At 32.5% G+C, this 142,291-nt stretch overlaps 17 protein-coding genes across 22 annotated transcripts in view; 6 read left to right on the forward strand and 11 right to left on the reverse strand.

Annotated features, from left to right (window-relative positions):
- Window positions 1-9,989: 9,989 nt before the first annotated feature.
- LOC130636230 (neprilysin-4-like) lies at window positions 9,990-19,846 on the reverse strand. Of its 2 annotated transcripts, XM_057445886.1 has the most exons (13): window positions 18,246-19,846; window positions 17,368-17,550; window positions 17,171-17,245; window positions 15,214-15,347; window positions 14,864-15,086; window positions 14,344-14,520; window positions 13,854-14,016; window positions 13,583-13,702; window positions 12,860-12,996; window positions 12,711-12,776; window positions 12,332-12,427; window positions 12,062-12,138; window positions 9,990-11,653 (listed from the first exon to the last, which is right to left on the reverse strand). In XM_057445886.1, exons 1-13 carry the CDS (start codon window positions 18,891-18,893, stop codon window positions 11,554-11,556), a joined length of 2,199 nt encoding a protein of 732 aa, XP_057301869.1. In that variant the 5' UTR covers window positions 18,894-19,846; the 3' UTR covers window positions 9,990-11,553. The 2 variants fall into 2 exon arrangements, with proteins under 2 accessions (XP_057301869.1, XP_057301870.1); XM_057445887.1 differs by lacking the exon at window positions 14,344-14,520 and having other exon boundaries at window positions 18,246-19,845.
- Window positions 19,847-23,736: 3,890 nt separating this feature from the next.
- LOC130636233 (antistasin-like) lies at window positions 23,737-28,958 on the reverse strand. Its single transcript, XM_057445889.1, has 7 exons — window positions 28,804-28,958; window positions 28,485-28,616; window positions 27,597-27,695; window positions 27,162-27,248; window positions 26,964-27,062; window positions 26,638-26,727; window positions 23,737-23,892 (listed from the first exon to the last, which is right to left on the reverse strand). The coding sequence occupies exons 1-7, from the start codon at window positions 28,913-28,915 to the stop codon at window positions 23,870-23,872; spliced, it is 642 nt and encodes a 213-aa protein (XP_057301872.1). The 5' UTR covers window positions 28,916-28,958; the 3' UTR covers window positions 23,737-23,869.
- LOC130636231 (uncharacterized) lies at window positions 23,832-26,630 on the reverse strand. Its single transcript, XM_057445888.1, has 2 exons — window positions 25,604-26,630; window positions 23,832-25,241 (listed from the first exon to the last, which is right to left on the reverse strand). The coding sequence occupies exons 1-2, from the start codon at window positions 25,639-25,641 to the stop codon at window positions 24,203-24,205; spliced, it is 1,077 nt and encodes a 358-aa protein (XP_057301871.1). The 5' UTR covers window positions 25,642-26,630; the 3' UTR covers window positions 23,832-24,202.
- A 1,294-nt stretch (window positions 28,959-30,252) lies between the features above and the next one.
- Window positions 30,253-32,600, forward strand: LOC130636234 (cannabinoid receptor 2-like). The gene has a single exon (XM_057445890.1). It carries the CDS (start codon window positions 30,628-30,630, stop codon window positions 31,552-31,554), a length of 927 nt encoding a protein of 308 aa, XP_057301873.1. The 5' UTR covers window positions 30,253-30,627; the 3' UTR covers window positions 31,555-32,600.
- Window positions 32,601-34,472: 1,872 nt separating this feature from the next.
- Window positions 34,473-35,622, reverse strand: LOC130636235 (tyramine receptor Ser-2-like). Its single transcript, XM_057445891.1, has one exon. The coding sequence runs from the start codon at window positions 35,485-35,487 to the stop codon at window positions 34,618-34,620; it is 870 nt and encodes a 289-aa protein (XP_057301874.1). The 5' UTR covers window positions 35,488-35,622; the 3' UTR covers window positions 34,473-34,617.
- Window positions 35,623-44,343: 8,721 nt separating this feature from the next.
- LOC130636237 (DNA polymerase delta subunit 3-like) lies at window positions 44,344-53,866 on the forward strand. Its single transcript, XM_057445893.1, has 13 exons — window positions 44,344-44,738; window positions 46,768-46,823; window positions 48,119-48,206; window positions 48,367-48,406; window positions 49,175-49,242; window positions 49,515-49,740; window positions 50,138-50,417; window positions 50,490-50,523; window positions 50,908-50,954; window positions 51,034-51,101; window positions 51,842-51,940; window positions 53,112-53,234; window positions 53,343-53,866. The coding sequence occupies exons 1-13, from the start codon at window positions 44,673-44,675 to the stop codon at window positions 53,531-53,533; spliced, it is 1,386 nt and encodes a 461-aa protein (XP_057301876.1). The 5' UTR covers window positions 44,344-44,672; the 3' UTR covers window positions 53,534-53,866.
- Window positions 53,867-54,573: 707 nt separating this feature from the next.
- Window positions 54,574-56,817, forward strand: LOC130636236 (uncharacterized). The gene is made up of 2 exons (XM_057445892.1): window positions 54,574-54,731; window positions 55,412-56,817. Exons 1-2 carry the CDS (start codon window positions 54,662-54,664, stop codon window positions 56,785-56,787), a joined length of 1,446 nt encoding a protein of 481 aa, XP_057301875.1. The 5' UTR covers window positions 54,574-54,661; the 3' UTR covers window positions 56,788-56,817.
- A 511-nt stretch (window positions 56,818-57,328) lies between these two features.
- Window positions 57,329-58,269, reverse strand: LOC130636238 (centrin-1-like). Its single transcript, XM_057445894.1, has one exon. The coding sequence runs from the start codon at window positions 58,035-58,037 to the stop codon at window positions 57,348-57,350; it is 690 nt and encodes a 229-aa protein (XP_057301877.1). The 5' UTR covers window positions 58,038-58,269; the 3' UTR covers window positions 57,329-57,347.
- A 650-nt stretch (window positions 58,270-58,919) lies between these two features.
- Window positions 58,920-60,328, reverse strand: LOC130636242 (uncharacterized). Its single transcript, XM_057445897.1, has 2 exons — window positions 60,185-60,328; window positions 58,920-59,906 (listed from the first exon to the last, which is right to left on the reverse strand). Exon 2 carries the CDS (start codon window positions 59,896-59,898, stop codon window positions 59,551-59,553), a length of 348 nt encoding a protein of 115 aa, XP_057301880.1. The 5' UTR covers window positions 59,899-59,906; window positions 60,185-60,328; the 3' UTR covers window positions 58,920-59,550.
- A 1,773-nt stretch (window positions 60,329-62,101) lies between these two features.
- Window positions 62,102-70,229, forward strand: LOC130636241 (26S proteasome regulatory subunit 10B). The gene is made up of 13 exons (XM_057445896.1): window positions 62,102-62,113; window positions 64,896-65,015; window positions 66,284-66,524; window positions 66,866-66,980; window positions 67,059-67,146; window positions 67,296-67,357; window positions 67,459-67,525; window positions 67,684-67,740; window positions 67,832-67,893; window positions 68,633-68,753; window positions 69,318-69,398; window positions 69,896-69,967; window positions 70,040-70,229. The coding sequence occupies exons 2-13, from the start codon at window positions 64,922-64,924 to the stop codon at window positions 70,156-70,158; spliced, it is 1,179 nt and encodes a 392-aa protein (XP_057301879.1). The 5' UTR covers window positions 62,102-62,113; window positions 64,896-64,921; the 3' UTR covers window positions 70,159-70,229.
- On the forward strand, window positions 63,052-64,882 carry LOC130636239 (N-acetyltransferase 9-like protein). The gene has a single exon (XM_057445895.1). The coding sequence runs from the start codon at window positions 63,685-63,687 to the stop codon at window positions 64,318-64,320; it is 636 nt and encodes a 211-aa protein (XP_057301878.1). The 5' UTR covers window positions 63,052-63,684; the 3' UTR covers window positions 64,321-64,882.
- A 2,537-nt stretch (window positions 70,230-72,766) lies between the features above and the next one.
- On the forward strand, window positions 72,767-83,245 carry LOC130636244 (glycogen synthase kinase-3 beta-like). Of its 2 annotated transcripts, none has more exons than XM_057445900.1 (8): window positions 72,767-73,130; window positions 79,939-80,216; window positions 80,431-80,541; window positions 80,653-80,783; window positions 81,096-81,202; window positions 81,368-81,561; window positions 82,038-82,224; window positions 82,312-83,245. In XM_057445900.1, the coding sequence occupies exons 1-8, from the start codon at window positions 73,046-73,048 to the stop codon at window positions 82,491-82,493; spliced, it is 1,275 nt and encodes a 424-aa protein (XP_057301883.1). In that variant the 5' UTR covers window positions 72,767-73,045; the 3' UTR covers window positions 82,494-83,245. The 2 variants fall into 2 exon arrangements, with proteins under 2 accessions (XP_057301883.1, XP_057301882.1); XM_057445899.1 differs by lacking the exon at window positions 72,767-73,130 and adding an exon at window positions 73,745-74,084.
- A 528-nt stretch (window positions 83,246-83,773) lies between these two features.
- Window positions 83,774-93,716, reverse strand: LOC130636243 (beta-galactosidase-1-like protein 2). Its single transcript, XM_057445898.1, has 18 exons — window positions 93,349-93,716; window positions 93,196-93,264; window positions 92,209-92,304; window positions 91,636-91,744; window positions 90,999-91,091; window positions 90,791-90,872; window positions 90,353-90,420; window positions 89,623-89,773; window positions 89,062-89,142; window positions 88,790-88,882; window positions 87,526-87,576; window positions 87,230-87,288; window positions 86,989-87,138; window positions 86,703-86,786; window positions 86,080-86,164; window positions 85,920-86,007; window positions 85,262-85,400; window positions 83,774-84,739 (listed from the first exon to the last, which is right to left on the reverse strand). The coding sequence occupies exons 1-18, from the start codon at window positions 93,651-93,653 to the stop codon at window positions 84,509-84,511; spliced, it is 2,034 nt and encodes a 677-aa protein (XP_057301881.1). The 5' UTR covers window positions 93,654-93,716; the 3' UTR covers window positions 83,774-84,508.
- Window positions 93,717-96,803: 3,087 nt separating this feature from the next.
- On the reverse strand, window positions 96,804-103,947 carry LOC130636250 (neural cell adhesion molecule 1-A-like). 3 transcript variants are annotated; one of them, XM_057445907.1, is made up of 5 exons: window positions 103,454-103,946; window positions 102,950-103,076; window positions 102,582-102,860; window positions 101,369-101,594; window positions 96,804-100,999 (listed from the first exon to the last, which is right to left on the reverse strand). In XM_057445907.1, the coding sequence occupies exons 2-5, from the start codon at window positions 102,966-102,968 to the stop codon at window positions 100,978-100,980; spliced, it is 546 nt and encodes a 181-aa protein (XP_057301890.1). In that variant the 5' UTR covers window positions 102,969-103,076; window positions 103,454-103,946; the 3' UTR covers window positions 96,804-100,977. The 3 variants fall into 3 exon arrangements, with proteins under 3 accessions (XP_057301890.1, XP_057301891.1, XP_057301889.1); XM_057445908.1 differs by having other exon boundaries at window positions 102,585-102,860; window positions 102,950-103,947; XM_057445906.1 differs by having other exon boundaries at window positions 102,950-103,946.
- A 1,165-nt stretch (window positions 103,948-105,112) lies between these two features.
- On the reverse strand, window positions 105,113-121,487 carry LOC130636246 (neural cell adhesion molecule 1-like). 2 transcript variants are annotated; one of them, XM_057445902.1, is made up of 11 exons: window positions 121,241-121,487; window positions 118,112-118,375; window positions 113,962-114,279; window positions 112,747-113,016; window positions 111,996-112,129; window positions 111,113-111,257; window positions 110,713-110,991; window positions 108,944-109,204; window positions 108,413-108,718; window positions 106,984-107,218; window positions 105,113-106,137 (listed from the first exon to the last, which is right to left on the reverse strand). In XM_057445902.1, the coding sequence occupies exons 1-11, from the start codon at window positions 121,296-121,298 to the stop codon at window positions 106,116-106,118; spliced, it is 2,292 nt and encodes a 763-aa protein (XP_057301885.1). In that variant the 5' UTR covers window positions 121,299-121,487; the 3' UTR covers window positions 105,113-106,115. The 2 variants fall into 2 exon arrangements, with proteins under 2 accessions (XP_057301885.1, XP_057301886.1); XM_057445903.1 differs by lacking the exon at window positions 108,944-109,204.
- A 1,840-nt stretch (window positions 121,488-123,327) lies between these two features.
- LOC130636249 (calsequestrin-1-like) lies at window positions 123,328-132,156 on the reverse strand. Its single transcript, XM_057445905.1, has 13 exons — window positions 131,845-132,156; window positions 131,334-131,418; window positions 131,084-131,150; window positions 130,962-130,995; window positions 130,341-130,446; window positions 129,441-129,514; window positions 129,060-129,143; window positions 128,457-128,506; window positions 127,928-127,973; window positions 127,407-127,461; window positions 125,213-125,313; window positions 125,051-125,125; window positions 123,328-124,271 (listed from the first exon to the last, which is right to left on the reverse strand). The coding sequence occupies exons 1-13, from the start codon at window positions 132,142-132,144 to the stop codon at window positions 124,062-124,064; spliced, it is 1,287 nt and encodes a 428-aa protein (XP_057301888.1). The 5' UTR covers window positions 132,145-132,156; the 3' UTR covers window positions 123,328-124,061.
- Window positions 132,157-132,548: 392 nt separating this feature from the next.
- The window catches only part of LOC130636248 (dipeptidyl peptidase 2-like), a 13,298-nt gene continuing 3,555 nt past the window's right edge, over window positions 132,549-142,291 (reverse strand). Inside the window, exons 2-8 of the mRNA XM_057445904.1 lie at window positions 138,670-138,809; window positions 137,855-138,018; window positions 137,247-137,382; window positions 136,674-136,989; window positions 134,840-134,952; window positions 133,685-133,986; window positions 132,549-132,859 (exon numbers count right to left, since the gene is read on the reverse strand). Coding sequence (XP_057301887.1) covers window positions 132,739-132,859; window positions 133,685-133,986; window positions 134,840-134,952; window positions 136,674-136,989; window positions 137,247-137,382; window positions 137,855-138,018; window positions 138,670-138,809 — 1,292 coding nt within the window. The 3' untranslated portion in view covers window positions 132,549-132,738. The remainder of the gene's footprint in view (window positions 132,860-133,684; window positions 133,987-134,839; window positions 134,953-136,673; window positions 136,990-137,246; window positions 137,383-137,854; window positions 138,019-138,669; window positions 138,810-142,291) is intronic.

Consider the following 142,291-nt stretch of genomic DNA (forward strand, 5'->3'; position numbering starts at 1 on the left):
AAACGTCCAATAGGACAAATGAAAGCTCGTTAGTTGAACTGTGAGTATAGATTGAACTAATTCATTTTTTTTTAATTTTCTTGATCAACTATCCTTTCGTGTAGCGTGTCACGAAATCCAGCATGTTTTTCTCACAAGTTGATGATGCATGAAGTGTGTCAACTACTTTGGTCACTCAAAAACAACAAATACAAAAAAACCTCTTCAAAAGTATGTTTTTTTGTTTGAATTCTTGACATTGAATTTAGATAAACGTTACCCGAAGACACAAGAAAAAATGTATGATTGCTAGCATTTTAACTTTGAAGATTTTGGTGAGTGTTGTGCAGGTAAAAAGTTTTTTTAAAGGTTATGTTATCGTGAAATACAAAAATTGTATGGCAATTATCTGCAGTCGAAAGCTACCTCTTGTTGTGTGTAACGATCTGTGTGGTAGAGTCATATTAGATTTTGTCAATTTCCTATCAAAACAAAGTTGGATAGCGTTGTTACTTGTTACAAAATTAAAATTAATTGTAATCAGCCTTTCATGCCAATAAATCCACTTCAAGTAGTAAACATTCCTCCTCATGAGGTGACAGTCACTACGTATACACAACGTCCACAAAACTTACTTCGTGCAAATAAACATTTAGAATTATATCGCTGTTAAAAAGTGAAACAGTGCTAAAAAGGGATTTTCTAATAAAAAATACGTTAGTTATAAACTTAAGCTATTTATTTATTTATTTCTGATATTTATAAAGGATAGCGACTTTAATATTTAGATTGCGTATACGTTAGATATAATTCGGCATTGTCTACTCAGCTTGCCTCTTATAGCATGGATGCCCGTAACTGTAATTATGACCGTTGTTAAACATTCCTGAAATGTGGACTAAACCAGGGAACTGGTGACTACGAATTGAGTCCCGTAACCCTCAGCCACTCGGAATTATAGCTTCCATAGATGTTTAAATAGAATTTAGAGTTGATATCCTTAACTTTGCTTATTAGAAAAATCACAAATTGTAAGAAATATGTTTGTGCAAGACCTGGCACTATGAATCACCTCGAAGGGGCAACCTTGTCCACTTGACGGAGCATTTTGATCCCACTAGACGGGGTTTGAATAAGTTGTTAAAAATGCTATATTAAGTTGTTTTTAAGAAAATAAAGTTTAATTTAACTAAGTAAAACTTTTCTATTTATTTTTAAGGCATAACAACAAAGATGATTATCCAATGGTGGTTCTTTATTCTGTGCATGCGCAGTGTTTGTAAGTTGATTAACTTTATGTGAAATGAGATGAAATGAAAATGTGATATGCAATTTATATCACCATTGTATGTCATTTAATAATTTTTTTATTTTGCACAAAATTGTTAGTCATGCTATTATGTATTCTAACCTAATTTTTTGATATTATTAGCTAATTTCATTGTCATGTTATTTAAGTTTGATATAATTGTAATTTTTGTATACATTTTTACCGTAGATCCTTTATCACAGAGCATTAATCTTGCAAATATAACTAAAGAAATTACCATCACTGCTGTACATGGTGAGGAGTTAAAGCTGTCGATATTAATGCCACTACACTCACAACGGCTTCTTGTTTACAAATTGCGTAGACCTATTGTTATCTTCACCAAGAGCCAATTAAAGTTTTTAGATAAAAAGTCGTTTGAAAATGGTTTAACAACTTTTTCTGAGTCAGAAAGTAACGTAATCAAACATGGTTTATGGGCTCCAAAATTATCCTTGAATGATCAGCAAAGATTGACAATAGTTGCTGTAAATAATACAATGCCAGATGACTGGATAAGAAACATCACATTGAATATTAAAGTTTATGGTAAGTCATGACAATCTCCTGGCACATTTAACGTAAGTTTTCCAAATGTGTGTGTTTCATTACAAAAATAATTTTACCTACAGCCATAAACAAAGTGTCAGCATTTAGAAGTTTCAACTATATATCTGCTTTTGCGTACTGCAGATAAAGTTGTAGCTCACATAAAGCATTTCTTTTGTCTGTAGCATTCTCAAAAACTGTCTTCTGAGAGTGCCATCTATCCTTCTTTACTCGCTCTCTTACCTTGGAGCACCTCCTGGATTCTTTAACATTGAGGTAAATGGTAAGGAAACTGATCTGGTATGTTAATTTAAAATTTCTCCCAACTGAAAACTACTACAGAGTTCCTAAAAACAATGCTACCGATAAAATAATTATCCCACAAAAATCTTTTGTTATTTTTGCTTCTTACCAACAATATCTTTTTTATTTTCCGTTTGTTTGTTTTTTTCTAAAACTAAATATAGTGGTACCGAGTCCCTTTAAAACCTGCTTCTTATGAAAAAAAGGAATTTAGCATATATTTGTATTAGGTGGACCATTTGTTTGCAACATAGAAAGAAAAATAGTTATAAGAACAAATCCATTAAGAGTAAAAGATATCATCTGCTCCAACCCCAAACCGATGGTTACTTGGTATGTTGATAACAACTTAATATCAGGTGGAGATGTGCTGAAAAAACAACTAACAAAATACTCTGTTCGAAAAATATTTACCACACAAGATGTGAGACTTTGTGGCAAACGTATCAGCTACGTTGCAACAGGGAGGAATGGAATATCATTGAATAGGTCGACATTACTTGTGTTTCCATGTAAGTGGATATTTATCGTACATTTTAATTTGATGATATCGAGCATATATTGACGTGCAATTTCTTTTTTTCTTTTCTTTTCAATGACGACTTAATACTAAAACAAGCGTTTGTCTTCTTGGCAGGAATTGCTCCCATCTTTAGTTAAAAAAATCACATATGTAATCCTTGTGAAATACAGATTAACCGATTTAATCATACATATTTAAGCAAAACTGAGGCAATTGCAATTGCACATATCTTTTTTCGTGGATGAATTGAATGTTAAACTTTGGTGACTGTTCCTACCTTTTATAACAGATTCTGGCAAAAAAATAACTTGGGTGGAAAAAATCTAATTTCCTGTAATTTCCCGCCATTTTTTAGCAAAAGTCTGGGTTTTTAAAAATTCTTTTTTAAGTCAATATAAAACAGTTTTGTTGCGTTGTTTTGTTTCTAAAATAGTTTTTTATATGTTGATGAATGTTTTTGTGTTACCACAAATACAACATGGATACCACAAGGTGTATATAATGCAGAACAGAATTTTTGAATTATCAAGACCAGATATTTTTATTTAACAGAACATTTTATGACGTCATTTCTGATCTCTATAACGTTATCAAATTATTTTGGACCTGGAATGAGTTTGTAAAAGACATTTTACAAACTGTCCCAAGATTCATCACTTAAGCAAAAGTGGTTCGGGATTTATATACCGCGGGCATTTTGTGCCCCCCCCCCGCCCCCGGGTTACTAGGACCAAAAAATGCGCAGGTACAATAGGTTTGATAGTACTACCGCCATAACGACACTTCCTGTAAAGCGTCAAAAGCGTTTTCTTTGAAAAATGTCTACCATAGTAATATTTCAAAAAAGTTGCAAGAAAACTCAAGAGATATTTGCATTATTCTGAAACAAGTAAAATAATTTTTTGCTGTTCTAGGCCATTTCAAAAAGTCTTTCCGTCTTTGTTGTCCATTGTTATTGCGTTAATCTCAATTTATGTTTTTGTAGTCAAGCCAGACCAAGTTCAAATACTGTCATCAGTGGTAAAAGGAAGATGTGTTAAAACAAATTGGAAATTACTAAATACTGGAAAATGTAATGTGACATATTACATTGAGTACAAAGTTAATGGTGAAAATAAAGCAATTCACCATGCCAGCGTTGAAGGTGAAAACAGTTATAAATATTGCATGGAGAATATAGTCGACGTGAAACACACTGGTACTGTTTATATGAGAGCAGCATTTGGAGATATTAAAGGACTGTGGAATAACCTGCGCATGAGTTATGAAACGCGTAAGTACGTTGTTCCTTATATCAACGGAATAAGTTTTTTTGGTTAAAATATATGAATCTTCTTGCTTTATAAACATTGCAGCTTGAGTTTTTTCCCATCATCAAAAGTACGACACACAAGGTACACAAAGACGGTCTACTTTCTGAGTAAATTCATTGCATATAACGAACAACATTCTACTTATATCTATGTTTTATAGTCAAACCAATGCTACCTTAATTCATCAGCTTTTCGCGCAGAACCGCTGTGCAAACAATAGTAATTTAATGTGAAATATTTAGTGTGCGCGAAATAATTCTTTTTAAAAGGTGCTTGAAAATTAGATTGCACGTAATCGAATAAAAAACGGTAAATGCAATATCTAGTTGACGTAAATCCAAGATCTAGGAAACTTTGAATGACCAAAAAAAAACCCATTTATGCAAAAAAAAGTTAATATTTTAGACAATACATTGATATCCCTATTTAGTTTCTGTTTTCTATAATACCCGTGAGGTTCAATGAAAATTAAATGCGCCAAAAAGATGCGCGAAATTTAAATACGAGAAAAGAGACGCGCGAAAATTTCGTGAAATAAGTTACACAACACACTTGACTATAGACAAACATTTTTGTTAACTCTTCTCTAAATCACGAAAAAAAACAAAGGTATGTGCTATCTGAAGAGCAGACTTTTTTAGCTACATTACTCAATCATCGAAGTATATTATTTTACCATGAAAAGTTTTAAAATTTAGGTTTATCCATATTAACCTCCCATCTCCCTTAAAAAAATTAAAATTGAGAACTTCACTAAACTAATTAAGTTGTTGCTGTATCCAGTAAAAAACAAAACGAGATTTTTCACGACATTTCTATACTATATTTTAGCAAGTTTTCGGAGGCTCAAGTCCACCGTGATCTATATGTACTAACGCCTACAATAAAATACATTTGTAAACTAGGACAATTCTAAAGGCATGGATTAAGCAGTTTTATTTAGTAAAAGTTTATCACGGCTAACTTACAAAATCTCCCTCAACGTGAATCAATCACGAGCTAAAACTGCAAAATCGACAAAGAAAGGCAGACAAAGAGATTATCCAGTGCAAATACAAACAATATGCTTAAACCATTCTTTCTTTAGCTCTCAATATTGGTCAGCAATCCAATATACTTCGTCCTACACCAGTATCGATCGCAGTTGCAGTTGTTGTGATGTTGATACTCTTTCTTATCATGTGTCTTGTGTCATACTGCATACTGAGAAAAAAAGGTACGACTCTACTTATCAGTTTAATGCATGAGTGTGTAAATTAAATCTGGCTTGCCGTAATAATGTAGAGGAGCCTTTAAATTGCTCTTTAAAACAAAGGCCTTCCGAGCAGTAATCATTTTTGTTAGTGGCTAAGGTGTCAATTAAACGTTTTATGATAACAAGATGTATTATTGTCATAGGCTATCAAGCGCGTAGAATGACGAACGTACCTGAACTTGTTATAAAGGAAGATAAAAACATTTTTCAAGCAGAGGATTTGAAAAGTAGTGGTGGGGAGAAGCAAAAAATGTTGCAAATTATGGAATCATTTCAGATGAGAAGAAAAAATAAAATATAAGCTTTTTCTTTGACGTGTAAGAATAGCCAGAGTACGATAAATCCCAAAGGGTAGATTGACTTGCTTTCACGACGGCTTGGTAATAAAAGGTTCTACAAAAGACCTGCATTCATCGAATCTAATCCGTCATCAAGAAATATAAAGATATAAAATGTTGTATATAATGTTTTATATATATTTAGAAAGAAAAGAAAACATCAACTTTATTTGGAATTGCAAAAGGTTGTGAGCTTTTTTAATAGGTAACAATCTACAAGCTGTGCAAGGCTCGAACTATAAAGTAAAATTAAGCAGAGGATAAGCAACTGGTCAGTCTTAAGTAAATTCCTATGGAAACTACTTACATTTTCTAAAATTCCTTATTTGGTATTGTTAGAGAATCTCACAAATATTCGCTAAAACAAATCTCGCAAAGAAATTTTCAGCAAGATGTGATAAAAGATCACAATGCGAGAAGAAAAATAAAATGAATAACGAATGAATAAATTAAATATTGTCAATACTTCTTTCACATTCCACCTAAATAAACGCCACCAACACTAACGCTCTCAGGAAGAATAGCGCTTATAACTCGGCGACGTGGTTCTTAGAAAAATGTTTGCAACACTAAGAATCGTGACTTTCGTTGCTGAGAATATTTACGAATTTACTCTTGCGATGTTTAACGTTGGTTTTGCAATATTAAATCTCCGATATGCTACTTTTACCGTTGGTTTACGACACTTACTGTTAGTTCACGACATTTAGTGTGGATTTACGACATTTAGCATCGCAATTGTCACAGCTTTGGACATCTCAAAATAACTTTCGATATATGTACCTTTTTACTGATTCATTCTATGCTGTTTGATAAAAAGAAAAAATTTATCAAATATTAACTTTAATGATCCCTTATTATTCTGATTTTGATTTCTTCTTTGTGTAAATGAAATTTGCTCTTTTTAAATTTAAGTGAAATTTTACATTATTGGTATTTTTTTACGTCCTATAATTTTCACGAATGGTATCTTCGATGATATTTCGCGGATACGAAGAACCGCGAAAAGCGCGAAAATAAATATCCGGGAAAATTAGTTCTATGAAGATATCCACTTTTTTTTTACTGTTGTAAATAACTGCCAAGTTCTGGGACTACCTTTTCCTAAAAATCAACATTTTCACACTGCCAGTGACATTGTTAAACTTTTAGAAAAGAAAACAACGAATATGTTTATAAGAAAACAACAATTGGAAGTAATTAATCTTATTAAGGAAATGAAACAATATGACAAAAAATATTCTAAAAAACAACAAAAAGATTCGAGAATGTCATCTGTAAAGAAGAGGTCAGATGTAACTCACAGCAGAAAACAGTTTCTAAGTATTACTAACTTCATTCATACTGTACTCAGCGCTCAACACGGTCATGAGTATGTTCATCTATATGGTTATTTTGGTTAAAGTTCTTTCGTTCACAGAAGGTACCTTTTAGCTTTCTTTAATGTTGTTTTGTAAGACATTCATATAACGTGCTATTATTTTTCTTGCAGGACACACTGCTAACGTGACATATAAAGTCGAAGAAGCGTCAATATTCATCAATGTTAGAAACGTTTCGCACCATGATCAGCTCGTTTTTCTGGATAAGTATAACCATTCGTTGGCTAGTGTAGGGTTGATCAAAAATATGACGATGTTATCTATGAAGTTTGGATCTATTGCAGATGTTCGGCGAATTAAAAGTATTAAAATTCTATCAAAACAAATTGAAAGAAGAGAAAACCAATCAAAGCAATCTCTAGGTAAAGTTTAGTGCATTAATATTAATGCCTTTTTTAGGCTTTTGAAATCTCCCTTGTAGATCTATTACTACTTTTGACACTTTCTTGTGTTTTTTTTAATTCCATTTTTGTTTTTACTTAGGATATATCCATGTAGTTTTTGTCACAACAAGAACGCTTCTTGCTTACCTACACAGAGATGTTTTTACACTCAGCTAACTCAAACTTTTCTATTTTAGGCAAAATAACAATATTGCTATTGACATGGTCAATCTTAAGTACGTTAGTCATCATAATCCTCATCTCAGTATTGATAAGAAAGAAAATCACACGACTGACGGGAGGTACGCACATGATTTTTGACGTGTGAAATTTGTTTGTTCATTATATTGAAGAACGTTTAACACATATAGATAAAGTACTTGGCCAATTGAAATTCTTACAAAGTGTTTAGTCGCATTGGAAGAGAAAAATAATTTGCAAAGAGATGGACACTTTTTTAAACTTTTTTGACCATTTTCTCAACCAGCCTTTTATAACTTTAACTTTCTGCTTTGAAAGGGACAACTAATAATATTAAATAGAGTAAAAAGATAGAAAAAAAAAGTTCATTTACTCGTTTTAAGTAAGTCTGTGTGTCACCACGGTCACAGGGGAATAAATGGCATGCGTCTCAACGATTTGAGACCACCATTATCCGCACATTCGTCAGACTTTATGTCATAATCTTTGGAGAAACTTTGATCTGATGACACTTTCCTTGTGATGACATTTTCCTTATATGTTATGTGTAATGACAACTATTGATATTGTATAAATCAAGGAAGGAAGGTTATCTTCGTCAACAGAAAATTCTTTTTATACAAGATTTTTTTATTGTTTGTTCAGTATGACAAGAATGTGGGTCACAGGAAATAAATACTTTTTAGTTTCTTTCTCATTTTTTATTTATTTGTATATTTATGTTTCATTTTTATATTTTTTTATCTTATATTTCTTTTTCTTTTTTTTCTTACTATTTTATCTTCAGATTGCATTAAAGAGAGATTTGTGGCTTCAAAAGAGACAGTTACTATGAAAGACAGTTCCTCCATCTTGACAGAGCAAAATAATAAAATTAAGAATCCTAATTCTGACACAATTCCAGCAGCAACATCGTCAACAAACAAGGAGTACATCCGACCTAATCAGGAAGTTAATGGGCTGCCACCACTTATATTTGAGAATAATATACAAGAAACATCAGAGGAAGATCATTTTTACGATATTCCGAAATTCTCAAACTTGATCGAACAAAATGAGGAGGAATATTACAAAGCACCAAAATCACTACTCGAAACTTGCGAAGTAAACTCTGAAACCTTTCAAACTAAAATTGACAAATGTAAAGGAAGAACTAACTCGGATGTAGCGTATGCTAATATTGGTCAAAAATTACAAGCCTACTGCAAAAGAAACGGGCTGTCGAAAAATAGGCTGTCTAAGCGCTTTCAAAAGAAAGCATCTTCAAGGAAGTTGGTCATTACAGAGGAAGAAAAGTTTTAATTGTGTGATGTATTGGAAGAATGTGTTATTGATTTTTATAGCTGAGAAGATTCAAAAAACGTTTAGTTATTAACAGTTTGAAAGTATAAACTATGAGAACTGATTTATCATCAAAGAAGGGGCATGGCAATTTCACATCGTTTTATACCTATAACAGAAGTTAGCATGTAATTTTACTGTGGCTCATTGCTCTGTTATATGTTTAGAAATCCTTTTTTTATTTACATATTTGTTACGAAATATACCGCTATTTTCTAATTCCTTTTGCTTGAACGAAACTAACTGTATTGAATAATGCATACCTTAAATTAAAATAACTCTTTCAGACTAGCATGAGACTAGCATGAGATTATCATGAGACTAGCATGAGACTAGCATGAGATTAGCATGAGACTAGCATGAGATTAATAAAAATTTTTACTAAAACACTTAATTCTTTAAAAGCTAGCCCAGCTAGAGATTTATCGGTTTGTAGATTTTACTTTGGTAAATCTAGAAACAGCCATTTTTAAGTCCACGAACTACTACAACACGAAGTGCTAAATCTTTTAATTCTGTGTCACTGTATAATTCATTTAGCACGTCACATATTCTTATTTTCTTATTGAAGCAGTAAGGCCCAATTTACACTATATAAAAACGGCTTTTCTCATAATGGTATGGCCGACTTAGAAATGTCTGGAGAGATTATTTTGGTACGGGAAAATAGCCATGTCCTACAACTTTTCCCTTTTGTTCGTCCAGCTTTCCTTTTTTACTACGACACAAAACCTTGTGGGATTTTTCCTTCGCTTATTGTCATCTTCTATTATCCATTCACGGTACCATGCGGAATCTTAAAGGTTATGAAATGACTGAACCAGAGACAGAATTTCATCTGTGACGATGAAAGTGTAGATGACAGCGAGATAAATTAGACTGGTATGAATATGGTGACGATTCTTCACCTGAAAAGTTTGTAATAGATTTGTAAAGTAAAACCGCACATTTTCATGAAAGACGTTCCAACCCGCGGATAAGTCTACTCCCATACAGACCCATAGTTTCTTATGTTTTGTCAGGAGATAAGCACAAGGCCTAGCTGCAGAAAATTTTTTTTTTTAAATGTATTACTGGCGGTGGGGTAACATTTATTAAAATTAAAAATAATGTTTTCTAATATCTAAAATTATCTTTTATAAATGTTCTAGAAGTGTATAAAAATGTGTAACTTTTTACATATTATTGTAAGCAAAATATATGTTCTTATGCGGATATGATAAACGCAAAGCAATTTTTTGTATAAGAATATCAAAATTCCAACCAGGGGGGTCATTATTCATTATTCATAGTTCTAAACAATAGACCTTTTGTTTTCAACCTAAAATCCCAGCCTGATATTCTTATAAAGCTTATTTTTATAAGAAAAAGTGTAAACATGAATATTATAACAAATATTATTTTAATTTGGAGAGAAAATTAAAATAAAGGAAGATTGATGACAATCGTTGTCGGCTCAAAAAAATGAACGCACCAAAACAGCATACTAACAAAAAAGGTTAAGGCTTGAAAGTCATTAAGAGGACTGAAAGCAAAAGTGACATGGACCCAATCTTCCCCTACGGACGAAAGAAATAGATAAAAACTCACAGGTTAGACAGACAAAGACATTGTTAGACAGTCTAAAAAATGCAAATTCTTAGTATAATTTGGAATTATTTTGCATTTAATTTTGTTGTCTCTGTATTTTATGTGGGTAATAATACTTGTTTCTTCGGAGTTAAATGTGAAATAAATTTGCAGCGCATGACGAATTGAGAAAGAAAAAAGATATAAACGTATAATTAATAGTTTCTATCAGGCCTACAATACACGTATTTCTTATAAAAATCTTTCAACTTTGCGTTGCTATTGCGAAAAACTATTTGATGTCAAATTACAGACCCAATAATTATTGAGTTCAAACTTTGAAAAAAAAGGAAGCTATTCTATTAAACGTATCAACCATCATCTTGGAATACAAAAATGAGCTAAACAACTTTAAAATGAACTTAAGCCCGCTAATGTATTGTTGTTTGACCGCATTAGCTTCAAAGAATAAATCACATTTTGTATTAATACTTGCTTATACTATAAGTTACTTAAATTTTTAAAGATTTTTCTACTGTTACTTATAAAAAATACGTGTACAATTGTAACAAAAAAGTTTAATAAAAAATCAAATAAAAACACGCACAAATTTTGAGCAATGAACTATTTCTAACAAAACCACACACGTAATAATCAAAAATTAAAATTAAAAATATATATACAAAATAACTAAAAACCGACTTCAGATTTTCACTTCGATGTGGTAAGATTTTTTGTTTGTCGGGAGATTGTTTAGCTTCTTTGGGATTAACACTAAGTATTGCGGGATAGAATGCTAATGCTATTAGCTTCAATGCCGCATATATGTGTATTTTAAAACTACTGTACACAACGAATACCCCCCCCCCCCCATCCACGAAATTTTGGGCGTATTTATATCCGTAAAATAGTGTAGCTAGTGTAAGGTAAAAAATAATGTTTTCCAAACATGATTTATGGGTTAAGAAAACCTTTAAAATGATTGGCTAGCCTTTCTTTTATGTTCAACAAGTTTTGCATCATGTCATATACCTGTGTGCGTAATTTTCTTTCGTTTCCAGATCATGCTTTGTTGCAACATGATCACAACAGCTTGCAATATCTGTAATTACCACAGTTTGCACTTTCTGAAGGGATTCATCCTACTACCAAGTGGACAATTAAATGCTTTCGCAAATTCTGCTGTGTTCTGTATTGTTTCACGCACTCTATAATTTTAAAATTTAACTTCATTGTCCAGTGCTGAGAAATAACGCAAGCTGTTGATCTCAACAATTATTTTATGCTCAAAATGAAATGAAACATTTTTTCCTTTCAAAAATAAATAAATAATAATTAACAACATCCATATAACATGATGACTCCAAATGCGGACCTGGTGTACAAAACTCACTGTTCTATCTATCTATGAGCGCATGCGAAATTTTTATCGCTGACGACCCATTCTACTTTGATTCTTCTACTTTTCTAATGTTTACAAGTCAGCTTCAAACTATTTGTGTAACAAAAGGCGAAAAGAACTTGATTGGACATTTTTCACAGCTCATCGTATAGTTGCATTATCGTACGTAGAGTATATACCTGTTTTATAAAAACTACTAATCTGTAATGTTTACCTTTCCATGTTTGGACTGTGCACATCAGTTTTAAGTTGGCTTTGAAGTGCTTTATCTGTTTTAGCTGAGCAGAAAAACTAAAGAGAGAAATCTTCAGGTCAATATTTGTGAAGCTCTCACAATATCTGCACATAGTAGACATAAAACTAGTCACTAAATGCTATTACCGACCATTCTAATATTTCGCAGTTATTGCAAATAACTTTTGATCAAATGAGTTTTGTGGCGTGGTCTAAGTGTTTCAAGTGTTATGTAACTCTCAAAGTTTACCTGTGCAAATGAAAGAAAAAACAATTGGTCATTGGATTCTGCAACTCCTTGTAGCAATGGTTGTTTCCCATTTTCTTTCTCCCAATCCTTAAAAGCCTAGAAGCAACAAAAAAAGTTAATGGTCAGCATCAGCATCGGTTATACTGCAATGATGACGCTTGCCGCTGTGAATAAATTAGAATTATAGATTTACCTAGATCAAATACTCTAAGCACAATTCTATATAATTATTCTGCTTCGTGTATGTGTTTTTGTGAATCTACTTCTCGCCAAAAAAAAGTTCGTCAAATACTTTTGATGGACAGGATGTATCCTTTCAAGTTTTACGGGCACAGTTGTGAGGACAACTACAGATCCCGTACATCCATAAAATACTTACTCTATAAGCGATTGTGATACCTCCATTATCAGCAATATTCTCTCCAAGTGTTTTTTGTCCATTTATCTAAAATGATAATCAGCGCGAACAATTGAATCATAAGACAGTTTTACTGCTTCAGTAAAAGTGTTTAGCAGTTTTGTACTTACATAATCACCTGCTACTTCTACAGCAGAATATTGATTAATGAAACATTTACTTCTGTCGACAAAATTTAAAATAGAAGACAACGTCCACCATGAATTGTCTTTATCACGAAGGTTACCATACTTATCAAATAAGCGTCCTATAGTTATTAGTAAAAACATCAGTATATGGCAATGATTTTCATCACCTGTGCCCCTAGACATTGCATATGTTGCATTTGAAACAGTTTATACCCGCTTCCACGAAAGAATGACCTATGCTGTTGTCTAATTAGGTGGTGCGCACACGATGTTTTAAAAGGCAGTTTTAAATGCATCATTACCTCTTTCACTGGATTCTCACTAATGCCACTACTTGTGGAAGTTAGAGAGGTTATCCTATACAAACAAACATTGGTTATGACAATAATCTAATATACACAACACAAATCGAAAAATTACTTTAACACTTGAAGAACAGCTCGACTCTTTTTTCAGTCAGAATCTCGAAAAGTGAGCAGCGATTGGTGGCTGAGAAAAAGACCTAAACGGTTTGTGTTTGGTACTGCTAAGTAGATCAATTTATCCACTTTCTAAAACATGTGTTTCACTTGTCACGACAACCTAGTCCACAGGAGTTATGGCTGTCCAACTATTGGGCTATTTTTGCACAGCTTTTCCCGGGACTCGCTCTTTAAGGGTTAGTTTTTTTTTAAATTAGGTATAAAAATATTGGCGCATTCTAACCTTTATTATCAAAGCCATGCGTCATCTCATGTCCAATAACAGACCCTATGCAACCATAATTTACTGCTTTCGGGTAGTCTGTCTCAAAATATGGTGGTTGAAGAATAGCAGCAGGAAATGCTGAAGAAAATCAATTACTGATGCATTAGAAAGGAAATGAAACAGGTAATTTGGATTGCTCCTAAAATGTTCAATTTTATTCCTAAACATTAATTTTCTTGCATTTAATTATAACTGTTATTTGTATTCAATTTTTATAGTATTATCCTACCTATATGGTTACTCTGTGGGCTGTAGTATGCATTGATGGTTGCTGGAGTTTGAAGCCAGGTATTTTGATCAACTTTTTCTCCAAGCTTTTTTAACGTTCTCATGGCTTCATATCGATTCAAGTATAAAATATTGTCGAAATAACTAGAACCATTAACCATCATCTGCAGTATAAAAACAACCATTTTAGCAAATATATATCAAATATATAACTCACATCGATACGATGAAACCAAATAAGGAAAATGATTATTTCATCAAAAACATTCTAAGTTTATCACTGATCACAATTATATTCGCGGAGTATTAATTATAGATAAAAATAATAAAGACTAACATTGGAAATCTGGATTATAAATACTAGATCAACTAATAATTGTAAACTTGTTTATTGCTCCCAATGGTAATACTTTGTTTATCAGAAGCTGCATTATTATATACAAGATAAATCTTATTTTGAATAGGTTTTGACGAACTGCAAGTATACTCACCCCAGTGTATTTTTCATCTAATTTTTTAGGATTCAAAATATACGGAGGATAACCGATTTGTTGAACAATTGCGTCAATTTTCTCACTAGCAGCTTCTCTTGTTGTACTGTCAAGCCAGGTAAGTGATGGTAGAATCTCTTTAAAGGCTTTTCGTAGATCACCAACCATTTTGTTCGCCTGAATGAATTCGTTATGTATACTTTTCAGACTGCGACGAGTAAATAAATTCTCTTTTATCAGATTAACTTCCTAAGATACCAGCTTTTTTATCGATGCCTTATTCTTTTTGTGTGTTTTTTAACAAAAGAAAGGTTTCGTGTCTCTCTTGTGGAAAAAGCATCTTTAAGTATTTCACTTTATCCGCTCCCCCGTCCTAAAATCTGAATTTTCTTTACAATACGCTTGGTTGAAAAATTGAATTTAAGTCTTTCTAATTACGAGTTAAAAATATCACCGCTACAACCCTAATTTGAATTTTAACATTTCAGTGAAAAGTTTAAAACTGTAACTATCTGCTCACCTCTATGTGACTTTTCTCAGAAAATGCTTTCTTAACGAACGCAGCTCCAAGTGCTAATCCAAGATGCTTATCTGTCACTGATATGCATGTTTGCCATTGAGGGGGAGGGGTTTCAGGACCTCTAATCGATGCTATCAGCTTGGTAAACAACTGGACAATGGTATCGGGTAAAGCATCCAAGTAATGCATCACAACTTTTATCAGCATATAATTATGGATTGTGCTAAAAATAAAGATAATCTTAATATGGCTATATATTTCACTATTTTTGTTGTTTTTATTTTTGTAAATAGCATAGAAAATAAAATAGCAAATGCCTTTTATCACATCACATGTCTAATATCACTTACTTGTAGGAAGTGGTCGACAATAAGAAGTCTAATTGATCGAAGTAATTTTTATTTGTTATAAGAACTTTCTCATCTAATTTAATCTTCTTATCAACGTCATTAAAAGCAGATTTTAAGAAGTCACTAAAAAAAATCTAAAGAAAAAAGATGGAAATACTCAAGCTAGAGTGTGTGCAGTTTAGCTCCTAAATTTATGTAGTAATCTTGAATAAAATTAGTTTGGGTTCATTTTCTGCTCTAGCGCAAAAACTTGAACAAACAAAAAATGGCAGACAAAAATTACAAATATTGAATATGGAAAAATTGAATAGTCCGTTTGGTGGAGAGACATTGGAGACTCAATTGTAGATCAACTGCATTATCGTAAAATCATGATCAAACCCTTTAAGGTGACTCCATAACAACCCCATTTAAAGAGAACTACTGTCACACTTCTCCTTAAAAGACTTCCATCGCCATTCAAACGAATTGTCACGTCACGAAAAAGATAGATGGACCTGAGTACTTTAAAAATTAAAATTAATAGCATGAGGCAAGCCAGAGCAAACATACCGTAATGCTTCGATTAAACACCCCCTTTTTTAGACGCTCCTCCCCTTAATTAAACTCCCCCTTTTAATTAATTTTTTTCAATAAACGTCCGCTTGTAATAGTCGTTCCCTCATTAATCGATATTTAGGATGATGTTAATATTATGTGAAAAATATGTGTTCCATCGGCAAAAAGAAAAAGAAAAAAAATCGAAAACTTAAATAATCGCCCCGGGTGTTTATTTAAAGCATTGCGGTAAATTACTTTCATGATATCAGCACTCTGTCGTGTTTAAAACATGTCTTTGATAAAAAAAAAAACAAATAACAGAATGAATGAATGAATGAATGAGTGTTCAATTTCTTTTTTTTTTAATTATTTAGCAGCATAAAAAAACGATTCGTATAACGAAAGTTCAGTGCTGACTTGTCGAAATAGAAAAACTAAAAAACGTTTTTTGCATAAAAAACAAAGCAAACGACCAACTAGAAAAAGTTACTTAAATTCTGAAGTCATTTTACTAAAAAATTTTTCTTAACAACTTTCTTAATTTTGACCCAACGAAAAGACTTTAATCTCTTTTTCGCCCTTTATACATCATCTAAAATGATGTCTGTTCTGTTGAAATCGTCGATTTTTAAGTAGTCTTCCGATTTGTCAGGATTCATTTAATTTTTTTTTATACCAGGCAAAAATATCTGAATGCCATTTCAATGCCATTGATTGATGGGAAGCATTTGTTTCTTACACAAAAATTTTACAGTTTTTAAATTTATTTTTAATGTTTGAAAAAGGTGTATTAAACGTGATTGTTTTTACAATAAGTTAAATTATCATTTTTTAAAACACATCTATTACCATTATATGTCACCATAATACTTAGTTTAAACAATTCATCTTTAAACCTAAAAAGTTAGATATATATAAAAGACGACTTTCCCAGACCTCTTACGCAAATCGACAGGAAAAATAATGCAGGGGGTAAGTCGTGGACCAGTCCAGTCCAAACTTTATTTTCAGTTACAGGCATCTTTTGATCTTGAATTTAGAATATAGCTTTCATGTAATTTAGATCATTTATCAGTCTGCATTTTCTATTTTTTCCGCGCATGCGCAAGAATGCCGTAAAAACGTAAACATTGAAAGTCATCTATTAATTCTGACCATGTATCAGCGCCACGCGGTTGTAAAATTATACAGAATAATGATGCATTTACTAAAAGCTAAGACCTTCCGATAGCACTTTTTTTCCCTGAAATTTCCAGAAAGGTCTGTTGAATCATACAGCTATGAACGTGTGCAGGAAATAATAACCTCTTTTCAAACGAAGGGGGTATTAAAAACAATAAAAAAAACAGATTGTTTTGTTTTTCAGCGGCACACTCATACCTACTAAAATAACAACAAAACTATCCAATCTACTTACGTTCATCCAGGATATTTGAAGATTGTAAACTGGGTATACATTGTATGAATTTGATGTTTTGCTGGATATTAGTATCTAAAGAAAAAACAGAAAAATGAACTCACATAAAAATAATGCCCCCCCCCCCCCTTGCTTTAACGATTGTTGCTTGTAAGGAATAAAAGATAAGGATTTTCTTGAATGATTTTCGTATTTACCTTGTTAAGACTTCTTTCAAAATCGAAAAGATCAGAAGCGATGCTATTGCTGTCCCAGACAGTCAATCCGTCAGAAAATGCCGATACCAGTTGTAGCATAAAGCGTTCATACATGTTTTGAAATCCATATCGCTTGTTTTCGAAATCCTCTTTTTCAAAAAATGCACTTCCTGGATGTCCAAACTTAAAGTAGATATTTAGATAATTATTCTTTACAAATATGATTTTGCGAATGACATAGCCATTCAACCCTATTTGGCATGGGAGGAGGGTATAAAGATTGCGCAAAAAAAGCAAATTTTAATATCCTCTGGAATATTTGCCTAATTGTTACTCTCAAAACCTCGCGAGTTTTAATATTTTCATTTTAATATTTTCATGAGTTCAAAACCACCAAAGTAAACTTTCTAAAACTACCTCGATAGGTTGTTTTAACAAAACTATCAAGGTAGATGTGTTTGAAACTTTAGGTGTGAATGGTAAAAACCGAGTTTTATTGAAAACCAGCTTTATTAGGTGCGAATAGGATATAAGCTTACCTCCCTAATATAATTACGCAAAATTATAACATCATCAAATACTTGCTATTAATAAGTATGCAAATATATGAATTCGTGTAAACCATTTGAAACGCCAAACTGAAAAGCTAGACACATATCTAACCCCACATGTCTTAGAAAAGTGTTAAGTAAACGCCACACTCACAGCTACTTAATGATGTCATGTATGAGCATAGCAATCCCACTTTAGAGGAACTTTAGAGTCCAAATTAAAACTTCTAAACAATGTTCTAAAGCCTCGAATGCGAATTCAACTTGCTTTTTAAATAGGGAGATAAACTTTAATTGAGTTGGAAACTATGTCAAAATTAGACCTACTTTTATAATGTTATTGGTCGAATGTTTTAGATCAGGACCAACAGTAAACTCGAACAATGGAGAAACGCTTGCTTCTTTAAAAACCTTTTGCATTAACGCGTTTGTTCTTGATGCATCAGAGACGTCAAACGTAACTTTTTTAAAGCCACCCAACTTTTTTATTAGGTTTGCCATTGGTGTTGTGCCCAATTTATTTTTTCCTTTTACATCCATGCAACTCTCAAATAATCGAAACATATTTTTCTTTGCCTCGCTGTCTAATGTTGCATTTTCCTTGTTCTCTAAAATCGATTTCTCGATTTTGAAGAGTCTTTCTTGAAGTTGTGAAATGGTTGAAATTTCTGATTTTCCATTTGGGATTGGATTTTTTGACAACCATCCACCACATGCGTATTGGTAGAAGTCATCACATGGATTTACAGATTTATCAAGAGCTGATAGGAAGTGCCATCTCACTTCACATAGTGTGTTGTTGCAGTGGTGATCCGGTGCCACCTTCTTCTCAGTGTTCTCATTTTTCTTTGTGCCGTAAAGAAGAACTAGCACCGACACACCTGCTATCAAGAGAAGTATGAGGAAACCAAACACGGCCCTAATGATATAGGCCCGTGCTTTCCGTGATTGGCTAAACTTCACGTAAGATACCATCTTGAAATTAATTCTTGGGATTTTACTAAAAATATTTTTTGGTAAGCTTAATGGATTTTGAGACGGTTATTGTAACTCAGCGATATAGTAACTGTCCATAGAATGGGACGTTATTTAGGAAATAAATTGGGGGGGGGGGGGTGAGAAAGATCGGCGGATTTAGCAGACAAGACAAAAAATTAAATTCCAACAAATATTTTTTTTGTTTGTTTTTCGTCAATTTAAATTCCGTCAATCCCGTCAACTTTATGTCGCGCAACAATTTCTTCTCTCAAGGTACGCAAGAAAATACCGTAATTACTCTAATTTAACGTGTTGGAAAAAAATAATTATTTGAGGGAGTCGCGTAAAAAAGAAGAGAAAATAAATTACCTTAAAAATGTCAATTTGAGATCGCGTTAATAATTTTCACTAAAATTTTCACTAAAACTCGCGCTATATTAGAGTAAAAAAAAACAACGAAAATAATTTTGATAAATTTATTTTTTATTTTTATTTTATTTTTTCTTTAAACTTTTCTTCTACTTTTCGTACATTATAATCTCCACCTTTGTCTTTTCTTCCATTTTTTTTTAAAGTTCTGTATTAGCTGAAGTGAATTGGAATCTGTTATCTCCATACTACCTTGCTCTAGGTCAAATGAATAACGCCTGTCCCCCGTAACGTTTAATTTTAAAGAACAACCATATTTTGAAAAGAAAAAAAGATTAAACATGGTTATTATCACGACAACCAATCACGAAAAAGTTAGGAGCGGGAAATTTTTTACAAATAGAGCATAAAAAACGCCCAGAAAATAATTGACGAACATGATTGGGTCGATGATGAATATCCATTTAAGTATTTATAAAATTACTATTTTGAAACAATATTTTTTTTGGTTAGCTACAGGTGTAAAGAGAAGTTTTACGAAAATTAAAGAAAAGAGTGATTATTTTTCGTGAAATAACGTAATAATTAGAGAAATGTTCAACCCTGTCACGTTAAATTAGATGAAAAAGAAAAAGAAATACATAAAAATACATAAAAGTTATTAATAATTAGAGGAAATAAATGCGTTCATTTTCGACAAAAACGTCTAAACACGTTGATTAAAAGACATGTTAAGTTAGAGTAGTATTGTTTTAGTGTGCCTCGACCAAAACTGCAAAGAGGTCTTGACACGAACATACCTCATGCGCTGCACATAACATTGAAATCATATCAATTAGTTGACATTTGTCAATATTTGATTCTGTTGGTAACCTTTGCTAAATATGTAAGAATACAATGAATTCTGTTAAGCTATGGTTTCTTATATATCTTCACAACTTACATTTTTGCACTGCATTATTATATGTGAGGATGAAATAAACAATTGTTTCAGTATAAATCTCTCTTTTTCACAAAATATAAAGTTAAAAATTGAGACAAGAAAAAATATGCAGCAGCCACTACAAATATGGAAACTGTATCAGATAAAAACCAGACCAGAACAAAAAAACTACAGAAGATTATTAAGGTCATGTCTGCACATTTTATTGATCAATATTGTATCTTGAGATAAAAGCTTCCATCTCGAGATCGAAATAAGACTTAGATCTTAAAATAGAATCTTCGATTTAAAGATCGAAGGAAGCTTCGATCTTCAGCTGGAAGATTTGATCTCAACATGGAAGGTTCGATCTTAAGATGGAAGGTTTGGTATACGAGATCGAAAGGTGTTCTTGATCTCGAGATGGAAACTTCAATCTCGAGATACAACATTGATCAATAAAATGTGTAGACATGGCTCTAAAAGCTTCCGCAAAAAACGGAATAATTTGACTCGTCTCAATTTAGAAAACTGCACGCCATGGCAAAATATATAATATACTCGCCTGGCCAAGATGTGATGAAAATAATTGTTTCGGAGTAAAATTTTACCATATAAACACAGAAGTTACAACGACGAAAGAAGCTATTCTTTTTTGCTGTTTTTGTCTCATCTCTTTTCTTTGTACAATCTCGTTTTTAAAATAAACACAAACTCATTACACAGCATTTCAGCTACCATTTTAAATATGGAACTTAAGTGTTATGGTTAAACAAACATTGCGCAAGTTGGCGGCTATTACACAACATAAAATTCTGCCAACGTTGCAAAAAAAATGCTATCGTCTGTGTTTTAACTACAATCCCTGACTTAAATTATTGCAAACGACAATTTCAAAGCTCATGACCACAAACAATCGAGAAAGTCATCTCTATGCAAGTAACACGCACTACGAACTTGTCATATTCACCTGTCAATGTTCACAGAGGATTTCTTAGGTTTTTCGGTTACCGTGCTTATTTGTGCTGACTTCTGCACGTCCTATTTCCACGACCTTTCGGACCTTTTTAGATCAGGGAGCAGATTGTCCAAGCTAGCGCATTTTCGACTTGGGTTGTTTGGTCTACATCCCTGCCACTTTTGCAATCCACTGGCTGCTGAGTTTTAGCCAAGTGATGTCGTTTTGCCATTTCAGGAAGTAGCCAAAAAAGTCTTTTGCGAAAATATTATGTCTGGAATTGTAGTGACAATATAATTTAGTGAGAATATAATTTTCTTATGAATAATTTTCATCAGGAGAAGCCTGACTGTGCATCGAGATGATATTTAAAAAACAAACAAGGTTGCTAAACGTATATAAAGCCAAAATGGCGAAAATAAAACTTAAAATAAAAATAAGGCTACGATAATAACTGACAGAAAAGTAAATAAAGACAGTTTTTATGTTGAGTGAAACACCATGGTTCGAATTACAATTACAATCATTTTTTTTCTCTTTTGAAGTTAAAGTTTTATATGTTATCAAGATACTTACCCACTGTCATCTTTCGCCTAAAGACATTTATTTTCTCTCAAATAAAAGTTTCACTTTCTAATGAGCTTGGTTACACGTGAGCAGAATGTAATATGAGATGTTTTTAAGCTCCTGTTACACTAAGTCAATTTCCACAGAAAGTCGAGAATTTAACGACCGCCTTTTTTCATATTTTGGGAAAAATGTAAAAACGTATGAAGTAATGATAAACATTATTGTTTCATATAGTTTTAAATCCAACACTGCATCCCTCAGGTAACTCTACTAACGTTGACGAACTTCCATATTTGAAGCTTAAACATGCGGGATTCGCAATATCGGCGAGAATCCATGTCACAATGCTGGCTGTTTTTTTTACCCAAAGTTAAAATTTTTTAAAAAACTTGCTCTACTTGAACCTATCATAGCTTCAAGTAGAGCAAGATTTTTTAAAAACAGAGGTTTTTCTTGACACTAGACCCTAAGAACACCGTCGACTGCGCGCACAGGCCTCTAAAGGGTGTAATATGGCCTTTTGCAGCCTAATAAAGGTGTTAAAAACAAATCACGTGGTATCACTATCGGCCTAGTCCTTCCTCCGTTTGAAAACACTGGGACATTATTCGTAGTACTAACGTCAAACAAAGTATAACAAGTTAACTTCGAAACCAGCGAGATTAACCACAACGTCGTTATATCCCAGTTACTGCTTTATTTTTGATTCTTTGCTTCTAAGTTTTATCGAACCCTATGCCCCTTTTCGCTGACATATCAACTTTGTATAATATATTTACTCACATATAAATATTTACATATGTGGACCGAGAAGCACGTCTTATGTTCTCTAGTTATCCCAGCTAATATACTTCATTTATTGGTTTAAACCTTTATTTTTCACTTGTGATGGTTGAAATTAAAAGCAGCTAGCTAAGAAGTCACATAATTCTTGGACGTTTTTGTAATGGTAATGCTACATGCCGCTAGGTACATTTTTGAGTGGATTGTAGAAGTGTGAATGAACAGCTTTAACAATGTCAGCGCGTTGTGCCAAATATTTAATGTGCACAGCATGACAACCTGTATTGTGCAAGTTGTTAAGAACGTTGAGGTTAAGATTTGGAATTTGACAGTACTAAGAAATAATTGTTTCTGAACATATTTTATCTCGCATGTTTTCACAGTAAGATAACTTCAAAATCATGTTTTTCTTTCAATCCTAAGAATTATTCAACATCTGTAATTCTTATCGAGATTCTTTGACCACCAATAACATGTGGTAGATCTTGGTGAAAAACAACCTGTCATATGACGTAACGTATTTCTTATTCTTTGGACAATACAACGGAGGGTAAATGCAAACGTAATTTTAATTTGAAATAATTTATATTGGCGACAATTCTTATAGTTTGCTATTTTCAGGTAAGAGAGGTGTGTAAGAGGTGGTTGGAAGCATATTTCAGTTTTTCTAACTCTAAAAATTTAGGACTCAAATTATTTCATAATACATGTCCTTGGTTGCTGCTAAAGGTAAGTCTTATTTCATCCATGCAAAACATACGGAAAATTAGTTACGAAGAATGGCGAAGGATAAAAATCTGTCTAACTTAATTCCGTGACAAAGATCCCCACGATGCATACCAGCAGACTATTATGGTTACAGAATTTTGGATTCTGCCTACTTCTTTCGGATTTGCGTTTTTAGTGTGTGTCCGTTCGTAAAGTAAAAACCTACATACTTTGCAGGTAATATTGAATTAGCTGTCGATACGTGTTACCGAAATATTAAATTAGCTATCGACATATATCTATATTATAATGCCCATATACGTGTGTCCGTCCGTCTGTCTGTCACGCAAAATGGTAGCTTAGCTGCGCAATAACGAGAAGCACGCAATGCAGTATAAAAAGGACGGGCGAACCCGTGGATTTTCCACGGGCTAACGACTAGTTACTGTGTAATACGTTAAATTAATTCCACGCAAAAAGTGGTCCCTAAACATAAATATGAATGTAAACAGGAATATATTATCAAAAGATTTATCATTTTTGGTTTTTCATAATTTGATTAACATTAACTAAGGTGTACATGCAAATATATAAATTTTAAGTCTCAAATTTGTTTACAAATCTCTTTTTGGTATATTTACTTTGTTGTTGTTGATAGAATAACTAGTTGGCGTTTTTGATGGACCCTAAAAATAAAGTGACAGAAGATGTAACAAAAATCAAATATATAGAAATTATATTCAATACAGATGCGTAATGCTATCCTCAAAACAGTGCTCGACTATAACATTAAATCACAGGAGCCATATAACAAGGGTAATAAAGTAAACTGAGCTTTTACAGTACTCAGAGTTTCATGTATTCACTATACAATCCTCAGCTGTAAAATAAATTCAACTGATCTAAATTCCTATAAGTATAACAAAATTAATTGAGGCTGTAAAACGTGCAATAAAATCAGTAATTTACAATAAAAAAAGTGTCAAAATGTCATTATCAGTCTTTTGACTTATAATTGGCCAATAGATATTTGTTCATGTGGCGGCATTTTGAAACGATCTCCGACCTTTTGTTTAAAAGTTCGTCTTTATTTTCGTAACTAAGGATTTCCAATTTCTCTTGCAGACAAAGTGGACACGATTTGCTTTTGTTCGAATAACTTCTCACACGTTTTACGATCGACCAGTTTAACTCCGGCGTGATATTTTGGTCCTTTAACTGCCAGATGTAAGTGGACAGCGTGGTACTGTTCATGTACTTTTTATTGTTGAAAGATAATTTGTGCCCACCGTAGCGTTCTTTGAACTCTTTCTCAGTTAACCCGATGTAGGCCTTTTTTGGTTGGTTTTGAGCGGTGACTTCGCATTTGTAGATGACAGACTGAACTCTGCAATTTCCTTGTAGAGGGCACGTTCTTTTAACTCTGCAATTGCATGTTGGTGTATCGATTATTTGTTTTGAAGAAACTTTTTTATTATGTGAATTAATGATGGACTTGACGTTTTCTGTACAACTGTAGCTGACTTTAACGTTATTCTTATTGAAAACTTTTTGAAGGTTGTTTTCTTTTGTAAAGTGCTTCTTAATTAGTTTCAGAAAGGATCTCCCGACGTCGTTAACAACATTTTTATTGAAGGGTGGGTTAAACCATATCACGTTTCGTTTCCTATTTCTGCCTATCCGATTGGGTTCCTTTTTATTGAAGGACAAGTTCAGGTTTTTGTATCCGCTTTTTCGGAGGGCTTCTTCGTATTCCGGTTTGGCTTGGTCAAAAACTTGTTCGTTTGACGAATTTTTGACAAGCCTATCGTTGATTGATATTGGTAGTTGTTTCAAAATATTTTTTGGATGGTTAGATAAAATGTGGACGTATTGGAGCTGATCGTTTGGCTTTTTGTAGGGTTTGAAAGTTTCTGAATCTAAATCAAGTGTAATGTCGAGGAAGTCTACTCTTTTTAGGGTAGTTTGAATCTCGATGTCGAATCCGATCGTTTTGAAGGTTTCGATTATTTTTTTACGTTTGGTGTCTGTTGATCTACCTCTTGAGTTTCTTAATACTAATAATCCGTCATCACGGTATAAGCCGATGTCGTCTTTTCTCACGATTGAAGAGAGCTTTTGCAGAATAAGAATGCCAACTAACTCACAAATTTCGGCGTTAAAGTCAGCTACAGTTGTACAGAAAACGTCAAGTCCATCATTAATTCACATAATAAAAAAGTTTCTTCAAAACAAATAATCGATACACCAACATGCAATTGCAGAGTTAAAAGAACGTGCCCTCTACAAGGAAATTGCAGAGTTCAGTCTGTCATCTACAAATGCGAAGTCACCGCTCAAAACCAACCAAAAAAGGCCTACATCGGGTTAACTGAGAAAGAGTTCAAAGAACGCTACGGTGGGCACAAATTATCTTTCAACAATAAAAAGTACATGAACAGTACCACGCTGTCCACTTACATCTGGCAGTTAAAGGACCAAAATATCACGCCGGAGTTAAACTGGTCGATCGTAAAACGTGTGAGAAGTTATTCGAACAAAAGCAAATCGTGTCCACTTTGTCTGCAAGAGAAATTGGAAATCCTTAGTTACGAAAATAAAGACGAACTTTTAAACAAAAGGTCAGAGATCGTTTCAAAATGCCGCCACATGAACAAATATCTATTGGCCAATTATAAGTCAAAAGACTGATAATGACATTTTGACACTTTTTTTATTGTAAATTACTGATTTTATTGCACGTTTTACAGCCTCAATTAATTTTGTTATACTTATAGGAATTTAGATCAGTTGAATTTATTTTACAGCTGAGGATTGTATAGTGAATACATGAAACTCTGAGTACTGTAAAAGCTCAGTTTACTTTATTACCCTTGTTATAGAAATTATAGAAATATAACGCACAATTGTTTTATCTACACGTATCTTTATAAGCAGCTAATTAAAAAGCAACTGCACTAAAAATTTGTATGATTTCTAGCAACCTAAATATGAGCAGTATTGGATATAAGCAATTTAAAAATTACGTTATGTCAAATTAAAGGTAAAATAGGTTTAAAGATTTTGTCTTTCTCTAAGCAACTGTTTAACGAATCCAAGAAACAAGCCAAGTTGCTCATAAAAATATTAAGTGCAAGATTCTTAGCAGTAAAAAAACATAGCCAAGCGCTTATTTTTTTCTGATACTCAATATCGCAGTTGGAAAAAAATCATAAAAAAAATCGCAAATAATAATTTAATCAAATAAATGAAATATATATCGACTTTTAATGTTTAGAGGGAATTAATTTCCACGAATAATTATATTATAGAGTATTTCGCGGGTACTTAAATTTTCAAGTTTAGCCATAATCCCGCAAAATCTCTAAAATTTATACCGGCAAAAAATAAAGCATGGTTACATATGGTGACAATTTTAATAGTTCACTCACATTTCGATCTACAGTAGCACGTCTTGCATCCATCGCTGATATGATAACCATACGGACAATACTTGTTACAATACATCATTGTCTGACATTCTAGCAATAGATATGATTCACACAATATTAGATGAGAAAAAAATTAAATTTGGCATGATTTACATTCCCCGGACTGAACTCTCTTCTGGTAGAACAGTGTAATGATTACCTTAGATTTTTTTGTTTTAATACTTTAACGGAGCGTTATGGCTGTTAACATAGCTAACTTTATAATATTTACAGCTGCTAAATTACTAGTTTCCTACCCCTCTTTGGCTTTAGAATATGCAACTTACTTCGGGTCCTGCATTTACACAGCTCGCAGCCAAAAAAGTCGAGGGCGTTACCATAAGGACAATACTGGTGGCATAATGGCGACGTTTGTTTTGGACATGCTGAAATTGATGAATGCTGTAGGTTATCTCATAACTATAGTTCACCAAAGTTACAATAAAATCTTGATAACAAAGAATTATTCACAAAAGAGAGCTTACGTTTGGGTCGACAAACACATCTGTTGCATCCATTACTGTCACGAAGGTAGCCATATCGACAAGGAGAACATTTTACTTCCGGACACTCTAAAAATAGAATTATTAAATCAAGTTTACTTATTTAAAATATAAAATTTGTTAACTTTATGAATGCCCACTTAATGCCTTATAAGTCAAAAATATTTTTTTCCCAAATAATGCTAAATTTCTGTTTCACGGTATGGAAGAAAACGGAAACGGTACAAGCATGCGCGGTATATCATTTTCCAATTCGAAACGGTATACTCTTTCTGTTTTTAAAACTAAAATTTAAACTTTTTTCCCGCTTACGGTTTGTGCTAACCAATCAAATTAAACGGATGGCATTTTGTTTTAAGGGCGCAAAATTTTAAATCAGACATTTTTTTACACTTTGGATTGTTGTCAACTTCTTACCTGTGCTGCATTTACATCCACGACATCCATGTTTGTCCAGAGTGTTTGTAATTATATGACTGTATGGACAAGTGACACCCTCGCATGGTGGTGGACACACTGTAATGAAACAAATTCATTATTGTCAAAAAAAAGGAAGTAAAAGAAAACAATCCTCGGCCTCTCTGTAATTTTAAAAAATATTAAACAAATTTACAAATATTCAATACATGTTTCCCGAAATACATATTTTTTTTAAATTTTAGAATTTTGAAGCTTTGAGTTTAGGATCATATTCAACATCATTGAATTGGTGTGTGTACAAATTTTTAACGTAGCTAATCCGACATGTGAAAGTGCTGTTTTGGTGGTATTAATGTTATGGTCAAAATATTCTTAATTTTCTACTTGTAGTAATAAGCCTCGGTTGCAAGCAGTGTTAAGTTAGTACAAAATTAAAAAAACCTGTTGTAACAGGCTGTTTGCATGAATCTGAAGAGGTAACATTTTATCAAGTTTCGTGTAAGGATTTCAAAAAACACCGCCATTTTGTTTAAAAAATTTTTAGAAATAGCAGCAATACATCAGAAAAAACTGATTCGGGTGTATTACTGTAACCAACGATGACAACTTGTATAATTACATTGTTTTTAGAGAATAAGCAATGAAGATTAAAAAAATTTTTACCACTCCGTTTGACACTTTTTTTATGTTAAAACGTACGGAGAGAAATGATTTTTAAATCGTTTTTACGGTCACATAACTTAGTACCACCCAATGCGACATTATTTTCTGGGATAAATTTCACGTCAGAAATTGGAATAATTTTCTAAACTTTTTTTATTATATTCTTACGAGATTTTTGCTAGAAATCGGCTATGAATTTAAAGAAACAAACTGTAACCATACCGCATTTTCCGACAACTGTTCCAAAACCTTTCGAACAAACCAATCCAGTCTGACATCTCGTTAACAAATGACCTCCACATTCTTCCCCTTTCTTCTTTGCACACCTGTCGCAACACCCTCCATCATAGACCTCTAAATCAGAAGTCATATAATTTCATTTACCACCCGCTTGGAGGAAATAACCGTTGTAAAAAGCCCGCTTGGGCGGTGTTTTCTGCCATTTTAACACTCTGGGCGGGCGATGTCGCTTGCATTTTAGACGTCTACAAATGAAGATACGTAGCCATATAAAACAAATAAAAAGATCAATTTAAAATACCTTCACAGCCGGTTATATCAGGACATGGATAAAAGATACATTTCTTTACATCGACACAGCAGATCGAAGTGGTGAAAACAACACCGACAGTTAACAACAACCAACTTTTCATCTTTCAATCTTTCTTCGTTTAATGACCACTTTTAAAAACCCACTTTATTTATTGTAACAATTACTGCATATCTCAGCAAATTTCTGACGTCAATCAATCATTACGCACTATCAGTTAATGACGTCCTCATAAAAATTAATTATGAGTGTAAAAAAACTTCCGGTCTTAAGCAAAAGAAACTACTTCAAATTTGTTTGAAATTTAAACTTTGCAACGGTTTTGTATTCCATTTCTTACCATCGGTACTAAATCTTTCTTTTCTAGTTCATAGAAATAAAAAAAAAATGTTATTGTTACCACAAAGAAAAATGAATACAATGAACTCATGATATCTCTCGATACCAGTATCTGTACAACGACTGACTCGTTCTAAAAGTGTTTGAAAACAATGCTAAAATTAAAATATGTAAACAAAATAACAGAATAACAGACTCTGACGTCACGGTATTAATACAAACATTCATTAGCTTATTTACACTTTTTTATAAAAAATGAATTACAGTTAACTCCTGGTAACTCGAACCTCCAAGGGACCGAGAAAATTAGCTCAACTTAACGAACGTTTGTGTTAATAAAGTTTCCGGTCAGTCAAATTTAATCTAAGATGAGAATATAGTTGAGTAAAATCGATTTTTTCAAAAAAAAGACATGCAAGTCCCTTGTAAAATTGTATTTTCTTTGACAGACAACATTATCGATCTATATTACATCAGGAGTTAATAAAAACTAAAATATCTAGTCTCTGATTTCCTTTTCTCGAGTAAAAAGTTCGAGTTATCAAAAAAGGAGCGGATGAATGGGTCGAATTAACGAATGTTCGAGTTATCCAAGCTTTAAGTTTAAATGGAGTTTTTTATAAGAAGGTATTGACAAAAGTTCAAGGGAACCAAGAAAATGGTTTGAGATACTGAAAGTTCGAGTTATCCGGTGTTCCAGTTACTGGAAGTTAACCTTTTATTTTCAAATTTTTATTTCAACATACTAATTGAGAACATAACTTTTTTATGAGAAGCGCAACTGTTCATTTCGAAATCATAAATATTTGAGTTCGTAAATTGTCATTTGAAGTTCATAAGACGTAAAGAATCATCTCGAAATCGTAATAATATTGGGAAATTATTTTCTAAAAATTGTATTAAGCTTTATATTCGCTTGATATTTTCCTAAAATTGCAAAAATGAAATTTCGTTTTTGCTACTTTTTAGTTTTTATTTTAAATGACGTAATTAGGTCAGAAAAAACATGAAAGAAGTTATGAAACGAACCATGCCATGCACTCTTTTTAAACACAGTAAAATATCAAAATCAGCAAAAAAGGTTCTCACATTCAAAAGATTTTCTAGCGCAGCCCCAAGCACGGTGTGATTTTCTTAGTCAATATATAGGCCCTCCATTGTCTCCATTTTAAAATTATGTGACAAAAGAAATTTTTCACAAACTTGTCTCAACTTGTATCTGTTATATACTCAGCTTTTCTATCTTTAAAAAAGGAGGTGTGATGAGAGACTAATGTATTTGCTCTTATTTCAAATCCATTAGAAATCTTTGAGTGTAATATTTGTATAACTTATTTGCACAAAACATAAGTGCTCGAGTGAGAAAAATATCATACACGAGCAAATGAAACCTTTAAATAAACATTTTATGCAAAATATAGATTAAAGATCAAGTTATTGCGTTTCAAATTAGTTCCTTAAAGAAATAATTTAACTATGGATTGTAAAACACCCCTGTATGACTTACCATCAAATGTTTGGAAATATGCATTCGGAGTTTTGTTTGGAGTGATTTCTGTTTTTGGAACGGTGGAAAATTTCTTGGTGTTATTTACATTGTACAAATTTAAACCCTTGCATCGAATGTCAAATAGAATTTTGTCTTCTTTAGCCACATCTGATTTCCTGGCTTCATCCATTCTTGCACCAGTGTTTGTGGCACAGCTTTTAAAAGAAGAACTATCAACACACTGTAGACTGGAGATGCTTCGGCGTTTTTTGTCAACATTTTTTATAGGTGCATCCGTGTTCACACTTGGATTGATAAGCTACGATAGATACTTACATCTGACAAAGTTACAAGACTACAACATGACTATTCGGAAAAGTAACATTTTTATTTTCTTCTGTTGGTTCATACCTTTTTTAATACCTTTTTTAAAGGTAGTAGGTGAGACAGAAAGTTTATATTATGCAGCTGTCATCATCTTGCTTGTCATCTCTCTTACTGTTATGAGCGGTTGTTATATTTTGATCATATGGGCGCTGCATAAACATGGTAAACTACAGACTGATAAAATAATGACCAAAAAATCAAAAGGAAGACGGTTACGAGCTGGCAGAACTGTTGTAATTATTTTAAGTTGTTTCATGTTGATGGTTTTACCTGTCAATGTCCACTTGATGACATCTATCTTGGATAAAAACAAACCAAGAAGTGAAGTGGCAGTGGGATATATCATTCAAATGGCTTTGTGTTTGTTGAATAGCGTTGTTAATCCTATTATATACTACTTTAGAACGCCAAACTTGAAGTTGTGTTTAAAGAAGTTAGTTGGAATAGCACCGCGTGATAACACTTGGGAAGAAGGAAGCCAAATACATTATAAATCTACAAAAATTCGAGCAACAACAGAATTATAATGTTGTGTGTGTGAGAGAATCCATCAATGTAATCAAATATGTGAAAAATGCAAAAATGAAAACAAATGTAAAGATAAATAAATAATGTGAATAAATAAACAGAAATCCATGCTCGCCATTTTTAATATGTTGAGTTGTGAAATGTAAATATTTGTAATTCGTTTTCTCACAGCATAAAAAGAGATATATAAACAATTTGGTAACACAAAAAATATAATCGTAATTCTTCTGATTGAAACCTATGGAAAAACTTTCAATATTTGGGGAAAATAAATTACTAATTTTCAGCATGTGACTTTTTTTGCTTCTTCTTTCACTGTCATTTTGCAGAAATTGTAAAATGCAAAATACAATATCGAAAATTTTAAAGAAATTAGGACGGAGAGAGGAAGGTATAGAGCTCATGTTTACGTGTGTTTGACAACCAGTGAACAATAGGATTGATTATATAATTGTGAAAAACACATCCATTTGTTTTCAAATTGGTAGTTTAAAGGTTTTTTTGTATATATTATGTAACTAAAATAGCCCCATGATGCTGAAATATTTGAAATTTCATACCTCTAGATTGCCTGGAATGCTCGTTACATTTTAGAATTATACATCGAAAATGAGTTCACCTTTTTAGCGTTTAATATTTTTATGAGGAAACGGTCGCCTCCTCAACCCATCTCCCCTATCAACATTACATCCTCTTTTATGAGAACCAATGAAATCTGCTGACACAAGGCTCGCTGTTCTTTTTTTTTCGAACCTTTTCAACCTACACTACTTCAAAATTCAGCATCATTTTGTTCTTGTTATGCAAATTCCAACAATTGTGAACTGCGTCACAATCGCACCAATATGAATTTAATTTCTCACAAATTTTACATGAAAAACAGATCACGAGAGTTGCAAAATAATTCACATCCTATTGCTCTCTTTTTTTTCTCCAAATTTTAATCTCATGATGTTTTTGTGATGGAGCCAAAGGGTATGCCCAGCGGGCAAACAACATTTATTCAACGTTAATTCAACGTTGAATTCTGGTGGCGACGTCGCAACCCTAAATTCAACGTCTTTTCAACGTTGAAGGGCCCACTGGGATGTTTTTATTAAAACAGAATTTCAATTAAAAAAACCTGGAAAACTATTAAACGAACAATAACGCAAAATATGTACTGGAATCGAAATCTCAATTGTCTTAGTAACAAACCATCTTCTAATTACATACTATACAGCAAATACTTACTACCAAGAGAAAGACTAGTATTTTACAAACTTCATAAAAAAATAACAACATCCAATACTTTTGAACATATTCAAGTTCCAAGTAGTTCAATATTTTATCAGTTTTATGATTAAGGGTTTAATCATACCAGGTTAGTTACGGCTGGCTCGCTTTGTTGACATTTTTGTTTCATATAGTTTTTATAGCACTTCGATTGATTGGATATTTGAAAGGAATGTTGTAATTGGAAGTCACTTTAAAACGCTCTGTGAAACATAAACATCTTTCATGACCTTTTTAATCAGGCTTGCTCGCCTAAAACTGGTCTAGTTAGCAAGACCAAATCGCCTTAAAAGTAATGCACAGCAATCCTACATACCAAATGATTGTGGAGACTGGAATATTTTTAAATAGCAATGGCGGGTTTATTAGAAGCAGGAATAACAGAGATGCAGGGTAATAGAGTAATCGTACATAGTACATTGGATGCTTTTTTAAAAGAGCCAAACTTTTTGAAAACTACAGGAACTTTTTTCAGTGCACCATTGACAGAATTATTGGGTGGCCATGCAATAACAGGGATCCTTTTTAACAAATCCCCAAAAAAGAATTTCTAGTAACCCATATATTTTTGCGTAGTCTCGGAGAAGACGTTGAGACTTCTCGCAAAATCAAGACAAAAAGAAAATCTTAAACTTGTACCAAAATGATATAGCTGCGGTTAGCGACAGCGTCATGCGACTTTGCATGTGTTTTTGCACAAGCGGATGATTATTTTTTAGAATTTACCAAAAATTAATAATTTTTTTACATTAAAGACTTCGCTTAAACACGGTATCTAATCAGGCAAGAGTCAAATATTGACTTTTTCAAAGAAACGTTATTTCGATGTTTCGAGGGGAAGTGGTGATTTTAACCATGACGTTCATCAAAATACTGAAAATCGAAAAAAAATGAAAAGAAAATAACAAATGAATGCAAATGATAACAAATAAAATATAGCTAGTTACATTGCCGGCCACACACTCTAGCCTTATTACTATTTTACGACTTTTTATTATCAGGTTTAGGAGTATGATATGAAAATATTTTTGCAGATCATACTTTGATGTTCAAGTTTAAAAGTTTTAATTATTTTTAAAGAGGGTTTGTGTGGCCAGGCTGCACCAAGACTTCATATCGCGATGTTAAGCACAGGGGCACAAAGCAGCTGACTGGGTTTGATCCTTACATAAGGCTGTTCTTGTTACGGAGAAATTCTAGAGTTTTGTTTAGCCAAGCACTCCAGAAGAGCCCACTTTCCATTGTGGTCGCTAACTACATAAACATAAATCACTTTATATAACTATAGCTAGCTTTTACCTTGTAAGCAAACATATAACCTGGCTAGTTAGTTAAAAAGATATATACATTATTTTTCACATGAAAAGAGTCAACAACCACAACCGAATATTCTATTTTGCATCCAAAAATATCCGCGTGTTCCAAACAGGAACCGAGCCGACTGTTTCTTGCAAGTAACTTCAGCCTCTTTCTATTAGCTTCCAAGAAAGCAAAAGTCAGAATTCCTTGGCCGGCAGAAATCAATATAATCTCTTTATGTTAAAAACAGTCATTTTGCAGAAATTTTAACTGAAAAGTAAAATATTGACATTTTATAAAAAAAAGGGAATAGGGAGAGAGGAGAGCGATGGAAGGAGATAGCTTACGACTTCAGACCAATTGAAGCATCTAATTTTGAATAAGATACTAATGAACAACCGAACTATTGATTTCATAATTGTGCAAGTACACTAATACTGGTGTACTATATTTACAAATAGTATTTTGATTCAAAGCAATTATCCTCTTTACGTTGAAAATGGTCTGTTTATTACCTTCCTTACATTCTTTGAACGAAATCCGTAAATAAACGTATCTAGCACAGCGTTAAATACGATCAAAAAATAACACCATGGATCGATAAACGTTTCAGTGAAAGCTGTATCACCCACCGTGCCAGAATAAAAATGATTTACACCCGTTGGCAAGTAACAGAAAAGATAAGCTATCAAGGTAAGTCTGACAATTCTTGTTGCTTTCTTGTTGCGACAGTTTGACACAGTTTGATGACTCCGAAGGTACATTTCTATCTTCACTTGACAAAAGATCATCAGAGCTAACACAGCGACTCCATAAAAAGCTGCAGAAAGTTTATAAGCTTCATACAACTTATCATAACCATAGTTTGCTATCATTGCGAATGAGATACATACAATCCATATGGAAACTAGGATACGACACATTCTGTTTTTTCTGATCCTGGCAGCATGATTTAAAGGTTGGTGTACAGCTAGGTATATTTCTGCAGTTATGCAAGCAATCGCTGAAATGGATGTTGTAGCAAATATATGAGATGACACTGATCTTAGTTGCAGTACATTGCAATTCAATGTTGCATTGTAATACCCTGGCAGAAGCACTGCATTGATCGGAAGAAATGTTAAGCCGAGAAGTAAATCTGAAACCGATAAAAGTACATACAGGTTGTTTACTGAGCGTCGGATTGACTTGTTTATCTTAGTAGCCACGATAAACAACATGTTGACAATAATAACAACAACTACACATGCTATTGTGATCGCAGTGGCAACAACGAGATGAATTCTTGCTTGCGATGACGTAAGAATCTTATTTTGCCTAATTGGACATTGGATCACTTTCGTAGCATTATCCGCCATTCTGAAGTTAGCGAAAATAATCCAGTATAGAACATAAAGAATTTATTTCCCTTACTTAAAAGCAAGTAAACATTCATTCTAATTGGGACTGAGTTTTTTTCACTAACACTCTGAGCAGATGTTGTTCTGTGTTAGTAGTCTATTGTGTATTTAATATTATTATTTCTCTGAAATAGAATTTTTTTTAATATTAAAATTACGGGCTTGATGTAGAACAAATATATATTATTGTTTAAGTTAAATAACATATTAAATCAACTAATGTCACGAACTATGTTTTATTGAAGATGAATGGAATTGACTCACTGTGTGATTTTTTAAATATTTTTTATCAGATATTTGTGATCTGTAAACTTTGTTGACTCCACCCATCAAGTGCAGAACATAAAATTATTAAACGGCTACAGAAAGATTTCTATGTAAACATCTTAATTACATTATACTAACAAAATTAAATATACGATTAAAATTAATGAAAAGGACGTATTTATTATTAAAAATTATAAATCTTATGCTAAAGTATTTACCCTGAAAACACGCAACCAGTTTTTCAGAAACTAAAGCAAAATAGACGTTGGTTATGGAGAAACAACAAACATGGTGACAATAAAACATAAAATAAAATGTTCTTTTTACTTTATTATTTTCTTTTAAATCTGCTAACTAAACAACCTTGTTCCCATGTTAGGTTTTTCACAGTTGGACACACCCAGATGTAGAAAACTTAAAAAATTCCTGGGGATGAGAACACTAAAATTTTCGGATGTTATATGTAGTCGTCATTATCTCTTTATAGAAATACAGGTTTTAGATTTTAGATTTTATCAGTATATAAAGAAATTATTAGGGTGATGTTTCTTCGTTTATTTTTGTCACTCATCATCATCCGTGTAACACAAGCGGATGTTCATCTTCTTCTAGGAATCTACAACTCTATGATTAAAACGCAAACCTTCGAATATAAGACTAATTTGAAAAGAATACATACAATGACAATTTAAGAAAGACAAAAGTGGACCTTTGGAACGAGGTTGAGAAATAATTGTCAACCCTAACGTTAAGTAGTAGGTAATAAAAACTTATTTTTGAAAATGCAATGTTCGTTAAGTAATTCTTGAAAACTACATACGTTTAAGAGACCATCCAAAAAATTATGCACTGTCATCCAAAATTATGAGAAAACTCCTTGTTGATGTTTTTCTACACAGGCAAATTTCATGCAATGGTAAAATAAAATGCGTCTGGAGGGCGCCGAGGCGTAGTTTTTTAAAGGAAAAATTTACTTTCTTCACTTCTTTGTATTTTACGATGAAACTTAAGCTTTCAGCATTTAGTGTATTGAAACTTGCATCTCGGTAAAGATTTGTTATGAAAACCGGTGGCTATCATAAAAATTTCATAAAAAATCTTTCAAAAGATTAAAGGCTTGTTGGCAATGGCTACGTTATAGTTGTACTGGTGTTTTTCTTCTGTTGTAAACCCATTGAAAACCAATTTTAACTATGTGCCGTTGTCATGTCGAATTACGTGTCATCTCTGTTTGTACACCTTTGAGTACGCTCTTCAAGAGCTTGGCGTGAGTAGATTATCAAGTATTTGTATAACGAACGTTGGATGACCAACTTGAGAATGGAGGGGACAAAATGGCATTCGTGTTCCCATATAAGTGTCTTTTTTGAGAGAAAACGTGAATGGGAAATGGGAAGGTCTTCAATACCCTTACTGACACATGTTTAAATTGTTTACTTGCTCGTTCGGTTTATCTAAGTAATGCTTGTTCTTATTTTTGTCAGTTAGATACGTTACTAAAGCGTGAGAAATCATAAAAGTTATATTATATCTTCATGGAGAAACATATGGTGTTCAAGGGAATTATTTTATAGAGACAAATTATAATAACTCATGTGAAGTATAAAGTCTGTCTACCTAAACCTAATGTTTTCTTCTTATGAATAACCATCCTAGTCACTGTCTACGTTTTTCATTGTTCGACTTCTCCATTTACTTCACGCATGACATGAATATTAGCAGAGCGACAGGTTATGCTAAAGGTCCGTCTACACCGGCCGCAAATATTGTTTATTCTTTTGTTGTAACATTTCAGTTTTGTACACTTTTATGTTGATGTCTGCTTCCTAATTTCGTGAATTTCCAAAATCATTCAATTTTGTACCTCCTCCCCCTTTTCCCTATATAGCGGCATAAAAAAAAAGTTGGTGTCAATGATAGTTGTATAATCGGATGCCGGTATTTTAGCAGGTAGAACATGACATTATCAAAGTAGCTCTTACAATAACAAACATTTTTTGTCTCAATTATTAGTTTTTTCCAGATTTTATTACAGCTAAACTTCCAGGTTATCCAGAGTACCCGATATAATCCCCTCAAGCAATTCTCTCGACCCCAAGCACATCCACCCTATAAAATCACGTCTTTGAATTATTTATTCTTGTGCGGTAAAGCCTATCTCATATACGTGTTTCGTGAATGTTTTTAAAGAACTACAGCCTCGTTGACACAGGGAAAACAAATAAATAGTTCAATAAGCATCAATTAAACTTGTTGATACAACTAGTATAGAAATTCTACAATAACAGAAAAAAATTTTACATCCCCATTCATCTCCATAAATAGCTTTAATTCTTCACATAAACAAATCTTTTTTAAGTAAATTAGTTTCTCCGAATGCTTACATTTTCTTTCAAATAAAAATTCTCTAAAATATTACTTAAAAACGTGGTTTTAAAATTTAAAATCTCTAAATACGTAACTATAAAAAAGTAGGACAAAACTAATACATTGGTAAGATATTCAAAAAGTTTAACAAATAGTATAACGAGTTTTGCATGTTTCAAATATTATGGTTAGGCAAAAGAAGTGATTGTCTCGTTTATCCCAAATGTCATTGTAATAAAACTACATTTGAAACAAAATATCAACCAAATTTAAAAACTATTTATGGCTTTATGAACAAAATTATTGTATTTGTGTCAACTTTTGTTAAAATATTCAATGTACATAAAAGATATTTATATTTCTTTTTTGGACGCAAATTTAAAACAAAACTCGAAATTTTACTTATTTCAACCAACTTTCAAAATGTTTGCGCAAAGATTACAACGAATAAGACATCACACAGTCAAAACAATCTTAAAAATATCTACCAAGTATGGAACATACCACAACTATAATTATCCTCCTAAAGTTTCACATGGATTCTATAAATACTAAATGCTTCCCTATTTATCCTGTTTACATAAACAGAGCAGGACAAAATTGCAACTGGTAAAACCAAAAACACTAACCTTTTTTACAGAGTACTAAACCATCACACTTCGATACATCCCGATGAATTTATCTACTACTTTCACCTATCAACAGCCACAATTATTCAAAAAGACGCAAATCTCCTTACACCAACTACTTCCTGGTTGGATAAGCAATAAACAATAAAGAAGTTGTCGCTGCTAAAAACAACTCGAAAACAGTAAGGATTAATATTTCTCATGCCGCCATTAGATTTGTCGAATCCAATTGGCTAAATGAAAGAGGATTATAAAATAATTGCGTTATCATCCTTAAAAAATGCGATCAGGATTCCGCGCTGCTTGTTTCAAATCACTGAAACCATTTCTTTTTTGAAGAATTGACTTTTACCGTTCTCGCTTGCATCACAATGATCATCAACAATGTGTCGCCAGTTGATACCATTATTGAAATTACCCCTTTTTAAGTACTTTGTAAATTTTCAACGCGATTCTCAGTTGGGAGAAATGACCAATGATGTTGAGAAACGGAAGCGATTTGTCTCGTATCAGATTGGTTCTTCGAAAAATAAGATGAATTGTCTCGACAAGATTTGGAGTGAACAGTTTAAATACTTTGACATAAAAACCCTAGGTGTAACTTCAAATTTTTCTCGTTTTTTTATAAGAGCCAGGTGACCCAGATTCGGAATGGTTTTAGCCTGATTGGTTGAAACCGTGATATTTTGCAGACCAGAATATTTAAAAAGCAACATAATGTGCTCTCCCCTGTATGAGTAAAATTTTTAAATTTCATGGCTCCATTGGAAAAACTACTTGTAGCAACACATGGAGCTCGACGAGAGGATGAAAAAAAGGTCTAGCCTGTGAATGCTAAAAACAGTCTAAATTTAATGCTAATGACAGCAATTTTGTTATGATTATATTATTTTATGATTTGCCATCAGAAAGGTATTCCGTCACAAAAAATCTTAGTAAGATGACAAGTAAATTTGACGTACTTTTCAACCCCCTCCTTAAGTTTTATGCCATGGTACAAGTAGTTTTTAAAAGAGTCGCTTTCACTTGTAGAGGGGGAGTATATGGAGCTGCTTTGTATATTCTGCTCTGCAAAATATCACAGTGCTAACCAATCAGGCTGAAAAATCAGTTTAAATGTTGGTCACAAATAGTATAGCTTTTAGAAAACACAAATACTACCAGGCTTTTTTCCTGTACTACCTATATTTTTACACATTCTAATGCGAGTTGTAAAAAAATGGCAATTTTATCACACTTGTTGAAAGTATACAATTAACAAATACCTGAAAAAACTTGAGACAAAAGACAATGATTGCTGGAATAACTACCACACAGAACAACAACAACAACAATAATTATAATTGTGGTTGTAGAGACACCAGACAGTGATTAAATATAATTTGCAAGCGAGTTTCAAATGAATATGATTTAAGAGCAAGAAATGAAATTTGAGTTGTAATTTTTTTGTGACTTTCTCTTTTTGTCATATAGGAGCAGTATGTTCTAGCACAATGTATTATGATTCTAACAAGGGGTCAGTCATCAAAAACAAACAAATTTATCAAACATTGTGATGATAAGTGAATGGCGTTAAATCGATTTTTGTCACATTTTTTTCTAAATTTTAGGTGAAAGTGCTATACTTTAAATATTAATAACTTAAGGGGTATTATCTTCAATATTCAAACCTTATGGGTAACAAACAAAAGACTAAAAGTTTCAAATTCAAATATTTTTAAATTAATATGATGTCATTAAGTTACTATTTAGACCATGCCTAAATATTGCAAACTCATTTTCACACAACTTTTGGTCATGTAACTAAAGTTCCTAGATATAAATTCCTTATTGTATGTAACAAGAATATTGACACAAAAATATTTTATTTTATTTATGTGGACAGACTGAAGGTGTATTAATTTTACTACAGGTTTTGCTAAAATATATATGTAATATTTGCCTTTGGAGCAATTATGCTTAATCTGCTAGACATGTGGAAGTTTTTTTCTTGGAATATAATTTAGCTAGAAATTAAAAAAAAATAGTGGGCATAGCAATTTAGCTTTGGTTCATGCATGGAAGGCCTATTGATACAATCTGTTGCAATTCAATTCCAGCAAAAATATTTGAAAAAGTAAAAAGTACTGGATTTGGGGAAAGCATTTGAAACTTTGGTGGATATTGTCAGAAAAAAAAATGATGTTGACCACACGGTTAATTAAATGTTAGGAAATTGAAAAGAAGGTTTATGATAAAGTGTAGCCTGTACTAAATATATAGATTGACCTGATATGTAAATGATTATCAAATTATTTACATAACATTAGTAATAGTATTTTTCATATATCTATTAAAACATGACCTTGAAAGCTGTGCTGAACTTAGTACAACTTGCTCTTTATAATACATACTAGTCGTTGCCCGTGGAAAAATCCACGGGTTCGCCCGTCCTTTATATTTACCCGTCGCAACAAAGCGGATAAAAATATATCGCATTTGATATTCGTGTTTCCGTAACATCGTTTTCTAACTCAGCGGGGGGTCCGCGCAGAGACAGACAGACGACGGCTATTATTATAGAGATGTGCATATTTTACATGGCTAGCCTCACAGATATCGAGAGATATGCCATGGCATGGAGTATTTAATTATAATTTTGAGCTACGCAGACCCAATTAAGGTCCGTGCTCTACCAGACAACTCCCTCACATTCAACAGCCCTCACATTGTGCCATATTCCCAATCTCCCTCGCATTTCTTGGGTTAACCCAGGGCTATAGTAACATTCACTCGCCCATGTTGACATTGATGTATTACATTGATGTATTACATTTGCGTTACATTCACCATACTTAAAAAAAATACTGAACCATTCCGAGAAAAATTTATATTGCATTCCAAGCTCCTGTTTTATGCAATGGTTAAATAAGCCGATATGTGAACTCACCCGCATCGAGTGGGTGACCCCAGCAATCATAGTATCCTCGCCCGACTAAAAACTTATAGATAGAATCGCCGGCATCCAGCAGTTTCATCTACATTTAGAATAATACTTGGTGGAAGTTACGATTAGAAAGTCTAAAGTCATATAACGTATTTCATTTCTTACTCGCTTTATGACTTTGAAGAATACGTTTTAAATCTCTATAATAATACGCCAGTTCCGTGTGTCTGTAACAGGCAAAGTGGATGTGTTGTTTTTTCTAAAGAAACAGCCGCGGTAACATGTCACTTTTGCTAAACTTTTATTTTTATTCTGTCTTTTGTGTGCTTTTTGAAATTGATTTAAAATTTTTGTTTTAAAAAAGTCACGGTTAATTTATTTTATTGTTCTCATAAAAACCTTTGTGTAATTATGTAAACTTTATTACACAAAAGTCAATTTTTATTATTCCCTTAAGCACGTGTCTATTGTCTACTGTTATATGAAAAACATATTGGTTTTATTTATTCCCGGTTGAATGGAATTAACAACAAAACGTTTTGACGAAAAGAACAATGAATTTCGCTGTTTGGCTAAAACAAATCATGTGATAAATTAAAGTGATTTCATTAGTTAGGAATTTTATTGCATGCGAATTTAAATTTACTGTGACGGGAGCTTTGTTATAAATTGTTATATGAGTAAAGTCACAGCCAATTAACGTTGTTATTATAGTTGTCAATTTCGTTTAAAAGTTTTAATTGTTTGCCTCTTTAAAATGAAACTGACAACAAATGATTTTGTGATAAGAAACATAGAATAATTTTAAATGTTTTTGAGTGGATATCTCCACGAGATTTCGTTTAAAACGAACGAATAAAATAAATTTAAGTGGATTATTCCACGGGTTTAAATAACTAGTAGAATAATATTTTCATTGCACCCGCAAATTAAAAACAGATTACGAAATATTTCAATGGTGGCTATTCGTGATAAAGAACAATGAAGAAATTAAAATTTAATGCACATGGTTTAAAACAAAGGTAAATAGTGTTTCTTTTTTTCGCTACCCGAGATAGCATGGTTTCTATAATTATTAAATATATTTAAAATTAATAAATGTAATTTCGTGTTTTCATTCTCGCCCTTTCTCCCTGCGCAGATTGTCAAACTGAATTCGCTTCCTCTGTATTGACTGTGCATTGATGGAAGAATTACAAAATTCACGAAATGTGTGACAGCAAGATTTTGAGAAATACGGGAATGGTATTTTCCGCCAATCTAGAAGTCTTAAATTCCCAATTTTTCCCCTTGGTAGAAGGTCGCGTCTCAGGGAGTCTCTATTCTAAAAATTACACCCCCAAACATATCAGTAGGGTTGGCATCTCTGAATATGTCATTTTTATTATTTCATTTAACTAAAAAGGGCATACATTCCTGGTTTCATGGTGCCTGATGGACAACTTATTGCCTAAAATATACCAAACATACCTGCTCCTGGTAGATATGACAAAATCAAACAAATCAGCAAAACATTTGCATCTGGAAAACCATTTCGAGGTTATTTTTGAATCCAACACCTACAATAATAAAACTGATTATTTCACTCTCAGGTGCTAGATGGCTAGCTACTAAAAATTTTTAATCACCTTATTGGATTGGAATGTACCGCAGAGACGTGCGTCCTGAAAAAACTTGCCCAACGATTTGTTGAACCAGCATCGCGCCTTTGTCGCGTACGACATTTCCAAGAAATGGAGCATGTGGTAATGTTCTGCCCAGATTGCGAAAACGGCCTGTTTACAACCGGGACAGCCGGATTATGTCCGCATGGTCCGATTATGCTTTTTTTGCACTGGTTATGTCGTGGTGACCGGATTATGAACGCTGATATAATGGCTGGCAGGCAGGCTGTAATTGGCATTTTCTTCGAACTTTTGTGAATTAAACATTCTCTGGAAGATAGAACACCCCTGAAAACTAGACATGACGAAAGAAAAAAGTCTCGACGTAATTCTTAGTATAAACTACTCTTGTAGTAAATACATTTCAACATCAACTTTGAAGAAACTAAATTTCACGGAACCTAAATTATTCTTTTTTTGCGGGAATTAAGTTGGGTGAAAAGTTATTAAACTTTCGAATCATAAAATTTAGTATTTGCCACGAAATTTCGTTTCATTTGAGAACAACAACAACTTTGCCACCAGGGCTATTTGCTTGTCAGAAGTGGTGACGAAATATAATCGGCCCGATTATATTTGTTCTATAAGTCTCGAATAATATTTGACTGTCATACAAGTCGGCTTGCCCCGATTATGTGCGTTCTATATTAAGTGAGAAATAATATTACACTGTCGTATATAAACTGGTCTGCCCTGATTATGTTCCTTTTATAAGTGCCAAATAATATTTTTTGAGTAATAAGCCGGCGTGTCCTGATTACGTTGCCCTGATTATCTATTTTCTGCCCTGATCTTAACCGGGCAAGCTGCCGTACTTAATCAGGGCAGCATTTATTATCCGGGCAGAACAATACAGAACAATCCGGGCAGAACAGAATATACAGAACGCTTGTGAAAAATTTCTTTGAGACTTTTCGTTTTCGCCCGCCCTTTCAACTGTCGTTTTGTTCTGATGTGCTTGAGCTTGAAATAAAATAGCATCTATCAGAAGAGAGACCTCCCAAATTTCACGATAAAACAGTTATGCCCTTTTCACATCGAGAAAAGAAAAGAGACAATGCATATAGAATCAAATTCACAACCAAAAAAACTGGCACAGAGTCCTGTCAAAATTTATTAAGCGCCCAGCCAGGCGCTTAAAACAATCAAAATATTTGGTGTTATGTGTACACTATGCATTTACGCGGGAGAAAGGCTGTCAAGTGGAAAAACAGACATAAACACACAGGAGAAAACACATCAATTACCAAACAAGGTTTTTAAAACGGGTTTTATGCATACTTAAATGTCATGGATCAAGAAGATCAAATGGTTTTAGAAAATATAGATGAATATGTTAATGATCAAAATAGAGTGGTAGGTGTTGTGTTGTATGTGTTTTGCAAAAACACCTAGAGGTTTCTTTTTTGTTGTGTTTTTGTCTGATTTATTCCATACTGTTATTCCGAATATATATACAGGAAATGTTGGGAATATTGTTTGGGTCCCGTGTTTTAAATGCATACTTTAAGTATACACTGGCATTGCCTACCCAATTTACCACACATGGGCCATCATGATATAATGGTTAACCTCTGCTTTGGTGGTAAACATACCCGCACTGTGGACAAAACCATGCACCTTGTGTTTACAAAGGGAACTCCATTAGTACGAGGCCACTCATTAATAAATTTATATAGCTAGCTACATCAAGGTCCAACAACATCATTTTGCAGCAAGACAGGTGTTGGCTATATATCTAAATACAAAAATGTAATTCAGTACCTACTAACCATAGACTAGTTGAGAATGTTTACAAAGGTCCCAGCTATATATGCGTGCCCATATTAACAAACAGGAAAGGAAGCACCACATAGACCAAATTGACTCTTTATGGTAATACACTTTTACGATAATTCAATTGTACATGCATTCCTACGGCTCTCCATCGTTTTACAATATCAGAAAAAAGGAGGTAAAAATCGTGTTTTTATGAGAGTTTGTTAGAGATGAAAGAGTGTTTTCTCTAGTTTTTTAACTTCCATCGTATCAATTTCTTTTAAATTTTCAGGAAATGTTACTAATAATACGATACAACTTATGTGTACTTTTCATTAAAAACAAAACGCGGCAAGAAAAGTTATCACGAAAAAAATGTGTTTTCTCATTAATAAACTCTTATAAAAGTGTGATGTTTACCTCCTCCGATTGCTAAATAAGCTGTGATGGAGTATTAGTTTTCCCGAATTATCGTAAAGGTGTATTCTAAATTTTTAGGAATGCAAGATTAGAAATTATTATATATCTTCTCTGTTTGGAGCAGACTTTACCAATTTAGTAATATAAGCATCAGTCTTTTATTTTCACCTAATATTTTCAGTTAATATCTTTGATCATTGTAGTCTGTTTTTTATATTATTGCCTCTGCACATGGCTAGTGTTCTCTATACAAAATCAAAACATTACACCACATCATAACTCATTTATTAGTCAACAAAAAAAAGAAAAATGGCAAACTCAAAAATTTATTTTTAGGCTAAAAACAACAGGTTTTCATATGCTAATAAGAAACCCGAAATAAGAAAAATTATTTGTGAACAGCCCATAAATTTAAATATTTAACTTTAAATACTCAATGTGTGTCAGATGCTAATCACATTTTTTTGTTGCAGTGTTAATAGCACATCAGGGACAATAAAGAGATGCACTACTTTAGCTTGTTTTTTTGTACAAGTATAGGTGGCATCAATGCTTAATGTTACAAAACTCCAGTATATTTTGTGCCAACTAACTGAACCACTCAGATTTTAGCCTATTTGGGACCTGATGTCCACTATTTCACTCTCTTCTCCTTTTCTCAACAGTTTATGCACTATGCTCTGCCAACAACTAGCTTCACAACTAGCAAGATTAATTATTGCACTTGTACATTTGCCCTGAAAATATAATTATCAGGAGGAAGCGTTTTTTGATATAATGTTGCTACCAGGGACTTACACTGTCAGGGCAACATGAGTAGAACAATAGTAAACCAGTTGGAAAAAATTGCAAGATATATAATTGTAGGATACCATTTCTCAAAAAAAAATGTTAATTCTGTAATTAATTATGGTATAGTATCTTGTGTTTGCGAGATAAGACTCTATGGAGTAGGAATTAATTTATAATTGTCCCTAGTTTAAAATGAAAAGATGAGTCTTCTGAGATGTAAGTCATACTAAATGGTAAAAAGAATTACAACCTTTCCACAGTGACTATGACTGCAGTATATAACTTCTGGTTGCTTTAGACCTTTGTATTTACTTTTGTATAATTTATATAAACTGATTTATACCTGCTTGTTTGCTTAGTCCTTATGGTAAGATTTTCCTGTCTAAGTTTTGTTGTATTATTGTTTTATTTTCAGGTGACATATAAATGGCTTAGTTTAACATTGTCAATTCATGTCAATAAATCCAAGAGGTATGTAAACAAAACAATGGCATATCCAATTTCTTTTATAGATATGCCACTTTTGTCTTCAGTAAAAAGTGAGACCATAGAACACAAACATGGCTGTAAAAATGTTAAACAACACATTGAGGTTTGTTGAGAAAAAGCAGTATGAAATAAGCTAGAAATATTATTTGGTTTTAAAAACCTAAAATAACAAAATTGTATCGTAACATCAGACTCTTGTTAGAGATGTGTGTCTCAATGAAAATTTTAAGAAGGCTTTCACCCTTTTTCTTTAACTTAAATTAAAATTTGTTTTTCTAAAACCTTTATAATTTTTGTTTTTACTTGTGGCTGCCCTAGTTTTTAAATATTGTTTAAAAGTTTGGGAATATTTAATAAGATTAATTCAACATTTTAAACTTACCTTCCGTTAATTTCCAAAGGAGGTAAGGGTATTATTTTTATGCAGGTACATACAGTGCATTTTATTTAAAATAAGACAATATTCAACTATTGTATGATTGTATTTTGAGGAATTTAGAAAAATTACTGCAATTTTTAAATCTTAAATGAAATGATTTTTGTGATTCATTGTCATTGTAAACAACACAAGTATAGTTGTTTGACTTTCTGTGATGTATATAAAATTAAGTATTAGTTGTGTCCCACAAAGTTTGCTACTTGTGACTTAATGTATAAAGGTGGATAGTCCTGGCCATGCAGATTGTAGTGTAAAAACAGCAGCTCTGTTATGGTGTGTATGGGTGCAGAGTTCGAATTAGAAATTTAAAGTTAGCTCACAAAGAATTTTTTGTTGTAATGAAGTAAACCACTTTGTCTCTCTGGTTTCAGAGATCGCTTGCCATTGATTTCTTGTTACAATTACAACATAAATATGCTAATAAAAATGTGTTATTTCTGCTATCAACATAAAAGTCTTCAATAAAAAACCCCAGAAGAATTAACAGTCATTTAGTATCACCATTAAGATGACGGAAGTAAGAAATTATATAAGGGAAATATTTGATACGTAATTTTAGCATTTTCTTCACAAATTGATTTGCAAGAACAGGATTTAAGTTCACGAATTGAGAATTAGGAATTGTTAATTCTGAAGGAGTAAAGGAATTTTATTACTGCTCTTACATTGTACAAATAAAATTGGTGCGCCCATCACACATGCATAAAGCTTAGGGTTTAAGGAATTCAGCTCGTATTTATTTTTAAGCAAATATATTTCTGTTTGTATTTAATAACATTTGTCACTTTTGTATATGTATTCTATGTATATATCTATATACACATTTTTAAACTTGCAGCTTACTGGAAGAATATGCAAACTCTTCAAAAGTTCCTTTAAATATTGTATACTTTGTGGGTGGACGGAAAGACATTGGATTATGCAAGGTTAGTAAACAGCCTTTTTATGAGGTATCTTAGAAATCAACACTCTGTTTACGATAGGTTTATCACTTTATGGTTTTCTTGTATAACATCATCTATTGGAAAATTCACAGGGATTGGTAAGATATATTGCTTTAACTGAATATATTTGTTGTATTTTTAGGGTGTTGAATATACACTTTCACGTTCTGTTTCATTACAAGGTATGAAAACTTGAAGACAAACTGAATTTAAAATTGAATAATTGAATAGGCCTTACATCTTCAAGGATAACTATTGTATCTCCAGTGTCAAATTTGTTTTTTATTACTTCTTTTTGCCAGTTAAGAGTAACCAATTGGTTTAAACAAGCACACTACATAGGAGAAAAAAGTGGTTGAGGTTGAATAAGAGGACATCAGTAGGAAGAAAAATACGTCTGCACACTATTAACATTATTCAGCCATTTGTGTTTCATTTTACACATTCTCACCTACGCAGTATAAGTGAAAAATGTTATTATCTTATTATTAATGTTTTTTGGCAGTTTTTGACAGTTTTTTTGTGGCAATAGATTTTGTTCGAAGAAAAATACCTACCCCTGTACTGCAAAAAAAGATCCAATTTAATAAATTTCCAGCCTTATGATAGTTAACCATATTTTTTCATAGAAAATTTCTATAGCCTGATTGGGAAACTGAATGTTTTTTTATATTTGACACTCAATAATGAATCTTACTAGTGAAATATTAAGTATTACAGAAACAATTGAGTGGGTGTGTATTAGAGAATAGCATGAAAATACATTCACAAGTGCTTTAAACAATCTTATGAAATATGTGATATCAATAGTACATGTATAAGACATTAAAAATTTGCACATGCTATCATACGCTTCTTATAAAATAGTATGCACGGCTGGATATAAATTCTTAAGTGTTTCAAATTAATTAGAAAAGTTAGTGAACAAATATGCCCCGTTTCTATTTCAGATGTTAAAAATGAATTCAGTGAACTTTTATGTTGTCATGTATACAGCATACAGAAAGCAGAGATTAAAGTATGTATTATTTTGTGAGATATGAATTTGTTTCTTTATTTTTGTACCTTTTTTGTAAGCATCATCTTAATTTCTGTATTTTTCAACTTTTCAGAAAACGTGTCATGGGAATCATAGGATAGTTTGTGAATATGTGCTTATGTCAGACTTTATATCCTTTTTATTTTGTGTCTGAACAATATAAATTTTTCTGCTATGAGTTCGACTTTAACAAAAAGAAGTTAATAGGTGTTTTTTTCTGACATTTTAGATTTACAACTGTTTTATTCTAGGATCCTGAAGTTTTATATTCGGTTGATGTGGACATCACGAAAGAAAATTTATCTCATATCAACAAGTTTAGTTCGATTGAATGTCAACAACCGATTAAAACAAACAAACAAAACAAGCAAGTAAACAAGGTTGTAAATAACACGCAAAGTGAAGTTAAACATGAAACAAAAAAGGAGATTAAAAAAGAATCTCCACCGTTGTCGTTTTTTAACAAGAAACCTGCTGGTAAGTGATTTGATACTTCATTTATTGACACCATGTACAGTGTGATAAGCGTTTCCAACCTACTTTTTTCTTGCAGGTAAAAAGGATATTTTGTTTAAGTAACTGGTTTCTTCACTGACCCAACTTGAAGAAAAATATGAATAAATTGCAGATTAAATAAAAGGATAACACTTAAAAATAAAATATTTTGGTGATCATAATATTATTTATTCGTGTAATAATTTTCAATCATCATGTTAATAATGTTACAAAGTTTAAAATCGAACTTGTAAAGCTGTCAACATTTTGTTAGCGTTAGTTTAACATAAATTTTAAAAATAGTGACTTGTGTGCAGCCATTGAACTAATAGTGATTAAACAACTTTGTATCTGTTGTATGTATTTAAATTTCAAACAGGAGAGAAGTTAGGCACTAGAAATGAACCCAAACAAACCGAAGTAAAAACGAAAAATACAAAAACAGACAAAGCAAATATTGCAAGCTCTTTCTTAAAAGCCAAACCGAAAGAAGATGTTAAAAAAGATGGCGCAAATGTGACTACCAAGAGGGAAATCGATGAAGTTCAAACAAAAGAAGCTGATTCGGAAGACGAGAAGAAGAAAAAAAAGCAAGATAGGGAAGAAAATAAAAAAGTAGAAGAACAAAATCCAAAAAATGTTGAAAAATCCAAAAAACGGTACGTTTTGTAAATAAAAACAATTTGAATGTGAATACGAGGCTAGTATGAAATAAATTTTTTGTTGTTTAGAAAATGTGTTATCGATGAAAGTGAATCAGATGAGGTAAGTTTTAATTTGTATAAATTGTTCATGTGGGACACAGCCATCATGCAAGCACGTACTATTGGATGATTCATTACGATGGGGGTCTTAATAATAGGGGGTCAGTTTTTCTGCATTAGCCAACCACCAAATTTTCTCGATAATTTTATCGATTGAGATTTATTTTGCTTCAGTACCACAGTAAGCCAACACATTTCTCACGAGTGTGTAGTGGGACTTTTCATGACCTGATCCTTTCCATGACCTGGTCATATTCATGAGCTGATACTTTCCATAAGCTAATACTTTCTACGAGCTGGTTGATGTTAAAATTGATTCATCGAGACAGAGAGTGTTATAGTATTCGTTCTAAACTAGCCTTGTTTCTCTTGTTTAATGTTTTAGGACTTTGAAAATTTTGTAAATCAAACGAAAGATCCAAAACTTCCTGGGTATGAAGAAATTTTATCTTCTGGCATAATGCACAAAACTATTTTCACTGTATATTTGTGATTATTTTCTATTCAAAAGTGATGACCAAAAGAAAGAAAAAAAGAAGAATAGCCTTGCACAAGAAAATGAAGATGTTGATGTTGATGGTTAGGTTCTAAATTTTACGATCATTTATTTTTTTATGAGTCGTAAAAGCAGAATCCGCAAGAATTGGGAACGTGAAACTCATTTTGTATTTTTTAATTTGACTACTTCTTTACTGGGGAGTTGCTAATTATATCTAATTTTTGTTTCATCCCGAAAATTTGTCCCACCTTTTCGTGGCTTCTCAAAGATTTTCACTAAGATTTCTGGTACTTCCTAAAATCCTAAAAATTTGCTTTATGATAAGCTGTTTTGTGGCATTTTTTGTTATCCAGTGCCTAACAATTTTAAAGGGTGCGTGTAATGATTGTATAAAAGTTTGTCTCTCTCTCTTCCATCTTAATATATCCACCAAAGAAAGAAAGGTTGCAAGAAATCAAAATTTTGTCATCACCATAGCTTTCAACACGTGTTTTTTGTTCCCTGTACTAATTTTGGTCAAAAACAAAGCAGCTTACATTTTCGGCAATATTTTGGTCAAAAATTATATCAGGTTTTCAAAAGACAAACAACCTTTACGCTCGCTAAAAATGTTTTTGACAAATGTTATTAGCGAGCGTGTATTTAGGATTTTATCGTATTGTTGAAAGTAAACTCATTACTAAGGCTCATTATAGAGGTTACAAACTTTTATGGACTTTTAAGAATTCGAGTTTTACACTCTAACCATTTTCTATGGTTTCATAATTTTTTTTATATATTTTGTGAGATGTCTGGGCTTATGATGTCATTTCTTTTTCAGTTGTAGCTCCAACGCCCGAGCCAGTTGAAAAAAGAAAAACAAAGCGGAGAAGAAAGGAAGCTATTGAAGAAAAAGAAGCAAAGGAGGAGAGCGTTACCAGTGAGTTAGTTATAATTTTATATTAAACCAAGGGCAAAATACGTAACATTTCGAATCCCATGCTCTGATTAGAACTAATCACTTTGAATAATATAGCATTATAAATTTAAATAAAAAATCAGGGATCCCTTAAGCAAAAACAAACTTTAAGGAATACTGCTTTTGAAAAATCTCAGACTATTTTTGGGAGGTAAAGTGAAACTTTGTCCGAAATTTTGAAGTCCAAAATTTAAAAAAATTGTTCAGAGAATTGATTGCAAATCGCAAAAATAAAGTTAGAGACACTAAAAAAACCTCACATTGATAGGAAATGGAGGGAGGTAAATCCTTAATTTTTTTTCGTTTTTGCATTGCAACATAATTTTTTGTGCATTTTACGACATTACTTTGGAGAATTCAGCCTTTTTGAATCGTAAATCGTATCTGCGGCGAATCGTGAATCGTATCTGCGTTGGAAACTTTTGTTTGCTATATCTTACTATTTGGTTTCTTTTTACCACACGAAGATATGCAAATTTGCATTTGCAGGTTTTCTTGACTAAAAGACTTCTTGTGTTCACCCATAATTTCTGTATTCTTATTGGTTAAAAGCATACTGAAACAGGGAAATCCCAAATAATGGAGCAGCAGCATTGAACCTGAAACGCAGGATAAGAGAACACATAAATTTTCGAAAATCATTTTTGTGTTGCTAAAGCATACTTTTAGCCTAAAACATGAGTTTTCATACTGAGGCTGAAAATAATATTCATTATGCTTAAAAAACAGGTTGTAAATTTTTAGGTTTATCATCAACATCTGGCCAGTTTAAGTTTAAAAAAGAGTTGCATGTCGGCAAAAAAGTTATTTTGTCGACATACTTGATCGAGTTTTCTATGAAGCAGTTTAAACACTAATATATATAATCTGCTACCATATTCACACCTTCCTCCCAACTCACTCCTTTATGTATAAAACGTAATGTTTTCATCCTTATTGCTATTTCAAATTAACTTTGTTTACAAGCACATAATGTTACTGTCTATGCAAAATTGTTGGGGCGACTTTAAAAGTCATCTAGGTACATTGCATATGTAATGCTCCCCTAGCCCTTTTTTTACTGAGGCTACACTGATCTACATAAGTTAATAAGGACGATGAGGAGAATATTTGTTTACCTTTCACTTTTTAGAAGGAATGAACAAATCGCCCTCCCCCGTCGATGTTGAACAAAATGGAGCCAAGAATGAGAAGAGAAGAAAACGGCGAAAGGTTTTAAAATCAAAACAGTTTGTTAATGAAGAAGGATTTATGGGTGAGTAGATGAAGAAATAAGATTGCTGCAATTTTGTGAGAGTAACTTCGATGGTGAGCTTTGAACTAAAATTTACGCGAAGTTACCAGTTCTTACACGCTTTTTTAGTGACACAAAAGGGATGGGAAAGCGAGTCTTACTCTGAAGAGAGCGATAACGAGCAACGGAACAATAATTTTCCTGTGAAGAAGAACAACGAAACGAAAAAAGCTGAACAAGTTCTTGAAACCAAAACTAAAGCACATTTGAGAAAGCCGAAACATCAATCATCCATGAAAAATTTCTTTAAGAAGAAGTAATTCAACTACCCCATGCTTTGGGGTAACGTATATTTACGAGACTGGCCCCCACACTCACGTTATCCTCCACCGCTGTGCTTCACCGTGGCGACTTGGAGAAGAAGTTTGCAATCACTTTGATGACGTTATACACGGTTGATAAGCCGAGATCGAAATATCACCCGGACGCAAACGTGAATATGAGAAAACAGACAATAACTGTTCGAAGCACTCACTTTAGTGTAATATCAGTATTCGTGTGAATAAAAAAAGATTTATGTGGTTTTGCTTATTTAACATGTTGTATATTTAAAAGTTACATTCGGTTGTTTAGAATAAAAATATGTGACATAATTCAAACCATTCTTTACGCGGTAGAAGTACTGCTTTAAAAGAAATTGAGCAATTTTTCTTTAATTTTTTTCTCTAATTTTTCTTATTATTTTGTTACTTTTCTTATTATTATTAAGTTGAGCCCGAAAATGTAACGAGTCCGTTCTCAACTTTTATATACTTTTTACATAGAAAAATATTTTTTCAAATTGGTCGTTTATTACGCTCGCATAATTAAGAGGAAAGTATCCCTCGAAATGAAACGGCTGGATGTGTGATGCTTTTCAATAAAACGATTTACGAAAAAAAATGTCCAAAAAAATATCGCCCATGACTCGCGAAAAATGGTACGCTGAGAATTTAAAGTAATTGAAAGTTAAATCATTTTTAGAAATTTTTCCGTCTTCCTATAGAACTCAAAGTATACACAAGGCAGTATCATTTAGGACGACCACTCTTAATATATTTCTTTAAAAAAAACTACTTGTACTACCTGAACAGAGCTCGAAAAGAAGGATACAAAAGATGGTATTGTATTTTAAATAAGTTCTGCCTCATATTGCCAGGTTTACTAGCAGAACTTTAAAAGAGCTTCATGTTCGTTTAAATAATATCTCCTGAATTTGTCATACTGCAAGTGATTTTGACAACTGTGTGTATGAATGTAACCTCCACGGGAGATGTACCTATTTTCCCATCAGGAGGTTTACGCTCTATACATTTGTACTCAAAAATCAAAATAAAGTATTACTGGAGAAAAAAACAATTTTTTTGCATAATATTTGTACTTAAAATATGTAGAATCTTCTGTTTACCATGCGTCGGTTACTGTGGGTGTTGGTGTATGGCCTATTGTTCTGTGTGTTATGTTTTCATGCGGCACCGTGTGAGTATTTTGCTCTATTTATTACTTGAATACCTTTTATTGCTTTTTCTATTTAAAAATATGAGTTAAAATTCAAAAAAATTGTTTTCATATTTTTAAATGAAGAGCTTTCGCAAGACGGGCGCGAAGTTTAAGAAACCAGCTTTCGTGGTTGATTGTGTAATTGAGTTGAAAATCAACTTTTGTACAGCGTCAAATTTCAACAACGCTCATTTTCCTCTAAAGTCTAAAAAACGTGTGCGTGAACAGGCAATTTGTTAACAAAAAATTTTAGTGAATTCCACGGAATGTAGAAACGATTTTGCACTAGGGTATTTAGAGTGAAAACCATGACTGACATAACATCAGATACTTGGTTATTTAGAATATTCTATTTTTCGCAATTTTTTATTTATGGACAGAGCTTCATGAATCAATAAACTAAGAATTTGCGCGTACTTCAACTTTCGCAAAGTGGACCAAAATTCGCAAATGTTATTGTTGGAAAATAAATTTTTAACTACACTCCATCACGGTGTCTTACTATAAATGACACTTAATAACTCAATACGTCTAATAAAAGGTCTTTTGTCACAACAGAACATAGTACAGCGATAGGAGATAATTCTTTTGCTATCATTCAGTTCGAGGTTTTACTTCCAATGTTTCGTTTTTATTCCCTAGAACCCTTATTATTTTAGCAAGAAGCAAAATTGGTGTAACTGAGCTACTCCAACGTCTCGTCAAGCAGTACAAAAAGCTAAAACATTTCGAAGGCGAGCACAATATATCGACACGAAAACGAAGCGATATCAACTCAGTTTTAAAATCCATCATTCAAGAAAATGCAGAAAAAATCCGTACAAGAACAAAGCTTAGAAGAAGTAAAAAACCAATCACTGCAAGACAAAAGAAATATTATGACTTAAGAGATAAGATAGCATCTGCGGTGGAGAGTATAACTTTCCCTGCACCTCAGTTGAAGCGCACTTATAAATCGGAGTTGGATCGCCTGCTGGAAAGGATGAAAGAGAAAACTCTTGAAGATCAGAGATTCCACCAAAGAAATAGCGAATTGAGAGTAAAAAAGAAAGCTGTGGTCAATGATTCATTTTCTAACGAGTTAAATTTCAGACCAGCTGATAAAGAAAGCGATAACCCACACCCGGCTAAAAAAATTCTTTCTGTTTATCAACAGGCTCACGAGGGTAATAATACAGGAGACGATGAACTCGAAGAAAACTTGCGAATTATACACGCCGAACACACGATTAACCCAAACCCTCACCCGGATCTGTTAAAGGCTTCGTATGATCCGCTTCGAATTTCGTTAAGACCAATCACAAGCGAGGTAGATGAAGACGAGGAAACTCCAAACGATAAACCAAAAGGCCACGAAAAAGATCGAAGTAAAAGGCCTGCTGGTGTAAATTATAAGCCGGGAAAAGCTGAAAATAAAAATATGAGCAAGTCAGCTAATAAAACAGTAAAAAATCTAAAACCTCCCGATAATTGGAGTTTAGCTACAAATAAAGAAGATAAATTAACAGATCCCGCACTAAAATTACTCAACACTACAAAAGAAGAAAACGCCACTCAGAAATATAACACGACAAAAACACGACTTCATAAAAGTTCAAACATGGTAACACCGATCAAAGAAAATGACGCCGATGACTGGACGGATCGTCGAACTCACGCACTTGCTATCTTAGCAAAACTTTCCAGTGACTTAGATCAACCTGATGTGATTGATAATGTCATGCAGGCGTTGGGTATTGCAGATATCATCAAACTTGATCGACCTTTAGTGCAACATGATGAAATCGAAGGCGGACCTGATGTGTTCGATAGAGATTCGAATTGGGTAGATGAAGAATTAGGAGAAAATTCGGGTAGTGGAGATCATTTGTTTTCTTCTCGCAGACACAGAAACAAAAACAATATGCATCCAGTACAGGTTATAAAGGAAGCATTTTTTCCACAAAAGGGACAACTTAAAGATTTCATTCAAAATAAACGCAAAAAAGGCTTAGGTATACAGAATGACGAAATAGGAAATCTTGTAAATGATTGATTGCTAACATATATATTTTAAAGGTGGCAATATGGTTAAAATAAGCAGCATGTCCTTTCCCGAGGAAGTCATAAATTGAAGATAGAGAGAAGGAACATGTCTAGATGCTGTTAATGCGCAAACGTACGCAATCGATAAATCTTTAGAAATAATTATCCAAGAGAAAAATATATAGTTTAAACAGCATAGCGTTCAAAAAATGTACCAGAACATGGTTTAACTTTCTATATCACGTTGGCATGCACACACAAGGCTGTACAATAGCTAAATGTTAAAATCAATAATACGATTGTCATTAAATTGCCACAATTCTATATTTGGTGAATCATGCAAATAGAGCAATTAAAATAATAAGATGTATTAGTAATTATAAGAATTTATTTTTTTCATTTTCCGTGGGATTTAATTCTCCGAGTTCAGTTCGAATCAGACATTCTCTGAGAATAAATTTTCGTAAATGAAAAAATTTATATTTGCAGGAAACTTCGCGATTGCACTCCAAACTCGCGAAAAAGGATGTTATAAATAAGGAAAAAATAACTGCAATCACAGAAATCTTGTTATAAACATCTAAATAAGTTGGTCCTTCGCATCACATTCACAAATTCACATTGATCAACAAAACCGTCACCGTCTGCATCAGCTTCCTCTATCATTTCCATTAACTCTGATTCAGAAAGATCTAAATTGTGTTTTTGATTTAGGAATTTTAAATTTTGTATACTTATTACGTTTGTGTTTTCTATATCAAATTTTGTGAATCCATTATATATTTCTTCACCAATATCCCTTGATTGGTTTTGTAATTCAATAACGCATGTTAAGAAAGCATTTAAATCAAAACTATCTGTATTTTCACTGAGTAAGTTATGATTCTGTAACACTTCTCTTATTTTCCTTTTGTTTACATTAAATTGCAAAAATCGTAAGGATCTAAGAAGATCAATAAAAGAAATCTTCGCAGAACTTTTCAAAGCAAATATCTCAAATATTACTGATAGATCATTGATATCCTTTCTTGTCAATTCTTTCTTCACAAAAAAACTGAAATCAATGTTATCCCGTGAATCAGCAGTTTCTGCAGCAACGCTATTTTTATGCATGTACCCTTTTGAAATGATATCATGTACAGCTCGTTGATTAAGCTTAGGTGGGAGTGGCTCATCCATATCCGTGCATATCTGATTTACTTTAAATATTGTGGACTTTAAATCTTTTAAAATCGAAGCGGTTGACCCTTTCTTTGGCATATCAGTTTCTGAAAAGTCAGTCAACGAAATCTTCCAACTTCTATAATGGCCGTTCAGATTTGTTGTTGTTGTTGTCTTGATTATCCATGTTATTCAGTGTATTAGGCAATAACTGGTGGGTACAAATTTCTATGTAATTTTACAGGGCAGTTTTTTTTGAAAGTCGATAGGAAGATTCGATAAAGTGTAATAAAACATGTTCAAAATTAGTTCGAGTTTTTGTAATAAAAATATTGATCAGCAAATAATACTTTGGGCTAGCGAGGCAGCCTCAAGTCAGCACTTTTTTGTAACGCATAATGGCTGTTCCGACCCGTATTGACCTCTTGCCCCGTATTGACCGAATTTTGGACCCGACCCGTTTTGACGGGAGTTGACCCGTATTGACGGAGTAAGCAAACTAATATTTTTCTGCAGACGCTTTACAAAACACATTAAATATCTAACTTCAAAATGCAAATAAACTACATTCCACTGTATTTTGCGGTTTAACGTTTAACGCATAATTACTTGAATCCTCTGCAGAAAACCTGATGATATGATTGGCTTTAATGGTGCCTTTTTTAGTTGCACGGATTTTAATGCACATGTGACACACTGCTTTATGTAAAATTCAACAGCACTACGTGGAACATTGTCATACGTTCTGCTTATCTAAAAACAGACTCATTTAAAAACTAAAATAACACACGGTAATATCCAATGTAAATTATGCTGTTGCAAAACATTTTCATACCTGTTCAAATGTTTTTTTTACACCAGAGTGAAGAACTTCTTTACAATGCACTCTTTCTATTATCTCAAAGATTTGACAATCAGTTGCAACACATTTAAAATTACCAAGGGGTGAGTTGCACTAAAATATACACAATTCTTAACTAACTATATGATAAAAATAAGGCTAACAGATAACAAATAGAAATATGCCTCACCAAAAAACTTTGTTTGGGCCTTCAGACAGAAAATAAATATATAACAAAACCTAATTATATATATAACCTTTAAATTTCATACTGGCTAATTATCATAATTTTTCTCGCATAAAAACTCAAATAACATATATATTGAACTAATAGAAGATCCAGACAGGATTTGCACCTGTATATTCATAAATGAACAGAATACCAACTAAAAGCTGGACCATGAACAAAAAAATAGGTAATACGTAAATAACTTTATATATACTTATTATTTTAACTATTTAAAAAATAATTATGTATCATCATTTATATAGCTAATTCATATATTTTACCTAAATATTATTAGGAAGCAATTATAATTCTATTATTTTATACACAAATTTTAACTGAAAAAAGATATATAATACCTAAAACTCATTCTTACTCAAATATTCTACATTCACATGCCTTGGCTTGTTGGAGACTGGTACACTTTTGATGAAAAACATGCTAGTTATAACAAATTCAGATTAATGTATTGTTTGTAAGATGCAATATCATCCATTGTCACACAACAATTTATGGCTACACATAATAACATTATTTAACACAGTTTAGCTAAACACAAATATAAAACACAGTGAACATGCACCCCCCACCCCTAAGATAAACACAATTGCATCTACAGAATTACATGCCACAAACTGAAATGCACGTACATTTTCCCCAGGCACACAAAGGATATCATGTAAATTGAGAGTTGGATAATTCATAATGGCGAAGTTCTTTCTACGTACACGACGAATGATATGTGGTGGCGTATCTGAAGATCTTCCCTTCTTTAAAAAGCACACAATCATACTATATGTATCTTCTGAAATTATGGAAGAGTTCTTTTTTGACATTTCTATTTCCAACCATTCTTTAAATCTCTTATGTGTTTCTTGGCTTTCAGTTTCCATTGTTATGTCTAGGACAATAGCTTTTAGATAAATAGGTGAACAGTACAATTCACTAGCTACCTAGCTACTGTATATAGTTAGCTGCACATTGCATTTTGTATCTTTTAAAACTTTATGCTGAGTTAGCTAGCTAGCTCTAATACATGCTCTGCTACCTATCTAACTGTAAAACGAAGTCTATCAACTGCTGAACATTGTAACGTTAGCTAATTATTAAGGTGGTCGAACAATCAATCACTGCTGATACAACTAAGAAACAAATAATAATAATATGTAGCTAGCTTACTGTCTGGACAAGCTTGCACGTGGATAGTGGAGAAGACGAAAAGAAACAAATTGCTTGACCCGTGGTGGTTGAAGCCGACCCGTTTTGACTATTCTCGATTATTCAAAACCTCGGTCAATTTGGGGCAACGGATAACACGGGTCGGATCATGGCAGCCGTTGTTCTAGTTTCTTCGTTCTAGTGGAAAAAGGGAAAGGATAGCCAAACAATCTTTAGGATCTTCTTACCATTAATAGATAGATAGATATAGATATATATTATTTTTCATGATCAACAACAATTTCTACTGTATTCACTAGCTAAAGATATGCACAACACGTTAGTTATGCAGCTACATAAACTGATCACATTTATGCCCTATATTATATCTCTACCTTCTGTACGATTTGTTTCAAGTATGGCCATCATAACACGCCATAGTTTAATATGTAGCTACACCAAATATAGGGAAAACTGCTAACTAAGAGTGTACTGCTAATTAGGAGAATACACTCAATCATAGTGTTGTGTTCTTCCTGTGCAGCATCATTACGTAATGCTATCCCAAAAAGATGATGTGAAGGAATGGAGGTCCTGTGCGCTCGGTTTGTTTACATTTTCATCTCCTAATGTGCATGCATCAGGCATTACGTAATCACTAAGATGTGCACGCTAGTAAATATCGGGACTGTGATTCCATGTATCTCCAAATTAGGCATAAGACAGAAGAATAATTAAGCCGTACAGCGCTTATTTAGGATAAATTAATTTCTCGGGGCCTATAATTGGTACAAAATCACGGTACTAAATCCATTATTTTACCTGCGTGAATAAAGTCAGGGTCTCAGGTTTTTATTACCAAAAGTGAGTCGGTCGGAGTACGCAAACACAACATATTTTTGATGACAGCCTAATGCAAATGTGGAAAAAACGTTAAAGCAATTAGCTGTTTTGACAGATTTTGTGCTATTGGTGCCTAATTACTTGCCAAATTAAGATTAATCTATGGCAGTGCAAAGTCACGTTAATACAATATAAATACAAACTAAAGATATAATTATCACAGTAATATTTTATCTTAAGATAACTCAAGTTATCTTATAATCAAGACATGTGAATTTTCACGCATTCAAAAATCACATTAATAGAGTTATTTTAAGATAGCACTTGTTATCTTAAGAGAACTTTATTAATGTGCCATTATCTGCCAAATTTGGATTAAATCACAAAATTGATTTTTTTAACATCGGTTTTGGCTTATTTGGGCTTATTTTATGTTTATGTTTTTGTGTAGCTTAATTAGGAGTGGTACGTCAAATTAGCAGTACACTCTTAGCAGTTTTCCCTGACTGATATAGCTAAATAAGTTGTGATTTTAATTCGTTCATTGTTTAAATTTCGCATTGGGAACAATAGACATCATGTGCACGTATATGCACAAGCAAAAAATATAAACAACAGACTGAAACTATCGAAGAAAATGATGCTAAAATTAGAAAAGGCTGTCCTTTATAAGAGAATAAGAAAAACAATTGCAGTGAATTTTTAATCTTGTATTCCCAAAAATCTATAAATTATTGTCAATAGCCAATTTGGCATAGGTGATACTTCTTTTCTTGCCTGTGAGCATGTAAACACATATACGGAACTTTGTATATAAATATTCACAAGTCATTTCTACTGGCTTATTTAATGTATATATACTACTACATACATACTACATACTTTAAAGAAATTTCTTTTTTTTTTGAAGTGCAGAAGTGATCAATGAGTTTTACTGATTTACTTTGGTACACGCAAATATTTTCTCTTCTTTAATATTGTAGAAGTTGCGTGACCTTATTTAAAAGAAAATTTCTGCAGTCTCCAATGTTTTTGCTTTATTACTCACTGCAGTTTTATTTAGGAGCGTGATTGTTCACACACGTAAGGAATGAATTGATATTTTAGGTGAGTAATTTTTCACTCATCTCGTGCACCTAATATGACGCAGCCATTTCACACATTTTACTTACTTACTCCAGGCTTATCGTTCGTTTTCCCTATTGATAAGGCTAGACGTCAATCATGTCTACGGCCAGGTTGTATTGCATTTCTCCAGGCCAAACGGTTTTGGGCAACATCATCAGTGAGGTTTTTGGATTTCATATTTTCTAAACTTTCTTCCTGTTTCATTGTATACTGTGTGAGGATAATTTTTTGCTAACTTAGCTAGCTAGAGCTATTTTAAAAAGAGCTTATACTTCCTATAACTAAAAGGTTTACCTTTATATATCCAAGTATCTAAATTGAGTCAATATATGTTGGGATTTATTAGCAATATATATATGACTTTCTTGCACAATCCATTATATTACTTATATATACTTGAGATATAAACCCAAGGATTGTCTGTTCCTTAAGGACCCACTTGCCACATTTTTTTGATTCAAGAGCTACAGTACAGTCCAGATGTAAGCGTACGCGTACGCTCAACTTGCAAAAATAATTGCTTTCATTAAAAAAAACAATAGGATAGCGAGTTCCTTTCAAATTGCGCGAAAATAATTGCTTCGTGTTAAAAACAAAAGCATAGCAAGAAACATTGTTTAAAAACAATACTCTGCGCGAGAAAAAATTAAACGCGAAGGCCATTGAATTTTAATTTTTTTTAACAACGAAACTAATTATAGTAACGCGATTTTAATCTGATATATTTAAAAAACACAAGCTCTTTCAAAAAACAACAAATCCAATGATCTAAATATTTTAAAAAAACTAATGCTACTTTTAAAACTTTTAGTAATATTTCTTTATCGTCGAAATATATTTTTTAACATGCGAAGCTTTTAAAAGTTCTTTTTATAAAAAGCATTCGCCGTTTTTCGTTTTTAAACTTTTATAATGCGATCTAAAAAAACATTTCTATCGCCGTTTTTCGTTTTTAAACTTTTATAATGCAATCTAAAAAAACATTTCTATTAAAATTAAAGTTTCAATCTTTGTTAAAATATAATAATTTCTATCGCTTAAAAGCTTTATTTCACCCGCGCAACCAACAATGCCTTCTCGCTAGTTTATTTAGTTTCCACGCAAAACATTTGTTTAATAAAAATATTAAACAATGACTCTTCGTGTCACATTGATAGAGTTGATAACATTTGCAATATGCTATTGGGAATAGTTATGTTAACACTATTTAACAATAGTTACGCGCAGTTATAATAAGCTATTTTTTCTTCAATAATCCTTTGTTTATTACGCGCAAGTTAATGACTTACAAGACTCGCAAGATAATTAATAAGAACAAAAGACAAACAACTACTGCCTCCGAGAAAAAGGTGTGAAACTTGAGCGTACGCGTACGCTTACATCTGGACTGTACTGTAACTTTAGAAATGTGACATGAAATATTGTTTTGGCTAATTTGACCTGCATCAAGTTTGTATTAGCAAATCAATGGAAATTAGTCATAATACTGTATTCTTGAATGCATGATAAACTGTTGGTTCTTGTAAATGATTTGTGATGATGGCACATAGATGAAGTGCAATGAAAATATTGTAATTATTGGAAAAAATATTATACTTGTTCCATACAAGAAACATCATGTGGAAAAATATCACAAATGGATGAGTTCTCCAGAACTGTTGGAAAAAACAGCTTCAGAGCCGCTGACACTTGAGGCAGAATATAACATGCAGAAGTCATGGTGGCTTGATGATGATAAATGTACATTCATTATTTTAAATAAGAATTTTTACGAAAATGGTCCAAATGATGCAGGTAAAAAAGAAATTAATACTATGATTGGAGATGTGAATCTATATTTGAACAATGTCGACGACAGACAGGAAGCAGAAGTAGAACTTATGATTGCTGAAGTAGGTATGAGGCGTAAGGGGTTTGGAAAAGAGGCTGCCAAAATGATGATGTATTATGGGAACAAAATGCTGGGTTTGAATAAATATCTTGTAAAAATTGGTTCTAATAACAAGAGCAGTATAAATTTGTTTATGAAGTTAGGCTTCAAACTTGCAAGTTATAGCGAAGTGTTTAAAGAATCTACCTACATTTTATACTGTGAAAACAAGGCTTTCAAAGATTCAGTATATAATGAAGTTGAGTCATATGCTATGTTTGGACAATATGACACACTGGATTCTTGTGTTGAATGACACTTTGTTGTTTAAAATCTTGTAATGACATTTTAAATGTTTTCTTTTTCTTTTGATGACAGATTGTGACATCTTTACATATCTTTAGAGATGCTATATTATAAGGGATTTACAGCCACTATAATAACTTGTATATGTTATATATGTTTCCACCCAACAAATCTAATGTCATATCCCGAATTGTAGGAGGAAGAGAGGAATTTTGAAAGAGGTGAATAAATTAAAATAGGTAGTAAATTTTACAATTAGGTTACATGAGTGTGAAAGCCTTATAAATCCTAATCCTAAGTTTTAATCGTTTTGTCAGCGATGGTCCATATTATACACATATTGGACTCATCTTATAAAAATGCAAAGTTAGTACATGGTACCTTCGCCTGGGTGCGTAATTTTAGTCTTGTGGTTTTTTTCAATAAAGTTTGTAATTGTTATCCTACTGTTGTGCTCCTAAGTGTTATTTTAATGCAGCTTGTTGTTGCATTATAGATCATGTTTATACCTACCATCACACCATTGAATAATTCAAATTATATAAATAAATTAAAATAAATTGCTGAAAATATTCCATTTTTAAGATAAGGAAATACAAAAACAATTCAAAATGACTGTGGATGTAAATAATCGAGATAGAATTCTTGGTGACTATCGAAAGAAATTGCTTGAGCATAGAGAAGTTGAAGCAAGACTGAAAGAAGGTTGGTGTTTTTATTTTTTTACATTTCTTTTGTCGTCTCTTTGTGGTTATGTGCACGTAATGTAAAAAAAGCGTCTAAAGAATATTAAATAACAACTAAGACCATATTTTATTTTATTGTCCTTTGGGTATCATGGGGATCACACTTTTGGGCATTCTTGGGTATTCTTGGGTAAAAAAGCATGTAGCATATATATTGTTTTTATTCTAGTATGATTTCATTTGCGTCAATATAGGATATATTAAATTAATAAAGCCATTACAGTGCACTTAAATATTTGAGGCCAAATAACTTGGAAACGAGGTGGTGACGTCAATGATTTTTCACCGCGTGGGTAAATAGGAACCGGATATGACCAATTTAGGTAATTTTCCCAAACCTGGGTCCCTGAATCCGTTTCGGAATGGACAGGTTGATGACGTCATCAAAAATCATTTAAACCTCCATATCTCCGTAACCGTTTGTGAAAAGTACATGATCCTATACATTTTCTTGATCAGCGTTTAAAGACCTATACGTTAAAGGCAACAGGTATACAAATTTCTAAAAAATAATTTTGTGTGTTTTCGCAGGTTTTTGCTGACGTCAGTATAATTTTTAAACCCTTGTATATCATTAACCGTTCATCAAAATCACATGATCACATACATTCTCTTCATGAGCGTGTTGAGCTCTACACAATAGAGACAACGGATAAACTGAATTTCGTCAATTTGTTTTTGCATATGCACTGCTGACATCAGCAAAAGGTCTAAAATAACCAATTTTTACATTGTCCCTCCTGCCTAAGTGGATTTCTCCACGGGCCTTATCGACTAGTATTTGTTATTTTGGAGTCTGAATTTGGGTACCAATACCATGGGATACATCACTGATCATGCTAATTTAAACTTGTTTTAAAATGTTTATAAAACGGATGTAAAACAATATGTTTTTTCACTGTTATGGTTTTATCAATAACCACAAAAATGTTTTAAAGAAATTTGTTTTTTGAGAAAAAAGGACTTATGTCATATTTGAATTTTAAAAAGTACCTAGTAATGCTTTTATGAATGCATCTAGATCCATATCTGACTGTTTCAAATTACCAAAGAAAAAAGAAAAGTTGGAGCATTTAGGTTCGAATCTCCCCACAAAATAGTCCATTAGAAAAATATACTTTATTAGAAAGTTTAAAATATATTTTAAATAATAAGTAAGTTTTAGCAATATGCAAAGTGCTAAGCACTTTGCATATTAACATGCGCAATAATTTTTTTCTTTATTAGTGAGAGAACAGCTCAAAGATTTCACCCGTGAATATGACAAATCCGAAAATAACTTAAAAGCTCTCCAAAGTGTTGGACAAATTGTCGGTGAAGTCCTGAAGCAGTTAACTGAAGAAAAATACATTGTGAAAGCTACAAATGGACCAAGATATGTTGTTGGAATTCGAAGAGGAATTGACAAAACTAAACTTCGACAAGGCACTCGGGTTGCTTTAGATATGACAACCTTGACAATTATGAGGTTCATAAATATTTTATATTTTCTATAAGGAAATGATATCAAGCAGGATCTTATTAGAATGTTTTTCAGGGTTTTTCAGGAGAGGCTTATGAATATGCAGAATGATTTACAAATGCTGTTGATAGCACATGTTAAAGTTTATGCCAAATGCAGCAGACCTAAGATACTTAACTTGAAATATGTAGTGTTTAAGACACACTTAAGATACTCAACAATTTTATTTAAGCCCCAGTTATTTGCATCATGTACAATATGAGCTTTACATGAACTGTATTTCTGATGTGTTGTCGCACCTGTGTGCATGTTTAAGGTGTTGCAGTTTATATAAATGTTTGTTTTAGAATGTTACCCCGAGAAGTCGACCCTCTTGTCTACAATATGTCGCACGAAGACCCTGGAAATATTTCATATGGTCAAATTGGTGGACTGTCTGAACAAATTAGAGAATTAAGAGAGGTACGTATTAAAGTTGTTTTTGCTCTCCTAAAATATCATTTTCGTTTATTCTGTTGCACAAAAATGATTGCTTTTTAGGTTATCGAGTTACCATTAATAAATCCTGAATTGTTTCAAAGAGTTGGTATTGCACCACCTAAAGGCTGTTTGCTGTATGGACCACCTGGTAAATCCGTCAGCATTTTCTACTTGTTTCACTGAATTTTTTTTATGGTTTAGGCCGTTGTAAGCAGAATGTACAAGATCTAGCCAGGTTATCTTTCTATATTATAAGAACCTTCTTTCAAGTAAATCTAAAAATTCGTTTATTTTCAGGTACTGGTAAAACGTTACTGGCAAAAGCTGTTGCCAGCCAGTTGGATTGTAATTTCTTAAAGGTATTTTAGTATTTCTCTCAATATGCATTTTTCACCAGTAAAAAGTGATTCAATTTATACTGTGATGAGAAAGTCAAAATCCATATCCTTTTTTGACTCAGGTCGTATCTAGTGCTATCGTTGACAAATATATTGGCGAAAGTGCACGGTTAATTCGTGAAATGTTTGGTAAGAAATCCTTGTGTTTTTATAAAAATAAAATTGTTTGTTTTGAATATACTAGAGTTGCAGTGTCTATTTTATCATGAAAATCTACTCTGGACTAAACATATATAGCACTGACGCTAATGGTTTAAATGGACGACAGGATTTTTAACTTTTTTTAGCTTATGCTAGAGACCATCAACCTTGTATCATATTTATGGACGAAATTGATGCGATTGGTGAGTTTGTTGATTGTCCAAATCTTATCTGTCATCAGTTATACACATGGCTTCATAGCCTACATTGTTTACGCATGGTTTTTTTCTGCAGGTGGTCGAAGATTTTCAGAAGGTACATCAGCTGACAGAGAAATTCAACGGACTCTTATGGAGGTAATTCTCATTCTTTTTAGTAATGTTACTGCCAGTAAAATTAATGAAAATGATAAAACTGTTGGTGCAAGCAGATTTATTAACACAAATAGATTTTTGAGGTGATAATTTATGTTGTCGGCTGTAGGAAGTTTTCTTTACTCCAAACCTGTAAATGCGATGTTCTTAAAGTATTGTGCTAACTCAGGTTAACTTTAAGTGCTTACATTTTTAGCGCATGCGTTATTAAGCATTACCTGCTAATGTTCATATTTACGATAGATAGTATTTAACGCAAAACAAAACACATTTGTTTCAACTGTTGGGATGAGTACAGAGAAAAAATACTATTACTTATTTTACTTCAAAGATCAGTATCCAATACTTTCAACGAGACAGACTTCATGCATTACACAAAAAATCCTATTTTTTGTATGCTTTTACACCTTTGTCAAACAGACACGGGTAGCACCAAAGTTCATCGGCTAATATCTCCTTTTTCTGCAAGGATTTGGTTTTGTTGCCTGCCATTGTGAATTTCTATTTCTATACGTTGCCACCTGCTTAACACGCGCTAATTAGCAAAAAATTATTAATTAGCGCAGGTAATTATACTGTCGCTAATTAATAATTAACCAGCTGAAGTTCGCATTTTAGGCGCTAATTTTGAACGCTTTAAAATTTGTGCGAGCTAATGCAATTTAACTGGAGTTAGAGCCTAGTGTGCACCGAGCTTAACCCCTATATCTTCTTTGTTTAGCTTCTTAATCAAATGGACGGTTTTGATGTTCTTGGACAAGTGAAAATGATCATGGCTACAAATCGACCTGACACACTTGATCCAGCTTTGTTACGACCAGGACGTCTTGATAGAAAAATACGTAAGTGTAACACTTGTTTAAAAAGATTTGACGATAGGAACGAAAGTAGATGAAAAGACTACTACAGGTGTAAAGGCTGGTGTGTTTTTCATATGTGATTATTTGCAAATAACAAAAGAAGATGCAAAAACAGCCTGGTAATGAAGTTGACTAAAAATTTCAGCGACAACGTAACCGGAAAAGGTGTAAATAAACTTCGTACTCACCTTTCTATGATTTACCTCATCAGTTTTTATTCTACCTCTTGTTACGAACTTTTCATATGTGATTAAGATGCGCTCATGTGGTCAAATTATGAAAAGTAGTATTGTCTACTCTATCAAAATTAGTACCCTTAAACATAACTCCTTTGGAAATCTCTTACGTTTATCTCTTACGTCAGACCGTACATTATTTTACCCTGTTACTGACGTCATATTTACCTCTTTATTGGAAAAAGTTATGTATGTTTATACCCAACCACTACTTCCTCTCTTTCTTTTCTCTGCGATATCAGTTATTAAATTCATTGTATTGTTTAATTTTATGTTAAATTTTAAGTGTTTGAAAATCTGTTTTCTTCAGATATTGACCTACCAAATGAACAAGGCAGAATGGATATTTTAAAGATTCACGCTGGCCCAATCACAAAGCATGGCGAAATAGGTATATATATCATTTTTCTCTGATCTTTTTGAAGACATCTCATAATATTATAATTATAAAAGAAATAAAATGTTTTATCAATTTTTTGTTCAATTATCCACGTTATCGGTATAAGGTCAGCTAAATGGTCACTTTTGGTCAAACTGGTCACTTGCACAAAATTTTGTTCCTTTAACCGACTACATTTTAACAACATAGTATTTGCAGACCAATTTTTGCAATAATTTATAAAAACATAATTTTCTTTTAAAGAAAAAGTATTAATTGGCATAAAGGGGACAAGTAAACACTGATTACATTTTGAGTTAGATATATAAATGACTTGCAATGTAAAAATATCTACGATGTGTATCCTCTTGTTTTGGATGCTGTGAAAAAAGAATGCGGGAAATTTTGTTGTAACGAATGTTCGATTTGTTGATAGTTTGAGTACGATAAGATTTTCAGTCAACGTTCTAGCAAGTTGTTTACACTCTTTGTATTTTATTTTATTCTAGATTACGAAGCTGTTGTGAAACTCTCAGATGGTTTTAACGGTGCCGATCTTCGAAATGTCTGCACAGAAGCAGGTAAATATGTTATATACACTCTCATTGTGTGGCTATGTGCAGCGATGTTAAATTCCATTTATTTATTTACAGGTATGTTCGCTATCCGCTCGGAACGTGATTACGTAATACAAGAAGATTTCATGAAAGCCGTGCGAAAGTTGAGTGATAATAAGAAACTGGAGACGAAGTTGGATTACAAACCGATTTAAACTGTATGAATATTAGAAACGTTGATTAATCTTGAAATATAACGGAACAAAAAATGTGGTATTTTTTTGTGCATGTGTTTGGAATATCAGGGTTTATCATACAAGGGTGTGTAGGCATGGAATCGTTTTCTCACACAGATAGAACAAATCTTTTTAGTTCTAAGCGCACGTTCTTAATTCTATTCATCAAAAAACAACAAATCCACTTGTAAAATTATTTGATTTTTTTAATGAGGAAAGGAAACGCACTAAATAAGCATGGTTACAAAAAGCATTGTCTACCCATATATTTCCCATGGAAAGAGAGCAGGAGAGAAGACGGCTGACAATACCGTATTTTTTTAATAAACGACAGAAAAAGTATGTTTTAATATGAAGTATTTGAAGCGTTTGTTTGAGAATTTTAATTTTCTGTTCTAAGTAAGCGAAAAAAATAAACACACGTGTCCATATTAATGACATAAATTTTAGTAGTACAGAGATACCTTTTGCAACGAATTCATGTATTATTTTCGTAACTGTTGTCTTGTTTCAGAAGGCGTTTGCGAAGAGTGTTAAAAATAGTTTCTTAGTGGATCATTTATTCAAGAAGGGCGTTTATTTAAAAAGAGCGGATATTAAAGAAAGGGCGTTTATTCGTGAAAATACGTTTATACAATATTGCTAACAAAAACAAACTCGCAGTTTCTACTTTCTTTTTATCAGTTTTTCCATTATAATCACATTTTCACATCTTACACTATAAATAATGAAGAAGCATATTGTGTTTGAAGAAGTATAGTTGGTCGGGTTTTGTTTAGAAGTTCAAATTAACATTTCATCTTCGTGTGTTTGTGTTCTTTTGTAAATACTTTTCTCAGTTTTTTACGCAATAAAAAATTAAAGATTACAGGGAAAGAAGAAGAAAAAGAAATTTAGAAAGAAATCGAAATGTAGTATCGTACTTGTTTTGATCTATTTTAACTTAATTTTGTGGTTTTAAATTCTTTGATGTACTTTTTTTTCTCATCTTTTTGATAAATATTGCGAAAATTTGAAGACAGTAGGAGGTGTTTGCAATAAGCGATTGAGGTTGTTGTTCCAAAAAAATTGGAAACTAGCTACTAAGCCTCGCTGGGTTAAAATTGATATCTGAAATCAGTTACTTTCAACTTATATTTTTATACTAAGAAAGTCAATAATTTGTGTTAACAAAAAGTGAGAGATTGGAAATAAAGTATACAAAGAAACAATAAACCTTCGTGAATCACTGTGTTTATACAAATACAGACGCCCTACTTTCGTCTCATCTTACTCTTGTATCGAAATCATGGTCATTTGAAAAGATCAAGTCTTACCGCAGACAAAGTATGCGTCCGTTAGAACAAACATGCACTGCGGCTACAATTCAACCAATACAAAAGTTTTTTAAGATGTACTAAAATTATAAGTGTTGTGCAAAGCCCGCAACTAAGAAATACGTCAATCAATCTCCTTCTGTTGTATGGTTGCAGAGTCCATGGGAATTATTATTCTTGTACATGGTTAAGTTCTTTTTCTCATAAAAACATTAAAATAAATTTCGCCTGAGAATAAAATAGTTTTACAAAATAACACTTTTATGGAAATGTCATCGAACTTGATGATGCTATTAAACCGTCATTACTTGTCAATGTTTTTGCTTAATGACTAATTTGTATAAAAAAAATAACACGACGGGTTCCTGTGAAGTTTTGGAGCGTTTTATAACGGTCTGAATAATTATCTTTTACCCACAGTTTTTTTCTTTCTACAAAAGTATAAACAAAGAAGATGCAAAATCAGCCTGGAAACAAAGTTGACTAAAAATTTCAGCAACGACGTAATAGCAAAAGGTGTAAATAAACTTCGTACCCACCTTTCTATAATATTCCTCATCGGTTCTCATTCTACCTCTTGTTACGAACTTGCCTTGTCCTAACGACACAGGGACAAAAGTCTTGCATACGTGTCCAGTGGTTGTTGCAGGTGACAAAAACAGTGAAACGAAAACAAAGTTGATTTTGTTTGCTATATTGAAAAACTTTGTGCTCTTTTTTAACTCGTGGAGCAAAAATTTGAAAAAAAAAATCAGCTGCTAAACAAGAAATAAAATCTTCAAAAATATCTAAATATCTAAGTCTGAGAAATATTACAAACAACTTGAGAGAATAATTTTGTGAGATCTTTATTTAAATGTCATCAATTTACTTTTTTTCTTGTTTGTAAGAATCTTCTTTATATTCATTGGACTTAAAACCCCATAAAAGACTCTATTTTGTATATACTTACTCCGAGATTCATTAGACTTCAATACAAATCCCAAACCAGATACATAATTTGTGTAAGTGTTCATAGAGAAACACAAATTTTGTTGTTGTTATTAGTTATTTGTTGTTGTTGTTTGAACTCAAGCTAATTGAGGTGTTCTATAAATATTCCTATGAATATTTTCAATATTAAGAAAGTTTTAAGAATGAATTGAAACCTAAACAGATCCCGCTATGAATTATAAAACCTGAAAATTTGTGTTTCTTGTACTGAATATTACATCATTAAATTCATAATTGGGTTGGAGAAATAATTACTTGATTGTATTGTTTGTTGTAGCAGTTTGTATGCAGCGTTGCTAATTGTGGTCAAATCCTTTGTTGTGGCTCTATGGTTGTAAAACATAAGTTGACAGAATTTACTCGAGTGACAATTGTGTTGCTTTTCAAAATATCGACGAGGTAGACTGAAGTATTATTCCGTTAAAAAAGTGGCGATAAAAAGTAACAAAGAAAGTAAGATACATTTTGGACGTTGTGATGTTAATTTTATATATTAATGGAGTTAATATATAAGCAAAAACTTTTTACATAAATGTTAAAGAAAAAAAATTGTCTTCATGAGTCAATCGTATACTAAGACGTCGAACACAAAAGCAAAACAATATGGAAGTAACTCGAAGCTGATGGGAGGTCTTTCTAGAGGTAAACATAATTTTTTCCATTTCTTTATAAAGTTTTAAACAAGCAAAGTTTTTCATTTTCTTAATTAATTAAGTGAATTAAGAACACGAAAATAACTATCAAACGAAGGGAAGTGTGACCATTTTGACGGGGTTTTCCAATGGCCTAACCAACGCTATATTTACTTCTTCGTAAGCCGGATTGTGTTATAAGGATATCTATAGTGGCTTGTTATTGTGGAGATAAAAATAATAAACAGCGTGTATTTTTAATGCTTTTTATAATAATGCGCACTTCTACTCTTCTCCACCACACACGCAGCAATCCAAGTATTCCTTCTACGTCAAATAAATGTTTAGGATACAAAAATGTGTGAAAATGTTACTTACATTTTCGGCTCTTTTTAATTAAATTTAGAACAATAATTTTTGAAAGGGAAATTAAAACAATTAAGCTGTTCTTCCAAATTTGCCATAGATATTTAAGTTTCACAATTTCAGATGATAACAACATCAACACAAAAGGAAAAATAGATCGGCAAAAAACTTATATAGACGGATCGTCGTTATGTTATTCTCTTTTATAGCTATGCGGCGTGCTTATCTCCATAATAAAATAAGCAAGTTTATATCGGCCATCATTGGTAGCGACTTCTTGGCTGTGACATTGAAAAAGATTTTTATGAATGTTTGCTGAATGTTTGAGCTAAGTAAAGCGGTATCAAAGTCCTCGATATCCTAAATAGTTTCACGCCAAATCGTATTAGTTTTTTTTTATAGTAAAATGTAAGTATAGAGTAAAGGATCAGTTTAGCTTTTGTCGGGATGTAACAGGAAAAATATAAGAGATCTTTTTCCAAAATCCAACCCCACCAAACTTCGAGTGAAATGTCAGGAAGACAAAGAACAACATCATTGGTGGACCCAACTGGAAAGGGGTCCTCGGCTGGGTCTAATGGAGGCTTCAGAATAACAAGTGAGTAAAAATAACTACCTAGCTAAAGCTTTAGGCGCAAGTTTCCTGACTATAAACTTGTTAGTTTTTTTATACCTGAAATATCCCTACTGTTTTTAATGTTCATGGATGTGTTGTTGGTTTTATTTAAATTTGTTAAGTCCCAATCATATCCATGCAAGATATGATTTTTCATGCAAAAGCGAAGGGTTTAATAGTTGTGTGTGGAGAATCAATAGACGAGTTTCATTGTTTACGTTTTTAAAGGATTCTTGCAGTGCGCCGAAAAAATCAGAAAAATGAATAGGCAAAAAATGATTAAATTGTGGTTAAATTATGATTTTATTCTATATGATCGAAATCTACATGCATGCTATATTTTACTATAAAGATCAAAAGAAGCCTCTATCCAAAAATGAAGTTTTTGGAATGAACTGGTTCCTGGCCAACCTCCTATTTTGCCTGTCTATTGCCAATATTGGCATACGAATTATGGGAATTATAAACAACACATGTCATCACGAAACTCTTCATTTAATAAGCCTTAGATATGATAGATAGCCGATACAGCATAATTGTGTGATAGGTAAATAAGTTGCTCATACAGATAATCGTAAAATAGGGATCATTTTTACTTCAATATTCATTTTATTTGATATCTGTCAGTGAGGTACACAAGTATGTCGACTCACCAGAAAACTGTAAAAAAGCATTGGGGCATTTCAAGAGAATTTAGCGTATTAAAAAATCAAAATCTTGCCTTATAAACCTGCTTTTATTTTGAAAGTTAATTGAAAAACGTACTTTTTCTTTGTGGTTTAAGGCACCAATGTTTTATCTTAGAACCTTATTGGAACTTACTAGTCAGAAAAACATGCATATATGTCAATGTCACTTCATCGATCAACAAAAACATATTTAGGCTTTTCCTATTGGCAAAATTTTTTATTAATGATTTATTGACAGCAGGCAAATCATTTTTTTCAACACAAATCTGAACTTTGTTTCATAAGCTAGCAATAGATTTTGTGTAGAACTGTCCATTCATTTATAAAACACTCGTAGATCAATAACTTCAGTAGTTCCAACTTATTCCAAGTTTATTTTTTTTAATGAACTTGGATTAGTGTATTCAGCTGTACAGTACAATATGTGTCCATGCAGTGCCAACAAAGTTGATTTTACTGCTAGTTAGCCTATATTAGTTTTCAATTTTAATATCTTTCTATGCAGCCGATTTTTATTCTTTTGTTTTTATCGATGCAGAACATTCTATGAAGCTATATAGGTGGCCAGTTAACAAGCAAAGACATGAGACCATCCTATAGTTGTTGACTAATATAAGATAATGGCCACCTAAGTACATTAATTGATAAAATAAAAATAGAATTTAATTGAAATGGCAGGTTCAATATTTCCCTACGCAGTGAAATTAGATAATGAGTTCTTGTCTGTATCAAAATAGGAACTGTGAAATAAGTTCCACTGGGAAATTGCAGTTTTATATAGGGATTTAATTCTGTATGTAACGGTATTACAGGTTGTAACTTACAAAATCCTAGAGTCGAACCTCTTGTGCAATAAGGATGACTTAATTTAAAAAAATTAGATAGATACCAACAAGTAATTTTTGAGAAACTTAGTATCTCAGTTTAGATAATATAACATTACCACAAGTAACTTAGCAATTAAAAAGGAAACAAGGTTTCCAGGTTAAGTGAGAATCAAGATACATACCCAAATAACTAACGAAAGAGCTTGGAAAGATTTTAGAACCAAGGAAACATGAGTTTTCCAGGTTAAATGAGAATCAAGATACACACCCAAATAACTAACGGAAGAGCTTGGAAAGATTTTAGAACCAAGGAAACATGAGTTTTCCAGGTTAAATGAGAATCAAGATACACACCCAAATAACTAACGGAAGAGCTTGGAAAGATTTTAGAACCAGCAATTTTTAGAAAAGGAAGAATTGAAATGAAGGAGATGTGTATCATCAGCAAATTCAAAAATTTCAGTTAATTTAATAATAGAATGAAGATCATTGATGTAAATTAAAAAGAGAAGAGGGCCTAGGACAGAGCCTTGAAGTACACTGTGTTTGATAGCTTTCACAAGAGACTAAACATGAGAGATGGTAACAAATTGTGTTCTCCCAGATAAATAAGATCTAAACCAATTTAATGCAACTCCTCTGATTCCATAGTGTTGTAATTTTGAAATCAGGATAGTGTGGTCAACAGTATCGAAGGCTTTTTGGAGGTTGACTAAAACTCCACAGGCAAGGTTGCCATCATCAAGAGCTTGCCGAGTGCGTTCTGTGATGTTAAAAAGGGCATAGAAGTTGAATTTTCTCTTTGTTGAAAAGAAGTGAGATAGGTCTTTAATTTAAGACGTCAAGAAAAGACCCTTTATTTTTTAAAACAGGTGTAACCCTGAAGGATTTTTGCAATGAAGGAAATGACCCTGTTAGTAATGTAAGATTGAAGAGAAAAGATAAAGGTCTGGATACTATGTGGACCTGAAGATACGAGCATGAGCATTAATGACTTTAAGAACTTCACAATGATTGACAGGATCAAGAAAGATAGAATTAGGATTGGATTGCTTGAGGTAGGTATTAGTGAGAGTGAGTTGGACCAGTTTTTAAGCTAACTGAATCTGCAATAGACGTAAAAAAAATATTGAAACCGTTTGCTACAAGTGTTGGGCCAGATGTCAGAGAACCATTGATTTGCACCAATGGAACAGATCTAGAATTTTCTAGACTTAAAGCCAATGATTTCTTTGATGCCTGATTAGATTTTCTGCATGTGGTTAGAGTGAATGGAGAAGTATTTTGAGTAATAGATTGATTTACTTCTACGAAGGTTAACAATTGAATTCCTTTAGAACCGGGTTTTTGGCATTGGAAAAATTCTTAAACAAGAAGTTACGCGTGGATATAGATTTCACAATGCCTTTAGATATCCAAGATTGAAAGTAGGTTTTAAGTTGGCGTTTAGTAACTCTAACACTAGATACATTAAGGTTAAGCAAGTTCTGGATCTTGGAATCATAGATCTCAAACCGTGGTCCACATTTGTGAGATTCGGCTTCCCAGTTCATCTCGAGAATCAAGAATAAATTTTCTTTATCAAATAATGTTTTTATATAAGCCTAAGACCATAAGCACCACATCTAATATGTTTCTTTATATGTCAATGATGTTTAACATTAGTGTGGTTCAAAGTGAAAGAGCATATGTATAGCTAACTTACTTACTTCAGGTTTATCGTTCGTTTTCCCTACTGCTAAGGCTATAACATTCATCATGTCTATGGCCAGGTTGTATTGGATTTTTCTAGGCCAAACGGTTTTGGGCAACATCATCAGTGAGGTTTTTGAATTTCATATCGCATTGAACGTTTTCAGCCATCGTTTACGGTGTGGTCATCCTTTTCGGGAATTTTCCAGGAACATCAAATTCCAAAATTCTTTTTGGCCACCAATCATCGTCACACCTCAAAACACGGCCGTACAATCAAAGTCAGCAGGTCTGCCAACCTCCCCAATCGACTTCAAACCAAGGCGACTGTAGCTCCACTGTGGGAACTCTGTCAGAGAGCTTAACAGATGCGATATACCTCAACATAGCATTGTAATTTCTTGTAATGTGTTTAACATCCTCAACATTGACCGGAAGTATAACAAAACACTTCTAATGCATTATACATGTGCCCACGCTAAGCTATACATTTTTTAAAGAGTTTTAAAGCTCTTGTTGACCTTTCAGTGCTCAAGAATCCTTCAGTTTGTAATATATAGAAATGGAGGGTTTTGATTGTACTTTGCTCTTTTTGTGTTCCATTTGCTTTTTTAAATTTAAAAAAAGTTATTTAATGGAAATAATTCATTAAATATAACTGATATTTAATAACAAGCTATAGGAGTAGCTATAAGAAAAATAATAAGGCTCGTAAGAATACAAAAGCATAGGGGAAATATATTTCGAGCCAATAAATTTTTGAAGAAAGTAGTTATGGTACTTGATTGAAAGAAATTCCAGTTAAAGAACAGCACTTCCTGAACCAATGCTAGTTATATTTCCACACGTGTGGTTCTAATTACAATAAAATTGAAGAATAAAAGAGTTGGGACAATTTAATTAGCGAACTCTATACACTGGAGGCTTCATGGTGCATATACCTTTGACCGAAATGAAATTATTGTTTTTTCACAATCCTGTATTATTTATTTTTGCACTCAAAAAAATATTGCTAATAAAACGATGAAATTTAAGCTGCATACAATTGCGTTTTTATGGTTCAATTATTTTATCAATAAAATAGGTTTATTGAAGTTAAATAAATTTTCAACTTTTAACCACTGCAATTAATTTTCATGAGTTTTGCTGATCACACATGGATTGCTCACTCAGATTAATGTATGTGTCTGAGATATCCTTCTTTCTTAACAACTTTCACAGTTTGATACATGGTCAGACCATTGACATTGAGCACAACAGTAGTTTTATTGCTTGTTTTTTCAGGCAAAGTGGCCATGACATACTTGTCATGAGTGGGCATAACATGTCATTTTTAGTAATTTTGCAATCAAGTCATATAGGGTTTTTATCTATCTGCAGGTTACAAAAGTCTGTATTTTTGTGCAAAAAATCAAATTTAAATTAAGAAACATCAATCAGTTTCTAATGTTAAGGAAAAGTTTAAGAAGAATTTTAACAAAAAAGTTTGTTAAAATTAATGTTTTTGCAAGGAAAAAGTTTATGATATTAGAAAGCCTAATTGGTTTAAAATTTTGCACAACAAGACTGATTGAAAAACAGTATAGAAGAAAGCACATTAATTAACAATGGCACATGATGTGCATGTTAAGAAGTTAATAATAACAGTCAAATTATGTTTCGATATTAATTACGAAAACTTTAAAAAACTCTAAAAAATATGGCCTTATTATTTTTGCAAAAATTAGTTTTATAATAATGTAGCATGTAAATGTTCTTCACAATTTTTAGCATAATAAATAAAACATTTTACGAAGCTTTAACATGACCAAAAGGGCCTGTCACAAGTAACTAAAGTTACATGAAGTTAAAAAGTTGCCAATGTCTTGAATTTAACAAACTTGTAAGAACCAAAATATTTGCTTACTTACTGAACCAAAGTTATAAATATGATGGGTTAATATGGTCATCGAAGGCTGTGTTATTGTCATTTACTGCCATCATCCATTAAGCATGGGAAGATTTATACCTCGAGTAGACGGTGAAAAAAATTTAGGATAAAAAGGCTTGAATTGTATGCTTTGGAAGAAAGAAAGTGGAGAGTGATAAGAACGACAGAGTGTTGGAATCAGTATAAATATGTCTAAGACAAATGTCTTTCTTGTTATGTATTAGCTAAAGTTTCAGAATTTAGGCATTTATGCCGATTATACAACAAAAATTATAATATTGAAGAAGAACTACTTTGTTCATCACTAACATACTGCCAAGCAGTGCGCTCACTGATTCGATCCGCGGTCCCCAGAACTGGAAGCCGCAGAGGAACCCACTACACTACGTACAGCAATATGCTAATGATGAACTAAGATAGTTTATCTGGATGGTGTGTATACATATAGGTGAATATTTATCATAGCACATCCGTATTTCATTCTCAACAGAGAACGCTCACAACTCTTAAAGTGGCAGTTGAATATAAATGAATTTAGGTGATGTAAGGTTAAGATACAATGACCATCCCTTGCCAATTGATTGCTCATAAATTTTGCTGTTATAACAGTGATTTCAGATGTAGTAAAATTTTTAATGTGAAACCAGGTTTTTCTGATGATAAATTCTCAGTTCTTAGGTTTCTCTTTTTCTTTTCAGGAGATAAAGATGGAGGAAAGATTACAAGTGTATTTGCTACCACTGGTTCGTATCCAGACCAAGCAGAAGAGATTAGCTATTCAGACACGAAAGTGATAGGAAATGGTTCATTCGGTGTCGTCTATCAAGCCAAAATAGTTGATTCGACTGATATGATTGCAATTAAAAAAGTGTTACAAGATAAAAGATTTAAAAATCGCGAACTTCAAATTATGCGGAAATTAGATCATTGTAATATTGTCAAACTGAAATATTTCTTCTATACAAGTGGTGAAAAGGTAAATAGATCCTTTGTTTGACATTTTTTTATTGGTCACTCATCAATAAATTCTTCCACCTTAGCCCAGCATCTTTTTTTGTCACAGATTTTTTTTAATTTTTATAGTGGTCAGATTGTTCTGGGCGTGTTTTGCTTGACATGATCAAGTACTGCATTTAAAAATACTGCATTTACACTTTTAATTACATTTTTATTTACACTTTTATTTCTAGAAAGATGAAGTTTATTTAAATTTGGTGTTAGAATATGTCCCAGAAACTGTATATCGTGTTGCAAGACATTACAGCAAGAACAGACAAACCATACCACTAATATATATAAAAGTGAGTCAATTTGTTTCATGTATTTTTTTCAAAATCCCAGGTGTGAAACCATTTTCATATTTTTTGTGTATCCTACATATCTATTTTTTTTATATGCTTTGTTTTTTCTAGCTCTACATGTACCAGCTGTTTCGTGCTCTCGCATACATACATTCACTAGGTGTATGTCATCGTGATATTAAACCACAAAATCTTCTGCTAGATCCAGATACAGCTGTGTTGAAACTTTGTGATTTCGGAAGGTTAGTGTTTTATAGTATTTTACAGTCTATCATCAATGATAGACTCTAAATTGATTGGGAGCATACAGTTTTGTTTGGAGTAGATTTTGAAATTTAAGTCTATACAAAACGTTTAAGCTCCAGCCATTCTTAGGTAATTCCACACAAAGTCGGATAACTTTTTATTCTTTTTTTTTATAAATAAAATATGATGCCTTAATTATTATTTGCTGTGATTTTTTTTTCAAATCTTACCACCCTTAGGATGGCGCCAATTCTGAAAACCTATCGGCTGTTTGTGTGTGGTCATAAGTTATTCGTTTTGCATTTTAGTGCGAAAGTTTTGGTTCCTGGCGAGCCGAATGTGGCATACATCTGTTCACGTTATTATCGAGCTCCAGAGTTAATATTTGGTGCTACAGACTACACAGTTAATATTGGTAGGATAGTCGTCGAACTATTTTAATACTTGTTGCAATCTATTTTTACGTATTCTGGCTCGATGTAGACGTACTAAGTACATAACTAACCTCTGGGTAAAAGTGTTTTTTTATTATGAAGCATTTCTAAGCAAGTGCATTTAGTCTAAATGTTTTGCACTATAGATACTTGGTCTGCTGGTTGCGTGCTGGCAGAGTTACTTCTTGGTCAGCCCATCTTTCCTGGCGATAGTGGAGTTGATCAACTAGTTGAAATAATTAAAGTTCTTGGTACACCAACGAGAGAACAGATCAGAGAGATGAACCAACATTACACTGAGTTTAGATTCCCTCAAATCAAGCCACACCCATGGTCGAGGGTAAGTTCTACTTGCATAATAGGATAAGCTTAATACGTTTTGAATGTGTTCAGTCTCAAGTTAAATTTTTGTGGCTACGACTCTCTTAAACTTTCCTTTAATTCCCTTTAACAGAAAGTCCTATGGTTTTACTCTAAACTACTCTAAATTAAAAGAATGAAATTTCTACCTCAAATCTTAATAACGTGTGTTTTTGACTATTGTTTAGAACACTTCCAATTTTTCTAGTTTCCGCTAAGCCAAAAGCATTACATTTTCATATCTCTGTAGTAGTTGTAACTACCATGTCTTCGTTTCTTTCCACAAATTAAGCTGGTTATCGATACAATCTTATTTCGAATGCTTTCGAATTTAATATCTAAAACAAATCAGTGGCATCGGTTAAGGACGTTAGTCTCTCAATATTCCATATCATACCTTTAATCCATGAGAATGTCAAACTGCATAAAACTTACTTTAACTTCCCTACGATTTAGGTATTTCGCACCAGAACACCTGCAGATGCCATCTCTCTCACTTCGAAATTGCTTGAGTATACTCCTGGTAACAGGCTGTCTCCACTTGAAGCTTGCGCTCATACTTTTTTTGATGAACTCCGAGGACCGGGAATCAAACTTCCAAATGGAAAAGATTTACCAAAATTATTTAATTTCTCAGCACAGGGTAAGTCACATATTTTTAACTTTTTAAGGGATATGCTTTCACCAAAGTTTCAAATTTATATTCCTCTCTGTTATACATCTTTTTTAGAATTGTCGTCGAAACCTTCGTTACAGGCGACGTTACTACCCGATCACATTAAGCAAAACTCAAATGCGAACAACACGACGGCGTCGACGTCAAATTCTAGTGCTAACGCAACTAGCGGTTCTAAAGATATCCAACCTACACAACAGACGACGAATGCTGTCGTCACAACACCGGCGTCATGATAATTAAATACAAATAAACTAAATGACGTGTGTTGTGTTGTGTCTAATCTCCATGGAGTAAGCTGGTCCTGTTGCGAAATGACGCACGTTAATGATACGTCGACGTTGCTTTTGGTGTTTAAAGAACGCAAAAGGTTGTACAGTTGTTGTTAGTACGATTTTAAATTTTACTAAAGTTTAAATTGAATATACAAATGTGGTTGTCAAAGTTTTAATCTATATCACAAATGTGCCTGTTTTGAAATTTCACTGAGGGTTTGAAAGATCTGGTATAAAACACTCGTATTTTTCGTAAAAAGCATCAGAAATATAACCCCCGTAATAATACGATGAGACATCTAAACGTCTTTTGTTTAACTATTTCTAGTGATGTATATTGCTAAGTACTATGTCCAGGTTGATACACAAGCTTAAAATAGAGGTCCATTTTTACGCTACTGAAATGCTTTACTATTTGTTTTCAATGGTTATGTATCGTTAAATTTTTAGAGAAAACGTGTTTTTCTCTCTCTCACACATGTATATATATATATTTCTTCATATACGCGAACCTACCAACCTGTGTCTTCGTCCCCAGTACATCATAATATTGTTTTTATACTTCACTGTCACGTGTGTTATGAACTGGGTACGAGGTAGGGTTAAAATTGAGAAGACCACGAAATGTGTGACTGATCCCTTGATTTCTGTAATTTTAAACAAGCCTTTTCTCTGTATATACATATTGAATGAAATAAAACTTTCAAACAAAATTGTGTGCTCTCTCATGAAACCATCTCGTCGTCAGGGACAAATACATCTTAAAATTACCGAACAACAGGATGCTACTTGGTTTTTTCTTTGGTTTTAAAATTTTTTAATTTCCCGAATTTTGACATTTTTTTGAGTTATCAAATTCGCAAATCATCCCAACGTAAAGAATACGTTAAATATTTGTTTAGTAATACCTAAGAAGTGACTCCTCAAATCTCAAAAAATTAGACCTGCTAAAAGAGTAGCAACCTTGTACTATATCTATATTATCCCTGCTTTAAATAAAAAGTTTATCGTATTCTAAAGTTCTGGTGGAAACTTTAACCACACTTCACGTAGTTAACTGGTAAAACAGAGATTTTCGCGCTGCAAGAAAAATGGATTGAAAACTTTAAGGATAAGATATGTTAGCGAAGTAGTTTTTTTTAACTTAATATTTGTAGCGTTCTTTCTCGAGATCCAATTTTATTTTCTTTCTAAAGTTTCAGTGAGAAGTGGACGGGATGAGGTTGCTAAAATGTGTCAGAACAAAACAAATAAGACAATAAGATCAAAAATTTAATGTTGGAAATAAATAATACAATCAATAAATATATATAATGTTCGTTGTAAGATCTAAAACAAATTTAAGTTTAAAAACCGTAATTATCCACTCGTACGGGTGAGCAAAAATGACGAAAAGCTTGTAATTAATCGCCTTCATTATGCCGATTGAATATTTTGCGCATATTAATATGTAATATGAAGCGGAGCAGAAATTTTGGTACTGGTTTAGATTAAAATCTATTTCGATAAAGATGAAGTCAAATTTCATATGGTTCTTATAAAAGAAATGTATACAGCTTTGTAGTGACGTCAAGATAATAATTTTAAAAATTATAAAAAAGGCATTTCAAATCGTCCCAACACGACTTGAAATGTCGTTTTTTATTTCTGTGTCGTGACGGGTAGTCATATCCGTGGACTAAAACCATTTTCATTTTTTGGCTTCTGTTGAAATTTTTTTGCTCAATTTGTAAGAATTTATCCCTGTTGATGATGGTAAAATGTCCAACGTCGTAATGTTTCATATAAACTTGACATTTTCATCAGCCTGAGAAACATGGCGTATATGTTGCCATCGTGGATTTACAGTCTCTCATGCAAGCACCTCATATCAGATTAAAGAGGTGACGTTTTCTTCGTTTCCATGAAAAACTATGAGAAACGCGGGAGCGTTGTGTCGTAATATGTGATGTACGCACCCACTTTTACAGGTGCAGCTAAAGCAAGAATTCAACAGCATCTTTTTCACCTAAGTCGTGTTCATACGTCGACTCAATTGTGGGATAGTCTTTAGTCACCGTAGGAGTTCCATGCATGTCGAACAGAATTACTGTGTTATTATTTCGAAACAACCACATGTTGGGCACAAACAATGTCTTCTGTGGACCAATGTTCCAATATCGTCCAATATTATGCCCATTGACAAACACTACGCCTTTAAACCAACCCTACAAAAAAATTAATGTGTTAGCAGGATTCGACAATTTTGACTGGTATTGTAAGATCTTTTGTTTTTGTTGGTGCAGAAAATTCGACATATGTCCCTATATAAAATACCACGACCTACAAAACATTTGAAAGTGAACTACCATGCAAGTAACTTAAAACTAATTGCACAGTTCATTTTCAACCTTACATAGAAGTTCCCTGAAAATCGCACGAACAAGAAATTGCAAGGACAGTATTAAACTAAATAATAGCTTCGTAGTGTTTTAAAGACTGAGATTCACATTTGAGGAGAGGTTCACAAATTAAAAAATCGGAAGATCTAAAAAGTTTGAAGAAAATAGAAGAAGGTTGTGGCATAAGTTTAATGTATTATATATATTTCTAACTCAACATTTTTGAATTGTCAGAATTTATCTCCACACACGTTTGCCTACGCACACAAAATTTACAAGATAACACTTACAAGATATTTTTATCTCATTGTGTTGTGCAAAAAATAAAAGACATGCATTTCTACTTACAGGTAGCTTGAGGGTTGTATCACGTGGAAAACTATGAACGAACATGTTGCCTCTGTATATAGTTGGTACTTTCGTTTGAAATGTTGTCTTTTTATCTTTCGTGCCGAATGTGTTCCAAGCTGACTCGTCTTTCGATAACCTGAGAAAGATGACGTAATGTAAGAAATTGTATTTTTAATTAATTTATTCAAAGTTTATATTTGTATATATATTCGTTGCAAAAAACCCGTAAGGCAAAAACATAAACCTGGGTAACTGGAAAAGTCTAAACAATTTTAAAATTGATCAGGAAAGTACCAAACAGTTATAAAATTTAATCATGAAGGGAAACTTAGATAGCCGGCTCGAGTTGAATTTCAAAGAGAGTTTTTTTCAAAAGAATAGCTTTTTCTTGGTTGTTTTCTATCACTTGAATTGAGGTTTATTTCTACACACCGCTGTTTTGACACGAAATTTGCATGCAAATATTTGGTGTCCTTCACAAGGGCTTACAGAATAGAAAAATAAGAAGCAATTTTTATCGCCAAAAATGTGCAGCATGATACGCAAAATAGAAAATAATATGTAATATGTACATAGAATCAAATATAATATAGAAACAAATATATAATTAGAAATAAATATATATTAGAGAAACAAAGAAATTAGTTCTTCTTACTTCGTGATCCAATCGGAACGAAATTCTAATGGATAAATTTTCCAATTTGATATGAGATTATTATCTAGCTCAACCTTTCCAAGAATTCCTGAAAAGCGTGTAAAATGATGACGCGTAAGAAAGTGAACAAAATTCATAAAAAATCGACTTTAATAGCTACCTTTTCTTTGGTTATTTATATCTTTCCCATAATTCACCCTGCCAGAATTTTCGACGAGTATTTGAATCGTGTTAACAACGCCACTCTTAAAAAACATAGAAAATTTCATCAATTTTTAGTTGTCACAGAAGCTTTAATCTATACTACAGAAATTTCTAAGCATACGCATTCGCACAAAACTTGTACTAATAATGGTGTTCTATTAGAGGAGTGAGAGGAGTTCTAATATGCGCACAGCGAAACATAAGAGGGAAGGAAACAAGCGTCACACATATGCACCTTAGGTACCGAGGATATCCCACCAATCATTTTATTAATAGAGACAGTCTCTAATCATATCACATCTGATGGTGTCTAAATTATAGCGCATTTAATGACCTCGAATATATAGCGCATCTGATGGTCTTTAATACATAGCACATTTAATAATACATAGCACATTTAATGGTCTTTAATACATAGCACATTTAATGGTCTTTAATACTGTTGTACTGTTTTTATCCACACACACACATACTTCAAATGTAAAATCGTTGTTCACTGTCCCTGACTGACCGCAAACCAAACTGATCTTTATAAGGCCTACTTAACTAGCGATTGAAATATAAGATATAAACACTTACTTTAAAATGTCCATCAACATTGACTTTGATATTGGGTTCGAATTTACTGCTACTTGTATAAACCACTTGACCGTTAATTAAAACCTGAAATACGAACAACATTTGCATCACCAACATTCGCCATTTTAATACAAGTTTACAAGTAATTTTAAAAACATTTCATCCAATCGTACAGAATCAAATACGTAAGGTATCAGTATATCTTTGTTTAAGGCCAGCGTTATATAATGGCATGACAACCCAACCCAAGGGCCGCCGTACGACCGACGATTCTATTTACACTCACCACAGCAAAATCTTTTACTTTTGAAATCATTAACGATGTTCCTGGTTGTTGAACTTCACTTTCATATAAAACATACCCATACGATTGACCTGCGTTGTTATTTATCGGTAGCATCTCCATACTGCAAGGGTTTCGGCGCAAAATTGCACTCTAATAACAAGCATTAATGCTTAAAAAACTGAAATAAACACCCAGACTAAAATATATTCCCTGCTACAAACGATTTCTTTTAACAACTTACAATAAGATTCTTCGTTTTAATATCTTCTAATGGAATGTAGCTGCTGAATTTAATATCACCTAAATAAAAAAAACAAGGCAAATAAAACACATTCAATCGTTTGGAGTAGTGCTGTACAATTCAATGCAACTCTAGCTTCTTCTGACCAACATACCCTTTCTGCTTAAAACTCAGCGTAGAATAAGATTGATGCTTTTACTTAGTTTTTAATAAGCCACTATTGAGCTTGTATTAATGAAGAATATTTAATGAACAAAGGTAATATTAATTGAACAAAAAACAATTTTGAATTTTACCATATGCAGTGTAGCCATCATGATCTTGTACCCATGGCAACATTTTTGGAACTGAATGGAAGTAAAAATGGTGACTTAATATAACAACGTATTTTCAAAACTGCTAATGCGACAAAAAAAACAATAACACTGTCACGTCTGCAAAATAAACAAAATATTTTTGCTATATCTGGATAACGAACTACAGTGCAAAAATAAGAAGTAAAAAACTACAGGATAGCCACTGAAATTCGAGACTGATAGTTCTCGTTTTGCCATTTTTTGGTTCAATGTCAATACGAAGTGATGCTTTCACTGTTCTGGTTTCAGAACAATGAAAGCATTAAAAGGGACCTAAACTACTATACGATCGACAAAACAAAATCTACTGAAATGCTGCACCATGGACTGAACACAATCTACTAAAATTCTCCACCATGGACTGAACACAATCTACTGAAATTCTGCACCATGGACTGAACACAATTTACTGAAATTCTGCACCATGGACTGAACACAATCTACTAAAATTCTTCACGATGGACTGAACAAAATCTACTGAAATTCTGCACCATGGACTGAACACAATCTACTGAAATTCTGCACCATGGACTGAACACAATCTACTGAAATTCTGCACCATGGACTGAACACAATCTACTGAAATTCTGCACCATGGACTGAACACAATCTACTGAAATGCTGCACCATGGACTGAACATAATCTACTGAAATTCTTTACGATGGACAGAACACAATCTACTGAAATTCTGCACCATGGACTGAACACAATCTACTGAAATGCTGGACCATGGACTGAACACAATCTACTAAATTACTGAACAATAAACTAAATGATATTTACTAAAATAATATGTAATGACCTAAAACCACCTACTAAGTATACTACAACAAACTAAAAACAACACCTTAAATTAAGCTGATTCTGTAGCAAACTGGAGCGCAGATGAGACTTGTTGTAACTTGTAACTTACAATCTCTAAATTATAACGCTCGTCATACGCCTGCTTGCCTGCCTGTAAGGCAAAAGGGTAACGGTGAGTAGCAACAGGCGAATTCTTGTGGATTCTTTCATTGACAACTACTAGTGATAAAAAAATGAAACCTCACTGCTACTAACTTGAAATTAAGTAATGAAATTTCCATATATTGTGTATAAGACATCCAACTTTTCATCAAAAGTAACAATTTTTTAGTTAGTTCTGAAAATCTAATTAATCAATCAGCGAGGTCGCAGCAACAGACGTACGAACTACATAGATACCTATCCCTGGAGGAGAATGCTTTTTAATGACATCTTTTAAAGTTTCGAATTTCGAACGTAAAACACCTGTTTCTGATACAGGAGCATCATAATCTACAAGAGAACAAGCGTTGTTTAGTTGAATGCGAACATTTTATTATATGGATCTACAGTTCCATATATTTAAATGTTGGCGCAGTGAAAATTTAATCATGTGACTGCTCATGAACTTTTCCTTATTCCAACAAACATACATAATTTAAACATAATACAGAAGTATGTGAATAACCTACCATAACTTGTGATATCGCATTGATAATTTGAACCGTCATCATTTGCATTGGCACCATTCATAAAACCAAAATTTGTACCACCTGAAAATATGTAGAATATGTGGAAGAAAAAAACTGTGTAAAAGTTTTTCTGGCAAAATATTGAAATTGGAGTTTTTATAATTAGTTGTTGGAAAATAAATTACTTATCTCGAAATATTATAAATTATAAATTATAATTATTATGCTGTTAAAGATATCAGGTTGGAATTTTAGGTCAAAACAATAAATTTTTTGTTAAGAGCAATAGAAAATATAAGAATAATGACCAGCCTGGTTACAATTTTGGTATTTTTTTTAAAAAAAGTGTCCAGTTAACAGCTGTAATGAATAAATCAAAAAGCATGAAGTGAAAACGAAAAAAAAACATTGCATTACCTTATAATAATTATTGAATGTGCTGCTTACAATATCCTTAGATTTTTCTCACTTGAAGTCAAGTTTATAAAAGTGAGGCTTAGAAAAAACATACAACGTGAATCAACAAAACATATACATCACCAGTAAAAATGTAACACTAACCATGCCACATGTAAAGGTTGAATGATGCTCCTCTTTGTAACATTTCTTTCACCGTGTTTGCAAGTTTGTGTTCATCAACTTTGTGATATTTTTCACCCCAATGATTAAACCAACCATCCCAGAATTCTGTCACAAAAATTGGTTTATCTGGCTGACAAAAAAAATAATAAAGTCAAATTAGATGTTTCAATCATGATTTGGATAATTATTTAAAAAAAATGTATTTCTTTTTAATATTTCTTCAACATTGGAAAATATAACTATAATTTCATTATGTAAAATAGATAAGATGAGTAGTACAAAGTTAAATCAAACTTGCAATTAATCCCCTCAATCTTTACAATAAATATTTCAATATGCTCCACACGATATAAAACTAGATCTTGTTAAAAATATTTAAACTAACTTCCAAACACTTATAAACTATTATAGATTACACACGTTTTGAATAAACTACTTTACACGTAGAACCAGGAAGTTCAGCTAGGAATTGTTCTATGTTATTTTTTGTGCATTTTTAAATACTTTGCAGTATACTTATAAATTTAGCAACTGAAAATCGAAGTATTTTTTTTGTTGCAAACTTTGTACTGAGATACATGTGAATCATATATAAAATATATTACTTCATGTTTATTGTGTCTTACTTTGTTTTACATTTCAGTCATTTCAGCCTGATTGTTCTTTGAAATTTTTTTTTAATTTATAACATATTATATTCTACTTTTACCTGGAATTCAAGCAGCTTGTCCATCATCCGTTTCGAGTTTTTCGACATGAAATTAATCGTTTGTAACACTAAAAGGAAATAAAATGAATTTTATTTCTTATTGTTTTAATCAAATCAAATCAAAATCAAAATAATCAGGCTGGTAAATTTAATTGGTGAGTTTTCAAGTGAGCCATATTTAACGTATGTGTCTCTCATTTTAAAGAATATGATCTCACAACACAAAATATTTATAATTTCTCTTCCATGCAAGCAAGGTCTACAAAAATTAATTAAAAATTTTATAGGAATCAAGAATGATGTATGTTATAAATAAAACATTTTAACAAGTTCAAGTTAAAAATTTTTAATTATATAGCTAAATGATATTAAAAGCAGAAAATTAAAATATAACTTGGAAATATCAAGCACACACCAAAATCTAACCACTTTAAATACCTCCATCTAATTTATATTTTCCCAAACCATCTTCATTATCACAAACAAAGAACATCTCGCTTAGTTTATTATCTTCATAAAGCTATGAAGTAAAATTAACAGTATGTTTACAAGTGTAATGTGAAATAAGAAAGGACATAAGTATCTAGGCACATGACAAACAAACAAACAAACAAACAAACATACAATATACACAGAACCTACTTACTTGTTTTAACGCCTTAAGATATTCAATATCTTCTCCATAAACGCCATACTCGTTTTCAATTTGGAATGCAATTATTGGACCAACATGACTAAACTAAATATTTTGAGCACAAGATCAAGAAATGTTTTATATTTAAAACTTTTTAAAAACAATAAAATGTAAGCATTGTTTTAACAGCATCTTTTTTACATTATGTAAATACTTGATCAAGGCCCCTTCTTCCAAAAAGTCCTCCTTCTAAAAAATCCCCCCTTAAATGAATTCTGTGAATCTTCAAATTTTTTTATTTTTTTTATTATATAATATAATATACAAATTATGCTTTAGCCAAAAACAAAAACAAGAACAAAAAAAATGTGAATCTTCAAATAAGTTGCCAGAGGGAGGGAGCAATCAAGTTACTGCTAGATTCATAGAAACAGCTTTGTTATGCGATTTGTGAATAATTACAACGATAAATGATAACAAGAGTAAATGATGTGGAAAGAATGTTTTGAATTTTTCCCCCTATATATAATGATATTGAAAATATGTTAGAATAATTGTGCATATCAATATCCCCTATCCAAATTATTTCTAAGAATATGCCCAGGGACCTTGATCCAATATTCATGGTACATAAAAATAAAAAACTTACTTGAAAAGGGACAATAAGAGGAAGGAGTTTGTTAAAATATCGAGTGACAGCACTCATGAAAGGAGGATATGTTGAACGTAACTTCATTTTTTCGTCTCTTAGTAACCAACTAAAATACAAAACTTTAGGTAACTTATCCTACCATTTTTTTAAAAAAAAATTGTAGGTATTGAACCCTAAAAACATAAGCCGAAAAATCATTTTGACAATATTTGTATACTCATATTGTACAGAGGAGTCAGTATTCCCATCTAAAAAGTCACCACAACAGATAAACCAGAATCCCACCTTAAATGCTGAAGTTTGAGACTTCTTGTCGCGAGAAGTGCAACATTTTAAAAAAAAGGAAGAGTTTTTGGGAGAAAACCACATGTTCTCTCGCAATTCTAAAATTAAATATTATGGAAATTATATAATATATATAATATAATATCATTGTTTGAAGTAATCTATAAAATAAATCTAAATTTTCAATTTTATCCAAGCACCTACAAAACAGACTTTTCCAAAAACAGCCCAACCAATATGATGCTAAATATTAAATTTGTTCTACAGTAACATAAGGTGCATTACCTTGGTAATCCACCAAGATCCCATTCTGAACATATATACGGACCAGGACGAACAATTGCCCACATGTCATAAGCTGCAACAACTCTTAAAAAAGATCTAAAAAACAAAAGATTGGTAAATTTACAACCTTTTACTGCAATAGCTCTATTAATTGCCCATTTGTTTTAAAAATCTCTTAAAATAAGTACACTAAACATTCCTTCTAAAAGAGCCTGTTCTTTTTAAATCTTAGACTTTTTCGGGCACTCGCAATAAGTTAAAATGATATTGAATCTTACTTTCTTTTAATGTTTTTCAATTTAAGTTAACAAAATACGAACACCTTATAACATTTATCACAAAAAGCTAAATAAATTACTGCTCATATGGCCTTTTTTACCTTCATAAAAAGTACTTTAAATATTTCTATCCATGACGATACAATAAAAGTTACCAATTTCTCAATGCTCATGTAGAATCAATAAACCGTAAAGAAGATATTATATAAACTATACAGAAATTATGTAATAGAACCACAAATAAAATGCTAAAACATCTCTTTTCACTCTAACATTTGGAAAAAACAACATTTAACTATTCTATATAAAGTTGATGTCAGAAAAATATAATTTTAGATCCAAAAATGTGAATATCTAAACTCTGCAAACATAAACTCCTTAAAAACTCCTAAGTGGTGCTATTTCGTTCACTTATTTTATGCTAATCTTTTTGTTCCTTAAAAATTTTAAAGCAAATTTTATTAATACACATACTATACTTCATTTAATTCTTTTGTTTTCTCGCTTCGTATTAAAATATTTATGTGCAAGTATGCCAGTACTTTTGAAGTTTGTTTCATCTTCAGAAACATTGTATAGTTACTTACTTAGTTTATTTTCCATGTCAATGTTTTTTCCTATTGTTTAAAAAGTTAATAAACTTAGCACTTTAGAGTGTCCGTATAATGATGCGAAAAAAATGTAAGAGCACTGTCCCTTAAATACTCACCCTATATCCAAATTATCTTCAAATGTAAATTGTCCTGGAACTGGTTCATGTAAATTCCATGGGATGTATCTATAAAACAAAGTTACATAAATGTTTAGAAAATCACCCTGTTCTGTCACCTCAACATCCCTTTCTTTAGTATGACACACTTACATATCCACAGTGTTTAGTCCCATTGACTTCATTTTAAGCAACCTGTCATCCCAATCCGAAAAAGGAACACGGAAGTAGTGCAACGATCCACTTAATATTCTAAATGGCTTTTTTCGAAGTGTGAAATTTTTCCCTTTAATTCGAAGTCCTTCTGGTGCAACAGCTTTAGATTGGACATCAATTTTCGAAAAATATTTATTAATTGAAAACACATACACAAAAGTTCCAAGAAGAATAGATAACAACACTAAATGCAGGATCTTTGGATAACATCGAAATCTACCAGTTTGAATCATATCTGGCATGTTGCCTGTACTTATGACACCTAATAATTTTTCAAAATCTAAAAAAAGAAAAGAAAATTCACATGAAAGATTTTTAAGATAATCTAAATACATAATGTTATTTTAAGATATCATTATAACATAATTTGGTATTTTTGGAGATATATTTTCCTTTTTCCATGGAAATTCTAAGTGCACATGCTCACATTTATTTGATAAATTATTACAGTTTTAATCATGAGTAAAGCTACACTTTTTTACCTCACAATATTTATTAAAAAATAAGAGATTAATTTTTATTTTATTTACCATGTTACAGTCAAACCTGCCTTCCTATAATAGCCACTATTGCAGAGAGTTTCCAAAACTATCGGATCTTAGAAGCAACAAGAAAGGGGTTGCCAAAAATTAAACAGAAACTGGTCACCTTTTATAAAAAAAGTATAATTTAGCGGATCATGAATAGGAGAAATAATACGACTGCAAAAGAGTTTAAATTTTAAATTTAAGTACTAAAGGGCATACACTTTGGATTCCCAGGGCTGTCTCAGTTTAAATTTTAAATAAAAAAACATTATCCTATTATTTTAAAATTTTGTTATGTCTGGCATTATTTCATCATGTTGGGCAGTTGAGCCAAGCAGTGTAAAAACTGACAGGAATGGAGGGGTTATGTGCTTCTTCTAGCATTCTAAGACAAATAAGGCATTCTAAGGCAAATACAGTACAGTAATTATTAGCTAAAGGTTAGTATGGAATTTTGATTGCGAAAATAGAAAAGATAGCTTGCATTTTACCAAAATGCATTAAAAATGCTAAAAAAAATTTCACCTGGAAACAGAAATTTTCGCTATCTGACTTTTATTATAGTTAATTCGCTCCTTGTCAAGTAGTGAGTGAATGTTACCATAGCCCTGGGTTAACCCAAACCATGTGAGGGAAATTGGAAAGATGGCATACTGTGTGGGCCGTTGGGTGTTGCCGGGAGTTGTCTAGTAGAGCGTGGGCCCTAATTGGGTCTGTGTAGCTTAAAATAAGCATTAAATACTTCAGGACTCTCCATCTAAGCCATGGCTCCCGGATATATTAGACACAGGGTATCTCCCTCAATATTTCTGAGTCTAGCCATGTAAAATATGCATATCATCATCATGGGCCTAGCATGGTCTTTTGCCCAATCTTGTGACGCCCTGCCGAGTCTAAAGACTGGCTGGCCAATCAGACTGGGCATTTTTTTGTGCAGATTGGGCAGAACAGCCACATCTTTTTGCCAGCCACGCAATTGCTAAGGCTTCTTCCAACTTACTTCTAATTTGGAAATTCGCTTAATTAGCAGTATACGCTTAGTTATAACAGTTTTCCCTGACTTTTTGAACTTCGCAGATCTAGCTAATGTTCTCTCTCTCTTCTACCAGACAAAAACACCCTACAAAATCCATTCCAAAAGCCCATAAGGTAACCTTTGACTCGACTTTAATCTTTGCAAGTAGTAACAAAAACAGACCCATTTAAAAGTTTGTTTTGTAATCATTTCACCTAATTTTTGAGTCTACCTAGCTAGCGGGTTAACCCAAGCCATGTGAGGGAAATTGGGGAGATGGCACACTGTGTGAGCCGTTGGATGTTGCCGGGAGTTGTCTAGTAGAGCGTGGGCCCTACTAATTGGGTCTGCGTAGCTCAAAATGAGCATTAAATACTCTAGGACTCTCCATCTAAGCCATGGCCCCTCCTGGAAATAATAGACAGGGTATATCCCTCGATATTTGTGAGGCTAGCCATGTAAAATATGCACATCTATCTATCTATCTATCTCGTAGGCTCAGCAGCGCAGCGTTCGCGTTGCTTGCGAACGTAAACATGACCGGTTTTGAGTAAGTTAGCCCAGTATTGATGCATAATTGCCGCGCCGGCGCGTTTTTCGCCCCTTGAGATAATTGAAGGGATAAAAGGCTTTGATTTCTTGGCGGACAAAAAACGTATTATTATTTCTGAAGTTTTTTTCGTCAATACTCAATGCGCATTTTTCGTAAGAAGTCAGTCTGTTTAATTTTTTTTCGTGATATATTCTTCGAAAGAAATTAACTTCAAAACAGACATCTTAACTATTTCAATAATGGTTACAAAAGGCGAAAAGTTTTATCTAAAAAAGTTCTATGCAACTTCGTCCGCAGGACTAGTTTAGCTTTTAATATTTGGATGAACTGAACAAATATAAAAAGTCCAATAAGTTGTGGGAACAAAGTTTGTGTTTTTGCACACTTTCTATTCGTTCTAAAGGCGTTCCCCTATAACACAGCGGTGTTTTTTAAAAAATAGGAATCAGAAAAAAATTACAGAGTCAGTACCAAACTTTTATGTAACATAAAAGGAAGGAACTACTAGGGACAAGGTCGCCTAAACTCCCGCCAGGACTCCCCTATGACAATTCAAATGGCGGGAATTTTTGGCCGAAGAAAATTGTTACCTGAAAATCTAGTTGGATATTTATGTTGAACTTTCTTAAATAATGTAATAAATATAATCGGTGCTATTAAATTTTTAATCTTATATATAAAATAAGGACTTGAAAAATGTTTAGCTGCTAACTTGGTAGCGAACTTTGAAATATGCCACCTTGTCTTAAAATATCATTGGGCTAAAACTCTGGAAATGATGATGACTAACGGTTTACCTTAAAGCACCAGGAGACGAGGAATTACACACGAGTGAAAATTAAGTATTCTTTTCGTATTTACTGAAAAATCTGCAATCTTTTTCGACATAGTGAAAAAAGCATAGCGAAAGAATGGATCTCTTGGCTTTTTTCCAATTCTTCGCTAAAGACATCACCATTAATCCGTCACTTTTGTAGACACACACAACAGGGAAACAATCCTATTGTTAGGATGCGGTTCTCGAATATCTTAACGACGATTTAGTGTCGCATTCCAAAGACGAAGATTCCAAAACGGTGATTATTAAGGTTGTACGATACAACAGAAGCACAAATTTGAAACATATATGTTATAAAACTTTTATGTTGAACCTTTTTCTATTATTTGTCGGAGAGAAACATCTAAAAACTGGGACAGGTTGGCCACAGAATTTGGTAAAAGAAATTCCATGACTTTTCCATGACTTTTCCCTGACTTTTCCATGACCAAAACCGTTAAGAAAAATTAAACCCCTAAATTAATCAATTATCAAACAAACTATAAATTTCATTATTTAGAGAACAACTTTGCTGAAAAAAGTACAAGTAGTTTTTTTACATGATAAAAACAACAAAATCGTGTCAAAATATAAAGAACATATATATTCATACAGAATATTCATATAAAATCAGAACTTTAAAAAAAATTGACTAGAAAAACAACAAATATCAACTAATATCCTATATAGAGTCTGTGAGCATTGACGTTACTTTTCTGAAGATCCTTAGCTTCTCCACAGCTTTATCTAGTTTGGCTATGTTAGCTTTCTTTTCGGTGACCTTCCTTCTAAAAGCATTTGCTTTAACTAAAAAGTCCATTTGTAGCAGAGTTTTTCAATATCCGTGTTCAGTGCATTGATGGATGAGATTAATCTTTTCTTATAGTTTTTAACATTGTTGATTCGTCTGTTATTGATTTTCGTTTGTTTGATTTCTTGTCTTCGTTGACTTTTCTTTTTTGGTCTTCCAGATGTGTTCCGTATCTTTGTCTGGCAGCTTTACAACTTTTCAACAGACCATTACTCAATTGATACTCATGCAAATCCACATTGGATGATTGTAGGTGGTCATATACAACTCTTTGGCTAACAATAGATTTCTCTTGAAGATTCTCAATCAACAGTTCTTTATTGATACTAAATCCCCGTTCAACAGCAGATTGACTGTGTGATAATGTGAAGAGCACTTTACAGATGGCCTATAACGCTTTTTGATCTTTGAAATACGGCCTTATGAATTCATCCACTCTTGATTTGCTGAAATCAAATTGCACAAACTCTTCCTTAGTAGGTGCGTCGAGCGATGACAAGAATTTATCAAGCTCTTCTTTTGCCGAATCTGCCACAGATGGCCACACATGATCAACCTGATGAAGCTTTCAACCAGAGATATAAACTGACTTGTAGCTTTCTGTTGGTTCTGTACCATATTGACTGGTGATAATGAGGAGGAGCATCGAACGATAAGATACTTCAAGGGACTTCTCTCTTGTAGCTTCAATATCAGATTAGTTAGAAAAGCCACACAATCTTTTCGGAACTGATGTTTTACCCCATGTGTTATCTCTTTTGACCGCAAGATAGCTTTTACAGCTGTGCCTGTGTTCACCATGTCAACTGGCAACTGATTCTGGACCTCCTCAACATCAATGTTAATAAGTTAATATATTCCTGTCCCATGCTACAAGCTAGAACTATGCTAGGACTCCCTTCCTTAGATGAAACATTGATTGAAAACGATTTTACTACACAGATTACATCAATATAAGTTATCATTGCTTGTAAATTAAGCAGTCACATGACATAATGTATAATAAAACAAATTTATAGTATAATAAAACCAAACACAACTATGTTATATTGCAACAAAGCTTGACAATGAAACTGTTCAAAAAATTGAAATTAAGTTTTCTTGAAATTTATGCTACAAAATATAAACTGCAAAAATATTTAGCCAGTCAAAAACTTAGGTTGTCAAGGAAAAAAAGTTCCATGACTTTTCCATGACTTTTTCATGAAAATCCTGTTTTCCATGACTTTTTCCAGACCAAATAAAATTCCATGACTTTTCCATGATTTCCAGAAATTCCATGACTTGTGGCCACCCTGTGGGAATTTAAGAGCGAAATAAATTTGAGCGGGCCGCTAGCTTGAAAGATCTAACATAGCTTTAAATCTAGATTTAATCACGCTTTTTAAATAAAACTGACATCGCTTTTAAAACAGGATATGTCTGCTTAACTAGCGTTGTTTATAATCCCTGGTCTCTTCTTATTTTTATATTTATCCAATCAGAATAACTCCGACTGTTGCTCACCAGTCGCTTTGTTTTCTTTGAAGGAATTGAGCCTCGTGTTGCCTATAAAAACCGTATACATCAAGTTCATAAAGAATGATGTAATTCGGTTTGATAGGCATTCATTTCTAGAAAGAGACAAAATATAGATATTTAAAGTGAAATAAAAATGTTATTGCAGGAATCAAGAAATTTAGCCAGAGGTCTCGTTTCATTAGCTTTTATGTTGTTTATTTGTTACAAGCTCGTGAGCTTGTAATAAAACGCAAATGTGTCCTACAAGAATGGAAATTTTTGCGTCTCTGAGCACCGACACGGGAGTAGACGTGTGTTCAAATCTCCTCTTGGTAACTATTTTTTCTTTTTTCTTCTTTTTACTATCTCGCCTGCGAAGATAGATTTCCAACTCGTAACTAACAATGTCCCAAATGGTCAATTGCAACGTCACAGATTTAAACTTCGTACCTAAACTCTCTAAGTGCTTGGAAGTCATCTAAATGACGTTTCAGGCAAAAATTGGTAATTGTTTTCGACAAAATTTAGCACAGTTAACAAAATAGTATGCTAAACATAATAGTGACATCATAATTTTGATTTTTTGTCACCTAAATGCCGTTCAAGACCATAAACGTTTTAATCGCAAGACTTTCAACCATGAATGATCGGCTGTATTTTTTGTTGGCATAAATTGTAGAATTGGGTCGTATTATCGATGTTTCATAGTTGTGCACTTTTAAAAACGAGATAGTTTATGCAGCGCCTGCATCTTGTTGTTCTTATGTTACATTTGTTTTTCTATTTTAAGCATTTTTATTTGTTTTACAGTGCATTAAATAATTGCGATTAGGAATCTTAGTAAAGGGTCGCAAAAACAAAACAATTGATTTAGAAAAATTTTGCATGGATATACCCATTTTATGTTCTAATTCATGAAAAAAGGAGATACGAATAAAATCTCCGTCTTTCCATTGTTATTTTTTGGCACTTATTTCTCAGTCATTCTCAGCCATAAATTTTTGTGTAAAATCACTGGTAACGCACATGGTAATACATCCATTCAAAATACTCACACATGAAAGTAACACAAAAAAATAAAAATTAAGTTTAAAATAAAATATGTTATCCCAAATTGCTACAGTGCTAAACTTAAAAAACTATATCAACAAAAGAAATTAAAACATTTAAAACACATGAAACAGATTAGGCTTGCCGCAAAAGAAGGACCCAGGACCCATTGGAAGGACTTAAAAAGCCATAAAAAGTCATAATATTAGTCCGTGCAAAAAATCAATGTCATGAATGAAAAGTCGAAACAAGATATTTCAGGCTCGCCACTCTCTTTGAAACTCCTGAATTTTATGAAAAAGTCGCAAATCATAAAGTGCTGTTGAAAGATTTACAGTATGTTTCGATCCTAATTATATGGCCAGTGATCAGGAAAGTACACGGGGACACTTACATTTCGACTGCCACCTTTTCTGAGTGCTTTAATGCCTAAATTTATGGCGGCTAAAAAACGTTATCAATCTTTCGTTATCCAAAAACCTAGTGGTTTCAGGAACGAGTTGATGGGCACTTATCTTTCGGAGCAAATATAGTTCAATGTTTATGTATCGAAGATTGTGTGCACTTTGTCGCATTGTCAGTCATCAATAGAAAAAGGTTGAGCATCAACAAAGAACATTTTGTTGAAAAACTACAGGAAGAATTTTTGGTGGCTTTTCGTGTAACTACATGGTGATAAATAAAAATTAAGTCTAATTAATATACTAAATGCAAAAGAAACGACTGAAAATGTCAAGGCTTCTCGAATGTGTTACGTGGTTTCATTAGAGGAGAGGAAAAATACAGGAATTCAGAATAAAAGAAATCGTAAGCGTAAGCAGTTAAGGTACAGGTCAAGGCAGCAGCAAAGAAGAAAGCTTTGACTACTGAAAAAGATGTTAAACGTTCTGATGAGCTAGCACACCAAGCTGAAGCAGAGAAAGACTTTCCTGTTTTACATATGCCTAGCTCACTGAAAAATCTTGTAAAGAAAAAGAGAGGAATTACGTAGTCTTTTCAAAAAAAAAAATTACAAAAGAAAAATCTCAACGATTCTCTCTGGGTCCTAGATTCTTCTTTTTTCGGTATGCCAAACGGGTTACAATTCTAAAGTAATTTCTACTTGTCCCTTAAACGTCACAAAACGACATTTTTATACTATTAACTTTCGGAAAGACGTATTTATTGATTACGGTGAACAGCACTGATAGTATTTTCATTCGTGCTTCTTTGAATGAATTTTACTTGTGCTTTCCCATTTGTCTCAACATTCAGTCTCTGCAAAAATATTGGTTTAAATTCTTTCCCTTCTTGCTAAACTGGTTCCTGCATTTTACTAAAAAAAAGAAGTTTTGCCATTGGTAAAAACGTTTTTTCGAATGTTAAACTTAATTAGTTGAATATCAAATTTAATCATTGGAATACTAATTATAACCAGTAGCATGATTGACCTCTTGAATAGAGGGTTACTTAAAATACTTCACGCCAGATCTTTTTCCTAGTTTAAAATTATTAAAAATAATTCAGACTATTCCAAATTATCTTTGACTTGACTTTAGTCAAAACTAACCGATTAGGGTTTTCAGATCATTTGCAAATCTGTAACACGTCCTAATATCATTATTTGGTCTTTTCCCAATGTATTAGATAGATTACTTCTCCATTGTCACTAGAGCTATTACTGCTATACGTATAAATATCTTACGGTTTCATTTCCTCCATTTCCTCTTCGTCTCTATCAGCAGGTGCATACTTCTTTCCCTTAGTCGCACAAAACGTTTCAAAACAACAATGAGAGAAACCACAGTTATTAAAAAAACAACAAAACAAATCCACCACCACTAAGATGATTAATATGATGCAGATGATTATACCAGCCACAGCAGCGTTACCAAGTCCACCGTCTTTCTTTTCAACTGGAGCTGTGGAAGCTGAATAACAAGTGTGATTTTACTAGATATTTTTTATACGCAACTTTACAAAGTAAACACAGTAACGACACATTTAAAGTTGCAACAATAAAAAAGGATAGTTCAACCATCAAATAAAACGTAACTAATCCTTTCCTAGCAAAATCTCTACAACACTGATGCCGAAACTTGCAAAATCGCTAATTTACTTAGCCGAAACTCGCGCAATCTCTATCTTACTTATGACGAAACTGGCGCAATCCGAATGTCGCACATATCAGGCTACGTAATTTCCAACAATGGTTAGTTTAAATGTAGAACTCACCCCGAGGTAAAAAGTAAAATGCGCATGTGATATAATTTTTATTTTATATTTATTTATTTTTTACCATTTCTTCTTTGTTTCTCCCCTTCCTTGGTCTCGCGTTGTTCAATTTTCAGCAACAAAAGTAATTTTGAATTGCAACAAATCAACGAGCACGATTTAAGTTGAACAATCATAAGTTTTTATTTTGTTTACTATATTACCATTATTAATATTATTGTTTGTTTAACTGTGTTACAAAACAAAAAAAAAATTTGGATGATGATAATATTTCAGCACGGAATGATACTTCAAAATAATTTCATCTCCACGTGGAAATTTTTTTTAGATGCACGTTAAAATCATACTTAACAAGCCTCGGGTGAAATTTCGCCCAGGGCAAAAGCAGGGTGAACTTACTACGGGATGAAAACACGTGTAACCATATAAAGAGTTTTACCATAAGCGAGGTAAATTGAATTTCGAACGTTGAAAAATAAAAAATGTCTGACAAAAAAAGAGATGTAAGGTATATAATAAAGCATATATTGCAGGACCTTTCGTCGAGTATCAAGATTTATCCACTCTTGGTGAGGCAATATTCCACTCGGCTGCGCATGTGGATTATTGCTCACCTCGAGTGGATAAATCTTGATATTCAACGAACGGTCCTGCAATATCTGCTCAATAATAATAAAACTTACAACCTTCAACAATTTTAATTCTTTTACTTGCATCACCATGTGGATTGGTAGCAATACATAAATATTCACCAAAATCAGATTTTACTGCAGATTTCACTTCATAAACTGCGGTTACAATACCATCTTTTTTCGTTGAATTTGTATCCACTGCAGCTCCATTTTTACTGAATGTTACCGTAGGGTCTGGATTGCTTTTGGCTGAGCATTTAATGACAAAATTCAATCCAACTGCAGATTTAAGTGCCGTCGTTGTTGCATTTTTATCAATAACAGGACGCGCTAAAAAAAGAAAAAAAATGAATTTCACAGGTTGTGTGCTTAAAAAAGTCTTATTCAGTAAACCAAAAAAAAGAAAAAGAACGCATTACTTAAAACGTCCATTTCCATTGACTTGGTGTCAACAATAGTGACGCCATTATACGCAGTACATGTGTACCACCCTTTATCAGAAACAGCGACACGGTTGATTGTTAACACAGCTTTTCCTTTTCCCGACTATCAAAAGTAAACAATGTTAATTATAAGCAACCTGTCCATAAGCAACTAAAAATTAATAAGCAACTTCAGTTCTTTACAATTTTCAGTATAAACAAGTCTTTCAAGCAAAAAAAACAAAACACTTAACTAAAAACTCGCAAAAAAAAGAAACTGCAATGACTTCTTCGAAGAAGAGAGTGAAGATAACGACTTCTCTTTGTATTTTCCCTTTTCCTATCAAAACACTCATGGAAATTTAATCAATGAAAATTAAGCAACCACGAAGCAACTTTAGATCTAGATACTAGATAAAAAACAAGCTACTTGAAATGTGACCAAGATTCTAAGTTGCTTACAAAAAAAATCGTGTATTTGTAACCAGTGAAATCACTTACTGCTGTTTTGGCACCAGATGCTTTTGTAATAGATACAGTTGGAACTGGGCGACCAGTTGCCTCACATGAGATATTTACTGGAGTATTTATTACTGGAGATGTGTCATTAAAACTTGATAAAATAATAGCAGGAGCTAAATGAAGCAAAACCTCATACTTGACTGCATGTAATAAAACTAATTATTTTGACTCGCTAAGCATACACTACCCTTTAAACTATTTTATCGAATTAAAATATAATTAAGAAATGAGAAAATGCCTGTACTGAAAGATTCCTTTCTGACAATTCCAAACAAAAACGGCCTACATATAATAAAATAGCATCACTAATTACTTTTAGTAACTAAGGATAACATGAGTAATTACTGTAGTAACTATGGATAACATGAGTAATTACTGTAGTAACTATGGATGACATCATTAATTACTTTAGGAACTCTGGATGACATCACTAATTACTGTAGTAACTAAGGATGACATCACTAATTACTGTAGTAACTAAGGATGACATCACTAATTATTGTAGTAACTATGGATGACATCACTAATTACTTTTAGTAACCAAGAATGACATCACTAATTATTGTAGTAACTATGGATGACATCACTAATTACTGTAGTGTAGTAACTAAGGATGACATCACTAATTATTGTAGTAACTATGGATGACATCACTAATTACTTTTAGTAACCAAGAATGACATCACTAATTATTGTAGTAACTATGGATGACATCACTAATAACTGTAGTAACTATGGATGACATCACTAAATACTGTAGTAACTATGGATGACATCACCAATTACTGTAGTAACTAAGAATGGCATCGCTAATTACTCTAGTAACTATAGATAACATTACTAAGTACTGTAGAAAACGAACGATGGCATCGCTAAATACTGTAAAAAATAAAAATGACATCACTAGTTACTGTAGAAAATAAGGACGGCATCGCTGTGGCAACTACGTATAGGTAACTAAACCATGCGTACAATTTATTGAAATTACATATTTCTGTAGTTACACACCAAAATTTTGAACACTTTACATCACCTTTTGGATGTTAAGTTCACATTATCAAAAATCAAAAATGAAAGATTATCTTGGATACATTAACAAGAAACTCTAACGATGTAGAGGGTTAAATTACGTCTAAGATGTTGTTGTTGTTCAAGTAACCGTAGAGACTTTAGAAAGTGACAAAAATATGATACACTCACACAAGCTTGAAGGAACGTTAATTGCTTAGCCACTAGCTAAGCTAATTTAGTGGTTCATTGCTCCACGCTGTGTTCCCCCGTAACGTTCACAAAGAAAAAAGTAAATTTTGCTGTTCCAAAGTAAAAACATTCAGTCAGGTTTTAGTCAGGCAAGCCACAAAAATTTTCCAGAAAAATAACTTTATTTAAGATTATCTACATAATTACAGGCAGAAAGAAGCATGAGCTGTCATATGTATTGACCTTTATAAGAATTCTATTTAAATTAAAAAAAAAAAAAAATATGAATCTACAGGGTAAGAATTATTCCATGCCCATGAAATTTTCTGAAGACATTTATAAATCAAGTAGAAACCATTGGAAATGCACATGGCCACATACCAGCTCCAACACAAATATGAAACAACCAGAAAAACAACAAGAAAACGAAAAGATGGGTGATCATAAGTTAGATTGAATCAAGGTAAAAATTAAAATGCAGAATACACTTTTCCACTTTTTGTAAACTTAAAAATCATATTAATATCAACAATTTCATATATATATATTTAAAGTATTTAAAAAAATCTACCACTGATAATAATTTGCAGAAACGTAAAACAAGTTATAAACTCTTGCCTGTCCTAAGTTGACTTATTTTCGCGAGGACAAAAAAATGCATTTCGCGAATGTACCATGTCGTACCATCCTCATCCCAGAGCAAAGGCAAGAAAAGTAAAGTAAAAATTAATTTAACCAATCAACTTAAGGTAATCTAAAATTACTGAACTCATTTTAGCCTGGTTTACACTTGAAGCATACACACACAAAAACGCAAAACAAGAAAGCATTCAACGAAAGATTTTTTTATTAACTGCAAATGATTAAGATTAATCATAGAAGATCTTGTCACAGTTTCCAACAGTATACGGAACTTGGTCAAAATTAACACTCAAACTAAAAGCTAAAAAGATATCTCGCCTCGTACATTGGTCATACATTACGTTGTGCATGCACCTGCATCTGTGCCTCCGTTTGCTTCATATGTGTGAATTAGACTTTAAAAAAATTGATTTTAAATAGTATATACTTTTGAAAAAAATGTTGAAAGAGTCTAGAGTGTCGCATAAAAATGTCGAAATAATCTAATGTCTAGGAAAATAAATTAAATATCTTTAGAAAAATACAAGAATAAACCTTTCCTGAATTTAGTTCAATTAAAGACTGTAGCTTTGTCTTAACGAGAAAATAATGCCACACAAACTAATTTGTCATAAAAAACACATTTACAAAATGAATTTCAGGAAAGATTTATTTATTTATTTATTAATTGAAGATCACGGTGGATAGCACTGCTGGCATTTTCATGCGTGTTTCTTTGAATGCATTTGAGTCATGCTTTCTCATTTGTCTTAACATTCAGTCTTTGCAAAAATATTGGTTTAAATTCTTTCCGTTCTTGCTACACTGTTTCCTGCGTTTTGCTAAAAAAAAATAAAAGAAGGTTATTTCGAGGTGCAAACCACACCGTGTCACTTCCTTATCATTTATGGCCATAGTTCAAATTTCAACTTGCATCTATGGGTTGCAATTTGATGTACTAGAAAGATATATCTCCCCCAAAATCTGGACCCATGCACATCACAAACAGGTATATATGGAGATGTTATCCAACAACAAAAATGATACTAAACAACACAAAAAAGAAAAAAGAAAAAAAAAGAAAAAGAAAAAGTATTTTATTTCATCTTTAAAGTATCATAAAACAAAAAAAATTTAAATTCTTATATAAAATTATGATTTTACTTTTTTATCTGTGGAGTGAAATTTGTTTGAGAAATTTTTTAAATCTAACCTATACAAACTAACATGTTTGCTATGAAATAATACAAATCACTTTGTGTGATTTTGTAACCTGCAACATGTAGTGTTGTAGTGTAGGAAGCTTGCACTATATCTTGATCTACTTTATGCTAAGTGATGAAGCTTGACACACTTGCAACAAACAAGCAAAAATTACATTTTTTTTTCATTTTAACCATGAATATTCTAATTTTTTTGGCAAAAAATATCCTTTTTTCCTTATTTCCTATATCCTTTTAAAAGAAGAAGGTAAGCCATTTTCCCTATTTTACAATATTTTTTAAATCTTTGTGTTTTTATGCTATGATTTTGCCTCTTGTTCGATATGTAGGTTGGTTTACAAAACCAAATTTGTAAGTCAATCTTTAGGGACCTATGATTATACTCAAACAAAAGTGCAGAAATATGGATGCTTGCTTTAATTTTATGTATCAAAATTACAGTTATAAAGTATGTAAATATCTTACGGTTTCATTTCCTCCATTTCCTCTTCGTCTCTATCAGCAGGTGCATACTTCTTTCCCTTAGTCGCACAAAACGTTTCAAAACAACAATGAGAGAAACCACAGTTATTAAAAAAACAACAAAACAAATCCACCACCACTAAGATGACTAATATGATGCAGATGATTATACCAGCCACAGCAGCGTTACCAAGTCCACCGTCTTTCTTTTCAACTGGAGAAGGTGCTACTGTTGGAGCTAAAGGGATGTAATTTTACTAGATTCTTATAAATTTTACAAAACAATTAGTTGGTTAGTAACAACCCAATAGGATTAAGCCTACCTTAGTGCTAAAAATAATGACAGGTTAATGGTTACTGACCACCGAACTTTGACATTTGACCATCAGGATACAAAAGCAAACAGCCAAATTGATCAGCAACTTACCGTGCTTTTCCCAAGCACAAAGATGCTTCCAAACGAAGAAACATTATTTTTTAAGAGCGTAGTAGTTAAAGTGCTTTACACGACAAAGCACAAGGCCTATAACTACAAAAACTCTTGCGTTAAACTCAAAATTTACAACAACTTTATCTGGATCATAGTTTTCATATCAATTGTGGGTATATTAAATTGTATTTGATTAATATGTTTTTTCTACCATAGTAAGATTAAACATTCTTTCTTTTTATCTATTATCAGTTCACAGAGGAGTGTATTGGTTTAGCATTTTTGCTATTGTTGTTTTCTGTCTGACAAAATAGGCAATTTTTCGTCTACCGTTGTTTTTAATCACCAATAAATCCAACACAGAAACAACAATGGATGCCACTCTCACAGAAGGAAGGATATATTTTGATATTTAAATTGTTTTATATCGTTAGAAATTAAACAAGCTGCTAACTAGTTAGAATTTGTTGTCAGGACAAAATGATCTTTATAAGATAAATTTTCTGCGTCTGTGTTTCCTCAGTGTTACAATAAAATTCTTTTAAATTTACAACCTTTTGCAAGCAAGACTTTTTCTACAGATTGTCAGGATGAGCCGTCATTAAGAAGCCGCACATTCATCATAAAAAGAAAATGCCCTGGGAACGAAGTTGATTCAAATTTCACTGGGGACGAGTGTTAAAAGCGGAAAGTTTATTTCTTTTACAAATAGAGTTATGTTACATTTTAAAAAAATGTTTGCAAAGATTGCTTTTACTAAGCATATCTTGAAAATAGATGGGGAGGAGATTAGCATTTAAGTTAAAGTAAATTATATACATTCAGATAATTATTTTTCTTTGAAGCAGTTGCAAATTTAGGTTTACAAATGGGTTTAATACTGCCGGTTATTTTGCAATTTTTCCCTGCGATAATTTTGTTTGTTTTTTGACTGCTGATTGACTAGGTTTTTTTAATTCTGGCTGGTCGTCATTACCACTAACAAAAAAACATTTATTTTACCTGCTGGCGTCCTGATGGTATAGTTTGTAGCTTCACCAACCACACCTTGATTCGTAGCTGTTACAGTTATCAAATACAAAGTGTTAGGTTTAAGACCTTTCAATTCATATGCAGAGTCTCTACTCTCATAATTATTACTATAGCATTCTTTAGTGATCACTCCAGAAGTGTTTACCATTGCACAATAATCTAACTTGTAAAGCAAAATTCCAGGATTTTTTATGTTACTTGGTGCTACCCATTTTATTTCAATTGAGTGAGCATTTAATGACACTGCATCAAATCCAGTAACTGCAATTGGTTTAACTAGAAAATAAAATTAAACTTAATATGAAATTGTTGCTGCAAATTTATGTATAAAATATGACGCAGTAATAGGGTTAGTTGATTAGTAAAAATAAAAAACAGTAAAGGTGTGATCATTAAAGGGTTTTGGGTTCTAGTTACTAAGCATGCCACAATACTAAAAACTTGGTAAAAAGGTTATAAAAATAAAAGTTAGTAATAAACAAAACATATTATAATTCTCACTTATATCTGAAGTTCTAAAAATTTCAGGTTTCGATGCATTTCCTTCACCAGCCATATTAACTGTAGCAACTGTAAGACTGTAATATGTGCTACGACGAAGGTTTTTTATAGTAGCAGCAGTCTTTGTGGTTTCCATAGTTTTCGTGTTATTGACATAAATCACATATTTCTCAGCACCCTTAACTGGCTTCCACGTTAAATCAATATATTTAAGACCAGATTCCCCATCCTGTGATAATGCTGTCGGAGCCTCAAGTTTTACTGAAATTGGGTTAGTAATTAGTCGTGCGTGACATGCATGATTAATTAATAATAACAAATATTAGGTTGTCACGTACAGAAAAACTTAGTTGCTTAGCTTAAATCAGGGTTACATGTACCATAGAAGTATAAAAGGACAGGAGATACAACTTGTGAATCATTTATTCAATTCTTCCAAATTTCTATTAAAAGTGGTGTCCTTTAAAACTATGAAAAGTTCACTGCTATGCTCAAGTTTATTTATACATTATTTAAAAGTCATTCAAATACATATTCCTTGAAGACTACTTCAAAATTGCTTTTGAATTTTATTAACCAATAAACATGTTAACATATTTAAAGCAGGGAAAAAATCTGTATTCTTAAGAATCTCAAAAACTTGCTTAAAATATATGAAGTTTAGACGCCATTGTAACCATGCCACAATTAACGTGTAGAAGAACGTGTCTGAAAATTTTAAGTCAATCCACTGATGTTTGAGTTTATATTCCTTTATTTATGAATTATTCTTAAACAAAATTTCTGTAAATAACACAGGGAAGAGCCATTACGAATGTTTTGATTTGCTGAATAATTTTTTTGTTTATTTCTGTTTTGTTTAGTTGAGATCTCTCATCACAAGAAAAGCATGATTTTAAAAAAGTATCAAAATTAAATTTTCTGGTAATTCTCAATCTTTTTATCTTGAATTAAAAATATTCTGTCTATAAATTATTTTTCTTAAATTTAGCGCTATAATCTATAATCTACAAACATCCCCACAACACTTGCCGACCCCCTGCACACAAATTGATTAAATTGATTCACAGTAGATTCGAATTGGCAAATCACAAATCCCACAGGTAAATTTAAAGCTGAGTAAGCTTTCTTTGAATGCAGCACCTATTTTTGCATCACTCATGATTTCAATAGGTGTAAAGATGATGTCCTCTTCTTTTATACCTCCATGCATGTACTGAGGCCAATTAGAGAATGAAAGTTTTTTTAAAACAAATTACTTTTGTAGCACTCATTAGTACCTGCAGCAGCGGCAAAGCCAGATAAACTAGTTCATACAGTAATTTAATTGACAATTTTTGTATTTTTTGGACATTTAAACCATGCCTTTCTAATTAGTCATAGTTAAAACTAACAATTTGTCTTTTTCTTTTGTATAGATAATGCTGAGATCTTTAGGGAGATGCTAAATATAAATCTTAGGGACCAGTTGTATTTATAAACCCATGTTACACAAGGAACGTCTTCCAAATTATCCTTAACACCATATGTGTAGAACCATATTTTCAACAACATACCAATCCATAAAAAAGGTCTGTTAAACAAGTAACAAGTGTTACTATTTTAGTGAAATAAACATGTCCAATACAGTTTTGAATTTTATTCTTAAGAAATGATCAAAAGGAAGTTTCTTTTTACATATCTTTGGAGAAAGATGTAAAAGGATATATTTTGATTGGAAATGATTTCGCAAGATTTCAAGGTAGCAAATAATAATTAAAAGAACTTACAAACTTCAACAATTTTAATTCTTTTACTTGCATTACCATGTGGATTGGTAGCAATACATAAATATTCACCAAAATCAGATTTTACTGCAGATTTCACTTCATAAACTGCGGTTACAATACCATCTTTTTTCGTTGAATTTGTATCCATAACCGTTCCATTTTTACTGAATGTTACCTTAGGGTCTGGATTGCTTGTTGCTGAACATTCAATGACAAACTTTAACCCAACTGCAGATTTGAGTGTCGCCGTTGTTGCATCTTTATCTATAGCAGGACGAGCTAAAAACAGCAAAACAGATAATTAAAAACAAAACAAAAAAAAACATAAAAAATTAAAATCTACAAAAGAATTCTAGATAAGATTTAGGATTCATAGAGGACAGAAAGAAAGAAGCTTTACTTAAAACATCCATTTCCATCGACTTGGTAACAGCCATTGATGCCCCCTTTGCAGTAGTAGCACCATTATCTGCAGTACACATGTATTTTCCTTTATCAGAAACAGCAACACGGTTGATTGTTAACACAGCTCTTCCTTTCCCAGACTATATTAACAAAAATCAAAATTAAGGGTGATATATAATCTTATCTCTTAACAAATATTAGAGTGTCAAGGTCTGAGTCAGATATATAAAACTGAAAAATTAATGTAACAAAAAATGGTCTTCTACTTTGTTGGTTAACATGTCAAAAAAACAAACAAAACTCATAGCCTTGATTCATCACAAAATGGAATAGTGAATGCAGAGATTAAAATAGCGGCCGGTCAACGGTCACTGAGCACCGAATTTTGTTAATTGATCGTCAGAATTATGTTACGAGCGGTCAGACTGACTAAAAAAATATTATTTATCTACCATTAAGAATAAATAATAATCAAATATCCTGCTTTACATTTATTTTCCATTGATTCATATACATTTCTTTTGATTTTTCGTCTTTTGTTTTAGTGTAGCTAGCTAGCTAAAATGCTGCTATTGGGACTACAAATGAAAGGCTTCGCCGTTAGCCGTTTGTTATTTTTTGATAGAGAGAAAAGAATGAACCTCATACCCTGGGCTTTTTTAATTTTCTTACATCTGGATATATTAAATTTCGGGATTGAAAACGTTAAGCAAAGAATCGCATGTATTTTTTGACAACAACAAAATTTGATTTAACTGGCCATTTTGAATCTCCGATGTTCAGTTTGACTGGCAATGGTAAAATATTTATTTCAGGCGCTGAATTTATAGAAGTGAAGTTTTAAAATTGATAATACTAAAACCAGTGTAATCACTTACTGCTGCTTTGGCACTAGATGCTTTTGTAATGGATACAGTTGGAACCGGGCGACCAGTTGCTTCACATGAGATATTTACTGGGGTATCTATTACTTGAGATGTGTCATTAAAAACTGAGGAGATAGCAGCAGGAGCTAAATGAAAGAAAACATCATACTTGATTAAGTGTAATTAAACTGATTTTTTTCTAAAAAGTTTTTCTGGTTATTAGAAACAATAGTTTTTATAATAATAAACTACACTCCACAAAATAATTAACATCTGCTTAAAGTTTAGGTTGCAGGCCTTGAATTTTAAGTATCCCTGGAAACAAGATTTTAGTTCATTCTTTTATCACAGACAAAAACAGTCATTTTTCCATATCACAAGAAGAACAGGTCCTGACAAAAATCATTACTAATGTACATTATTTCATTGGTTCAGGAGCTGCAAAATTCTGGGTACCCAACTTGAATGAGAATACATGGTACTGCTACAATGAAAAAAAAAGATTAAAAAAAAATCAAACAGGAGTTATCAGATCTTAATATCCCCATCAATATGGTAACGTCCTAGAAGTGAAACTTTATTCTTTGAGGACAATTGTTATTAAAGTAACAGAAACTTGGTTTCCAGACAAAAGTGCCTGTAGAATCTGTGTGTATTATAAAACAATTGTTAAAATGAAATTTTAAGGGCTTTGCTGGTAAGAACATAATTATTCAAGTTAGTGCAAGAAGCCAGGTGAAAAAATTGATATGTATGAACTTACTTATAACTTGAGTAATAACAACTGTCACAGATCCTTCACCGAAGTCATTTGTGATAGAACATGTGTAATTTCCTTCATTGTCACGTGTGACAGAAGTGAGATTCAAACCAGACACTTGCACTTCATCTGTAAGTTCTTTGTCACCATCTTTGCCAGAGAATGTCCACTTTGAAAGACCACTTGCATCATTCCAAGTACATGGAATAAAAAGGTCTTGATATTCTGTGCTGGTGTATGTTTCTTTTGGAGAGTCTTTGATGGTTGGCACATCTTAAAATCATCAAACAAAGATTTGCAGCCAATCGTACATTACACATTTTGTGAGATACATCAAGCGTTAACATTAATGGAAGGAAAAGTTTTATTTTTAGAAATTATTGCTAATAGCTTTTGTTAAATTCCCTGATACAGATACGAGAAAAATAAAAAGAACGAAAGAAGTTATTTGCAGGTAAGGCAACAGAACAATTAATTTAATAAAAATTACCAAATTGATATTATTTTGTTAAGGCCTGAATAGACGGAACAATTTTGTAGATCAATTTTCAAAAAATATTATTTGTCAGAATATCGTTGAAAAAAATACCTCCTGTAAAAATTTTAGGTCAATAATTATTCAATTCTTAAATTGATTTATTACTTTTGTATACATACACACTACAATATAAAGAACAATGTGAATTTAATTTATCATAAAATCAGGCAAGAGTGACAACGAAAATGAAACAATTTTGTGCTCTGTAATCTTTTCAAGCAGTTTTTCACATGAAATAAATGTTGGCAGATCTTGATACGATCTAAACGTACTTAATAAACTCTCTTTTATGTGCACAAAAAGATTTAAAATGAACGAAATACTGAGTGTGAGTTTCAAAAAACGTGAGCAGCTGGTGGCTACCTTTGAAATAATATTGCTCTGACAAAAAATTGAATAAAATCAAACCAGTTTGGTATTATCGTTCAATTATTTTTCATTGATATATACACAACAATTTTTAAGACTAATTTTACTTGAATATTTTAATTTTAAAATTTATCTGCAAAATTGTTCGGTCTATTCAAGCCTTTGGGTTGAAGGATAATATGACTAATATCAATATAAAAATAAAATTAATAAAGGTTGGTAATACCAATCTACTATGTAAACAAAAACATTTACAAAAATCAAAAACCATGGTTTTTATTCTAAAATTATTATTTAAAAGTTAACCTTACTTCCAACTCCGACAGATGTGTTTTGCCTTGGTTCTCCATGAGCTTCCGTAGGTGCACCAACAGTATATAAACCACCATCTTCAGCAGTGACCTTTTTAATAATAAGCGACCCCCTGACATCAATTTTGTAACGCTCAGATCCTAAAACTGTTGCTACCATATTGCCTTCTTTATCAAGAGATGCGATAAGAGTGGCAGCAACATCATTGTACTTGTACCAATTAATTTTTGTTCGGGGCATCATGAACACTTCAGCATTGACAGTACCCTCCCTACCAATCGTCAACTTTTGAAATTGTGCTATTGATGGTATTGTTGCTAGAAATAAAAAAAATATATTATTGCTTTTCAATTAAGAACAGAGTTTTTAAGTCCTGTTGCTGCCGCTTTAAATTTGACTGCAGTCAGCTCCAAATGTCATTTCAGCCATTATCACCAAGGGTCTTGAATAAAATGGTACCTTGGTATCCTTTTTGTAAGAATTTATACATGTTGTGACAAGACTGGAAAATTCTCAGAAAATGCTTTTTAAAGATATCCATTGAGAGAAATTGATTTAAAGGGAACCCGTGGCATAAAATAATGTTGGCCTTATATTATAGAGCTTAAAAAGTTGAAGTCTTTTTGAATTTTTTAAAAAGTATTTTTCGTTTTAAGATATTCACATTTAAAGAATTTCAGATTTAATGTTGCATAAATTATGATGTCATATTGAAGTATTTGCAAATTTTGACATTTTCTGTCATCAGTAATTTTAGATCTGTTAATGGATGTGAATTCAAACTTTATCAATGCATAGATATTTTAGAGGTGAATTAATTAACATAAAGTTTTTGCCAAAATGTGAGTAAATATATACAAGTTTAGTCAGAAAATGTTATTGCAAACCAAGTTACAGATCTCAAATTATTGGGTCACTGGATAAAATCTAAAATGATTATTACTCCCAGGATGCGTGTTTATTCGGTTTCTTAGAAAAGTATAATCATCGGGATTTTGAAAGCAACAAATTATACAATCATTATAATTGTTGCTTTCAATTAAAATGTTATTTAAATTGAGTAAAACATAAAAAGATTCTTTGGCATTAACGGAATATTATTTTCAGTAATAATTTTCATGATCCTTGGTAATGTTATCATTACTAGCTGCCGTTCAAAATTCCATAATTTAATTTCAATATAAATATTGTTTGTTCATTCATATGACTACTAGTGGAACAAGTAGTCATAAATATTGTTTGTTAGTCACAGAATTAAATTAATGACTCGTGACTTGACTAAAACTGGTTGATATCTGTGTGGAAATTCCAGGCTGTTATAACATGCTCCAGCTTGTACGGTATCATATCTCTCGCTCTGCTTATGTTCATCGGCTGAGATCACAATACAACATGGCGCTGCGAGTAGGATAAACACAAACGAACAAAAGAACAACAGAACTACAGAATCCAACAATACCTTCGACATCAAGTGTTTTGAACACAAAAAACCCATTTTGGATCTATCCGTAGACAGATATGCAGTCTTTAAAATGTGGAAATCACGATGGGAGGACTTTACGTTAAGAAAGAAATAACTAGCCGAACTAAATCTAACCCTCCAAAAAACGGAGGACATATGTTGTGCTCATGAGAAAGCTACATAAGGTGTGGAGTCCATGAAAACAAAGGCATCCACTGAGCAGGTGGATTATATAAAACACACACACCCAACACATTACCCAGTAAAATCACCATACCAAACCCGCCAGAAAAATGACAAAAGGCCAAATGGGAACATATGTAAGTTCTGTCTTAGGAAGCACCCTAAAAGAAGGGACAACTGTCCGGCATGGGGGAGGAAGTGTGCGGTTTCCGGCCTTAAAAACCACTTTAAGGACAGCGAAATATGTAAACGCAAAAACATTAATGATATAGAAGAGAAATTACCAGTTGGAGCATTGTTCTTAGGTGCAGTGCAGGACAAAGAAAATGACTGTAACCAGCCAACACTGATATCGTGGGAAGTCGATATCCAAACTGCAACCAACGACCACATTTGTTTTAAACAATGGCTCTGGACAGAAGAACACACCACATCGTTCAAGGAAGTTGAACAACTTTTGACTTCACCACCAACATTAAAACCTTACAGCCAAATAAGCTGACCAAATTACAAGTTGATGCCAGCAAACTTCATGGGATGACTGTCATATTGTACCAGCAACATGATAACGATTGGCACACAGTTACATGCGCATCAAGATATTTAACCAACACTGAGAAACGTTACTTTCCGATAGAACTTGAAATGCAAGCAGTTACATGGGTTGCGAGAAAATGAACATATACTTGCAAGGATTACCCGATTTCATAGTCCAGACCTACAACAAACCCCTCATCCTTATCATAATCCACAAACAACTGGTTGACCTCTCACCAAGAATCCAAGCATGCCCATGAAACAACTCAAATACAAATTCACAACTGAATATGTAAAAGGAACAACTCTATGTGATGCAGACACACTGTCTCGAGCACCAACAGAAACGGCATCGAAAAAGATGTACAAACCAACACTGATACCACCTCCCATATCTCATCAATCATCGGAACAATGCCAGCAACAACTGAAAAACTTGAAGAGATTCGCCATCATACTGCCACAGATGAATCATTGCAGCTTCTTCAACAAACAATAACAGACAGATGGCCCTTAACAAGAACAGAATGTCATGAACTTGTGAAACCGTACTGGGACAGCCGTTTTGATCTTACAGCTGTCTATGGTTTATTACTTAAAGGAAACCGCATAGTCATTCCACAAATTACACAGTGACATCCTCCGAAGAATCCACACAGGTCACTTTGGCATGGAAAGATCAAAAGAGCATGTCAAAGCTGCTACTGGCCAGGAATTAATGGCCAAATAGAGCAAATGGTAAGCAGATGCGAGACTTGCTTACGCTTCACTGCTGCAAAACAACATCATGAATTGCAGCCACCACCAATGCCAACAAAACCATGGGAAAAAATTGGAACTGACATTTCACCTACTTGTAAAACATATATAGTGATCACAGACTACCTTACTCTGTATCAAGTGTACTTACTACATACTCCAACAGTCTCTATTGTACTCCTACAGAAGTAGTATCAGACAATGGTCCACAATTCAAAACGAGATACTTCAACAAATTTGCGAAAGATTGGGAATTCAAATACACTACGTCAATTCCACACTACCCTCGCTCAAACGGACCAGCGGAGTCATCTGCTAAGACAGTCAAACGTATGATGAAAAAATGCTTCCGAGTAAAGGAAGACATAAAAAAGGGACTACTCAAACTTCGAAACAGACCGCTCAGCAATGGAAAAAGCCCAGCCGAGATAGTCATGGGACAACAATTACAAAAAGTTTCACCTTTACACTGCAACATTGGTGATAGCAGGAAAAAGTGACATTGTCAGTGAGAGACTCACACAGAAAAAGCACCATGACAACAACCACCCAGTTACCACACTGGAAACTTTCAAAGTGTATCAGAATGTCGCAGCATCACATCACAAAGGAATGGTTCCCCCGAGGACGAATAGAAGAAAAAGTTGCACCACGATCATACAATGTTAAACTTACGAACGGAATGTTATATTTGGTGATTAGATTTTATATGTACTTATTTTATGTTATTTATATATATATGTATGTATTCGGAAGGGGAGATGTTATATCCAACATGCTCTTGCTTGTACGGTATTATATCTCCTGGTCTGCTTATGGTCATTGGCTGAGATCACAATACAATACAGGCCATGAACATTGCTGAAACTTTTACAACGCTTGTTCACCACGTCAAAATGGCAACCCCTGTGCATTGTGCAGGGGCGAAGAAATTTTGTTACATTACATTTTTTCGTAACTTTATATTTTCGAAATGCTTGCCCAAACAAGATTATCAAAACTTGTGGTGTGCAATTTATGGCGTAGATGTTTTTTTTTATTATTAATCTTGAATGCAGCACTTGAACTCTAACAAACATTTTAATATATGGCCTTATAGTATGTCTATAAGTGGATATTGAATTCACATGCTTCATCTTTATCTGGGTTATATAACAGCCTCACAGTTTCTTTGAAATCGGATTATTATAGAATATACAAATACAAACCTATAATTTCCAGTTCTGCTTCATCATCACCAGCTGAGTCTCTGCAAATATATTTCCCAAAATCTTCCTCCTTAATTGATTTAAAAGTTAGGGTATGTACAGTACCACTTGATGAGACAGTTATACTTTCAGTGGTTTCAATTTTGCTTCCATCTTTTTTGAAGTAAAATCCACTGAATTCACCAGTAGATTCACATCGCATTTCGAGATTTTTGCCATATGTAGGGGAATAATACTTAAACCTTGATGTCCATTTTGCAGCATCTAGAATCCAGAAAATAACAATTTATATATCTACACTAAACCACAGTATGAATAGCTCATTAATGTTAAAGGTAGTTAAACCTACAAGATGTAAATTTCAGTTATTATTTGGGCAAATACAATAGGAATAAATGGTACTTTAAGATAACCAGCATTTATTAATAAAAATACCTAAAGCAAAAACACACAAGCATTAGCATCACAGTCCAAAATATAAGTTTTATATACACCAACATAAAATTCCTCAAATGCCCAAAATCTTTATCCATCTTAAAAACTACATTTCTATTGAAATTTCACCCCTTACTGGCCTAAAATTTTTAAAACTTATTAAAACATAGCTATATTATGACTATACTTCGACATTTGTTTTGTTCTTTTATTGCAATTAAAATAAACAAGCTTTATTTTTTCTGATTTAACTTCAATAATGACATTGCAATTGAATAGATATCTCTACATAGACTGACATCTTTATTAATGCTGCACAATACCCAAAGAACTAAAATAACGATTATTGTTGTATATATAAAGTATAAATGTTGTATTTGTCATTTACTTAAATTACTGAAAACAATCCCAATTTTTTTTATATTGTTCACTGTTAAATTAAGACTTAATGCAATCTGAAATTAGGTATATTTTCTTAGTGTTTGCTAACATTTGGTAAAAAAATATGAAAAACAGCAGGGCTAAAAATCTGGTAGGACTTTAATTAATCAAGTACAGTGGCAAATCACACACCGAAAATTTATTTTATGGTGTCCAAGTGTGTGATTTTCTATTCTTTAATTATAAACTTTTGCATGTGTGATATTAATTTTACATGTGCAAATAAGACCTTAAAACAGCACACTTGACACTTTTTCTAGCATGTGTGAAGGCGTGTGAGAATGATCATATGAACTAAACAACAAGACTGATCTACCAGAGTCCTACAGGAATATAAACAGGGTAAATCCCAGAGCACCTGTTTTTTTCAGGACATTTTTCTTATTTTTTAAGGCTTTAGGGGTCATTCCGTGTCAAGTGGACCAAAATTTTTAAAGTCCCCACATGCACCATCTCAGGTTTTGATAAAATTTGTATAAAGGGCAATTTTTGAAAACCAATAAAGATTTTATAAAAAAAACTTTTTAAACTTTTTCTTATAAAATTAATTTTTTTACAAGAGTTTTAAGCTTATACCTGTTTATTATTGTGTTGTATTTACTTTAATTCATCTCGTGTTTTTCTGAAATTTGCCAGACTTGCTTTTGGTATAAATGTTTACCAAGGAATGTAATGTATATCTCTTTAATAATAGCTGTATTCTGTCTGTCTGTTTGTGCAGGAGAAAAAAGTTGTGGTATAGAAACACAAAAATGTGATATAGTTTAGAAAAGACAGGGGAACCAGAGGATCTATCCACAGGCTACCAACTAGTTTGAATATATTGGTAAAGTAGAATAACAGAAAAAGCCCCTCTATTATTATTATATGATAGAACATACAAAAATGTTCTTGTATATAATTATTTTACTATGATGAAGAAAACAATTTTAAAGATTTTACCTCTCTAAGATCTTATTAAATTAACTATTGGGTTTTTAGAATTTTGCTAACTTCTGACTTGGTTATACAATTTCAGATCCTTTAATTTTATGTTATTAAAAAATAAGAACATTTAAAAATGCATCTATATACAAATAAAAAATGAAGTATGTAAGATTAGTATTTTTACCTTTTTTAGTCGTTCTTAATTTTTTTTGGAAAAAGATTAACTATAGAGAAGAGAATAATTATGTGTTTTTAATTAAAAATGAGAGAACATAGTACAAAAAAATAGGAAGTATATCAAAAGAATTTGTAGTTCAAAGATACTCTTTTTTCTATCAATTGACAAAAATGATATTTATTTGGGCTACATGATTTAAAAGTAACCTTAGAAAAATACATTATTAATTTATGACTGAAGAGTAAATGTATTTCAACAAAACATCAAAATTAACTTCAAGGTAACAATATATATATTTGAAAGAACTGATTGTTATTTGATCAAATGTAAAAAATATGAATAATTTATTATCAAGTTATGAATAACATTGAATATGTTCACACTTTTTCTTAATAAAAACAAGCCATATACAATGTAAAATATTCATGAGAACATGTCTCCAGATCAAAGAAATATTTAGATATTTATCAGCCTTGAAATAAAAAACGTGAAATCAACTAGACAGATTTTAGGCACACATTGTACAAAGAAACTTCAAATGTGGTATAAATATTTCAATTATACAGATCACTGTTAAATCTAGTAATATGAACAACTCCCTCTATAATATCTTATTAAAACCATAAAAAATCATAGCTGTGTATCAATCCTTTTACTATGACAAAAATATTAACAAAATTAAAAAGAGAAAAATATTATATATATAGCTAGCTATATGTATATATATACTCTATCTGAAAATATGTATATAGCTCTTTTTTCCTAAGTGTGTAAATCAGATGCAAAGAAAACTTGTTTTTTTAGTTTGCGTTTTCAGTCGAAACAAAATCAATATTTTTAAATGTTTATAGCTACATACTCCCTGTGGAATTTAATGTTATTATGCTATATTAGCTTCAGGGCAGTTATGTAGCTAAATTCTGTTAAATTAATAGGCCCTTTCAGCAAGACAGTTTTAATTGACTAGTATGATTCATGTTATCTTCATTACACCAGAGCAATGTCACAAAATAAAGTATACACCAGCCTCCATGTTTTTTATTTATGCCTTTATGCTAGTCAGTTTAGTTAGGCATAGCTAGGAACTCCAGAGAATAATAGTTCCCTCTGTTTAAAACAAGGATAAAAGATAAGGATATGAAACTTACATGCTCCACAAAGCAAGCTTGCAAGAAAACACAAAACGAATCTTTGAGCCATGTGCATCGTATTAAACGTTTGACGAAAGAATGCTATAAACTAATAATTCTTGAGGAGTTTTGACTACCAATACTTAATATTATTTCCTGCAAGTAAATCCTACTGGTCATATATAAAGTATCATGCAACTATGAGTACAGAAATTTTTTGCTTTATATTTTTGTCGTGTTTCTATACAATGCGCCTTCCTTGGGGAGGAACATCGTCAGCACACCAGAGAATTAAATTATTCATGATGGTCGCGAATACGAAAAACTGATTGGCTATAAGCCTAATTATGCGAGTCTTTTTACAGCAGCGGGAAAGATTCGAGCTTTCGCTCCGCCATTCGCTTTGTTTTCATATATAGGTGTATGGGCTTGACCTGACATATACTTATGATGACAATTTTTATGTTAAATTTTCTTTGTAATTTTCTTTGTAATTTTAATTATTCTGGCATTGCTGCTATCGAAACAAGTTCGTTTTCCGGGTTTTAAAGAGTTAAAATACGGAGAATCAGGGACCGCGGCGATGTGGGCGGGACCCGCCATCATACACACTTAAAAATTTTTTTATATGTTTTCGGTTATCTACTGAATTTTACACACGTCAATTCTTTAACTCTAGTCAGAGGCCCTCAAACTCCAAACATTTTTTTCGTCAGCCAATACCATGTTAGACACACATTTGTTTTCAACGGCCACAGGCAGAGTTTTCGCAAGACCTTTTTTAGGCGTGTAAAGGGAGGGAGCGTGCAAGAGAGTTTTACTGATTGACCTAATACCCCCAAACAATTTCGTCACTTTTTTGTTCATGACAACACAATTAAAAAATGATTAATGGTGAAAAAAGGTAAACTTGATCAGCTGTTTTACCCGCTAATTAAAAAAAACTAATTTCTCTTTATAAATTTTTATCATGCAAACCATATAGTTCACACAAAAAGTAACATAACATGTTCAAACGTTTTTCGCAAAGGAGAGCTTTCCCCTAAGAAATTCAAATCAGATAACCACAAGTCTCCTTCAAAAAAAATTTAAATTATTTCCCTGATCCTCCAGATTTTAGCACCCAGGATATCAAGTTTGAACAATGATGCTTTTTTTTCTCCTTTGGTTTTGGCCTCCCGGTTAATAAAATATTCTACTTCTGACTAATTTCGCGATAACTGTGCTTCACATTTCACTTCTGAATCTGAAATAAAATTGATAATCAAAGACATTGTCACGGATACAAAAACTGATTAATGCGTATATTGGCGTTTGTTTCCATGCTTAACTTCTTTTGTTTTGATAAGGTCTGGGAACAAGATTGGGGATAATAACAGTTATTGATTTAACCTCGTTTAGAAACAGATTAATGACGCTCACGAGATTCATAAACAACAAATAATTGATAGCGAAGATAAACGGTCAAAGTAAATGGTCAACGGTAGCCATGGCAACATTTCCTTATCCTATTGTTGCTGTGCTACAGTGTAAACAATTCTTCGACGCCATTTTTAACCACATAAAGTATTATTACCTTTATATATAAAAATGGGCCGGGAATGCGTGGGTCAACATCAACGTATAGTTAACACCCAAGCTCGATTAGCACCTTTAACCGTCAGTATTTCGCCAGAACTATTAAAAAGCCCAGCGTCGTTAACAAGCAAATAGTCCTGCAGACGAGGTTGGCTAACGCCAAGTCTTGTTAATAAAATTACGGCAATACGATATTATTTATAATCAATAACCAATAATTACTGAACGGGGTAGAACAGGGACTGCTCGTAGCGATGTTAACATAAACGTGTATCTATCTAATATCGGTTTGTAAAAGGCTAATTAATGTCAATATTATAAGCATAGAATTTGTAACAAATCTTATGTAAACGAGCGTTGGATTAAGAATCTCTGCTAGGATAAATCTCGTTTCCAGGTCTTGGTTTTCGCTTTTCAAATATGCCGAAGACGGGCGCAAAATGACTTCTTTTTTCCTTTATTCTTTTTTTTTTTTCACTTAATTTTTTATAAGAAGGAAAAAGGAGAAGAAAAAATATAGCACAAGATTTTCTTTGTTTCTATTTTTCAAATATTAGGGGTCTACAATTTTCAACTGCTAAACTTACTACAAGCTCATATAATTCTTATAAATTTCTTTCAAAGTGTCTTATAAGATCCAAGAAATGACAACCTTTCCACTAGTCCCTTCGCTCGGAACATTTACCGTTCTAAGCACTTAGGCTGACAAAAAAATGCATCGGACCATATTAAATAACAATTCTATAAAAAACAATTAAAATTATTACAAATAACTGGAAATCTAAAAGTGTAGCAAACGATATCTCCAAACTATCGAATTAATGTTTTTAACAACTTTATTTAAATTACACGTTATTTAAAAAGGGACTTATCTTCTTAACACCATAGTCGTATGACTATGTTAACCCTTATACGCGGGAAAAAAATTTCATAATAATTCTGATTTTTCACCTAAACTTTCATAATTAAACCCTATTTTTGGTCACCACTAACACCGACGAAGTTGGGTATCACTAAGAAGACCATTTCTCTTCCACAGGATCCCCATTTAGATATCTCAAAGTTCGGTGATAACGGCTTCACGGAGTGTACGAAGGTTAATAATGCAAAATTTTAAAGAGAAGAATGGCACATTCTGACTATAAGATAGCATGTGTAAAAATTCCCAAAGTTGGTACAGCATCAGGCTGTTGTAATCAAGCCTTGATCCTATCTAAATAAAACAGGATCATGTTGCATACAATTTATAAAAATTTATCTTCTACAATTCGTCTTTGCTTTCTTCCATGTTTTCTTGCTCTTCCTCTCCTTCCTCTCTCTCCTCCTCAGATGTTTCAGTGATCTTTCTTGGTTTAAAAGGCTTCATTTTTTCGAAGGTTACTTTTCCGGCAACAACGTCGTTCAGCCATCTTTTCATATCGTTTAATTTGAAATCGTCTTCCGTTGGTTTTTTAAACCACGCTGATGTTTGCTACCGTGAAAAGGTATGAAAATGTGAAATATTTAGCATAATTTGTTAAATTATGTTGCGTTAGATCTCTATGGTTATATATTTCGTGTCTTTTAAGTCCTGACCAGTTCTAAGGTGGTTTTCCACATAAAAACGACTGTCACGTATCGGAACAGACAATTGTGCCTGCTAGAATCTGATTGGTTGATAACATTTTCCGTCGTCATTTCAACTTTTGTTGCGGACAGAAACGGAACAAAAGAATATTGAGCAGATACTTTATCGGTAAAACTTCGTCGGTAAAAAGTGACGAAATTTCAGAAAAATTTAGCACTTTTCAGCAGCGAAATTTTATAACCGACGAAACATTTTGACCGACGAAATGTTACTCGATAAGGTAGTCAATCACATTTTAAGTATTTTTCATGTTCCGTCTGTTTTTTAATGCTTTTAAGTGGAAATCCATCTTTACGTTTTGAAAAAAAAAAAAAAAATTCGTCTACCATGCTACAGTATTTCTACATCAAAACTAAGTTTTAAAAGTTCAAAAAGTACTGTTTAATACAACGCGTATCGTACCGAAATTACATTGATCTGATTGAACAAGCTTGACCTTTTGGTTTTGGCGGATACGTGAAAAAGTTGGATATTTAATTTAGATTCTTTTGTAGTACGCGTACCAAAAATCAAACAAACAAAAGAAAAAATTAGTCGGCTTTGAAGCACTTTATTATTAAAGGCTCAACTATGATCTGATAGTAAAATTTTCAATAAAATATTCATACGAGAATTACACATACCGAATGTATCTCCACCACACCAAGGGTAGGCTGTAGTGGATCAATTTCAAATGTTTGGCTCCAATAATCGATCATCTAAGACACACGATGGAGAGACAACATTAAATAACGATACCGTAGGAGAGCTAACCGAAATTGCAAAACAGATAATCAAGAAAGTACCCCGGGAAATGGTTCTGGATCAATCCATACAAATGACAAGTTTTCGTTTTTTTCGAAGTGTTTAGCTAAAGCTTTAGCAAGTGAAAAAAATTTCGCACCATCTAAAACAAAAGAAAAAAAACATATGTAATGCGTATAGAAAAGGGTTTGCAATGAATTGGTCTTTATCGGCCTTAAGATTAATGAATTGGTCTTTATCGGCCTTCGACTTAAAAACCATCTCTTAACTATTTTTAAAAGCCTTGTCATCTCTGCTATTCGCAGATTGATAAGTTTGGTAAACTTTGTGTATTTATGCAAAACAATTAAAGAATGCGTGGTTAGGAGTCGTTAGGCGTAAAAAACACGCAAAGTTTTACTCTGTAAAAATTATTACGCACCAGAATTATTATATTTATATTTTGAAAAGCAGGTTGACGTGATTACTTGCGTTTTTATTAAATTATGGATACGTTACGTTACAAAGGGTGCAATGGATGGGTGGTTGTTTGTTACAGTCTACATATGATAGAAGAGAACTTGCGCAAACTCAAATTATACGAATGAATCTTTTGAGTGTGGAAATGCAATTCAATTATCCGTACATCGAACTGAGCATGAACGAGCGGTGTCACGAAATATTTAAAAATTGTAAACGAAGACGTAAAGAAATTATTTTCTTTTGTCAATTCCCTGAAAAAATCACTAATAATGACCTCCCAAAAATTACGAATAACAAATAAACAACGAAACGTCAACTCGAAAAGCAAGAATAATAAGCATATATGCATCCCACTTATTGCATCTCAAGATTTATTCACACGAGATGAACCTTATACAATGTTGAAGAATGCGTTACCTTATTCAGTTGTTCATTTAAAAAACAGACTACTAGGCCTTTTGCTTGGTTTTGTATAAAAACCTTGCCCATGTATGGTTAACACAACGGCAGGGTAGGGGCGCGGAGCTGGGAATTTACGCGGATTGGTTATTTCCAAAGCAACTCGTTATTCCCAATTGTAGCTGTCAAATATGAGTTTGCGTGTTCTAAAACTAATTATAACTTTGTACGCAAAGTTTTCACGATAGACACGCCGAGGGTCAAATCTTAAAATCTAGTGTGCGCCATCATCATTTTTTAAAACATAAAAAACCGTAAAATATAGTAGATATTGTTAATTTTATACATGAAGAAAAATGACGAAAAATAACCTTCCTTTAAGAGCTTAAAACAATTGGCGATTAAAAATTTTATCCTTATATTCTCAATAGATTGTTGCGGCTTTTAACAGATGATCTTAACTACTTTCGCTATAAACATAATTTGTATTATAAAAAAACACGAAATCGATTTAATAATAACAACAATGCCGCCATAATAAGATTACAGAATCCAATTGGGAATTATCCCTTAGATTTTCTTTAAATCCAATTTTTTTTTACATATATTTTCTATACATACGACAAATCGTTTTACTGTGAGAGTGACCGACAAAACACACGACGCATGTTCTATGTACATAGTTTAACGGTTCACAAACATCCAAAGAAAAATTGAGATTTTAACCCAGTCATAGTTTAAAGTTAACACCCATGGAAATAATTGTAAGGGTTTTTCTATTTGTAGAAACATGATGTACAAACAAGCAGATTCTCTTACAGAATTTCTCTTATTGTCTATAATTACTTATATATGCAAACTTATTGGATTCAGTGCGTTGAACAGGCTTACGTAAATAATTTTGATTCGTTGTAATGTCTGCAATTACTGAGTTCATACATAAATTTCACTATCATTGTGACAACATTGTTTTGTTGACAACGAAAAATTTGTCTAAGTGGAAATTCACATAAATTCAAGTCAACTTTTTTTTCTGTGTATCAAATTGGTAAAAACAAAAAAAAAACAGTAACTAATCATCAAACCAAAAATAATTTATGGAATAACAAATCAGAATTTTTATTGTTTCGATTGGCTTGCTCTACAATGAGAACGGGTGAAAGAAATTTTTTCACAGATTCTGAACCGTACTTCTTTCCATTAGGAACAGTGGAAATCACCTTAAAAGCAACTAATCGGAAGCAAGCACTACTCTAAAGTTTTTTTCTTCACAAAAAAACTCAACATATAAACCGAATCTTCAGAAGCTTCTCAGAACATTCCCACCCCGTGGAAAGTTTGAGTAAAGCGAGTATGGCAGTAAACACTTCTCACCTTCTGTTTTGTCTACAGCAAAAACAGGAACAATATAACCTTTCATATCAATTGCCTGAAAAAAAAGACACATGTCAACGTTACACTGTCAATTATCGTGTCAAATATGACAGTTACTATATTTAGGAAATGGCAACTTCTCATTTTTGTGAGACGTCTTACTTTTAACTTAAATATCACCGTCATTTTTTGAAAGTTCGATTAATTCACTTTCTTCTAACAGTCAATTTGATTGGTTGATTAAAACAAAGTTTAAATCAGCCAAAATCTTGTTGCGCATGTTTTTAACTTGCGTTGATGTATTATGATGTTCCGACAAAATGGAATTTATCAGACGTTTCCTGTGTCAAAATATTGACTGACATGCAAATGACAACATATGTGTCGTGTTGACATTTCATACTGACACTTTCTAAATCTGTTTTGGCGTGTTTTAAAAATCTGTGTCCCTTCTCGACAAATAACTATTCGATTATAAGTTTAAACAAAAAGTGGGAGAAGACAGATGTGGGTGTGATTACCCATATTTCATGAAGGTTCTCCAATCTCATCTTTGTTAAACGTTGTCTGAAAAGGAAATGTTTTGTGTTACTGAGAATATAGGCAAACTTTGAAAAGTAGTACAAGTGCGAGAATGATCATTTAAGATATATAACAGAAAAATATAAAATACGTGTTCTGTGCAGCTTAAAAAAACACGTGATGTTTGCGGTTTATTTTTTCATGACGCATTTTAATTTTTACTCGACTTAAACTTTAGTACTGCACATTAATTTTTTATTTTCAATGAAGAGATTTTTCTGAATTTAAGACACCTTGTGAAAAGTTTAAAAGATTTCGTATTTTCAAATTTGCGATTAAATTTCTGATCAACTAACTTCCAAACTCCCTTTTCCCAAAGACCTTTGCAACATATTTTGCTGTCTACATTAATTGTGTGAAAGTTTTCTTTTGTCTAAGAAAAATGGCTAAGGAAAGAACTAAAAAAAATTCGAGCAGAGTTATTACGCAATGTTGGTAAGGCAAAGCAAACTTTTATTCACACCCTACCTTCTATTTTGCTCTACAAATTTAACTATATTATCTTCAGTCATTTTATCCTAAAATATAAAAGTAGATACTTTTTAAAATAATGTTCAAACTCTCAAAGGTAACAGCTCTGTTTGAATATTCCAGAATTCGAATCTGACAATTAATTATCAAACTTAACACGATTAATCGAAGACCCTACCAACTAAACCGCACATTTTAACTCAACGTTTTAACTGTAAGGGCGCAAAAAACAACTATGAAACTCCAAAACTTGGTTGGAATACCATTTTAAAATTTATTTATGCTATTTCATAAATTAGCGAATGCAAATCTAACATGAAAGATAGTGAGAAGATTTTGCGATCTTTTGGTTACAGTAGTGTTAACGCAATTCTTTTTAAAACAAGGTTGATAGGTGTTATCTTCAACAGAGCGGTTGTGTCGCACTATTCACGCTATTATACTTACAGTTACGTTGAAATTGTAAACAATAATGAATTGAAGTGCGACAAATTTAACTTAATTTAAAATTTAACTTAATTTCAAATAACGAAAACATAAAAGCAAAATCGAATACACTATTTTTTAAAAGAAAATCAAAACTCTAACCAAAAGACAAACCTTGTTTGGAAAAGTAACAGATTTCTCATAAGGTTTATTTAGTTGAATGGTATTTAACTTCTTGATGTGGAAAGACTTTGCCAGCTAAAATAAAACCATAACCTATAATACACAATATTGGAAAATATCCACATCAATAGTAAGCATTACACACTATCATTTTTAATTGCTACGGTACACATCTGCCAAGTATAACACTAAAGCAGTATGTCCGAATAACCACGAATGTTATGATTATGAAGCAAGGGACTAAAAATTTTTTCAAAAAATCAGATGTTCGAATTAACTGTATTGAAATTTGTAGATGTGTAATGTGCAAAGTTGTCTATACTTTTTAAAGATTCAAGTTTGCACATAAATTAAATGCTATAAAAACATTACCTTGGAGTCGTGTACAACAAAAAATGGAATCATCGGTTGGAAATGCATCGCAGCTTCTTTAATTATTTTGAGCTCTAAAACAAGATGTCAGAGATGGACTCATTATGGTAAAGTGTGTTATAGCATGCTATTATAGCAACGACCTCGCATTCTTAAGAATACATTGTTTAAGTCCTAATACTATTGCCCAGACACCTGCAAAGATATAAATATGTTCATAGATTCGCATTAATTAAATACATTTCAGAATTTTCACAAAAAAACAAATTTTTTTGGTCCAATCAGACCGCAGAAAATCTGTTGCATACCACAAAATTTCTCTAAGCAAGTGTCCACTAATATTCTAGTTACACGTTATTTACAAAAAAAAATCAGACTTTTCCCTTGAAATTTTTCCTGACTTTTCCTAACTTCAATAAAAACTACCCTTTTAAAGTTCTTAATCTTTCCCAGTTGCTGGCAATCCTGGACAGAAAGGGAGCAAAAAAATGCAGCCATATAGACTGAAGCTTACCCTCATATGAGTAATTTACTTAAAAACAACAAAATATTTTATTCTTTTTTAATGTGAACATAATACAACCCGGTACAGATCGTTTCTCTACCTCTTTTTCCAACGTTACTAATATTAATTTAAATGTCACTAATTTAAAATGTTTTTTAATTACACAAAGTATCAATCAAGCATTTCAAAAAGTGCTTATACAGCAACATAATTTCTTTGAGTAAGGTTATAATATAGTTGTATTTCATGTTTCATGTCTATACAACATTGTTATAATTATTATCAAACAATCAATTCTAGAGAATTACTGCTTTCACTGAAAACACCGTTATATTTAAAATTTGCTGTAGGAATCCTCTTTGGTCCACATAACAACTGAAACGATTATAATTCACCTTTGCTCTTTTCTTTAACATAGGCTATCACTTTAGGCAATTCGTTATTGTCGTATTGTTTCTTTCCACCTTTTTTACTAATAACAGTAACAGATTTTTCTAACATCTAGAAGAAAACAAAAAAAGTTCAGTTTTAAAATTGATACTTTGGAACATAAAGATATTATATTGGTGAAAAAAATACCCAACTGAAAGAGAATCTATCTGACAATATGAATTAGTGTACTTAATATAGGAAGTAATAGTAAATACTTTTAATTCATTTTTCCTTTGTTTTCATAAGGCCTCCTACTAAAACTGAATTTCAGTGCTAATTTGTTTTAAAATATATGAATTGCATATACTGTTCAAAATATTTTTTTTCTTAATTCCCTTATCTATATTCAATCACATTATAATAAGGCCGAATCATTACACATGACAAACCAAATTTAAACCCAATGTTAAGTATCAAACATTTTCATCAACAGTTGGAATTATATTTTATCTTTTTAACTTTTGGTGTTCTCCGTTATCAAATGAAATTATTAAATAAAGGTTGAACAAACCAAAGTGGCTTAATAGAGGTTATAAAAAGAAGACACAAAAAAGACATGTCTATCCAACACACCATATACTTACTTTTGATAAATATGGTACAAATACGTCAGCTGATCTAAATAAATAAATATAAATAAGCAAAAGCAAAATAAACAACTATAGGTTTGATGAAAAAATGATAAAGTTAAAACTGGCTATCCCACCTTTGGCCAGCATAAGTTGAAACTTTTCCCTTGTTAAATACTTTGATCATACCAGTATACCGAACCCCTGCAGAAAAAGAAAAAAGGTTTTCAATACTTCGCAAAACGATCCATAAAACTTTTTTTTTTTACTGATGGAAAATTCCCAATGCCCATACAATCCTGAGGTTTTTTTAAAAAAAATGTTGTCTGGATTTTCGGAGTGTTCAGTTTTGGTGTCCTTTAACTCAATGTGTGTAAACAAACATACCTACTGCCATTGCAAATTTCTGGTTAGCCATTATTTCACATGTAGTAACTGCAACATTACCAGCTTGAAGTAGTTGTGCAACAACCTATACAAATTTTAAAAAGTAATTTTAATCCACTGCTAACAAAAAATGACTGGCAAACTAGTTCACCAACAGAAGTATCTATATTATAACACCCCGTTTCTCTCTGTCACGCAAAATGGTTGTCTGTCATGCAAAATGGTGTAAAATGGATGGGCAAACTCGTAGATTTTTCCATAGGTCACCAATTAGTTCAAAGTAAAGCTCCTTAGAAAAATTTTATTTTACACAAAGCTCCTCCTCTCCCTTTCTTTTAAATACAGTTACTGAATATTATATATTTCTATTATTTCGTGCAATAACATGCCAGTGTAACAGTTTGTAACCCATGGGATAAGTTTTTCTGAAAACTTCAGTACTTTTCAAATTGACAGTAGAGTAAATTAAATATGTGAACATTTTATGCTAACTCATTTTAAGATTTACTACCTCAAGAAAATAAATATCTTTTGCATTCAACTTTTCAGATTCTTTATTATTATCAACCCAGAAAAACATAATTAGTAAACGGTGTTTTTTAATAAGTTTTTTAACATTCGCAGTATCTGCAACAATTACACGTTGTACTCCATCATGTTTCATTAATTCAGCCATGCGGTCATGTGATCTTTGTACATCTTCCTTTTCTACTTGACAATATACTCCCAGGAGAAGAAGCGCAAAAATACTGTAGCTGATTATATTGAACTCCATCTTACATACTATTCCTCCATTGTTTTCTAAACACATTAACAAGGTGGTTGTACAAATTTTAAACTAAAAAGCTAGTTAACATTATGCCAGGCGGTGGGACTTGATCTAAAGTGGCCAGAATATGTTACCAACACATGCAGACACACGAACATGTGTATACACACATGAAAAACAAATGATGAAAACGTTTTAAAATCAATCATCATTGACTGTAGTAGAGAAAAAATGTACTATGTACTACGTAGACTGCTGGTAAACATATAACAGTGTAATAACAAGATGTTAAGTTTAAAAATTTATGAGCATGATGGTCATCTACCAAGCCCAAATGCAATTGATTTGAATTCTCAGACAAAGTAACCCTTCAGCTTAACAGAACATTCAAAGCTACTGACAAAGATTTGAATTATAAACAACATGTCACAGTAATGAGACACAAGTGCAAATTCTTTCATTTTTTTCTCATAAGAAGATTTACTACAAAAATTCAAAAGATATTAGGAAATTATAATTACAACTAGTGTCAAATGTATGAAAATCTAAGAATACATTTCGTAATTGTGTTTTATTTTACGATTATATTTCTCATAATTAAGAGTTTTTACGACAGTTCCATATAGTAAATTTTGTTCAAAAATAATGCTGTTTATTCTTTCGATAAATTTCATCTTCTGCCATCCACTGGACAATATATTTTGTTATGGTTTCTCGGGCTTGAATAACAGATGGTGGGTCAGCAGGATTTGATGCTCTGTATTACAAACATATAAATATAGTATTATAGAAAGATAAATAAGTAAACTTTATAAACTTTGTTTCATATGTTTCAATCTAATTCTTTCAGCAATCTGAAAAAATTGTGATACGTTTTGCAATATGGGGTACTCCTGTTTTTTGTAAATATACTGTAATCTGAAAACTGTTCAATTACGCCTCTGATATGAAGCCAATGTCGTGTTTTTGTTCAACCATAGTACTCTTAAGTGCTACACCAAAGTATTTATATTTTTTTAAAGGTTTTATAATAAAATACGGTGGTGTAAAAACTTTGTACATAAAAAGCTGTTTAATCATTTGTTAATAAAATAAGGCAATGTAAAAGCTTTATCAGAAAGTTTTTTTCAAATTTTTTTTTAATAAAATATAATGATATTTAAGATTCATAAAAAAAGGTTTTTTTGATGGTTTTAAAATATGGTTTATCTTTTCAACAACGTAGAAAAATAAAGCTATGGTATAGAAAAATTAAACTACAGCATAGAAATTTTTTGGTATGCTGACTTTTTTACATATGCTGAATAAAAAATTGCTATCGCATATTAAAAAATGTTTAATTACGGTGTAAAACTACTTCTTCAAACTTTATTAATATGCCATGTGGCGTATTTATGCCATCTTTTAAGAAGCATTCCAAATCGCAAAAAATGTCACAATTTAATCTGCTTGGTAGATGAAGTATGAAAAGGAAATATTGTGGACATTTTTAACTGTTACTCAGAATTAACTGGGTTATTAAAAAGAGAAAATAATTTTTTCTTGTCCTGTAGAAACAAGTTTTTTGTTATCCAGTGTATACCTTAGATCCAAATGATGTGCTCCACCTACAACCAAAACAGCAATCAAAGAATCAGACAAATTTTCAAGGACACCTCCAGGCATCCAAGGGTCTAAATCACCATTTGGGAATATAATGCGTGATGCCTTCTTAACATCATTAGGAGAATTGAAGTAGTTGGTTCCGATCCAATCCAATCGTGAATATCCAAGCCCCCATTTTCCTGTACAGTAGTGTCTTCGCATATCCAAAGTGAAATCAAGAGGAGGAAACATATCTGTTTTATTGTTACTGCCACCAGGTAAAATCATTTCTGTGCATGCCTGAAGAAATAAAGATATAAAATAATCACTCAAAGAGATATGTGGTTAACAAAATATCTGGCAGGCATCATCAAACATATATATCAAACATCTTTTATAATGTAAAGCTAAGTACGGTAGTTTTCACATGAACCTGATATAAATGAGTTAAAACTTTAGCGTTTAGTTTTGTTTATTAAAGTGATTATTAAACTACGCACATAAGTTTCATTGCAGTGCACTAAAATGAACTAAGTTGCCCTTGAATAAATTCTATTTCACTAAAATTTCACTGAAAACTATAGGTCAATGCCTAAGAACACCCTATTTGGTAAAATTTATGTAAGGTCTCAAAAAAGTGTTCATGTGAGGTATATAGGTTTACACCTTTTCAAAATTATATACAAGCTTAATGTTAGGATTAATTCTTAAAAAAAAAATGCTTCATATGCAAAAAATGGCTTTATTTTTATGTGACTTACATAGGAGGTAAATCTAAAAGCCTCCATCTTATTGATGAATTATTCTTCCTTCAAAATTCAACTAAACTTTATTGTCTCAAGGCAAAAGTAAACATAAAATGTCATGTTCAATTTCACATCATCTATTTTCACATGATATATATTTGCTTTCGGACCAAGAACTCTATGTACATGGTTATCTGTAGTTATTAACCCCTACACAATAAGAACAACTTATATTATGGAGTCCAACTATTTTGCATGAACTGAGAATTCATGTGATTAAATGACTGAGTTGTTAAGAAAGAAGAGATAGACTCCTTTTAGCTGTACAAGTATTTTTGTCTACCTAAATCCTAATCAAAAAAAGTAAAAAGTAAAAACAATCAAAAAAAGTAAAATAATAGACTAACCTGATAATCCCATGGAGGAGCATCAGGGCCAGTACCACAACCTGTTGGATCAGAGCAAGCCACATATTCACTATAAGTATCATGACACGAGACCTTTGATCCATACAACAATTCTAAACACAAAAAATACAAAATATATACAAATACAAAAAATTCCTTGAGGTTTAATACTCATCCTGGATAACAAAAGGTATTGAACTTATAGTGTTAGGCTTAAAAGTTAAAATAATTTTGCATTTTTTTTATCACTCTAATATTTGATCTATTAGGGAATACAAATTTAACATTTACCAATATAGAGATGTTATCTATATTATAATACCCATATACGTCTGTCTGTCTGTCTTTCTGTGGTAACTTAGCTGCGCAATAGCGAGAAGCACACAATGCAGTATAAAAAGAACGGGTGAACAAATTTTTAGTATGGCGCTTGATTACTTATTCAAAGCCTCTTGATAGCCTCTTATTTATCTACGTCTGGATTAAATTTTTTCAGGTAAACCACTCTACAAGCTAACCAACACAATTACTAACAGATTCTAAGTATTAACATTGAATAAACAAGTTAATTTCATAGAATTCAATGCAGCATGTCTTATATCTTGAGAAAATTGCACAGAGGGAAGCAAATAACAAAATATTTTTGTCAAAGCATCATCACCAAAATAGTCACTTGTCATCAAAATATTTTTCAAATACATTGGTTATAACTTAGTTTATCTGAAATTAAATGTAAATCAGGTGGAATTTCTTGTGTTTACAAAAAAAATTAAAAACAATATTTTTCATCTAATTAAATAAGCTACTTCTGTGTGAGTGTGCGTGTGCATGTGTATCAGGCGTTGTGGATACACATTTTCAAAAAACACCACAAATGCTTATTGATAAATTGCAAGTCAAGATGTTAATACATAAACATAAATTACTAATACCATTGTGGTACACAACATTGAGGCCAAATAACTTGGAAAAAGGGAGAGACTATTGTTTTCTCACCTGTGAGTGATTAAGACATTTTTGAGACCAAATCTTGTCGAATTAAAAGTTTCAACTCAGGATCAAGTTTGGTTTTCAGCTGGCATTAATTTGCATCAAGCAGGTGTTAATTTTTTTGTGTTAATTTTTTAATAATAAATGGAAATGTTGATAACCCATTAGCACACCAATCCCCTGATTAGCACATGGGCTAAATATTAAAATTTCTTTGATATTTTAGTACTTTTGTATAATTAAAGTTACCATATCATGCGTGCCAAAGTCATTTCTACATTTTTTTAAAATGGTGGACAAAAAAGTTTTCCTTTAAAAGATTATGTTATTAAGATGATGATATTCTATGTATGGCTCTTGTTATTCTCATTAACATATTTCATCAACAAAATCAATTATGTCAGTTTTAATGAAAAGATCCTTTCCCTATATACTCAATATGATTACCTTTGAGGTAAAAAATTTGCCCAAAAAAAATAACGCAAAAAAACGCCAGACGGAAACAAGCTTTAGGACTTAAAAATACCTAAAAGCTTAAATCAACATTTAGATGTCCAATTTTTATATAAATTTATTTATTAATTCAACTTTAATAGACATCATGTGGATTTAGATGAATTTTTAAATTTATTGTGGATTAATTTTCACAAACTGTGTTAAACATTAACTCCATTTTCAACATTGTTATTACTAAAACACACAAAAAATAATTTCCATCAATTCTTGTGAATAATTTTTTGCAAAGCAACTCTTTTATAAGTGAAAAAACATTTTTATACGTTTGAAAGTAATATTTTACCATCAAGTAATGTTAATATTATTAAAAAAAAGTAAAGTGACGTACGAGTGATATTTGCCAATCCAGCAAGTTTGTCTTTGCCAGTCATATAAGAACAAGCAAGATTGACAGGGTGTCCAGGTAGATCTGCCATAAACTTTGCTGGATATGGATAATCTACCATTGCAAGTAATGTGAAAGCATTTCTTGCCCAAGCCAGTACATTTTTCTCAATATATTTCTTTGAGAATTGACCTGGACAGAGGTGAAAAGTCTCTTCTATTTTTGTAAGACCTTCTGCTCCAGCATTAAAAAGGTCCATTAATGCTGAGAAGCCTTCTTGGACACTTGCTGGACAGCTGGGATCAGATTTACGAAAGGTCTAGAAGGAAAGAAATATATTTTTTTATGACTGGTATCGAATAAAAAAATATCGAATAATAAAATCTGGTGAATGTGGTGATAAATATTGATATGTATGTATGTATCTATTGGTGATATGTATTTATATGTATATATTCAATCCAAATAATTTTGAATTAGACCTGCATATGGGATTGCTGTCAAACACACAAATAGTAACAACCAGTAAATAATGGTTTAAACTAGCACTACTTCAAGAATAATCAATAAACTTACCTCAGTTACAGCTTCAAAAAACTCTGATCTTGGTCGATTGCCAGCAATAGTAAAAAACGGAGCACTACTTGCTACTCCACCAGAGATGATGTGAGGATATTTGTATCGCATGTATCCAGTCAAAAGTCCACCATAGCTACAAAATAGGACACATCATAAATTTTAAAATAACAGTTAAATTTATAACTAAAACAGGAGTAAAAAGTATTGTAGGATGTGTAAAAAAAAACCCTAAAAATAGGAAAAAAGCCTGGCCCAAAATTTGCAGGTGCAAAGAAATTGCTTTACTAAAAATAATTATCTTGACATTAAACATCAAAAAATAGCTAATTTGTCAGCAAACAAATGAGACAATATCCCTTTTGCCAAAATCACAGACAGAGATAGATACAGCTTATTAAAAGAATGCAAAAATCCATGGGTTTAACCATCATACATTATTTCGGCAAATAAGTTATAACGAGTGGTACACATTCTAGCATCCCAGCATTACTACTCCCTGGCAACTCTTTCGGACAAAGTACGAGTATTAATACTGTAGCCATAGAAGGTTTTCCGTGGCCATGACTTCAATGTCTTTTGGTTACACCATAAATTGTGTAACATACCTTCCACCAAATGAGAAAACAGAACAATTTTGAGCTCCCATATCTTTTTGAACAAACTTGACCAAAACTGCATAATCAGCCAGCGCTTGTTCCATACTCAAAAAACCAATATATTCTGGTGTAAGTGAGACATTTCCAAATGGCAAAGACTTTCCATAATAACGCTATTATATAAAGAAATAATACTCTAGCTTAAGTGCACATTATGTGTAAAATGTTATTAAAATCATATTTAGAAAAGGCGTGTAATCACACTTAACCTCCACTATTTTATTTTTCCCTTTGAAAAGTTTCCCCTTTTTACATTTTTATTTGAAATTTATACTGTCAGCTAACCTTAATTTCCAAACTTTCTGAGCAACACAAGATTGCAGAGTATCTTAAAAAAAAAAAAAGATGCCAGACAAAAACGTTACAATAGAATGTTACAATTTTTATTTTTTTTTGTATTTATTTCTTGTACTTTTTGAGAATTATCTTAAATTGTAAAAACCTTGAAATTTATACTTTTAATTCATTGTGATAATGATTGTTGATGCAAACGAAACATGATTTATGTTCTCCAAAAAATGAAGCCGGTCCTCATTCTTTTTTTAAGGGGGAAATCTGAAATCATCTAGGCATTCACCACAGGCTCTGTTGCTTGAAAACAGCATTAGCCTATTTGCAGAATCTAGCTCACTGCTTTTGTTACACAACACAGGTAACATGCAAGACATAGAACAACAATATTTTATCTTGACTCGTATTATCAACAAAAAGGGAAAAAAAGAGTAACAGCATAGTCTGATGACGAAAATTTTATTATAACTCACATGTTCTCCAAATACAACCAGTCCTTTCAACTTTTGTGCCAGTTCAAAAACAAAGCCAGTGTTAACCCAAAAATTGACTATGTCCCCTTCGTTTCCAGTATAAAACAGCACTGGCCCAGATCCTTTTGTCCAATATTTATCTAAAAAAATCATTAAACCAGGAATTTTAACATCATCAACATCATTTAATTTGTTTTCAAAATTTGTTATAAGGAAAAAGTCACCAACTTTCCTGTGTTTTCCTGAGTTGCTAGAAAGAACTTTTTGGCATTTTAAAAAGACCTAAGGTTTTTGCAAAAAAAATATGCTCCTTGAAAATAAACTGTGAGTTTAGAACTTTATTAAGCGTGTAGCAATTAGTATTTTTTCAGCCACCATACCTTAGTTTAAAGGGGCGATTGTGGAAGTCCCATGAAATGCCACATAGTGATGGTGTCACTTTAAAAAAACACCCAGTCTGGTCTGTGAACGGTTGCCGCTAGGAAGGGCATCCGCTGTAAAACAATGCCTAAACTCTTTATTAATGGCTGTAACAGTTGATCAGACAAATTGCGTAAACGGGGCTGGAACTCTAAGGAGTGAAGGTGTCGCGCACGGTAGGACAGATGTCGACTGTTACCCAGCTATCACATCACAAGGTAGATACACACAAAGTTGAGGATGGCTAGTGTAAATGTGGGTACTCTGAGAGGTAGAGCAGGTGAAGTAGTTGAAATGTTAGAACGTAGATCTGTTGATATGTGTTGTGTTCAGGAAGTCAGGTGGAGAGGAGCTTCAGTGAGATTTGTGGTAGGTAAGAGGGCAAGGTATAAGCTTTTTTGGATTGGCGATAATGATGGATATGGAGGAGTTGGCATATTCGTTGCAAAGAAGTGGGTAGAAAAAGTAATAGATGTTATGCGTGTTAATAGTCGTATTATAGTGATAAAGTTTTTGATAGGTAAAAGGATTGTCACTTTTCTGTCAGTTTATGCTCCACAGTGTGGACTCAGTGAGGAAAATAAAGATAAGTTTTATGATGAGTTAATAGGAGCCACATCAAAGTTTGGAGACACTGAACTTATCATGGTGGGCAGCTACTTTACTGGTCATGTTGGGAAGTCATCTGAAGGTTATAAAGGTGTGCATGGAGGCTATGGATTTGGAAGCAGAAATAAGAAAGGGGAGAGATTGCTTGAGTTTGGAATGGCAACAGACATGGTGGTTTGCAACACATCATTCAGTAAGAGACAGTGTAGGCTGATAGCATATGAGTAAGGTGGCTGTAAGACACAGAGAGATTACTTCCTGGTTAGAAAGTCAGACAAGAAAGTTGTGAAGGATGTGAAAGTTATATCAGGGGAAGAGTGTGTTTGCCAGCATAGGTTCCTGGTTTGTGATATTATCTTGAAGAGTGTTAAAGGTACTGTCCAGTAAAAAATTAAAACTTGATATTAGTTACATCTCGGCACAAAAGTAAAGAAAAAAGTATTTAAATACAACCAAAATTGTCTTTCACAAGTTTAAACTGAATTTGTTTACTTGACCATGCCAAACTCAATCGCCATCTTTACTGAACTTCGAACGCGGAAAAGGACTGGGTAAAAACATTGATATGCACAATTTATGCAATGACGTATTCTTTGGGTTACCCCCGTGTAGAGACTGGCGCGTGCAGAAAGAAAAATAAAGAAAAAAAGTTAATGATACTCCCAACAGAATTTTTTTACGTTTATCAATCATGTTCACAAGCAGAAATATAAACATAATTGGATTTCAGTTTGAGCCAGAACGACCCAATAACAAACAACAAATTCCCTCTTATAATGACGATAAACCAGACGTACCAGAATCACCCGCTGCTTCTCGCACACAGATAGATGTCAGTGAGTGGTGCTTATGTGAAAAGTGCGAGAGGATGCCTTCAGCTGTAGAGTGTTTGTGCTGTAACGAGGTGGACACTATAAAATACTTGCAGCTACGGTACCTATATAATATGCTCTCACATTTTTCTACTGGTTGTATTATAAATGAGCACCTGGGTACAAGGTTTCTATTGTGTTTTAGATAAGAAATGTATAACAGAGCATACTAAACAGAGCGTGAAGATTTCAACGCGGTTGTGATTTTAAAGAACACTTTGTGGACAGCGTTAGTCACTCTCCACGATTGGGAAAACCGCGGACTTAAAAAAAGGACAAAGTTTCTAACAAGTAAGTCACTAGCACTCTTGAAATTTCTGTTGCCATAGTATTTCCAATCTTATTTGAGGATGATATTTTTAGATCTTATGGATATGCGGGATACCGCCAATTCTGTTGGTTTGTTCATAACCACTTGTGAAAAGGCGTTTGTCGGGTTATACCTTCCTGTGTTGTGTCTAAGATACGTAGAGAATATCCAAGTACGAATGAGGTGTAAACTGTAATCTCGTCAGACAAAATGCCTGCCAAATTTTCAGTTTGGTCGGACATGTCCTTAGCTCGTTTAGAACTTTTGTCGGACAAAACGTTGATAGATTTCCGTCTTGGTTGGACACTTTTAGATCTCAGAATTATCGAATAGTCCTGGTCCTTTTCATCCACGATCAAGCCTATTTATAGCCAACCTGACCATCCTAGCTAATTCACGGACTCCTGACTTAGGTAAAAGAACTACGTAGACATGAATCTCTTTTGCCTGGCCCCTTCGTCGTTGGTCTTACACAAGAAATCCAGCCATGCGGTTCTTAACTTATGCAAAGGTGAACACCGACGGAGCACGGGTGAATCAAGTCTGCAAAACTGTACTTACAGGCAGAACAGAAATTTTATCATGGATTAAATTGTACATAATTTTTGGAAACCATTGCAGGTCCGAATTTACTGGAGTTTTTTCTTTTTGCCCCAAGTGTTATTTAAACAATTTTAATCCATGTGCGGTATAATCTTTTCTCTGGGGGCGTTTAATGGGCGTTTATTAAAAGCATTACGGTATAAAAAGTGTAAATATGAATAACCTTGAACCAAGTATTTCTTTTTGTTCGCTAATTGAGGTAGCTTTGGTAATAGAATAGGGGTACTGGGAACAAGGTTTATAATTGTCGAGGAAGTATAAAGGTACAAAAAACACAATTTATTTAATGCGTTTGTATTTTCTATACTTCCTTCTTTTGCTGGTTGGTTTTCTGGAGTACGATATATGTACAATATGACAACAACAGTTGATAGTTTGGTATATTACAAAATATGATTCAGATTCGTCAAGGACTTTAACTTGTAATGTTGCGTCAGATTTTTTCATTTTATCATTGCACAATGCTGTCTGCGTTTGAGGATTGGCCACTCCAACGGATGTTTGTGTAGATATACTTTTACGTAAATTATATTACCCGCGTCTTGTCTCACAAAAAATAAAGCAGCTTTAAAATAATCTACTTTAATTTGTGTAGAGACAGATATTCTGTTTGTGTGGACAGGGACATAAAGTTCCATCTCTGAAAGTGAGTTGCATGCATTGTTCAGAGTAAAACAATCATTCTCTATTTACAAGGTTTTGATTCGCCGAGAACCCAACGCTTACATCACAACAAAAATATTATTTTAGCTTCCCTTTCATGTAGAATGGCTTCGGTATAAATTTGATTTCGACAACGTGCAATATG

Source organism: Hydractinia symbiolongicarpus, chromosome 3, assembly GCF_029227915.1.
Source record: "Hydractinia symbiolongicarpus strain clone_291-10 chromosome 3, HSymV2.1, whole genome shotgun sequence".
Classification (NCBI taxonomy): domain Eukaryota; kingdom Metazoa; phylum Cnidaria; class Hydrozoa; order Anthoathecata; family Hydractiniidae; genus Hydractinia; species Hydractinia symbiolongicarpus.

Bases quoted from the DNA above. Each gene is read 5' to 3' on its own strand.
- LOC130636250 (XM_057445907.1), bottom strand. The intron at 101,595-102,581 runs GTAAGTTTTATT...CTTGTTATTCAG, and splicing joins AATTAAAATTGTTGAAGGTT to CTTCCACAGCTCCAGTTGAA. The intron at 101,000-101,368 runs GTAAGATATTTA...TCTTTTTTTTAG, and splicing joins GAAATGGAGGAAATGAAACC to TAAAATGCAGGAACCAGTTT.
- LOC130636244 (XM_057445899.1), top strand. From the start codon at position 73,997: ATGTCAGGAAGACAAAGAACAACATCATTGGTGGACCCAACTGGAAAG. The intron at 80,217-80,430 runs GTAAATAGATCC...TTTTATTTCTAG, and splicing joins TCTATACAAGTGGTGAAAAG to AAAGATGAAGTTTATTTAAA. The intron at 81,203-81,367 runs GTAGGATAGTCG...TTTGCACTATAG, and splicing joins AGACTACACAGTTAATATTG to ATACTTGGTCTGCTGGTTGC.
- LOC130636231 (XM_057445888.1), bottom strand. From the start codon at position 25,641: ATGTACTTTTTATTGTTGAAAGATAATTTGTGCCCACC. The intron at 25,242-25,603 runs GTAGCGTTCTTT...CTCAAGAGGTAG, and splicing joins AAAGATAATTTGTGCCCACC to ATCAACAGACACCAAACGTA.
- LOC130636233 (XM_057445889.1), bottom strand. From the start codon at position 28,915: ATGAAAAGTTGGTTGTTGTTAACTGTCGGTGTTGTTTTCACCACTTCG. The intron at 27,063-27,161 runs GTAAGCTCTCTT...CATCAATTTCAG, and splicing joins ATGTGTTTGTCGACCCAAAC to CATGTCCAAAACAAACGTCG. The intron at 23,893-26,637 runs GTGAGTGAACTA...CTTTATTTTTAG, and splicing joins GTGCTACTGTAGATCGAAAT to GGTCCATCAAAAACGCCAAC.
- LOC130636236 (XM_057445892.1), top strand. From the start codon at position 54,662: ATGCGTCGGTTACTGTGGGTGTTGGTGTATGGCCTATTGTTCTGTGTG. The intron at 54,732-55,411 runs GTGAGTATTTTG...TTATTATTTTAG, and splicing joins ATGTTTTCATGCGGCACCGT to CAAGAAGCAAAATTGGTGTA.
- LOC130636243 (XM_057445898.1), bottom strand. From the start codon at position 93,653: ATGCCAGATATGATTCAAACTGGTAGATTTCGATGTTATCCAAAGATC. The intron at 92,305-93,195 runs GTGAGTATTTAA...TTTGTTTTTTAG, and splicing joins GAAGATAATTTGGATATAGG to ATCTTTTTTAAGAGTTGTTG. The intron at 86,008-86,079 runs GTAGCTATTAAA...CACGCTTTTCAG, and splicing joins TATAAATAACCAAAGAAAAG to GAATTCTTGGAAAGGTTGAG.
- LOC130636241 (XM_057445896.1), top strand. From the start codon at position 64,922: ATGACTGTGGATGTAAATAATCGAGATAGAATTCTTGGTGACTATCGA. The intron at 67,741-67,831 runs GTGAGTTTGTTG...TTTTTTCTGCAG, and splicing joins GGACGAAATTGATGCGATTG to GTGGTCGAAGATTTTCAGAA. The intron at 68,754-69,317 runs GTAAGTGTAACA...TGTTTTCTTCAG, and splicing joins ACGTCTTGATAGAAAAATAC to ATATTGACCTACCAAATGAA.
- LOC130636230 (XM_057445886.1), bottom strand. From the start codon at position 18,893: ATGGTATCTTACGTGAAGTTTAGCCAATCACGGAAAGCACGGGCCTAT. The intron at 17,246-17,367 runs GTAAATACGAAA...TTTTTTCTTTAG, and splicing joins TTGAAAGAAGTCTTAACAAG to ATACTAATATCCAGCAAAAC. The intron at 15,348-17,170 runs GTAAGTAGATTG...TTTTTTCTTTAG, and splicing joins TTCAAATATCCTGGATGAAC to ATTTTTTTTAGTGACTTCTT.
- LOC130636234 (XM_057445890.1), top strand. From the start codon at position 30,628: ATGGATTGTAAAACACCCCTGTATGACTTACCATCAAATGTTTGGAAA.
- LOC130636237 (XM_057445893.1), top strand. From the start codon at position 44,673: ATGGATCAAGAAGATCAAATGGTTTTAGAAAATATAGATGAATATGTT. The intron at 50,418-50,489 runs GTACGTTTTGTA...TTTGTTGTTTAG, and splicing joins GTTGAAAAATCCAAAAAACG to AAAATGTGTTATCGATGAAA. The intron at 51,941-53,111 runs GTGAGTTAGTTA...TTCACTTTTTAG, and splicing joins AAAGGAGGAGAGCGTTACCA to AAGGAATGAACAAATCGCCC.
- LOC130636242 (XM_057445897.1), bottom strand. From the start codon at position 59,898: ATGGAAACTGAAAGCCAAGAAACACATAAGAGATTTAAAGAATGGTTG.
- LOC130636238 (XM_057445894.1), bottom strand. From the start codon at position 58,037: ATGCCAAAGAAAGGGTCAACCGCTTCGATTTTAAAAGATTTAAAGTCC.
- LOC130636246 (XM_057445902.1), bottom strand. From the start codon at position 121,298: ATGCACATGGCTCAAAGATTCGTTTTGTGTTTTCTTGCAAGCTTGCTT. The intron at 118,376-121,240 runs GTAAGTTTCATA...TCTGGATTCTAG, and splicing joins AAGCTTGCTTTGTGGAGCAT to ATGCTGCAAAATGGACATCA. The intron at 108,719-108,943 runs GTGAGAATTATA...TTTATTTTCTAG, and splicing joins TTTTAGAACTTCAGATATAA to TTAAACCAATTGCAGTTACT.
- LOC130636239 (XM_057445895.1), top strand. From the start codon at position 63,685: ATGAAGTGCAATGAAAATATTGTAATTATTGGAAAAAATATTATACTT.
- LOC130636249 (XM_057445905.1), bottom strand. From the start codon at position 132,144: ATGTGTTTAGAAAACAATGGAGGAATAGTATGTAAGATGGAGTTCAAT. The intron at 131,419-131,844 runs GTAGTAAATCTT...AAATTTGTATAG, and splicing joins AAGATATTTATTTTCTTGAG to GTTGTTGCACAACTACTTCA. The intron at 129,144-129,440 runs GTAATGTTTTTA...GTTTTATTTTAG, and splicing joins TTGTTGTACACGACTCCAAG to CTGGCAAAGTCTTTCCACAT.
- LOC130636235 (XM_057445891.1), bottom strand. From the start codon at position 35,487: ATGGCGGATAATGCTACGAAAGTGATCCAATGTCCAATTAGGCAAAAT.